A 140,003-nucleotide genomic window follows, 5' to 3' on the forward strand; every position below is an offset into this window, starting at 1 on the left:
CACTCAGGTGTTATTAGTAATAATGAGAGTATGGCTACTGTATACCTGAGTATTAGGTACCGTACACTGTCTTACTCAGGTGTTATTAGTAATAATGAGAGTATGGCTACTGTATACCAGAGTATTAGGTGCCGTATACTGTCTCACTCAGATGTTATTAGTAATAATGAGAGTATGGCTACTGTATACCAGAGTATTAGGTGCCGTACACTGTCTCACTCAGGTATTATTAGTAATAATGAGAGTATGGCTACTGTATACCTGAGTATTAAGTGCTGTACACTGTCTCACTCAGGTATTATTAGTAATAATGAGAGTATGGCTACTGTATACCAGAGTATTAGGTGCCATACACTGTCTCACTCAGGTGTTATTAGTAATAATGAGAGTATGGCTACTGTATACCAGAGTATTAGGTGCCGTACACTGTCTCACTCAGGTGTTATTAGTAATAATGAGAGTATGGCTACTGTATACCTGAGTATTAGGTGCCGTACACTGTCTTACTCAGGTATTATTAGTAATAATGAGAGTATGGCTACTGTATACCTGAGTATTAGGTGCCGTACACTGTCTTACTCAGGTATTATTAGTAATAATGAGAATATGGCTACTGTATACCAGAGTATTAGGTGCCATACACTGTCTCACTCAGGTGTTATTAGTAATAATGAGAGTATGGCTACTGTATACCTGAGTATTAGGTGCCGTACACTGTCTCACTCAGGTGGGTGTTATTAGTAATAATGAGAGTATGGCTACTGTATACCAGAGTATTAGGTGCCGTACACTGTCTCACTCAGGTGTTATTAGTAATAATGAGAGTATGGCTACTGTATACCAGAGTATTAGGTGCCGTACACTGTCTCACTCAGGTGTTATTAGTAATAATGAGAGTATGGCTACTGTATACCTGAGTATTAGGTGCCGTACACTGTCTCACTCAGGTATTATTAGTAATAATGAGAGTATGGCTACTGTATACCAGAGTATTAGGTGCCGTACACTGTCTCACTCAGGTGTTATTAGTAATAATGAGAGTATGGCTACTGCATACCAGAGTATTAGGTGCCGTACACTGTCTTACTCAGGTATTATTAGTAATAATGAGAGTATGGCTACTGTATACCAGAGTATTAGGTGCCGTACACTGTCTTACTCAGGTATTATTAGTAATAATGAGAGTATGGCTACTGTATACAAGAGTATTAGGTGCCGTACACTGTCTTACTCAGGTATTATTAGTAATAATGAGAGTATGGCTACTGTATACCAGAGTATTAGGTGCCGTACACTGTCTCACTCAGGTGTTATTAGTAATAATGAGAGTATGGCTACTGTATACCAGAGTATTAGGTGCCGTACACTGTCTTACTCAGGTATTATTAGTAATAATGAGAGTATGGCTACTGTATACCTGAGTATTAGGTGCCGTACACTGTCTCACTCAGGTGTTATTAGTAATAATGAGAGTATGGCTATTGTATACCAGAGTATTAGGTGCCGTACACTGTCTCACTCAGGTATTATTAGTAATAATGAGAGTATGGCTACTGTATACAAGAGTATTAGGTGCCGTACACTGTCTTACTCAGGTATTATTAGTAATAATGAGAGTATGGCTACTGTATACCAGAGTATTAGGTGCCGTACACTGTCTCACTCAGGTATTATTAGTAATAATGAGAGTATGGCTACTGTATACCAGAGTATTAGGTGCCGTACACTGTCTCACTCAGGTATTATTAGTAATAATGAGAGTATGGCTACTGTATACCAGAGTATTAGGTGCCATACACTGTCTCACTCAGGTGTTATTAGTAATAATGAGAGTATGGCTACTGTATACCAGAGTATTAGGTGCCATACACTGTCTCACTCAGGTGTTATTAGTAATAATGAGAGTATGGCTACTGTATACCTGAGTATTAGGTGCCGTACACTGTCTCACTAAGGTGTTATTAGTAATAATGAGAGTATGGCTACTGTATACCTGAGTATTAGGTGCCTTACACTGTCTCACTCAGGTGTTATTAGTAATAATGAGAGTATGGCTACTGTATACCTGAGTATTAGGTGCCTTACACTGTCTCACTCAGGTGTTATTAGTAATAATGAGAGTATGGCTACTGTATACCTGAGTATTAGGTGCCATACACTGTCTCACTCAGGTATTATTAGTAATAATGAGAGTATGGCTACTGTATACCTGAGTATTAGGTGCCATACACTGTCTCACTCAGGTATTATTAGTAATAATGAGAGTATGGCTACTGTATACCTGAGTATTAGGTGCCTTACACTGTCTCACTCAGGTGTTATTAGTAATAATGAGAGTATGGCTACTGTATACCTGAGTATTAGGTGCCATACACTGTCTCACTCAGGTGTTATTAGTAATAATGAGAGTATGGCTACTGTATACCAGAGTATTAGGTGCCATACACTGTCTCACTCAGGTATTATTAGTAATAATGAGAGTATGGCTACTGTATACAAGAGTATTAGGTGCCGTACACTGTCTTACTCAGGTATTATTAGTAATAATGAGAGTATGGCTACTGTATACCTGAGTATTTGGTGCCGTACACTGTCTCACTCAGGTGTTATTAGTAATAATGAGAGTATGGCTACTGTATACCAGAGTATTAGGTGCCATACACTGTCTTACTCAGGTATTATTAGTAATAATGAGAGTATGGCTACTGTATACAAGAGTATTAGGTGCCGTACACTGTCTTACTCAGGTATTATTAGTAATAATGAGAGTATGGCTACTGTATACCAGAGTATTAGGTGCCGTACACTGTCTCACTCAGGTGTTATTAGTAATAATGAGAGTATGGCTACTGTATACCAGAGTATTAGGTGCCGTACACTGTCTTACTCAGGTATTATTAGTAATAATGAGAGTATGGCTACTGTATACCTGAGTATTAGGTGCCGTACACTGTCTCACTCAGGTGTTATTAGTAATAATGAGAGTATGGCTACTGTATACCAGAGTATTAGGTGCCGTACACTGTCTCACTCAGGTATTATTAGTAATAATGAGAGTATGGCTACTGTATACAAGAGTATTAGGTGCCGTACACTGTCTTACTCAGGTATTATTAGTAATAATGAGAGTATGGCTACTGTATACCAGAGTATTAGGTGCCGTACACTGTCTCACTCAGGTATTATTAGTAATAATGAGAGTATGGCTACTGTATACCAGAGTATTAGGTGCCGTACACTGTCTCACTCAGGTATTATTAGTAATAATGAGAGTATGGCTACTGTATACCAGAGTATTAGGTGCCATACACTGTCTCACTCAGGTGTTATTAGTAATAATGAGAGTATGGCTACTGTATACCAGAGTATTAGGTGCCATACACTGTCTCACTCAGGTGTTATTAGTAATAATGAGAGTATGGCTACTGTATACCTGAGTATTAGGTGCCGTACACTGTCTCACTCAGGTGTTATTAGTAATAATGAGAGTATGGCTACTGTATACCTGAGTATTAGGTGCCTTACACTGTCTCACTCAGGTGTTATTAGTAATAATGAAAGTATGGCTACTGTATACCTGAGTATTAGGTGCCTTACACTGTCTCACTCAGGTGTTATTAGTAATAATGAGAGTATGGCTACTGTATACCTGAGTATTAGGTGCCATACACTGTCTCACTCAGGTATTATTAGTAATAATGAGAGTATGGCTACTGTATACCTGAGTATTAGGTGCCATACACTGTCTCACTCAGGTATTATTAGTAATAATGAGAGTATGGCTACTGTATACCTGAGTATTAGGTGCCCTACACTGTCTCACTCAGGTGTTATTAGTAATAATGAGAGTATGGCTACTGTATACCTGAGTATTAGGTGCCGTACACTGTCTCACTCAGGTGTTATTAGTAATAATGAGAGTATGGCTACTGTATACCAGAGTATTAGGTGCCATACACTGTCTCACTCAGGTATTATTAGTAATAATGAGAGTATGGCTACTGTATACCTGAGTATTAGGTGCCTTACACTGTCTCACTCAGGTATTATTAGTAATAATGAGAGTATGGCTACTGTATACCAGAGTATTAGGTGCCGTACACTGTCTTACTCAGGTGTTATTAGTAATAATGAGAGTATGGCTACTGTATACCAGAGTATTAGGTGCCGTACACTGTCTTACTCAGGTATTATTAGTAATAATGAGAGTATGGCTACTGTATACCAGAGTATTAGGTGCCGTACACTGTCTTACTCAGGTATTATTAGTAATAATGAGAGTATGGCTACTGTATATCTGAGTATTAGGTGCCGTACACTGTCTCACTCAGGTGTTATTAGTAATAATGAGAGTATGGCTACTGTATACAAGAGTATTAGGTGCCTTACACTGTCTCACTCAGGTGTTATTAGTAATAATGAGAGTATGGCTACTGTATACCAGAGTATTAGGTGCCGTACACTGTCTTACTCAGGTGTTATTAGTAATAATGAGAGTATGGCTACTGTATACAAGAGTATTAGGTGCCTTACACTGTCTCACTCAGGTGTTATTAGTAATAATGAGAGTATGGCTACTGTATATCTGAGTATTAAGTGCCGTACACTGTCTCACTCAGGTGTTATTAGTAATAATGAGAGTATGGCTACTGTATACCAGAGTATTACGTGCCATACACTGTCTCACTCAGGTATTATTAGTAATAATGAGAGTATGGCTACTGTATATCTGAGTATTAAGTGCCGTACACTGTCTCACTCATGTGTTATTAGTAATAATGAGAGTATGGCTACTGTATACCTGAGTATTAAGTGCTGTACACTGTCTTACTCAGGTATTATTAGTAATAATGAGAGTATGGCTACTGTATACCAGAGTATTAGGTGCCGTATACTGTCTCACTCAGGTGTTATTAGTAATAATGAGAGTATGGCTACTGTATACCTGAGTATTAGGTGCCGTATACTGTCTCACTCAGGTGTTATTAGTAATAATGAGAGTATGGCTACTGTATACCTGAGTATTAGGTGCCGTACACTGTCTTACTCAGGTATTATTAGTAATAATGAGAGTATGGCTACTGTATACCAGAGTATTAGGTGCCGTATACTGTCTCACTCAGGTGTTATTAGTAATAATGAGAGTATGGCTACTGTATACCTGAGTATTAGGTGCCGTACACTGTCTCACTCAGGTATTATTAGTAATAATGAGAGTATGGCTACTGTATACCTGAGTATTAGGTGCCTTACACTGTCTCACTCAGGTATTATTAGTAATAATGAGAGTATGGCTACTGTATACCTGAGTATTAGGTGCCTTACACTGTCTCACTCAGGTGTTATTAGTAATAATGAGAGTATGGCTACTGTATACCTGTATTACACAGATACACACACACTACATAGCATACACTTATACATGCAGATACACACACACACTACATAGCATACACTTACACATGCAGATACACACACACACTACATAGCATACACTTATACATGCAGATACACACACTACATAGCATACACTTATACATGCAGATACACACACACTACATAGCATACACTTACACATGCAGATACACACACACACTACATAGCATACACTTATACATACAGATACACACACACACACTACATAGCATACACTTATACATGCAGATACACACACACACACTACATAGCATACACTTATACATGCAGATACACACACACTACATATCATACACTTATAGATGCAGATACACACACACTACATAGCATATACTTACAGATGCAGATACACACACACTACATAGCATACACTTATACATGCAGATACACACACACTACATAGCATACACTTACACATGCAGATACACACACACACTACATAGCATACACTTATACATGCAGATACACACACACTACATAGCATACACTTACACATGCAGATACACACACACACACTACATAGCATACACTTACACATGCAGATACACACACACTACATAGCATACACTTATACATGCAGATACACACACACTACATAGCATACACTTATACATGCAGATACACAAACACTACATAGCATACACTTACAGATGCAGATACACACACACTACATAGCATACACTTATACATGCAGATACACACACACTACATAGCATACACTTACACATGCAGATACACACACACACACTACATAGCATACACTTATACATGCAGATACACACACACTACATAGCATACACTTATACATGCAGATACACAAACACTACATAGCATACACTTATACATGCAGACACACACACACTACACAGCATACACTATACACGTATACAAGCAGATACACACACACACACACTACATAGCATACATTTATACATGCAGATACACACACACTTATACATACACACACACTACATAGCTCACACTTATACATGCAGATGCACACACTACATAGCTTACACTTATACATGCAGATACACACACACTACACAGCATACACTTATACATGCAGATACACACACACTACACAGCATACACTTATACATGCAGATACACACACACTACATAGCATACACTTATACATGCAGATACACACACACTACATATCATACACTTATACATGCAGATACACACACACTACATAGTATACACTTACACATGCAGATACACACACACTACATAGCATACACTTATACATACAGATACACACACACACTACATAGCATACACTTATACATGCAGATACACACATACACTACATAGCATACACTTATACATGCAGATACACACACACACTACATATCATACACTTATACATGCAGATACACACACACTACATAGCATACACTTATACATGCAGATACACACACACACTACATAGCATACACTTATACATGCAGACACACACACACTGCATAGCATACACTTACACATGCAAATACACAAAAATTACATAGCATACACTTATACATGCAGATACACACACACTACATAGCATACACTTATACATGCAGATACACACACACTACACAGCATACACTTATACATGCAGATACACACACACTACACAGCATACACTTATACATGCAGATACACACACACTACATAGCATACACTTATACATGCAGATACACACACACTACATAGCATACACTTATACATGCAGATACACACACACTACATAGTATACACTTATACATGCAGATACACACACACTACATAGTATACACTTATACATACAGATACACACACTACATAGCATACACTTATACATGCAGATACACACACTACATAGCATGCACTTATACATGCAGATACACACACACACTACATAGCATACACTTATACATGCAGATACACACATACACTACATAGCATAAACTTACACATGCAGATACACACACACTACATAGTATACACTTATACATGCAGATACACACACACATAACATAGCATACACTTATACATGCAGATACACACACACTACATAGCATACACTTATACATGCAGATACACACACACTACATAGCATACACTTATACATGCAGATACACACACACTACATATCATACACTTATACAGGCAGACACACACACACACTACATAGCATACACTTATACATGCAGATACACACACACTACATAGCATACACTTATACATGCAGATACACACACACTACATATCATACACTTATACATGCAGATACACACACACTACATATCATACACTTATACAGGCAGACACACACACACACTACATAGCATACACTTATACAGGCAGATACACACTACATATCATACACTTATACAGGCAGACACACACACACACTACATAGCATACACTTATACATGCAGATACACACACACACTACATAGCATACACTTATACAGGCAGATACACAAACACTACATAGCATACACTTATACAGGCAGATACACACTACATATTATACACTTATACAGGCAGACACACACACACACTACATAGCATACACTTATACAGGCAGACACACACACACACTACATAGCATACACTTATACAGGCAGATACACACTACATATCATACACTTATACAGGCAGACACACACACACACACTACATAGCATACACTTATACATGCAGATACACACACACACTACATAGCATACACTTATACATGCAGATACACACACACTACATAGTATACACTTATACATGCAGATACACACACATTACATAGCTTACACTTATACATGCAGATACACACACACTACATAGCATACACTTATACATGCAGATACACACACACACACACACACACACACACACACTACATAGCATACACTTATACATACAGATACACACACACTACATAGTATACACTTATACATGCAGATACACACACATTACATAGCTTACACTTATACATGCAGATACACACACACTACATAGCATACACTTATACATGCAGATACACACACACACTACACAGCATACACTTATACATGCAGATACACACTACATAGCACAAACTTATACATGCAGATACACACACACACACACACTTATACATACAGATACATACACAAACACTACATAGCATACACTTATACGTGCAGATTTACACACACACTTATACATACAGCATACACACTACATAGCACAAACTTATACGTGCAGATACACACACACACTTATACATACAGATACACACACACACTTATACATACAGATACACACACACACTTATACATACAGATACACACACACACTTATACATACAGATACACACACACACACTACATAGCATACACTTATACGTGCAGATTTACACACACACTTATACATACAGCATACACACTACATAGCACAAACTTATACATACAGATACACACACACACTTATACATACAGATACACACACACACTTATACATACAGATACACACACACACTTATACATGCAGATACACACACACACTTATACATGCAGATACACACACACACTTATACATGCAGATACACACACACACTTATACATACAGATACACACACTACATCATATATGGATATCTGTAATTCATTTTATGGGGTCCTGGGGTTGGCAAGCACATTAGCTGGCAGTCTGCGGCTGCCACTGTTCATTACCCTGGTATTAGCACTGCTCATTGTATAAAACTGAAGGCATGCTAGTATTATCACCAGGGGTTAGACGTCATCACTACTAGAGGTTAGAGGTCATCATTACCTGAGGTCAGAGGGTACACAGCCTTCTTACTCCTGCTTAACCACACACACCATTCCTTTTCCACAGGGAATCTAATAGGTATCTAACCCTTGGAGAGAAAAGCCAGCTGTTTCTTAGTATGGGCCCAATAGAATTTAAAATGCATGGGGCAATGCGGGACAGATGGCAAGCAACCCGGGACAGCGGGACAGACCCCCTAAAATCGTGACTATCCCGCAAAAATTGGGACAGTTGGGAGGTATTCGTAACACACTCATGTTCTTATACTTTGAGTGTTTGACATCTTCTGTTTAGGAAATCATTTTGTAGTAATTAGGTTTATGGAAAACAACATTTCTAAGTGCTTTAAGTGTCTGTTTATTGATTGCAAGCTTGTGTGTCCAGCTTCCTACCAACCCCCTCTACCCTAGATTATGTGTAAATATTTTATCTCAGAGGTGACACTGTTGTTGTTGAGGAGACCCCAGGAGGCCACAGCATTGTAAGGAACACAGTTGTTACTGGGTTAATCTGATCTCCCGCCCCCTATATATCATCAGGTAAAGCCATAGACCCCTCTCTATCCCTCTTGTGTTTGCCACTGACCTCAGCCCTCATTGCCATGGCTAAATATCTGCTGCTGACTCTGATTCTTTGCCTGCCAAAGCTGGTTCTGATGAGGCATTTACCTCTGAAGGGATGGGGCAATGAGATAATGTCATGGAAGAAATGTCTGCCATGCCAGGAAGATAGGTGCCCTCCAGAACCCCAGCGTTGTCCTGCTGGAAAGGTTAGAGGTCACTGTGGATGTTGCTGGGAATGTGCCAATGTGGAGGGGCAAATGTGTGACCTGCCCTTACAGGAGGAAAGCTTTGGGGCATGTGGAGAAGGTTTGCAGTGCCAAGTGAAAGCTGGGCACAGTGATGAGCCACAGTGTGTCTGTATCAACCAGGAGAGTGTGTGTGGCACAGACAGACGGACTTACAAGAACCTATGTCGCCTTCAAGAAGCTGCCAGGACAAAGAAAAGACTTCAGCTAGCTGTGGCACACATTGGGCCATGCCAGGAAGGTTAGTACAACCAGCAGATCTGCAAATGGCATACTTAACATGCCCTGGTGTCTGTGTATTAGGAGAATGTGAGAAGTATGTGCCCTGGTGTCTTTTTATTAGGAGGAAATGAGAGTATGTGCCCTGGTGTCTGTGTATTAGGGAGAAGAGAGAGGTATGTGCCCTAGTGTCTGTGTATTAGGAGGAAGTGAGGAGGTGAGAGGTACATGCCCTGGTGTCTGTGTATTAGGAGGAGGTGAGAGGTACTTGCCCTGGTGTCTGTGTATTAGGAGGAGGTGAGAGGTACGTGCCCTGGTGTCTGTGTATTAGGAGGAGGTGAGAGGTACTTGCCCTGGTGTCTGTGTATTAGGAGGAGGTGAGAGGTACGTGCCCTGGTGTCTGTGTATTAGGAGGAGGTGAGTGGTACGTGTCCTGGTGTCTGTGTATTAGGAGCAGGTTAGAGGTACGTGCCCTGGTGTCTGTGTATTAGGGGAAGGTGAGAGGTACGTGCCCTAGTGTCTGTGTATTGGGAAGAGGTGAGAGGTACATGCCCTGGTGTCTGTGTATTAGGAAGAGGTGAGAGGTATGTGCCCTGGTGTCTGTGTATTAGGGGAAGGTGAGAGGTACGTGCCCTGGTGTCTGTGTATTAGGAGGAGGTGAGAGGTACGTACCCTGGTGTCTGTGTATTAGGAGGAGGTGAGAGGTACGTACCCTGGTGTCTGTGTATTAGGAGGAGGTGAGAGGTACGTACCCTGGTGTCTGTGTATTAGGAGGAAGTGAGAGGTACGTACCCTGGTGTCTGTGTATTAGGAGGAGGCGAGAGGTACGTGCCCTAGTGTCTGTGTATTAGGAGGAGGTGAGAGGTACGTGCCCTGGTGTCTATGTATTAGGAGGAGGTGAGAGGTACGTGCCCTGGTGTCTGTGTATTAGGAGGAGGTGAGAGGTACGTACCCTGGTGTCTGTGTATTAGGAGGAGGTGAGAGGTACGTGCCCTGGTGTCTGTGTATTAGGAGGAGGCGAGAGGTACGTGCCCTGGTGTCTGTGTATTAGGAGGAGGTGAGAGGTACGTACCCTGGTGTCTGTGTATTAGGAGGAGGTGAGAGGTACGTGCCCTGGTGTCTGTGTATTAGGAGGAGGCGAGAGGTACGTGCCCTAGTGTCTGTGTATTAGGAGGAGGTGAGAGGTACGTGCCCTGGTGTCTATGTATTAGGAGGAGGTGAGAGGTATGTGCCCTGGTGTCTGTGTATTAGGAGGAGGTGAGAGGTACATACCCTGGTGTCTCTGTATTAGGAGTAGGTGAGAGGTATGTGCCCTGGTGTCTCTGTATTAGGAGGAGGTAAGAGGTACTTACCCTGGTGTCTGTGTATAAGAAGAGGTATGTGCCCTGGTGTCTGTGTATTAGGAGAAGGTGAGAGGTACATGCCCTGGTGTCTGTGTATTAGGAGGAGGTGAGAGGTACATGCCCTGGTGTCTGTGTATTTGGAGGTGAGAGGTACGTGCCCTGGTGTCTGTGTATTAGGAAGAGGTGAGAGGTACGTGCCCTGGTGTCTATGTATTAGGAGGAGGTGAGAGGTACGTGCCCTGGTGTCTGTGTATTAGGAGGAGGTGAGAGGTATGTGCCCTGGTGTCTGTGTATTAGGAGGAGGTGAGAGGTACATACCCTGGTGTCTCTGTATTAGGAGTAGGTGAGAGGTATGTGCCCTGGTGTCTCTGTATTAGGAGGAGGTAAGAGGTACTTACCCTGGTGTCTGTGTATAAGAAGAGGTATGTGCCCTGGTGTCTGTGTATTAGGAGGAGGTGAGAGGTACGTGCCCTGGTGTCTGTGTATTGGGAGGAGGTGAGAGGTACGTGCCCTGGTGTCTGTGTATTAAGAGGAGGTGAGAGGTATGTGCCCTGGTGTCTGTGTATTAGGAGGTGAAAGGTACGTGCCCTGGTGTCTGTGTATTAGGAGGAGGTGAGAGGTACGTGCCCTGGTGTCTGTGTATTAGGAGGAGGTGAGAGGTACGTGCCCTGGTGTCTGTGTAAGCATACCCCCCAACTGTTCCAATTTTCGCGGGACAGTCCCGATTTTAAGGGTCTATCCCCCTGTCCCGGGTTGCTAGCCATCTGTCCCGACTTGCCCCAGGCATTAAAAAATTTTTTTTTTTAATTCTATTGGGCCCATACTCAGAAGCAGCTGGCTTTGCTCTCACAGGGTTAGAATATGATACCTGTTAGATTCCCTGTGGAAAAGGAATGGTGTCTGGGTTAAGCAGGAGTAAGAAGGCTGTATACACTCTGACCAGGGGTAATGGTGACCTCTCTAACCTACCTTTGGTAATGATGATATCTAACCCCTGGTGATAATACTAGCATGCCTTCAGTTTTATACAATGAGCAGTGCTAATACCAGGGTAACGAACAGTGGCAGCCGCAGACTGCCAGCTAATGTGCTTGCCAACCCCAGGATGAAGTGTATACTATGTAGTGTGTGTGTACCTGCATGTATAAGTGTATGCTATGTAGTGTGTGTGTGTATCTGCATGTATAAGTGTATGCTATGTAGTGTGTGTGTATCTGCATGTATAAGTGTATGCTATGTAGTGTGTGTGTACCTGCATGTATAAGTGTATGCTATGTAGTGTGTGTGTATCTGCATGTATAAGTGTATGCTATGTAGTGTGTGTGTATCTGCATGTATAAGTGTATGCTATGTAGTGTGTGTGTGTATCTGCATGTATAAGTGTATGCTATGTAGTGTGTGTGTGTATCTGCATGTATAAGTGTATGCTATGTAGTGTGTGTGTGTATCTGCATGTATAAGTGTATGCTATGTAGCGTGTGTATCTGCATTTTTAAGTGTATGCTATGTAGTGTGTGTGTATCTGCATGTATAAGTGTATGCTATGTAGTGTGTGTGTATCTGCATGTATAAGTGTATGCTATGTAGTGTGTGTGTATGTGTCTGCATGTATAAGTGTATGCTATGTAGTGTGTGTGTGTATCTGCATGTATAAGTGTATGCTATGTAGTGTGTGTGTATCTGCATGTATAAGTGTATGCTATGTAGTGTGTGTGTATCTGCATGTATAAGTGTATGCTATGTAGTGTGTGTGTATCTGCATGTATAAGTGTATGCTATGTAGTGTGTGTGTGTGTGTCTGCATGTATAAGTGTATGCTATGTAGTGTGTGTATCTGCATGTATAAGTGTATGCTATGTAGTGTGTGTGTATCTGCATGTATAAGTGTATGATATGTAGTGTGTGTGTATCTGCATGTATAAGTGTATGCTATGTAGTGTGTGTGTATCTGCATGTATAAGTGTATGCTGTGTAGTGTGTGTGTATCTGCATGTATAAGTGTATGATATGTAGTGTGTGTGTATCTGCATGTATAAGTGTATGCTGTGTAGTGTGTGTGTATCTGCATGTATAAGTGTATGCTATGTAGCGTTTGTGTATCTGCATGTATAAGTGTATGATATGTAGTGTGTATCTGCATGTATAAGTGTATGCTGTGTAGTGTGTGTGTATCTGCATGTATAAGTGTATGCTATGTAGCGTATGTGTATCTGCATGTATAATTAATTAATTATTAAATGTCCAATTAAGATAAAAATATTTAGCAATGCCTTTGCAAAGGCTAATTAAATGCATAGCTCACATAGCCATACCAGTGGTTTGAGCTTCTGTTTGATTTAGAATTTTATTTATATTACTTTGGTCTTATGATTTTTTAAAGCCCTGCCCACCACATTTCAATTTTTTTGCTGCGGGGGGGGGGGCTCTTTTGAATTTTGAAATGTTGGGAGGTATGTATTAGGAGGAGGTAAGAGGTACGTACCCTGGTGTCTGTGTATTAGGAGGCGAGAGGTACGTGTCCTGTTGTCTGTGTATTAGGAGTATGTTAGAGGTGCGTGCCCTGGTGTAGTCTGTGTATTAGGAGCAGGTTAGAGGTACGGTACGTGCCCTGGTGTCTGTGTATTAGGAGCAGGTTAGAGGTACGTGCCCTGGTGTCTGTGTATTAGGGGGAAGTGAGAGGTACGTACCTTGGTGTCTGTGTATAAGGAGTAGGTGAGAGGTACATGCCCTGGTGTCTGTGTATTAGGAGGAGGTGAGAGGTACGTGCCCTGGTGTCTGTGTATTAGGAGGAGGTGAGAGGTACATGCCCTGCTGTCTGTATATTAGGAGGAGGTGAGAGGTACGTGCCCTGCTGTCTGTGTATTAGGAGGAGGTGAGAGGTACATGCCCTGCTGTCTGTGTATTAGGAAGAGGTGAGAGGTACGTGCCCTGCTGTCTGTGTATTAGGAGGAGGTGAGAGGTACGTGCCCTGGTGTCTGTGTATTAGGAGCAGGTTAGAGGTAAGTGTCCTGGTGTCTGTGTATTAGGAGGAGGTGAGAGGTACATGCCCTGGTGTCTGTGTATTAGGAGGAGGTGAGAGGTACATGCCCTGGTGTCTGTGTATTAGGAGGTGAGAGGTGCGTGCCCTGGTGTCTGTGTATTAGGAGGTGAGAGGTACATGCCCTGGTGTCTGTGTATTAGGAGGTGAGAGGTGCGTGCCCTGGTGTCTGTGTATTAGGAGGAGGTGAGAGGTACATGCCCTGGTGTCTGTGTATTAGGAGGAGGTGAGAGGTACATGCCCTGCTGTCTGTGTATTAGGAGGAGGTGAGAGGTACGTGCCCTGCTGTCTGTGTATTAGGAGGAGTTGAGAGGTACACGCCCTGGTGTCTGTTTATTAGGAGCAGGTTAGAGGTAAGTGTCCTGGTGTCTGTGTATTAGGAGGAGGTGAGAGGTACGTGCCCTGGTGTCTGTGTATTAGGAGGAGGTGAGAGGTACATGCCCTGGTGTCTGTGTATTAGGAGGAGGTGAGAGGTAAGTGTCCTGGTGTCTGTGTATTAGGAGGTGAGAGGTAAGTGTCCTGTTGTCTGTGTATTAGGAGGTGAGAGGTACGTGCCCTGGTGTCTGTGTATTAGGAGGAGGTGAGAGGGACATACCCTGGTTTCTGTGTATTAGGAGTTGAGAGGTACGTGCCCTGGTGTCTGTGTATTAGGAGTTGAGAGGTACGTGCCCTGGTGTCTGTGTATTAGGAGGTGAGAGGTACGTGCCCTGGTGTCTGTGTATTAGGAGGTGAGAGGTACGTGCCCTGGTGTCTGTGTATTATGAGGCGAGAGGTACTTGCCCTGGTGTCTCTGTATTAGGAGGTTAGAGGTACGTGCCCTGGTGTCTGTGTATTTGGAGGCGAGAGGTACGTGCCCTGATGTCTGTTTATTTGGAGGCGAGAGGTACGTGCCCTGGTGTCTGTGTATTTGGAGGCGAGAGGTACGTGCCCGGTGTCTGTGTATTTGGAGGCGAGAGGTACGTGCCCTGGTGTCTGTGTATTAGGAGGTGAGAGGTACGTGCCCTGGTGTCTGTGTATTAGGAGGAGGTGAGAGGTACGTGCCCTGGTGTCTGTGTATTAGTAGGAGGTGAGAGGTACGTGCCCTAGTGTCTGTGTATTAGGAGGTGAGAGGTACATGTCCTGGTGTCTGTGTATTAGGAGGTGAGAGGTACGTGCCCTAGTGTCTGTGTATTAGGAGGAGGTGAGAGGTAAGTGCCCTGGTGTCTGTGTATTAGGAGGTGAGAGGTACATACCCTGGTGTCTGTGTATTAGGAGGTGAGAGGTACGTGCCCTAGTGTCTGTGTATTAGGAGGTGAGAGGTACGTCACGTGTCCTGGTGTCTGTGTATTAGGAGGTGAGAGGTACGTGTCCTGGTGTCTGTGTATTAGGAGGTGAGAGGTACGTGCCCTAGTGTCTGTGTATTAGGAGGAGGTGAGAGGTAAGTGCCCTGGTGTCTGTGTATTAGGAGGTGAGAGGTACGTGCCCTGGTGTCTGTGTATTAGGAGGTGAGAGGTACGTGCCCTGGTGTCTGTGTATTAGGCGGAGGTGAGAGGTACATGCCCTGGTGTCTGTGTATTAGGAGGAGGTGAGAGGTACGTGTCCTGGTGTCTGTGTATTAGGAGGAGGTGAGAGGTACTTGCCCTGGTGTCTGTGTATTAGGAGGAGGTGAGAGGTACATGCCCTGGTGTCTGTGTATTAGGAGGAGGTGAGAGGTACGTGCCCTGGTGTCTGTGTATTAGGAGGAGGTGAGAGGTACATGCCCTGGTGTCTGTGTATTAGGAGGAGGTGAGAGGTACATGCCCTGGTGTCTGTGTATTAGGAGGAGGTGAGAGGTACATGCCCTGGTGTCTGTGTATTAGGAGGTGAGAGGTACGTGTCCTGGTGTCTGTGTATTAGGAGGTGAGAGGTACGTGCCCTGGTGTCTGTGTATTAGGAGGAAGTGAGAGGTACGTGCCCTGGTGTCTGTGTATTAGGAGCAGTTTAGAGGTAAGTGTCCTGGTGTCTGTGTATTAGGAGGAGGTGAGAGCTACGTGCCCTGGTGTCTGTGTATTAGGAGGTGAGAGGTACGTGCCCTGGTGTCTGTGTATTAGGAGGAGAGAGGTATGTGCCCTGGTGTCTGTGTATTAGGAGGTGAGAGGTACGTGCCCTGGTGTCTGTGTATTAGGAGCAGGCGAGAGGTACGTGCCCTGGTGTCTGTGTATTTGGAGGCGAGAGGTACGTGCCCTGGTGTCTGTGTATTTGGAGGCGAGAGGTACGTGCCCGGTGCCTGTGTATTTGGAGGCGAGAGGTACGTGCCCTGGTGTCTGTGTATTAGGAGGTGAGAGGTACGTGCCCTGGTGTCTGTGTATTAGGAGGAGGTGAGAGGTACGTGCCCTAGTGTCTGTGTATTAGGAGGTGAGAGGTACGTGTCCTGGTGTCTGTGTATTAGGAGGTGAGAGGTACGTGCCCTAGTGTCTGTGTATTAGGAGGAGGTGAGAGGTAAGTGCCCTGGTGTCTGTGTATTAGGAGGTGAGAGGTACATACCCTGGTGTCTGTGTATTAGGAGGTGAGAGGTACGTGCCCTAGTGTCTGTGTATTAGGAGGTGAGAGGTACGTCACGTGTCCTGGTGTCTGTGTATTAGGAGGTGAGAGGTACGTGTCCTGGTGTCTGTGTATTAGGAGGTGAGAGGTACATGCCCTGGTGTCTGTGTATTAGGAGGAGGTGAGAGGTACGTGCCCTGGTGTCTGTGTATTAGGAGGAGGTGAGAGGTAAGTGCCCTGGTGTCTGTGTATTAGGAGGTGAGAGGTACATACCCTGGTGTCTGTGTATTAGGAGGTGAGAGGTACGTGCCCTGGTGTCTGTGTATTAGGCGGAGGTGAGAGGTACGTGCCCTGGTGTCTGTGTATTAGGCGGAGGTGAGAGGTACATGCCCTGGTGTCTGTGTATTAGGCGGAGGTGAGAGGTACATGCCCTGGTGTCTGTGTATTAGGAAGAGGTGAGAGGTACGTGCCCTGGTGTCTATGTATTAGGAGGAGGTGAGAGGTACGTGTCCTGGTGTCTATGTATTAGGAGGAGGTGAGAGGTACGTGTCCTGGTGTCTGTGTATTAGGAGGAGGTGAGAGGTACATGCCCTGGTGTCTGTGTATTAGGAGGAGGTGAGAGGTACGTGCCCTGGTGTCTATGTATTAGGAGGAGGTGAGAGGTACGTGTCCTGGTGTCTGTGTATTAGGAGGAGGTGAGAGGTACATGCCCTGGTGTCTGTGTATTAGGAGGAGGTGAGAGGTACGTGCCCTGGTGCCTGTGTATTAGGAGGAGGTGAGAGGTACATGCCCTGGTGTCTGTGTATTAGGAGGTGAGAGGTACGTGCCCTGGTGTCTGTGTATTAGGAGGAGGTGAGAGGTACATGCCCTGGTGTCTGTGTATTAGGAGGAGGTGAGAGGTACATGCCCTGGTGTCTGTGTATTAGGAGGAGGTGAGAGGTACGTGCCCTGGTGCCTGTGTATTAGGAGGAGGTGAGAAGTACGTGCCCTGGTGTCTGTGTATTAGGAGGTGAGAGGTACGTGCCCTGGTGTCTGTGTATTAGGAAGAGGTGAGAGGTACATGCCCTGGTGTCTGTGTATTAGGAGGAGGTGAGAGGTACATGCCCTGGTGTCTGTGTATTAGGAGGAGGTGAGAGGTACATGCCCTGGTGTCTGTGTATTAGGAGGAGGTGAGAGGTACATGCCCTGGTGTCTGTGTATTAGGAGGAGGTGAGAGGTACGTGCCCTGGTGTCTGTGTATTAGGAGGTGAGAGGTACGTGCCCTGGTGTCTGTGTATTAGGAGGTGAGAGGTACATGCCCTGGTGTCTGTGTATTAGGAGGTGAGAGGTACGTGCCCTGGTGTCTGTGTATTAGGAGGAGGTGAGAGGTACGTGCCCTGGTGTCTGTGTATTAGGAGGAGGTGAAAGGTACATGCCCTGGTGTCTGTGTATTAGGAGGAGGTGAGAGGTACGTGTCCTGGTGTCTGTGTATTAGGAGGTGAGAGGTACGTGCCCTGGTGTCTGTGTATTAGGAAGAGGTGAGAGGTACATGCCCTGGTGTCTGTGTATTAGGAGGAGGTGAGAGGTACATGCCCTGGTGTCTGTGTATTAGGAGGAGGTGAGAGGTACATGCCCTGGTGTCTGTGTATTAGGAGGAGGTGAGAGGTACATGCCCTGGTGTCTGTGTATTAGGAGGAGGTGAGAGGTACATGCCCTGGTGTCTGTGTATTAGGAGGAGGTGAGAGGTACGTGTCCTGGTGTCTGTGTATTAGGAGGTGAGAGGTACGTGCCCTGGTGTCTGTGTATTAGGAGGAAGTGAGAGGTACGTGCCCTGGTGTCTGTGTATTAGGAGCAGTTTAGAGGTAAGTGTCCTGGTGTCTGTGTATTAGGAGGAGGTGAGAGCTATGTGCCCTGGTGTCTGTGTATTAGGAGGTGAGAGGTATGTGCTCTGGTGTCTGTGTATTAGGAGGTGAGAGGTACATGCCCTGGTGTCTGTGTATTAGGAGGCGAGAGGTACGTGCCCTGGTGTCTGTGTATTAGGAGGAGAGAGGTATGTGCCCTGGTGTCTGTGTATTAGGAGGTGAGAGGTACGTGCCCTGGTGTCTGTGTATTAGGAGCAGGCGAGAGGTACGTGCCCTGGTGTCTGTGTATTAGGAGGTGAGAGGTACGTGCCCTGGTGTCTGTGTATTAGGAGGTGAGAGGTACGTGCCCTGGTGTCTGTGTATTAGGAGGAGGTGAGAGGTACATGCCCTGGTGTCTGTGTATTAGGAGGAGGTGAGAGGTACATGCCCTGGTGTCTGTGTATTAGGAGGAGGTGAGAGGTATGTGCCCTGGTGTCTGTGTATTAGGAGATGAGAGGTGCGTGCCCTGGTGTCTGTGTATTAGGAGGTGAGAGGTACGTGCCCTGGTGTCTGTGTATTAGGAGGAGGTGAGAGGTACATGCCCTGGTGTCTGTGTATTAGGAGGAGGTGAGAGGTATGTGCCCTGGTGTCTGTGTATTAGGAGATGAGAGGTACGTGCCCTGGTGTCTGTGTATTAGGAGGTGAGAGGTACGTGCCCTGGTGTCTGTGTATTAGGAGGTGAGCGGTACATGCCCTGGTGTCTGTGTATTAGGAGGCGAGAGGTACGTGCCCTGGTGTCTGTGTATTAGGAGGTGAGAGGTACATGCCCTGGTGTCTGTGTATTAGGAGGCGAGAGGTACGTGCTCTGGTGTCTGTGTATTAGGAGGTGAGAGGTGCGTGCCCTGGTGTCTGTGTATTAGGAGGTGAGAGGTACGTGCCCTGGTGTCTGTGTATTAGGAGATGAGAGGTACGTGCCCTGGTGTCTGTGTATTAGGAGGTGAGAGGTACGTGCCCTGGTGTCTGTGTATTAGGAGGTGAGAGGTACATTCCCTGGTGTCTGTGTATTAGGAGGCGAGAGGTACGTGCCCTGGTGTCTGTGTATTAGGAGGAGAGAGGTATGTGCCCTGGTGTCTGTGTATTAGGAGGTGAGAGGTACGTGCCCTGGTGTCTGTGTATTAGGAGCAGGCGAGAGGTACGTGCCCTGGTGTCTGTGTATTAGGAGGAGGTGAGAGGTACATGCCCTGGTGTCTGTGTATTAGGAGGAGGTGAGAGGTACATGCCCTAGTGTCTGTGTATTAGGAGGAGGTGAGAGGTACATGCCCTGGTGTCTGTGTATTAGGAGGTGAGAGGTGCGTGCCCTGGTGTCTGTGTATTAGGAGGTGAGAGGTACGTGTCCTGGTGTCTGTGTATTAGGAGATGAGAGGTACGTGCCCTGGTGTCTGTGTATTAGGAGGTGAGAGGTACGTGCCCTGGTGTCTGTGTATTAGGAGATGAGAGGTACGTGCCCTGGTGTCTGTGTATTAGGAGGTTAGAGGTACGTGCCCTGGTCTCTGTATTAGGAGGTGAGAGGTACGTGCCCTGGTGTCTGTGTATTAGGAGGTGAGAGGTACGTGCCCTGGTGTCTGTGTATTAGGAGGTGAGAGGTACGTGCCCTGGTGTCTGTGTATTAGGAGGTGAGAGGTACGTGCCCTGGTGTCTGTGTATTAGGAGGTGAGAGGTATGTGCCCTGGTGTCTGTGTATTAGGAGGTGAGAGGTATGTGCTCTGGTGTCTGTGTATTAGGAGGTGAGAGGTGCGTGCCCTGGTGTCTGTGTATTAGGAGGTGAGAGGTACGTGCCCTGGTGTCTGTGTATTAGGAGATGAGAGGTACGTGCCCTGGTGTCTGTGTATTAGGAGGTGAGAGGTACGTGCCCTGGTGTCTGTGTATTAGGAGGTGAGAGGTACGTGCCCTGGTGTCTGTGTATTAGGAGGTGAGAGGTACGTGCCCTGGTGTCTGTGTATTAGGAGGTGAGAGGTACGTGCCCTGGTGTCTGTGTATTAGGAGCTGGCGAGAGGTACGTGCCCTGGTGTCTGTGTATTAGGAGCAGGCGAGAGGTACGTGTCCTGGTGTCTGTGTATTAGGAGGTTAGAGGTACGTGCCCTGGTCTCTGTATTAGGAGGTGAGAGGTGCGTGCCCTGGTGTCTGTGTATTAGGAGGTGAGAGGTACGTGTCCTGGTGTCTGTGTATTAGGAGAAGAGAGGTACGTGCCCTGGTGTCTGTGTATTAGGAGGTTAGAGGTACGTGCCCTGGTCTCTGTATTAGGAGGTGAGAGGTACGTGCCCTAGTGTCTGTGTATTTGGAGGTGAGAGGTACGTGCCCTGATGTCTGTGTATTAGGAGGTGAGAGGTACGTGCCCTGGTGTCTGTGTATTAGGAGGTGAGAGGTACGTGCCCTGGTGTCTGTGTATTAGGAGGTGAGAGGTACGTGCCCTGGTGTCTGTGTATTAGGAGGTGAGAGGTACATGCCCTGGTGTCTGTGTATTAGGAGGAGAGAGGTATGTGCCCTGGTGTCTGTGTATTAGGAGGTGAGAGGTACGTGCCCTGGTGTCTGTGTATTAGGAGCTGGCGAGAGGTACGTGCCCTGGTGTCTGTGTATTAGGAGCAGGCGAGAGGTACGTGTCCTGGTGTCTGTGTATTAGGAGGTTAGAGGTACGTGCCCTGGTCTCTGTATTAGGAGGTGAGAGGTGCGTGCCCTGGTGTCTGTGTATTAGGAGGTGAGAGGTACGTGTCCTGGTGTCTGTGTATTAGGAGAAGAGAGGTACGTGCCCTGGTGTCTGTGTATTAGGAGGTTAGAGGTACGTGCCCTGGTCTCTGTATTAGGAGGTGAGAGGTACGTGCCCTGGTGTCTGTGTATTAGGAGGTGAGAGGTACGTGCCCTGGTGTCTGTGTATTAGGAGGTGAGAGGTACGTGCCCTGGTGTCTGTGTATTAGGAGGTGAGAGGTACGTGCCCTGGTGTCTGTGTATTAGGACGTGAGAGGTATGTGCCCTGGTGTCTGTGTATTAGGAGGTGAGAGGTATGTGCTCTGGTGTCTGTGTATTAGGAGGTGAGAGGTGCGTGCCCTGGTGTCTGTGTATTAGGAGGTGAGAGGTACGTGTCCTGGTGTCTGTGTATTAGGAGGAGAGAGGTATGTGCCCTGGTGTCTGTGTATTAGGAGGTGAGAGGTACGTGCCCTGGTGTCTGTGTATTAGGAGCAGGCGAGAGGTACGTGCCCTGGTGTCTGTGTATTAGGAGGAGGTGAGAGGTACGTGCCCTGGTGTCTGTGTATTAGGAGGTGAGAGGTACGTGCCCTGGTGTCTGTGTATTAGGAGCAGGCGAGAGGTACGTGCCCTGGTGTCTGTGTATTAGGAGGTGAGAGGTACGTGCCCTGGTGTCTGTGTATTAGGAGGTGAGAGGTACGTGCCCTGGTGTCTGTGTATTAGGAGGTGAGAGGTACGTGCCCTGGTGTCTGTGTATTAGGAGCAGGCGAGAGGTACGTGCCCTGGTGTCTGTGTATTAGGAGGAGGTGAGAGGTACATGCCCTGGTGTCTGTGTATTAGGAGGAGGTGAGAGGTACATGCCCTGGTGTCTGTGTATTAGGAGGTGAGAGGTATGTGCCCTGGTGTCTGTGTATTAGGAGGAGAGAGGTATGTGCCCTGGTGTCTGTGTATTAGGAGGTGAGAGGTACGTGCCCTGGTGTCTGTGTATTAGGAGCAGGCGAGAGGTACGTGCCCTGGTGTCTGTGTATTAGGAGGTGAGAGGTACGTGCCCTGGTGTCTGTGTATTAGGAGGTGAGAGGTACGTGCCCTGGTGTCTGTATATTAGGAGCAGGCGAGAGGTACGTGCCCTGGTGTCTGTGTATTAGGAGGAGGTGAGAGGTACATGCCCTGGTGTCTGTGTATTAGGAGGAGGTGAGAGGTACATGCCCTGGTGTCTGTGTATTAGGAGGTGAGAGGTGCGTGCCCTGGTGTCTGTGTATTAGGAGGTGAGAGGTACGTGTCCTGGTGTCTGTGTATTAGGAGATGAGAGGTACGTGCCCTGGTGTCTGTGTATTAGGAGGTTAGAGGTACGTGCCCTGGTCTCTGTATTAGGAGGTGAGAGGTACGTGCCCTAGTGTCTGTGTATTTGGAGGTGAGAGGTACGTGCCCTGGTGTCTGTGTATTAAGAGGTGAGAGGTACGTGCCCTGGTGTCTGTGTATTAGGAGGTGAGAGGTATGTGCCCTGGTGTCTGTGTATTAGGAGGTGAGAGGTATGTGCTCTGGTGTCTGTGTATTAGGAGGTGAGAGGTGCGTGCCCTGGTGTCTGTGTATTAGGAGGTGAGAGGTACGTGCCCTGGTGTCTGTGTATTAGGAGATGAGAGGTACGTGCCCTGGTGTCTGTGTATTAGGAGGTGAGAGGTACGTGCCCTGCTGTCTGTGTATTAGGAGATGAGAGGTACGTGCCCTGGTGTCTGTGTATTAGGAGGAGGTGAGAGGTACATGCCCTGGTGTCTGTGTATTAGGAGGAGGTGAGAGGTACATGCCCTGGTGTCTGTGTATTAGGAGGAGGTGAGAGGTACATGCCCTGGTGTCTGTGTATTAGGAGGAGGTGAGAGGTACGTGCCCTGCTGTCTGTGTATTAGGAGATGAGAGGTACGTGCCCTGGTGTCTGTGTATTAGGAGGTGAGAGGTACGTGTCCTGGTGTCTGTGTATTAGGAGGTGAGAGGTACGTGCCCTGGTGTCTGTGTATTAGGAGGTGAGAGGTACGTGCCCTGGTGTCTGTGTATTAGGAGGTGAGAGGTACGTGCCCTGGTGTCTGTGTATTAGGAGCAGGCGAGAGGTACGTGCCCTGGTGTCTGTGTATTAGGAGCAGGCGAGAGGTACGTGTCCTGGTGTCTGTGTATTAGGAGGTTAGAGGTACGTGCCCTGGTCTCTGTATTAGGAGGTGAGAGGTGCGTGCCCTGTGTATTAGGAGGTGAGAGGTACGTTTCCTGGTGTCTGTGTATTAGGAGATGAGAGGTACGTGCCCTGGTGTCTGTGTATTAGGAGGTTAGAGGTACGTGCCCTGGTCTCTGTATTAGGAGGTGAGAGGTACGTGCCCTGGTGTCTGTGTATTAGGAGGTGAGAGGTACGTGCCCTGGTGTCTGTGTATTAGGAGGTGAGAGGTACGTGCCCTGGTGTCTGTGTATTAGGAGGTGAGAGGTATGTACCCTGGTGTCTGTGTATTAGGAGGTGAGAGGTATGTGCTCTGATGTCTGTGTATTAGGAGGTGAGAGGTGCGTGCCCTGGTGTCTGTGTATTAGGAGGTGAGAGGTACGTGTCCTGGTGTCTGTGTATTAGGAGATAAGAGGTACGTGCCCTGGTGTCTGTGTATTAGGAGGTGAGAGGTACGTGCCCTGGTGTCTGTGTATTAGGAGGTGAGAGGTACGTGCCCTGCTGTCTGAGTATTAGGAGGTGAGAGGTACATGCCCTGGTGTCTGTGTATTAGGAGGAGGTGAGAGGTACATGCCCTGGTGTCTGTGTATTAGGAGGTGAGAGGTGCGTGCCCTGGTGTCTGTGTATTAGGAGGTGAGAGGTACGTGTCCTGGTGTCTGTGTATTAGGAGATGAGAGGTACGTGCCCTGGTGTCTGTGTATTAGGAGGTTAGAGGTACGTGCCCTGGTCTCTGTATTAGGAGGTGAGAGGTACGTGCCCTGGTGTCTGTGTATTAGGAGGTGAGAGGTGCGTGCCCTGGTGTCTGTGTATTAGGAGGTGAGAGGTACGTGTCCTGGTGTCTGTGTATTAGGAGATGAGAGGTACGTGCCCTGGTGTCTGTGTATTAGGAGGTTAGAGGTACGTGCCCTGGTCTCTGTATTAGGAGGTGAGAGATACGTGCCCTAGTGTCTGTGTATTTGGAGGTGAGAGGTACGTGCCCTGGTGTCTGTGTATTAAGAGGTGAGAGGTACGTGCCCTGGTGTCTGTGTATTAGGAGGTGAGAGGTATGTGCCCTGGTGTCTGTGTATTAGGAGGTGAGAGGTATGTGCTCTGGTGTCTGTGTATTAGGAGGTGAGAGGTGCGTGCCCTGGTGTCTGTGTATTAGGAGGTGAGAGGTACGTGCCCTGCTGTCTGTGTATTAGGAGATGAGAGGTACGTGCCCTGGTGTCTGTGTATTAGGAGGTGAGAGGTACGTGCCCTGGTGTCTGTGTATTAGGAGGTGAGAGGTACGTGCCCTGGTGTCTGTGTATTAGGAGGTGAGAGGTACGTGCCCTGGTGTCTGTGTATTAGGAGGTGAGAGGTACGTGCCCTGGTGTCTGTGTATTAGGAGCAGGCGAGAGGTACGTGCCCTGGTGTCTGTGTATTAGGAGCAGGCGAGAGGTACGTGTCCTGGTGTCTGTGTATTAGGAGGTTAGAGGTACGTGCCCTGGTCTCTGTATTAGGAGGTGAGAGGTGCGTGCCCTGTGTATTAGGAGGTGAGAGGTACGTTTCCTGGTGTCTGTGTATTAGGAGATGAGAGGTACGTGCCCTGGTGTCTGTGTATTAGGAGGTTAGAGGTACGTGCCCTGGTCTCTGTATTAGGAGGTGAGAGGTACGTGCCCTGGTGTCTGTGTATTAGGAGGTGAGAGGTACGTGCCCTGGTGTCTGTGTATTAGGAGGTGAGAGGTACGTGCCCTGGTGTCTGTGTATTAGGAGGTGAGAGGTACTTGCCCTGGTGTCTGTGTATTAGGAGGTGAGAGGTATGTGCCCTGGTGTCTGTGTATTAGGAGGTGAGAGGTATGTGCTCTGGTGTCTGTGTATTAGGAGGTGAGAGGTGCGTGCCCTGGTGTCTGTGTATTAGGAGGTGAGAGGTACGTGTCCTGGTGTCTGTGTATTAGGAGATGAGAGGTACGTGCCCTGGTGTCTGTGTATTAGGAGGTGAGAGGTACGTGCCCTGGTGTCTGTGTATTAGGAGGTGAGAGGTACGTGCCCTGCTGTCTGTGTATTAGGAGGTGAGAGGTACGTGCCCTGGTGTCTGTGTATTAGGAGGTGAGAGGTACGTGCCCTGGTGTCTGTGTATTAGGAGGTGAGAGGTACGTGCCCTGGTGTCTGTGTATTAGGAGGAGGTGAGAGGTACATGCCCTGGTGTCTGTGTATTAGGAGGCAAGAGGTACGTGCCCTGGTGTCTGTGTATTAGAAGGTGAGAGGTACGTGCCCTGGTGTCTGTGTATTTGGAGGAGGTGAGAGGTACGTGCCCTGGTGTCTGTGTATTAGGAGGTGAGAGGTACGTGACCTGGTGTCTGTGTATTAGGAGGCAAGAGGTACGTGCCCTGGTGTCTGTGTATTAGGAGGAGGTGAGAGGTACGTGCCCTGGTGTCTGTATTTGGAGGCGGTGAGAGGTACGTGCCCTGGTGTCTGTGTATTAGAAGTACCTGTGTATTGTGTGCTTTTTTACTATAGTAACATTTTCTTCTTTCCTCAGCTCCAGTTTTTCTCGGGGCCCCTCGGGCCATGTTGGCCCTCAATGGACAGAGCATTATTCTAGGTTGTGAAGTGTCTGCACAGCCACTGGCAGAGATAGCATGGAGGAAGGAAGGTACTGAGGGGGCATTACCCGGGGAGAGTCGTCACATAATAGTGCAGGTAAAGTCCTGAAACTGCTGGTCCCCTGCTACTGACTCTCTCTGACACTCTGACTGTGTGCATGCGCCTCACTCTGTCTCTCTCATCTATCAGTCAACGTGCGCCTCACTCTGTCTCTCTCCACTCTGTCTGTGTGCATGCACTTCACTATGTCTCTCTCCCCTCTGTCTGTGTGCATGCGTCTCATTCTCTCTCCCCTCTGTCTGTGTGCATGCGCCTTACTCTGTCTCTCTCCCCTCTGTCTGTGTGCATGCGCCTCACTCTGTCTCTCTCCCCTCTGTCTGTGTGCATGCGCCTCACTCTGTCTCTCTCCCCTCTGTCTGTGTGCATGCGCCTCACTCTGTCTCTCTCCCCTCTGTCTGTGTGCATGCGCCTCACTCTGTCTCTCTCCCCTCTGTCTGTGTGCAGGTGTCTCACTCTGTCTCTCTCCCCTCTGTCTGTGTGCATGCACCTCACTCTGTGTCTCTCCCCTCTGTCTCTGTGCATGCGCCTCACTCTGTCTCTCTCCCCTCTGACTGTCTGCATGCGTCTCACTCTGTGTCTCTCCCCTCTGTCTGTGTGCATGCACCTCGCTCTGTCTCTCTCCCCTCTGTCTGTGTGCACCTCACTCTTTGTCTCTCCCCTCTGTCTGTGTGCATGCACTTCACTTTATCTCTCTCCCCTCTGTCTGTGTGCATGCGTCTCACTCTGTCTCTCTCCCCTCTGTCTGTGTGCATGCGTCTCACTCTGTCTCTCTCCCCTCTGTCTGTGTGCATGCGTCTCACTCTGTCTCTCTCCCCTCTGTCTGTGTGCATGCGTCTCACTCTGTCTCTCTCCCCTCTGTCTGTGTGCATGCGTCTCACTCTCTCTCCCCTCTGTCTGTGTGCATGCGCCTCACTCTCTCTCCCCTCTGTCTGTGTGCATGCGCCTCACTCTCTCTCCCCTCTGTCTGTGTGCATGCACCTCACTCTCTCTCCCCTCTGTCTGTGTGCATGCGCCTCACTCTCTCTCCCCTCTGTCTGTGTGCATGCGCCTCACTCTCTCTCCCCTCTGTCTGTGTGCATGCGCCTCACTCTGTCTCTCTCCCCTCTGTCTGTGTGCATGCGCCTCACTCTGTCTCTCTCCCCTCTGACTGTGTGCATGTGCCTCACTCTATGTCTCTCCCCTCTGTCTGTGTGCATGCGCCTCACTCTGTCTCTCTCCCCTCTGACTGTGTGCATGCGTCTCACTCTGTATCTCTCCCCTCTGTCTGTGTGCATGTGTCTCACTCTGTCTCTCTCCCCTTTGTCTGTGTGCATGCACCTCACTCTGTCTCTCTCCCCTCTGTCTGTGTGCATGCGCCTTACTCTGTCTCTCTCCCCTCTGTCTGTGTGCATGCGCCTCACTCTGTCTCTCTCCCCTCTGTCTGTGTGCATGCGCCTCACTCTGTCTCTCTCCCCTCTGTCTGTGTGCATGCGCCTCACTCTGTCTCTCTCCCCTCTGTCTGTGTGCAGGTGTCTCACTCTGTCTCTCTCCCCTCTGTCTGTGTGCATGCACCTCACTCTGTGTCTCTCCCCTCTGTCTCTGTGCATGCGCCTCACTCTGTCTCTCTCCCCTCTGACTGTCTGCATGCGTCTCACTCTGTGTCTCTCCCCTCTGTCTGTGTGCATGCACCTCGCTCTGTCTCTCTCCCCTCTGTCTGTGTGCACCTCACTCTTTGTCTCTCCCCTCTGTCTGTGTGCATGCACTTCACTTTATCTCTCTCCCCTCTGTCTGTGTGCATGCGTCTCACTCTGTCTCTCTCCCCTCTGTCTGTGTGCATGCGTCTCACTCTGTCTCTCTCCCCTCTGTCTGTGTGCATGCGTCTCACTCTGTCTCTCTCCCCTCTGTCTGTGTGCATGCGTCTCACTCTGTCTCTCTCCCCTCTGTCTGTGTGCATGCGTCTCACTCTCTCTCCCCTCTGTCTGTGTGCATGCGCCTCACTCTCTCTCCCCTCTGTCTGTGTGCATGCGCCTCACTCTCTCTCCCCTCTGTCTGTGTGCATGCACCTCACTCTCTCTCCCCTCTGTCTGTGTGCATGCACCTCACTCTCTCTCCCCTCTGTCTGTGTGCATGCGCCTCACTCTCTCTCCCCTCTGTCTGTGTGCATGCGCCTCACTCTGTCTCTCTCCCCTCTGTCTGTGTGCATGCGCCTCACTCTGTCTCTCTCCCCTCTGACTGTGTGCATGTGCCTCACTCTATGTCTCTCCCCTCTGTCTGTGTGCATGCGCCTCACTCTGTCTCTCTCCCCTCTGACTGTGTGCATGCGTCTCACTCTGTATCTCTCCCGTCTGTGTGCATGTGTCTCACTCTGTCTCTCTCCCCTCTGTCTGTGTGCATGCACCTCACTCTGTCTCTCTCCCCTCTGACTGAGTGCATGTGCCTCACTCTATGTCTCTCCCCTCTGTCTGTGTGCATGCGCCTCACTCTGTCTCTCTCCCCTCTGACTGTCTGCATGCGTCTCACTCTGTGTCTCTCCCCTCTGTCTATGTGCATGCACCTCACTCTGTCTCTCTCCCCTCTGTCTGTGTGCATGCACCTCACTCTGTCTCTCCCTTCTCTCTGTGTGCATGTGCCTCACTCTGTCTCTCTCCCCTTTGTCTGTGTGCATGTGCCTCACTCTGTTTCTCTCCCTTTTGTCTGTGTGCATGTGCCTCACTCTGTGTCTCTCCCCATCTGTCTGTGTGCATGTGCCTCACTCTGTTTCTCTCCCTTTTGTCTGTGTGCATGTGCCTCACTCTGTGTCTCTCCACTCTGTCTGTGTGCATGTGCCTCTCTCTGTGTCTCCTCTCTGTCTGTGTGCATGCGCCTTACTCTTTCTCTCTCTTTCCCCTCTGTCTGTGTGCATGTGCCTCACTCTGTCTCTCTCCCCTCTGTCTGTGTGCATGCGCTTCACTCTGTGCCTCTCCCCTCTGTCTGTGTGCATGCGCCTCACTCTGTCTTTCTCCCCTCTGTCTGTGTGCATGCGCCTCACTCTGTCTCTCTCCCCTCTGTCTGTGTGCATGTGCCTCACTCTGTGTCTCTCCCCTCTGTCTGTGTGCATGCGCCTCACTCTGTCTCTCTCCCCTTTGTCTGTGTGCATGTGCCTCACTCTGTCTCTCTCCCCACTGTCTGTGTGCATGCACCTCACTCTGTCTCTCTCCCCTCTTTCCGTGTGCATGCGCCTCACTCTGTGTCTCTCCCCTCTGTCTGTGTGCATGCAACTCACTCTGTCTCTCCCCTCTGTCTGTGTGCATGCTCCTCACTCTGTGTCTCTCCCATCTGTCTGTGTGCATGCACCTCACTCTGTGTCTCTCCCATCTGTCTGTGTGCATGCTCCTCACTCTGTGTCTCTCCCATCTGTCTGTGTGCATGCGCCTCACTCTGTGTCTCTCCCCTCTGTCTGTGTGCATGCACCTCACTCTGTGTCTCTCCCATCTGTCTGTGTGCATGCGCCTCACTCTGTCTCTCTCCCCTCTGTCTGTGTGCAGGTGTCTCACTCTGTCTCTCTCCCCTCTGTCTGTGTGCATGCACCTCACTCTGTGTCTCTCCCCTCTGTCTCTGTGCATGCGCCTCACTCTGTCTCTCTCCCCTCTGACTGTCTGCATGCGTCTCACTCTGTGTCTCTCCCCTCTGTCTGTGTGCATGCACCTCGCTCTGTCTCTCTCCCCTCTGTCTGTGTGCATGCGCCTCACTCTGTCTCTCTCCCCTCTGTCTGTGTGCATGCGCCTCACTCTGTCTCTCTCCCCTCTGTCTGTGTGCAGGTGTCTCACTCTGTCTCTCTCCCCTCTGTCTGTGTGCATGCACCTCACTCTGTGTCTCTCCCCTCTGTCTCTGTGCATGCGCCTCACTCTGTCTCTCTCCCCTCTGACTGTCTGCATGCGTCTCACTCTGTGTCTCTCCCCTCTGTCTGTGTGCATGCACCTCGCTCTGTCTCTCTCCCCTCTGTCTGTGTGCACCTCACTCTTTGTCTCTCCCCTCTGTCTGTGTGCATGCACTTCACTTTATCTCTCTCCCCTCTGTCTGTGTGCATGCGTCTCACTCTGTCTCTCTCCCCTCTGTCTGTGTGCATGCGTCTCACTCTGTCTCTCTCCCCTCTGTCTGTGTGCATGCGTCTCACTCTGTCTCTCTCCCCTCTGTCTGTGTGCATGCGTCTCACTCTGTCTCTCTCCCCTCTGTCTGTGTGCATGCGTCTCACTCTCTCTCCCCTCTGTCTGTGTGCATGCGCCTCACTCTCTCTCCCCTCTGTCTGTGTGCATGCGCCTCACTCTCTCTCCCCTCTGTCTGTGTGCATGCACCTCACTCTCTCTCCCCTCTGTCTGTGTGCATGCACCTCACTCTCTCTCCCCTCTGTCTGTGTGCATGCGCCTCACTCTCTCTCCCCTCTGTCTGTGTGCATGCGCCTCACTCTGTCTCTCTCCCCTCTGTCTGTGTGCATGCGCCTCACTCTGTCTCTCTCCCCTCTGACTGTGTGCATGTGCCTCACTCTATGTCTCTCCCCTCTGTCTGTGTGCATGCGCCTCACTCTGTCTCTCTCCCCTCTGACTGTGTGCATGCGTCTCACTCTGTATCTCTCCCGTCTGTGTGCATGTGTCTCACTCTGTCTCTCTCCCCTCTGTCTGTGTGCATGCACCTCACTCTGTCTCTCTCCCCTCTGACTGAGTGCATGTGCCTCACTCTATGTCTCTCCCCTCTGTCTGTGTGCATGCGCCTCACTCTGTCTCTCTCCCCTCTGACTGTGTGCATGCGTCTCACTCTGTATCTCTCCCGTCTGTGTGCATGTGTCTCACTCTGTCTCTCTCCCCTCTGTCTGTGTGCATGCACCTCACTCTGTCTCTCTCCCCTCTGACTGAGTGCATGCGCCTCACTCTGTCTCTCTCCCCTCTGTCTGTGTGCATGCGCCGCACTCTGTCTCTCTCCCCTCTGACTGTCTGCATGCGTCTCACTCTGTGTCTCTCCCCTCTGTCTATGTGCATGCACCTCACTCTGTCTCTCTCCCCTCTGTCTGTGTGCATGCACCTCACTCTGTCTCTCCCTTCTCTCTGTGTGCATGTGCCTCACTCTGTCTCTCTCCCCTTTGTCTGTGTGCATGTGCCTCACTCTATGTCTCTCCCCTCTGTCTGTGTGCATGCGCCTCACTCTGTCTCTCTCCCCTCTGACTGTGTGCATGCGTCTCACTCTGTATCTCTCCCCTCTGTCTGTGTGCATGTGTCTCACTCTGTCTCTCTCCCCTTTGTCTGTGTGCATGCACCTCACTCTGTCTCTCTCCCCTCTGTCTGTGTGCATGCGCCTTACTCTGTCTCTCTCCCCTCTGTCTGTGTGCATGCGCCTCACTCTGTCTCTCTCCCCTCTGTCTGTGTGCATGCGCCTCACTCTGTCTCTCTCCCCTCTGTCTGTGTGCATGCGCCTCACTCTGTCTCTCTCCCCTCTGTCTGTGTGCAGGTGTCTCACTCTGTCTCTCTCCCCTCTGTCTGTGTGCATGCACCTCACTCTGTGTCTCTCCCCTCTGTCTCTGTGCATGCGCCTCACTCTGTCTCTCTCCCCTCTGACTGTCTGCATGCGTCTCACTCTGTGTCTCTCCCCTCTGTCTGTGTGCATGCACCTCGCTCTGTCTCTCTCCCCTCTGTCTGTGTGCACCTCACTCTTTGTCTCTCCCCTCTGTCTGTGTGCATGCACTTCACTTTATCTCTCTCCCCTCTGTCTGTGTGCATGCGTCTCACTCTGTCTCTCTCCCCTCTGTCTGTGTGCATGCACCTCACTCTGTCTCTCTCCCCTCTGTCTGTGTGCATGCGTCTCACTCTGTCTCTCTCCCCTCTGTCTGTGTGCATGCGTCTCACTCTGTCTCTCTCCCCTCTGTCTGTGTGCATGCGTCTCACTCTCTCTCCCCTCTGTCTGTGTGCATGCGCCTCACTCTCTCTCCCCTCTGTCTGTGTGCATGCGCCTCACTCTCTCTCCCCTCTGTCTGTGTGCATGCACCTCACTCTCTCTCCCCTCTGTCTGTGTGCATGCACCTCACTCTCTCTCCCCTCTGTCTGTGTGCATGCGCCTCACTCTCTCTCCCCTCTGTCTGTGTGCATGCGCCTCACTCTGTCTCTCTCCCCTCTGTCTGTGTGCATGCGCCTCACTCTGTCTCTCTCCCCTCTGACTGTGTGCATGTGCCTCACTCTATGTCTCTCCCCTCTGTCTGTGTGCATGCGCCTCACTCTGTCTCTCTCCCCTCTGACTGTGTGCATGCGTCTCACTCTGTATCTCTCCCGTCTGTGTGCATGTGTCTCACTCTGTCTCTCTCCCCTCTGTCTGTGTGCATGCACCTCACTCTGTCTCTCTCCCCTCTGACTGAGTGCATGTGCCTCACTCTATGTCTCTCCCCTCTGTCTGTGTGCATGCGCCTCACTCTGTCTCTCTCCCCTCTGACTGTCTGCATGCGTCTCACTCTGTGTCTCTCCCCTCTGTCTATGTGCATGCACCTCACTCTGTCTCTCTCCCCTCTGTCTGTGTGCATGCACCTCACTCTGTCTCTCCCTTCTCTCTGTGTGCATGTGCCTCACTCTGTCTCTCTCCCCTTTGTCTGTGTGCATGTGCCTCACTCTGTTTCTCTCCCTTTTGTCTGTGTGCATGTGCCTCACTCTGTGTCTCTCCCCATCTGTCTGTGTGCATGCACCTCACTCTGTGTCTCTCCACTCTGTCTGTGTGCATGTGCCTCTCTCTGTGTCTCCTCTCTGTCTGTGTGCATGCGCCTTACTCTTTCTCTCTCTTTCCCCTCTGTCTGTGTGCATGTGCCTCACTCTGTCTCTCTCCCCTCTGTCTGTGTGCATGCGCTTCACTCTGTGCCTCTCCCCTCTGTCTGTGTGCATGCGCCTCACTCTGTCTTTCTCCCCTCTGTCTGTGTGCATGCGCCTCACTCTGTCTCTCTCCCCTCTGTCTGTGTGCATGTGCCTCACTCTGTGTCTCTCCCCTCTGTCTGTGTGCATGCGCCTCACTCTGTCTCTCTCCCCTTTGTCTGTGTGCATGTGCCTCACTCTGTCTCTCTCCCCACTGTCTGTGTGCATGCACCTCACTCTGTCTCTCTCCCCTCTTTCCGTGTGCATGCGCCTCACTCTGTGTCTCTCCCCTCTGTCTGTGTGCATGCAACTCACTCTGTCTCTCCCCTCTGTCTGTGTGCATGCTCCTCACTCTGTGTCTCTCCCATCTGTCTGTGTGCATGCACCTCACTCTGTGTCTCTCCCATCTGTCTGTGTGCATGCACCTCACTCTGTGTCTCTCCCCTCTGTCTGTGTGCATGCTCCTCACTCTGTGTCTCTCCCATCTGTCTGTGTGCATGCGCCTCACTCTGTGTCTCTCCCCTCTGTCTGTGTGCATGCACCTCACTCTGTGTCTCTCCCATCTGTCTGTGTGCATGCGCCTCACTCTGTCTCTCTCCCCTCTGTCTGTGTGCAGGTGTCTCACTCTGTCTCTCTCCCCTCTGTCTGTGTGCATGCACCTCACTCTGTGTCTCTCCCCTCTGTCTCTGTGCATGCGCCTCACTCTGTCTCTCTCCCCTCTGACTGTCTGCATGCGTCTCACTCTGTGTCTCTCCCCTCTGTCTGTGTGCATGCACCTCGCTCTGTCTCTCTCCCCTCTGTCTGTGTGCATGCGCCTCACTCTGTCTCTCTCCCCTCTGTCTGTGTGCATGCGCCTCACTCTGTCTCTCTCCCCTCTGTCTGTGTGCAGGTGTCTCACTCTGTCTCTCTCCCCTCTGTCTGTGTGCATGCACCTCACTCTGTGTCTCTCCCCTCTGTCTGTGTGCATGCGCCTCACTCTGTCTCTCTCCCCTCTGACTGTCTGCATGCGTCTCACTCTGTGTCTCTCCCCTCTGTCTGTGTGCATGCACCTCACTCTGTCTCTCTCCCCTCTGTCTGTGTGCACCTCACTCTTTGTCTCTCCCCTCTGTCTGTGTGCATGCACTTCACTTTATCTCTCTCCCCTCTGTCTGTGTGCATGCGTCTCACTCTGTCTCTCTCCCCTCTGTCTGTGTGCATGCGTCTCACTCTGTCTCTCTCCCCTCTGTCTGTGTGCATGCGTCTCACTCTGTCTCTCTCCCCTCTGTCTGTGTGCATGCGTCTCACTCTGTCTCTCTCCCCTCTGTCTGTGTGCATGCGTCTCACTCTCTCTCCCCTCTGTCTGTGTGCATGCGCCTCACTCTCTCTCCCCTCTGTCTGTGTGCATACGCCTCACTCTCTCTCCCCTCTGTCTGTGTGCATGCACCTCACTCTCTCTCCCCTCTGTCTGTGTGCATGCACCTCACTCTCTCTCCCCTCTGTCTGTGTGCATGCGCCTCACTCTCTCTCCCCTCTGTCTGTGTGCATGCGCCTCACTCTGTCTCTCTCCCCTCTGTCTGTGTGCATGCGCCTCACTCTGTCTCTCTCCCCTCTGACTGTGTGCATGTGCCTCACTCTATGTCTCTCCCCTCTGTCTGTGTGCATGCGCCTCACTCTGTCTCTCTCCCCTCTGACTGTGTGCATGCGTCTCACTCTGTATCTCTCCCGTCTGTGTGCATGTGTCTCACTCTGTCTCTCTCCCCTCTGTCTGTGTGCATGCACCTCACTCTGTCTCTCTCCCCTCTGACTGAGTGCATGTGCCTCACTCTATGTCTCTCCCCTCTGTCTGTGTGCATGTGCCTCACTCTGTCTCTCTCCCCTCTGACTGTCTGCATGCGCCTCACTCTGTGTCTCTCCCCTCTGTCTATGTGCATGCACCTCACTCTGTCTCTCTCCCCTCTGTCTGTGTGCATGCACCTCACTCTGTCTCTCCCTTCTCTCTGTGTGCATGTGCCTCACTCTGTCTCTCTCCCCTTTGTCTGTGTGCATGTGCCTCACTCTGTTTCTCTCCCTTTTGTCTGTGTGCATGTGCCTCACTCTGTGTCTCTCCCCATCTGTCTGTGTGCATGCACCTCACTCTGTGTCTCTCCACTCTGTCTGTGTGCATGTGCCTCTCTCTGTGTCTCCTCTCTGTCTGTGTGCTTGCGCCTTACTCTTTCTCTCTCTTTCCCCTCTGTCTGTGTGCATGTGCCTCACTCTGTCTCTCTCCCCTCTGTCTGTGTGCATGCGCTTCACTCTGTGCCTCTCCCCTCTGTCTGTGTGCATGCGCCTCACTCTGTCTTTCTCCCCTCTGTCTGTGTGCATGCGCCTCACTCTGTCTCTCTCCCCTCTGTCTGTGTGCATGTGCCTCACTCTGTGTCTCTCCCCTCTGTCTGTGTGCATGCGCCTCACTCTGTCTCTCTCCCCTTTGTCTGTGTGCATGTGCCTCACTCTGTCTCTCTCCCCACTGTCTGTGTGCATGCACCTCACTCTGTCTCTCTCCCCTCTTTCCGTGTGCATGCGCCTCACTCTGTGTCTCTCCCCTCTGTCTGTGTGCATGCAACTCACTCTGTCTCTCCCCTCTGTCTGTGTGCATGCTCCTCACTCTGTGTCTCTCCCATCTGTCTGTGTGCATGCACCTCACTCTGTGTCTCTCCCCTCTGTCTGTGTGCATGCTCCTCACTCTGTGTCTCTCCCATCTGTCTGTGTGCATGCGCCTCACTCTGTGTCTCTCCCCTCTGTCTGTGTGCATGCGCCTCACTCTGTGTCTCTCCCCTCTGTCTGTGTGCATGCGCCTCACTCTGTGTCTCTTCCCTCTGTCTGTGTGCATGCACCTCACTCTGTGTCTCCCCTCTGTCTGTGTGCATGCACCTCACTCTGTCTCTCCCCTCTGTCTGTGTGCATGCACCTCACTCTGTCTCTCCCCTCTGTCTGTGTGCATGCACCTCACTCTGTCTCTCCCCTCTGTCTGTGTGCATGCACCTCACTCTGTCTCTCCCCTCTGTCTGTGTGCATGCGCCTCACTCTGTGTCTCTCCCCTCTGTCTGTGTGCATGCACCTCACTCTGTGTCTCTCCCATCTGTCTGTGTGCATGCGCCTCACTCTGTGTCTCTCCCTCTGTCTGTGTGCATGCACCTCACTCTGTCTCTCCCCTCTGTCTGTGTGCATGTGCCTCACTCTGTGTCTCTCCCCTCTGTCTGTGTGCATGCACCTCACTCTGTGTCTCTCCCATCTGTCTGTGTGCATGCACCTCACTCTGTGTCTCTCCCCTGTGTCTGTGTGCATGCACCTCACTCTGTCTCTCCCCTCTGTCTGTGTGCATGCACCTTACTCTGTGTCTCTCCCCTCTGTCTGTGTGCATGCACCTCACTCTGTGTCTCTCCCCTCTGTCTGTGTGCATGCACCTCACTCTGTGTCTCTCCCCTCTGTCTGTGTGCATGCACCTCACTCTGTCTCTCCCCTCTGTCTGTGTGCATGCTCCTCACTCTGTGTCTCTCCCATCTGTCTGTGTGCATGCACCTCACTCTGTGTCTCTCCCCTCTGTCTGTGTGCATGCGCCTCACTCTGTGTCTCTCCCCTCTGTCTGTGTGCATGCGCCTCACTCTGTGTCTCTCCCCTCTGTCTGTGTGCATGCGCCTCACTCTGTGTCTCTCCCCTCTGTCTGTGTGCATGCGCCTCACTCTGTGTCTCTCCCCTCTGTCTGTGTGCATGCGCCTCACTCTGTGTCTCTCCCCTCTGTCTGTGTGCATGCGCCTCACTCTGTGTCTCTCCCCTCTGTGTGCATGCACCTCACTCTGTCTCTCTCCCCTCTGTCTGTGTGCATGCGCCTCACTCTGTGTCTCTCCCCTCTGTCTGTGTGCATGCGCCTCACTCTGTGTCTCTCCTCTCTGTCTGTGTGCATGCGCCTCACTCTGTGTCTCTCCCCTCTGTCTGTGTACATGAGTCTCATTCTGTGGGGCATATTTATCAAGCTCCGTATGGAGCTTGATGCCCCGTGTATCTGGCGAGCCTGCATCTCACTCTGTCTCTCCCCTCTGTCTGTGTGCATGCACCTCACTCTGTGTCTCTCCCCTCTGTGTGCATGCACCTCACTCTGTCTCTCTCCCCTCTGTCTGTGTGCATGCACCTCACTTTGTGTCTCTCCCCTCTGTCTGTGTGCATGCACCTCACTCTGTCTCTCCCCTCTGTCTGTGTGCATGCTCCTCACTCTGTGTCTCTCCCCTCTGTCTGTGTGCATGCGCCTCACTCTGTGTCTCTCCCCTCTGTCTGTGTGCATGCGCCTCACTCTGTGTCTCTCCCCTCTGTCTGTGTGCATGCACCTCACTCTGTCTCTCCCCTCTGTCTGTGTGCATGCGCCTCACTCTGTGTCTCTCCCCTCTGTCTTTGTGCATGCGCCTCACTCTGTGTCTCTCCCCTCTGTCTGTGTGCATGCGCCTCACTCTGTGTCTCTCCCCTCTGTCTGTGTGCATGCGCCTCACTCTGTGTCTCTCCCCTCTGTCTGTGTGCATGCACCTAACTCTGTGTCTCTCCCCTCTGTCTGTGTGCATGCACCTCACTCTGTGTCTCTCCCCTCTGTCTGTGTGCATGCACCTCACTGTGTCTCTCCCCTCTGTCTGTGTGCATGCACCTCACTCTGTGTCTCTCCCCTCTGTCTGTGTGCATGCGCCTCACTCTGTGTCTCTCCCCTCTGTCTGTGTGCATGCGCCTCACTCTGTGTCTCTCCCCTCTGTCTGTGTGCATGCGCCTCACTCTGTGTCTCTCCCCTCTGTCTGTGTGCATGCGCCTCACTCTGTGTCTCTCCCTCTGTCTGTGTGCATGCGCCTCACTCTGTGTCTCTCCCTCTGTCTGTGTGCATGCGCCTCACTCTGTGTCTCTCCCCTCTGTCTGTGTACATGAGTCTCATTCTGTGGGGCATATTTATCAAGCTCCGTATGGAGCTTGATGCCCCGTGTATCTGGCGAGCCTGCAGGCTCGCCAGAAACAGCAGTTATGAAGCAGCGGTCACAAAGACCGCTGCTCCATAACCTGTCCGCCTGCACTGAGCAGGCGGACAGACATCGCCGGAAATCAACACGATTGAGTTGATTGACACCCCCCTGCTGGCGGCCCATTGGCAATGCTGAATACGGCGAGCGTATTGCTCGCCGTATTCAGCGACGTCTGGCGGACCTGATCCGCACTGTTGGATCAGGTCCGCCAGACCTTGATAAATAGGGGCCTGTGTCTCTCCCCTCTGTCTGTGTGCATGTGCCTCACTCTGTCTCTCTCCCCTCTGTCTGTGTGCATGCGCCTCACTGTCTCTCTCCCCTCTGTCTGTGTGCAGGTGTCTCACTCTGTCTCTCTCCCCTCTGTCTGTGTGCATGTGCCTCACTCTGTCTCTCTCCCCTCTGTCTGTGTGCATGCGCCTCACTGTCTCTCTCCCCTCTGTCTGTGTGCAGGTGTCTCACTCTGTCTCTCTCCCCTCTGTCTGTGTGCATGCGCCTCACTCTGTGTCTCTCCCCTCTGTCTGTGTGCATGCACCTCACTCTGTGTCTCTCCCCTCTGTCTGTGTGCATGTGCCTCACTCTGTCTCTCTCCCCTCTGTCTGTGTGCATGCGCCTCACTGTCTCTCTCCCCTCTGGCTGTGTGCATGTGCCTCAATCTGTGTCTCTCCCCTCTGGCTGTGTGCATGCGCCTCACTCTGTGTCTCTCCCCTCTGTCTGTGTGCATGCGCCTCACTCTGTCTCTCTCCCCTCTGACTGTGTGCATGCACCTCACTCTGTGTCTCTCTCCTCTGTCTGTGTGCATGCGCCTCACTCTGTCTCTCTCCCCTCTGACTGTGTGCATGCACCTCACTCTGTCTCTCTCCCCTCTGACTGTGTGCATGCACCTCACTCTGTGTCTCTCTCCTCTGTCTGTGTGCATGTGCCTCACTCTGTCTCTCTCCCCTCTGACTGTGTGCATGCACCTCACTCTGTCTCTCTCCCCTCTGACTGTGTGCATGCACCTCACTCTGTGTCTCTCTCCTCTGTCTGTATGCATGTGCCTCACTCTTAACCCCTAATCTGCCGTCCCCTATACCGCCACCACCTACATAAAGTTATTACCCCTATCCTGCCGATCCCGGACCCAGCCGCAAATAAATAAAATGTTTAACCCCTAAACCGCCGCCACCTACATTATATATATTAACCCCTATCCTGCCCCCCCACACCACCGCCACCTACATTATATCTATTAACCCCTAAACCTAAGTCTAACCCTAACACCCCCTAACTTAAATATTATTTAAATTACTCTAAATAAATATTCCTATAATTAAATAAATTTTTCCTATTTAAAACTAAATACTTACCTATAAAATAAACACTAACGGCTAGATTTAGAGTTTTGTCGCTAACGACCCGCGTAGCTAACGCTGTTTTTTTTCTCTTGTTAGGTGTATCCAGTCCACAGATCATCCATTACTTGTGGGATATTCTCCTTCCCAACAGGAAGTTGCAAGAGGATCACCCACAGCAGAGCTGCTATATAGCTCCTCCCCTAACTGCCATATCCAGTCATTCTCTTGCAAGCTCTCAACATAGCTGGAGGTAGTAAGAGGAAAGTGGTAAAATATAGTTAGTTTTTTCTTCAATCAAAAGTTTATTGTTTTTAAATGGTACCGGAGTGTACTATTTTTTCTCAGGCAGCATTTAGAAGAAGAATCTGCCTGAGATCTATGATCTTAGCAGAAGTAACTAAGATCCACTGCTATTCTCACATATGTCTGAGGAGTGAGGTAACTTCAGAGGGAGAATGGCGTGCAGGGTATCCTGCAATAAGGTATGTGCAGTTAAGTTTTTCTAGGGATGGAATTTGCTAGAAAATGCTGCTGATACCGGATTAATGTAAGTTAAAGCCTAAATACAGTGATTTAATAGCGACTAGTATCAGGCTTGCTATCTGAGGTATATACTCTGATTAATGTGCAATATAAAACGTTTGTTGGCATGTTTAATCGTTTTTATATATGCTTTGGTGATAAAACTTATTGGGGCCTAGTTTTTTCCACATGGCTGGCTTTATTTTTGCCTAGAAACAGTTTTCTGAGGCTTTCCACTGTTATAGTATAAAAGTTACAGTTGGTGCAGTTAAAATTACAAACTGTGACATTCAGCTTCCCTCAGCAGTCCCCTGCATGCTGAAGGGCATCTCTGAAGGGCTCAAAAGGCTTCAAAAGTAGGAGCTGTGGCAGTTGTTATGACTGTTTAAAAAACATATTTTTCGTTTTGTTAATCTGTTTTTTGTATTAAGGGGTTAATCATCCATTTGCAAGTGGGTGCAATGCTCTGCTAACTTGTTACATTCACTGTAAAAATTTCGTTAGTTTAACTGCCTTTATCACTGTTATTTCAAATTTTGGCAAAATTTGTTTCTCTTAAAGGCACAGTAACGTTTTTTTATATTGCTTGTTAACTTGATTTAAAGTGTTTTCCAAGCTTGCTAGTCTCATTGCTAGTCTGTATAAACATGTCTGACATAGGGGAAACTCCTTGTTCATTATGTTTAAAAGCCATGGTGGAACCCCATAGGAGAATGTGTACTAAATGTATTGATTTCACTTTAAACAATAAAGATCAGCTGTTATCTTTAAAAGAATTATCACCAGAGGATTCTGACGAGGGGGAAGTTATGCCGACTAACTCTCCCCACGTGTCGGACCCTTTGACTCCCGCTCAAGGGACTCACGCTAAAATGGCGCCAAGTACATCAAAGACGCCCATAGCAATTACTTTGCAGGACATGGCGGCAATCATGGATAATACCCTGTCAGCGGTATTAGCCCGACTGCCTGAATTCAGAGGAAAGCGCGATAGCTCTGGGGTTAGACGTCATACAGAGCGCGCAGATGTTTTAAGGCCCATGTCTGATACTGCGTCACAATATGCAGAAGTTGAGGAAGAGCTTCAGTCTGTGGGTGACGTCTCTGACTCGGGGAAACCTGATTCAGATATATCTACTTTTAAATTTAAGCTTGAGAACCTCCGGGTGTTGCTTGGAGAGGTTTTAGCTGCTGTGAATAACTGTGACACAATTGCAGTGCCAGAGAAATTGTGTAGACTGGATAAATACTACGCGGTGCCGGTGTGTACTGACGTTTTTCCAATACCTAAAAGGTTTACAGAAATTATTACTAAGGAGTGGGACAGACCCGGTGTGCCGTTTTCCCCCCCTCCTATTTTTAGAAAAATGTTTCCAATAGACGCCACCACACGGGACTTATGGCAGACGGTCCCTAAGGTGGAGGGAGCAGTTTCTACTTTAGCAAAGCGTACCACTATCCCTGTCGAGGACAGTTGTGCTTTTTCAGATCCAATGGATAAAAAATTAGAAGGTTACCTTAAGAAAATGTTTATTCAACAAGGTTTTATCCTGCAGCCCCTTGCATGCATTGCTCCTGTCACTGCTGCTGCGGCGTTCTGGTTTGAGTCGCTGGAAGAGGCCTTTCAGACAGCTACTCCATTGACTGAAATACTTGACAAGCTTAGAACACTTAAGCTAGCTAATTCTTTTGTTTCTGATGCCATTGTTCATTTGGCTAAACTAACGGCTAAGAATTCTGGATTCGCCATCCAGGCGCGTAGGGCGCTATGGCTTAAATCTTGGTCAGCTGACGTGACTTCAAAGTCTAAATTACTTAACATTCCCTTCAAGGGGCAGACCCTATTCGGGCCTGGTTTGAAGGAAATTATTGCTGACAATACTGGAGGTAAGGGTCATACCCTTCCTCAGGACAGGGCCAAATCAAGGGCCAAACAGTCTAATTTTCGTGCCTTTCGAAACTTCAAGGCAGGTGCAGCATCAACTTCCTCTGCTACAAAACAAGAGGGAACTTTTGCGCAATCCAAGCCAGCCTGGAAATCTAACCAGGCCTGGAGCAAAGGCAAGCAGGCCAGAAAGCCTGCTGCTGCCTCTAAGACAGCATGAAGGAACGGCCCCCTATCCGGCAATGGATCTAGTAGGGGGCAGACTTTCTCTCTTCGCCCAGGCGTCGGCAAGAGATGTTCAGGATCCCTGGGCGTTGGAGATCATATCTCAGGGATATCTTCTGGACTTCAAAGCTTACCCCCACAAGGGAGATTTCACCTTTCGAGATTATCTGTAAATCAGATAAAGAAAGAGGCATTCTTACGCTGTGTGCAAGACCTCCTAATAATGGGAGTGATCCATCCAGTTCCACAGATGGAACAAGGACAGGGATTTTATTCAAATCTGTTTGTGGTTCCCAAAAAAGAGGGAACCTTCAGACCAATTTTGGATCTAAAGATCTTAAACAAATTCCTCAGAGTTCCATTGTTCAAAATGGAAACTATTCGGACAATCCTACCTATGATCCAGGAGGGTCAGTACATGACCACAGTGGATTTGAAGGATGCTTACCTTCACATACCAATTCACAAAGATCATCATCGGTTTCTCAGGTTTGCCTTTCTAGACAGGCATTACCAGTTTGTGGCTCTTCCCTTCGGGTTAGCTACAGCCCCAAGAATTTTTACAAAGGTTCTGGGGTCTCTTCTGGCGGTCCTAAGACCACGGGGCATAGCAGTGGCCCCTTATCTAGACGACATCCTGATACAGACGTCAAACTTCCAAATTGCCAAATCTCATACGGACACAGTGTTGGCATTTCTGAGGTCGCATGGGTGGAAAGTGAACGAGGGAAAGAGTTCTCTATCACCCCTCACAAGGGTTTTCTTCCTAGGAACTCTGATAGATTCTGTAGAAATTAAAATTTACCTGACGGAGTCCAGGTTATCAAAGCTTCTAAATTCCTGCCGTGTTCTTCACTACATTCCGCGCCCTTCGGTGGCTCAGTGCATGGAAGTGATCGGCTTAATGGTAGTGGCGATGGACATAGTGCCATTTGCACGCCTACATCTCAGACCGCTGCAATTATGCATGCTCAGTCAGTGGAATGGGGATTACACAGATTTGTCCCCTCTGCTAAATCTGGATCAAGAGACCAGAGATTCTCTTCTCTGGTGGCTATCTCAGGTCCATCTGTCCAAAGGTATGACCTTTCGCAGGCCAGATTGGACAATTGTAACAACAGATGCCAGCCTTCTAGGTTGGGGTGCAGTCTGGAATTCCCTGAAGGCTCAGGGATCGTGGACTCAAGAGGAGAAACTCCTCCCAATAAATATTATGGAGTTAAGAGCAATATTCAATGCTCTTCTAGCTTGGCCTCAGTTAGCAACCCTGAGGTTCATCAGATTTCAGTCGGAAAACATCACGACTGTGGCTTACATCAACCATCAAGGGGGGACCAGGAGCTCCCTAGCGATGTTAGAAGTCTCCAAGATAATTCGCTGGGCAGAGACTCACTCTTGCCATCTATCAGCGATCCATATCCCAGGTGTAGAGAACTGGGAGGTGGATTTTCTAAGTCGTCAGACTTTTCATCCGGGGGAGTGGGAACTCCATCCGGAGGTGTTTGCTCAATTGGTTCATCGTTGGGGCACACCAGAATTGGATCTCATGGCGTCTCGCCAGAACGCCAAGCTTCCTTGTTACGGATCCAGGTCCAGGGACCCAGAAGCAACGCTGATAGATGCTCTAGCAGCACCGTGGTTCTTCAACCTGGCTTATGTGTTTCCACCGTTTCCTCTGCTCCCTCGACTGATTGCCAAAATCAAACAGGAGAGAGCATCGGTGATCTTGATCGCGCCTGCGTGGCCACGCAGGACCTGGTATGCAGACCTGGTGGACATGTCATCCTTTCCACCTTGGCCTCTGCCTCTGAGACAAGACCTTCTACTACAAGGTCCTTTCAATCATCCAAATCTAATTTCTCTGAGACTGACTGCCTGGAGATTGAACGCTTGATTTTATCAAGGCGTGGCTTCTCCGAGTCAGTCATTGATACCTTAATACAGGCACGAAAGCCTGTAACCAGGAAAATCTACCATAAGATATGGCGCAAATATCTTCATTGGTGTGAATCCAAGAATTACTCATGGAGTAAGGTTAGGATTCCTAGGATATTGTCCTTTCTCCAAGAGGGTTTGGATAAAGGATTATCAGCTAGTTCTTTAAAGGGACAGATTTCTGCTCTGTCTATCCTTTTGCACAAGCGTCTGGCAGAGGTTCCAGACGTCCAGGCATTTTGTCAGGCTTTGGTTAGAATTAAGCCTGTGTTTAAACCTGTTGCTCCTCCATGGAGCTTAAACTTGGTTCTTAAGGTTCTTCAAGGAGTTCTGTTTGAACCCCTTCATTCCATTGATATCAAACTTTTATCTTGGAAAGTTCTGTTTTTGATGGCTATTTCCTCGGCTCGTAGAGTCTCTGAGTTATCAGCTTTACAATGTGATTCTCCTTATCTGATTTTCCATACAGATAAAGTAGTTCTGCGTACAAAACCTGTGTTTTTACCTAAGGTAGTTTCCAACAAGAATATCAATCAAGAGATTGTTGTTCCATCATTGTGTCCTAATCCTTCTTCAAAGAAGGAACGTCTTTTACATAATTTGGACGTAGTCCGTGCTTTACAGTTTTACTTACAAGCGACTAAAGATTTTCGTCAAACATCTTCCCTGTTTGTTGTTTACTCTGGACAGAGGAGAGGTCAAAAGGCTTCGGCAACCTCTCTTTCTTTTTGGCTTCGGAGCGTAATACGCTTAGCCTATGAGACTGCTGGACAGCAGCCCCCTGAAAGGATTACAGCTCATTCTACTAGAGCTGTGGCTTCCACCTGGGCCTTTAAAAATGAGGCTTCTGTTGAACAGATTTGCAAAGCGTCGACTTGGTCTTCGCTTCATACCTTTTCAAAATTTTACAAATTTGATACTTTTGCTTCTTCGGAGGCTATTTTTGGGAGAAAGGTTCTACAGGCAGTGGTCCCTTCCATTTAAGTACCTGCCTTGTCCCTCCCTTCATCCGTGGACTTTAGCTTTGGTATTGGTATCCCACAAGTAATGGATGATCCGTGGACTGGATACACTTAACAAGAAAAAACATAATTTATGCTTACCTGATAAATTTATTTCTCTTGTGGTGTATCCAGTCCACGGCCCACCCTGTCCTTTTAAGGCAGGTCTAAATTTTACACTACAGTCACCACTGCACCCTATGGTTTCGCCTTTCTCGGCTAGTTTCGGTCGAATGACTGGATATGGCAGTTAGGGGAGGAGCTATATAGCAGCTCTGCTGTGGGTGATCCTCTTGCAACTTCTTGTTGGGAAGGAGAATATCCCACAAGTAATGGATGATCCGTGGACTGGATACACCACAAGAGAAATAAATTTATCAGGTAAGCATAAATTATGTTTTTCCCCCGCACCTTTTAAATACCGCTGGTATTTAGAGTTCACAGAAGGGCTGCGTTAGGCTCCAAAAAGGGAGCGTATAGCATAATTTACCGCCACTGCAACTCTCAATACCAGCGGTGCTTACGGACGCGGCCAGCTTCAAAAACGTGCTCGTGCACGATTCCCCCATAGGAAACAATGGGGCCATTTTTCGCTGAAAAAAAACCTAACACCTGCAAAAAAGCCGCGTTCAGCTCCTAACGCAGCCCCATTGTTTCCTAAGGGGAAACACTTCCTAAGTCTGCACCTAACACCCTAACATATACCCCGAGTCTAAACACCCCTAGCCTTACACTTATTAACCCCTAATCTGCTGCCCCTGCTATCACTGACCCCTGCATATTTTTTTTAACCCCTAATCTGCCGCTCCGTACACCACCGCCACCTACGTTATCCCTATGTACCCCTAATCTGCTACCCCTAACACCGCCGACCCCTATATTATATTTATTAACCCCTAATCTGCCGCCACCAACGTCGCCGCTACCTACCTACAATTATTATTATTATTATTATTAAAGCTAAGTCTAACCATAACCCTAACAACCCCCCTAAGTTAAATATAATTTAAATCTAACGAAATAAATTAACTCTTATTAAATAAATTATTCCTATTTAAAGCTAAATACTTACCTGTAAAATAAACCCTAATATAGCTACAATATAAATAATAATTATATTGTAGCTATTTTAGGAATAATATTTATTTTACAGACAACTTTGTATTAATTTTAACCAGGTACAATAGCTATTAAATAGTTAATAACTATTTAATAGCTACCTAGTTAAAATAATTACAAAATTACATGTAAAATAAATCCTAACCTAAGTTACAATTAAACCTAACACTACACTATCAATAAATTAATTAAATAAAATACCTACAATTATCTACAATTAAACCTAACACTATACTATCAATAAATTAATTACATACAAATACCTACAAATAAATACAATTAAATAAACTAACTAAAGTACAAAAAATAAAAAAAGAACTAAGTTACAAAAAATAAAAAAATAATTTACAAACATTAGAAAAAGATTACAACAATTTTAAGCTAATTACACCTACTCTAAGCCCCCTAATAAAATAACAAAGCCCCCCAAAATAAAAAAATTCCCTACCCTATTCTAAAATAAAAATGCTCTTTTACCTTACCAGCCCTTAAAAGGGCCTTTTGCGGGGCATGCCCCAAAGAATTCTGCTTTTTTGCCTGGAAAAAAAAAACATACAATACCTCCCCCCAACATTACAACCCACCACCCACATACCCCTAATCTAACCCATACCCCCCTTAAATAAACCTAACACTAAGCCCCTGAAGATCTCCCTACCTTATCTTCACCACGCCGCGTATCACCGATCGGTCCAGAAGAGCCTCCGAAGTCTTCATCCAAGCCCAAGCGGGGGCTGAAGTCTTGATCGTCGGGCTGAAGAGGTCCATCATCGGGCTGAAGTCTTCATCCAAGCGCCGGCTGAAGAGGTCCATCATCGGGCAGAAGTCTTCATCCTATCCGGGCAGAAGAGGACATCCGGACCGGTAGACATCTTCATCCAAGCCGCATCTTCTATCTTCATACATCCGGAGCGGAGCCATCTTCTTCCAGCCGACGCCTACTCGCCGAATGACGGTTGCTTTAAATGACGGCATCCAAGATGGCGTCCCTCGAATTCCGATTGGCTGATAGGATTCTATCAGCCAATCGGAATTAAGGTAGGAAAATTCTGATTGGCTGATGGAATCAGCCAATCAGATTGAGCTTGCATTCTATTGGCTGTTCCGATCAGCCAATAGAATGCAAGCTCAATCTGATTGGCTGATTGGATCAGCCAATCGGATTGAACTTGAATCTGATTGGCTGATTCCATCAGCCAATCAGAATTTTCCTACCTTAATTCCGATTGGCTGATAGAATCCTATCAGCCAATCGGAATTCGAGGGACGCCATCTTGGATGACGTCATTTAAAGGAACCGTCATTCGGCGAGTAGGCGTCGGTAGAAGAGGATGGATCCGCGTCAGCTGGAAGAAGATGGCTCCGCTCCGGATGGATGAAGATAGAAGATGCGGCTTGGATGAAGATGTCTACTGGTCCGGATGTCCTCTTCTGCCCGGATAGGATGAAGACTTCTGCCCGATGATGGACCTCTTCAGCCGCCGCTTGGATCAATACTTCAGCCCGATGATGGACCTCTTCAGCCCGATGATGGACCTCTTCAGCCCGATGATGGATCTCTTCAGCCCCCGCTTGGGCTTGGATGAAGACTTCAGAGGCTCTTCTGGACCGATCGGTGATACCCGGCGTGGTGAAGATAAGGTAGGAAGATCTTCAGGGGCTTAGTGTTAGGTTTAAGGGGGGTTTGGGTTAGATTAGGGGTATGTGGGTGGTGGGTTGTAATGTTGGGGGGGGTATTGTATGGTTTTTTTTCAGGCAAAAGAGCAGAATTCTTTGGGGCATGCCCCGCAAAAGGCCCTTTTAAGGGCTGGTAAGGTAAAAGAGCTTTTCTATTTTTATTTTAGAAAAGGGTAGGGAATTTTTTTATTTTGGGGGCTTTGTTATTTTATTAGGGGGCTTAGAGTAGGTGTAATTAGCTTAAAATTGTTGTAATATTTTTCTAATGTTTGTAAATTATTTTTTTATTTTTTGTAACTTAGTTCTTTTTTATTTTTTGTACTTTAGTTAGTTTATTTAATTGTATTTATTTATAGGTATTTTATGTAATTAATTTATTGATAGTGTAGTGTTAGGTTTAATTGTAGATAATTGTAGGTATTTTATTTAATTAATTTAATGATAGTGTAGTGTTAGGTTTAATTGTAACTTAGGTTATGATTTATTTTACAGGTAATTTTGTAATTATTTTAACTAGGTAGCTATTAAATAGTTATTAACTATTTAATAGCTATTGTACCTGGTTAAAATAAATACAAAGTTAGCTGTAAAATAAATATTAATCCTAAAATAGCTACAATATAATTATTCGTTATATTGTAGCTATATTAGGGTTTATTTTACAGGTAAGTATTTAGCTTTAAATAGGAATAATTTATTTAATAAGATTTATTTTATTTAGTTAGATTTAAATTATATTTAACTTAGGGGGGTGTTAGGGTTAGACTTAGCTTTAGGGGTTAATAAATTTATTAGAGTAGCGGTGAGGTCCGGTCGGCAGATTAGGGGTTAATACTTGAAGTTAGGTGTCGGTGATGTTAGGGAGGGCAGATTAGGGGTTAATACTATTTATTATAGGGTTATTGAGGCGGGAGTGAGGCAGATTAGGGGTTAATAACTTTATTATAGTAGCGGTGAGGTCCGGTCGGCAGATTAGGGGTTAATAATTGTAGGTAGGTTAGGCAGATTTGGGGTTAATAAATATAATATAGGGGTCGGCGGTGTTAGGGGCAGCAGATTAGGGGTACATAGGGATAATGTAGGTTGCGGCGGTGTGCGGTCGGCAGATTAGGGGTTAAAAATTTTTATTAGAGTGGCGGCGATGTGGGGGGGGGGGCTCGGTTTAGGGGTGCATAGGTAGTTTATGGGTGTTAGTGTACTTTAGAGCACAGTAGTTAAGAGCTTTATGAACCAGCGTTAGCCCAGAAAGCTCTTAACTCCTGGCTTTTTGCTGCGGCTGGAGTTTTGTCGTTAGAGTTCTAACGCTCACTTCAGCCAAGACTCTAAATACCGGTGTTAGAAAGATCCCATTGAAAAGATAGGATACGCAAATGGTGTAGGGGGATCTGCGGTATGGAAAAGTCACGGCTGCAAAGTGAGCGTTAGACCCTTACCTACAAGACTCTAAATACCAGCGGTAGCCCAAAACCAGCGTTAGGAGCCCCTAACGCTGGTTTTGACGGCTAACGCCAAACTCTAAATCTAGGCGTAAGATAGCTACAATATTACTAATGGTTACATTGTAGCCATCTTAGGGTTTATTTTTATTTTACAGGCAACTTTGTATTTATTTTAATTAGGTACAATAGCTATTAAATAGTTATTAACTATTTAATAACTAGCTAGCTAAAATAACTAAAAATTTACCTGTAAGATAAATCATAACCTAAGTTACAATTACACCTAACACTATACTACAATTAATTAAATTAATTAAATACAATTACCTACAATAAAATAAAAATAACTAAAATGAACTAAAGTACAAAAAAACCCCTCTAAATTACAGAAAATAAAAAAAATTACAAGAATTTTAAACTAATTACAACTAATCTAATCCCCCTAACAAAATAAAAAATCCCCCCAAAATAATAAAATTCCCTACCCTATACTAAATTACAAATAACCCTTAAAAGGGCTTTTTACGGGGCATTGCCCTAAAGTAATCAGCTTTTTTACCTGTAAAAAAAGAAAAAAAACCCTCCCCAACATTAAAACCCACCACCCACACCCAAGCTTACTCTAAAACCCACCCAAACCCCCCTTAAAAAAACCTAACACTAACCCCCTGAAGATCACCCTACCTTAAGCCGTCTTCACCCATTCGGGCCTAAGTCCTCAACGAATCCGGGCAAAGTGGTTTATTTAATTATAGGAATATTTATTTAGATTAATTTAAATAATATTTAAGTTAGGGTGGTGTTAGGGTTAGACTTAGGTTTAGGGGTTAATAGATATAATGTAGGTAGCGGCGGTGAAGGGGGGGCAGATTAGGGGTTAATAAATGTAATGTAGGTGGCGGTGGGCTCCGAGAGTGGCGGTTTAGGGGTTAAACAATTAATTTATTTGCGGTGGGGTCCGGGATCAGCAGGATAGGGGCTAATAACTTTATGTAGGTGGCGGCGGTATAGGGGGCGGCAGATTAGGGGTTAATAGGTATAATGTAGCTGGCGGCGGGGTCCTGGAGTGGCGGTTTAGGGGTTAATATGTTTATTATAGTTACGGCGTGGTCCGGGAGCGGCTGTTTAGGGGTTACACATTTTATTTAGTTGCGGCGGGGTCTAGGAGCGGCAGTTTAGGGGTTAATAATATTAATGTAGGTTGCGGCGGTGTAGGGGGGACAGATTAGGGGTGTTTAGACTCGGGATACATGTTAGGGTGTTAGGTGCAGACACTTCCCATAGGAATCAATGGGATATCAGGCAGCAGCGAACATAAGCTTTCGCTGCTGTCAGACTCCCATTGATTCCTATGGGATCCGCCGCCTCCAGGTATGCTGGGCCGGAATAGTGACGAGCGTACCTGGTTGTTCTTTGATAAGTTCCAAAAGTAGTCAGATTGGGCCGAACCTGCGTTCAGAACATCTGGAGTGACGTAACCATCGATCTGTGTCGAACTGAGTCCGGCCGATTGTATGTTACGTCACTATATTCTACTTTTGACGGTCTGTAGGGCTTGATAACTATGGCGAATCAGCCTCCCCACAAATACGCTGCGGAATTCCAGCATATTTGCGGTTGATGGCTTGATAAATAGAGGCCTGTCTCTCTCCCTTCTGTCTGTGTGCATGTGACTCACTTTGTGTCTCCCCCTCTGTCTCTATGCATGCACCTCACTCTGTCTGTGCATGCGCCTCACTCTTTCTCTCTCCACTCTGTCTGTGTGCATGTGACTCACTTTGTGCCTCCCCCTCTGTCTCTGTGCATGCGCCTCACTCTGTCTCCCCCTCTGTCTGTGCATGAACCTCACTCTGTTTCTCCCTGTCTGTCTGTGTGCATGCGTCTCACTCTGTCTCTCTCCCCTCTGTCTGTGTGCATGCATCTCACTCTGTGTCTCTCCCCTCTGTCTGTTTGCATGCGCCTCACTCTGTCTCTCTCCCCTCTGTCTGTGTGCATGCGCCTCACTCTGTCTCTCTCCCCTCTGTCTGTGTGCATGCACCTCACTCTGTCTCTCTCCCCTCTGTCTGTGTGCATGCGTCTCACTCTGTGTCTCTCCCCTCTGTCTGTGTGCATGCGTCTCACTCTGTGTCTCTCCCCTCTGTCTGTGTACATGCGCCTCACTCTGTCTCTCTCCCATCTGTCTGTGTGCATGCGCCTCACTCTGTCTCTCTCCCCTCTGTCTGTGTGCATGTGCCTCACTCTGTCTCTCTCCCCTCTGTCTGTGTGCATGCGTCTCACTCTGTGTCTCTCCCCTCTGTCTGTGTGCATGCGTCTCACTCTGTGTCTCTCCCCTCTGTCTGTGTGCATGCGTCTCACTCTGTGTCTCTCCCCTCTGTCTGTGTGCATGCGTCTCACTCTGTGTCTCTCCCCTCTGTCTGTGTGCATGCGTCTCACTCTGTGTCTCTCCCCTCTGTCTGTGTGCATGCGCCTCACTCTGTCTCTCTCCCCTCTGTCTGTGTGCATGTGCCTCACTCTGTCTCTCTCCCCTCTGTCTGTGTGCATGCGTCTCACTCTGTGTCTCTCCCCTCTGTCTGTGTGCATGCGTCTCACTCTGTGTCTCTCCCCTCTGTCTGTGTACATGCGCCTCACTCTGTCTCTCTCCCATCTGTCTGTGTGCATGCGCCTCTGTCTGTGTGCATGTGCCTCACTCTGTCTCTCTCCCCTCTGTCTGTGTGCATGCGTCTCACTCTGTTTCTCTCCCCTCTGTCTGTGTGCATGCGTCTCACTCTGTGTCTCTCCCCTCTGTCTGTGTGCATGCGTCTCACTCTGTGTCTCTCCCCTCTGTCTGTGTGCATGCGTCTCACTCTGTGTCTCTCCCCTCTGTCTGTGTGCATGCGCCTCACTCTGTGTCTCTCCCCTCTGTCTATGTGCATGCGCCTCACTCTGTGTCTCTCCCCTCTGTCTATGTGCATGCGCCTCACTCTGTGTCTCTCCCCTCTGTCTATGTGCATGCGCCTCACTCTGTGTCTCTCCCCTCTGTCTATGTGCATGCGCCTCACTCTGTGTCTCTTCCCTCTGTCTGTGTGCATGCGCCTCACTCTGTGTCTCTTCCCTCTGTCTATGTGCATGCGCCTCAGTCTGTGTCTCTCCCCTCTGTCTGTGTACATTTGCCTCAGTCTGTGTCTCCCCCTCTGTCTGTGTGCATGCGTCTCACTCTGTGTCTCCCCCTCTGTCTGTGTGCATGCGTCTCACTCTGTGTCTCTCCCTCTGTCTGTGTGCATGCGTCTCACTCTGTGTCTCCCCCTCTGTCTGTGTGCATGCGTCTCACTCTGTGTCTCTCCCCTCTGTCTGTGTGCATGTGCCTCACTCTGTGTTTCTCCCCTCTGTCTGTGTGCATGCGCCTCACTCTGTGTCTCTCCCCTCTGTCTGTGTGCATGCGCCTCACTCTGTGTTTCTCCCCTCTGTCTGTGTGTATGTGCCTCAGTCTGTTTCTCCCCATCTGCCTGTGTGCATGCACCTTACTCTGTGTCTCTCCCCTCTGTCTGTGCGCATACGTCTCACTCTGTGTCTCTCCCCTCTGTCTGTGTGCATGCGCCTCACTCTGTCTCTCTCCCATCTGTCTGTGTGCATGTGTCTCTCTCTGTGTCTCTGCTCTCTGTGTGTCCCCCTCTGTCTGTGTGCATGCACCTCACTCTGTGTCTCTCCCCTCTGTCTGTGTGCATGCGCCTCACTCTGTGTCTCTCCCCTCTGTCTGTGTGCATGCGTCTCACTCTGTCTCTCTCCCCTCTGTCTGTGTGCATGCGCCTCACTCTGTCTCTCTCCCATCTGTCTGTGTGCATGCTCCTCACTCTTTCTCTCTTCACTCTGTCTGTGCCTGCTCCTCACTCTGTCTCTCTCCCTTCTGTCTGTGTGCATGCGTCTCACTCTGTCTCTCTCCCTTCTGTCTGTGTGCATGTGACTCACTTTGTGTCTCCCCCTCTGCCTGTGCATGCGCCTCACTCTGTCTCTCTCCCTTCTGTCTGTGTGCATGTGACTCACTTTATGTCTCCCCCTCTGTCTCTGTGCATGCGCCTCACTCTGTCTCCCCCTCTGTCTGTGCATGCACCTTACTCTTTCTCTCTCCACTCTGTCTGTGTGCATGTGACTCACTTTGTGTCACCCCCTCTGTCTCTGTGCATGCGCCTCACTCTGTCTCCCCCTCTGTCTGTGCATGCACCTCAGTCTTTATCTCTTTTCCCTGTGTCTGTGTGCATGTACCTCACTCTGAATCTCTTTTCCCTGTGTCTGTGTGCATGCGCCTCACTCTGTGTCTCTCCCCTCTGTCTGTGTGCATGCGTCTCACTCTGTCTCTCTCCCCTCTGTCTGTGTGAATGCACCTCACTCTTTGTCTCCCCCCTCTGTCTGTGTGCATGCGCCTCACTCTGTCTCCCCCTCTGTCTGTGCATGCACCTCAGTCTTTATCTCTTTTCCCTGTGTCTGTGTGCATGTACCTCACTCTGAATCTCTTTTCCCTGTGTCTGTGTGCATGCGCCTCACTCTGTGTCTCTCCCCTCTGTCTGTGTGCATGCGTCTCACTCTGTCTCTCTCCCCTCTGTCTGTGTGAATGCACCTCACTCTTTGTCTCCCCCCTCTGTCTCTGTGCATGCGCCTCACTCTGTCTCCCCCTCTGTCTGTGCATGCACCTCAGTCTTTATCTCTTTTCCCTGTGTCTGTGTGCATGTACCTCACTCTGAATCTCTTTTCCCTGTGTCTGTGTGCATGCGTCTCACTCTTTCTCTCTCCCGTCTGTCTGTGTGCATGCGTCTCACTCTGTCTCTCTCCCTTCTGTCTGTGTGCATGCGTCTCACTCTGTCTCTCTCCCTTCTGTCTGTGTGCATGTGACTCACTTTATGTCTCCTCTCTGTCTCTGTGCATGCGCCTCACTCTGTCTCCCCCTCTGTCTGTGCATGCACCTCACTCTTTCTCTCTCTACTCTGTCTGTGTGCATGTGACTCACTTTGTGTCACCCCCTCTGTCTCTGTACATGCGCCTCACTCTGTCTCCCCCTCTGTCTGTGCATGCACCTCAGTCTTTATCTCTTTTCCCTGTGTCTGTGTGCATGCGCCTCACTGTGTCTCTCCCCTCTGTCTGTGTGCATGCGTCTCACTCTGTCTCTCTCCCCTCTGTCTGTGTGAATGCACCTCACTCTTTGTCTCCCCCCTCTGTCTGTGTGCATGCGCCTCACTCTGTCTCTCCCCTCTGTCTGTGTGCATGCGTCTCACTCTGTCTCTCTCCCCTCTGTCTGTGTGCATGCTCCTCACTCTGTGTCTCTCCCCACTGTCTGTGTGCATGCGCCTCACTCTGTCTCTCCCACCTCTGTCTGTGTGCATACGTCTCACTCTGTCTCTCTCCCCTCTGTCTGTGTGCATGTGCCTCACTCTGTCTCTCTCCCCTCTGTCTGTGTGCATGCGCCCCTTTCTGTGTGTCTCCCCCTGTGTCTGTGTGCATATGCCTCACTCTGTGTCTCTCCTTTCTGTCTGTGAATGCTCCTCACTCTTTCTTTCTCCACTCTGTGTGCATACGTCTCACTCTGTCTCTCTCCCCTCTGTCTGTGTGCATGCGTCTCACTCTGTTTCTCTCCCCTCTGTCTGTGTGCATGTGACTCACTTTGTGTCTCCCCCTCTGTCTCTGTGCATGCGCCTCACTGTCTCCCCCTCTGTCTGTGCATGCGCCTCACTCTGTGTCTCTTCCCTCTGTCTATGTGCATGCGCCTCAGTCTGTGTCTCTCCCCTCTGTCTGTGTACATTTGCCTCAGTCTGTGTCTCCCCCTCTGTCTGTGTGCATGCGTCTCACTCTGTGTCTCTCCCTCTGTCTGTGTGTATGCGTCTCACTCTGTGTCTCTCCCCTCTGTCTGTGTGCATGTGCCTCACTCTGTGTTTCTCCCCTCTGTCTGTGTGCATGCTCCTCACTCTGTGTCTCTCCCCTCTGTCTGTGTGTATGTGCCTCAGTCTGTTTCTCCCCATCTGTCTGTGTGCATGCACCTTACTCTGTGTGTCTCCCCTCTGTCTGTGCGCATACGTCTCACTCTGTGTCTCTCCCCTATGTCTGTGTGCATACGTCTCACTCTGTGTCTCTCCCCTCTGTCTGTGTGCATGCACCTTGTGACGGATACCCCGGATACCCCGACTGGGTAGCTCCGCCAAACAGGTCCTGCTTCCTCCCTTCCGATGACATCTATGTAGCTGGCAAGTGACCACAGCCTGTAGCCACCCCTGATGCCCAACATCACCGGTATTTAGGGTCCCACCCTGTGGCAGACTCTGGCTACCCAGACTAGGTAGCTCTTCCAGAGGGTCCCTCCTCTGCTTGGAACAGGCTGCTATGTAGCCCAGGAAAGTGATTTTAGCTGGAGCCCACCCAAATAACTAGACAGACTAGCATTCAGGTGAAACAGGAACTGATTTTATTGTAAAACATACACTCCTTTTATACACAAAGCTCATCTTGATAAGACACTGGACAATCCCACAATTTCTCTTGTAAGGTGTATCCAGTCCACGGATTCATCCATTACTTGTGGGATATTCTCCTTCCCAACAGGAAGCTGCAAGAGGATCACCCACAGCAGAGCTGTCTATATAGCTCCTCCCCTAACTGCCACCTCCAGTCATTCTCTTGCAGCTCTCGACAAGGGAAGTAGCTAGAGAGATGTGGTGAATTAGTGTAGTTTATCTTCAATCAAAAGTTTGTTGTTTTTAAACGGTGCCGGCGTTGTACTGTTTTTTACCTCAGGCAGAAATTAGAAGAAGAATTTGCCTGAGGTTTTTGATGATCTTAACAGGTTGTAACTAAGGTCCACTGCTGTTCTCACACATAACTGAAGAGCATGGCGAAACTTCAGCTGGGAGAACGGCCTGCAGAATTAACTGCCCTGAGGTATGTTCAGTATATTATTTCTAGAGGATAAGAACTAGAAAATGCTGACAGTGCCTGATATAGTTCAGGTAAGCCTGATTGCAGTGATTTAATAACGACTGGCATCATGCTTGCAGTAAAAGTAATTTTCATATTACTTTCTATTATGGCTTAGTATGTAAAATTAGTTATAAAGACCATATTCTGGCTTTAAAAGATTTATCACCAGAGAAAATTGACAAGGGGGAAGTTACGTTTGCATTTATATAAAGAACGTTTTTTACGGAGGTGATAAATCTTTGTTTGGGGCCTAGTTTTCCACATGGCTGTTATTTTACTCCTAGGAATTGTTTTTTAAGGCCCTCTGACTTTGAGTGCATGGTGGGAGGGGCCTATTTTCACGCTCTAATTGCGCAGTTGTTTTTTTACATTCTGAGACATCCAGCTTCCCTGAAGGAGTCCCCTGTCATATTGGGCCTCTGTAAAGGGTTTTTGTGCCTACAAAAGTCGTTTCATGGGAAGGTAGGAGCCACAGTAGAGCTGTGGCAGTTTGCTTGTGACTGTTATAACGGTTTTTATCGTTTTTTTGCTTCGTTTTTGAACCTGAGGGGTTAAAGGGACAGTCAACCATAGAATTGTTATTGTTTTAAAAGATAGATAATCCCTTTATTACCCATTCCCCAGTTTTGCACAACTAACACAGTTATATTAATGTACTTTTTACCTCTGTAATTACCTTGTATCTAGGAACCTTCTTCCAGCCCCCTGATCACATGACTGTGACTGTTTATTATCTATTGTCTTGCATTTAGCATTGTATTGTGCTAGATCTTAAATAACCCTCTGTGCCTGAACACAGTGTTATCTATATGGCCCACGTGTACTTTGTCTCTTTGTGTTGAAAAGAGATTTAAAAAGCCTGTGATAAGAGGCAGCCCTCAAAGGCTTAGAAATTAGCATATGAGCCTACCTATGTTTAGTTTAAACTAAGAATACCAAGAGAAAAAAGCAAATTTGATGATAAAAGTAAATTGGAAAGTTGATTAAAATTAAAAGTCCTATCTGAATAATGAAAGTTTAATTTATACTAGACTGTCCCTTTAATCATCCATTTGCAAGTGGGTGCAATGCTATTTTAGTCTATTATATACACTGTAAAAATGTCATAGAGTTAACTGCTTTTTTCACTGTTTAGCAGTTTTTGTGTTTGGTTTTTTTCTTAAAGGCACAGTACCGTTTTTTTATAATCTGCTTTTTCACATTAATTAAAGTGTTTTCCAAGCTTGCTGGTCTCATTACTAGTCTGTTAAACATGTCTGACATAGAGGAAACTCCTTGTTCATTATGTTTAGAAGCCATTGTGGAACCCCCTCTTAGAATGTCTACCAAATGCACTGATCTTACTAACTCTCCCCACGTGTCAGAACCTATAACTCCCGCTCAAGGGGCGCCAAGTACATCTAGCGCGCCCATTGCGTATACTTTACAAGACATGGCGGCAGTTATGAATCATACCCTTACAGAGGTATTGTCCAAACTGCCAGGGTTACAAGGAAAGCGAGACAGCTCTGGGGCTAGATCAAATACAGAGCTCTCTGATGCTTTAGTAGCTATGTCTGATATACCCTCACAATGTGCAGAAGCCGAAGCAGGAGAGCTTCTATCTGTGGGTGATTTTTCTGACTCAGGGAAGACACTTCAACCTGATTCTGATATGTCTACATTTAAATGTAAGCTTGAACACCTCCGCATGTTGCTCAGGGAGGTTTTAGCAACTCTGGATGACTGTGACGCCATTGTAGTCCCAGAGAAATTGTGTAAATTGGATAAATACTACGCAGTGCTTGTTTACACTGATGTTTTTCCAATACCTAAGAGGTTTTCAGAAATTATTACTAAGGAATGGGATAGACCAGGTGTACCGTTCTCTCCCCCTCCTGTTTTTAAAAAGATGTTTCCTATAGATGCCGCTACACGTGACTTGTGGCAGACGGTCCCTAAGGTGGAGGGAGCAGTCTCTACCCTAGCGAAGCGTACAACTATCCCTGTCGAGGACAGTTGTACTTTTCTAGATCCAATGGACAAAAAATTAGAGGGTTACCTTAAGAAAATTTTTATTCAACAAGGTTTTATTCTCCAGCCCCTTGCATGCATTGCCCCTGTCACTGCTGCTGCGGCCTTCTGGTTTGAGTCTCTAGAAGAGGCTCTACAGGTAGAAACCCCATTGGATGATATCCTTGACAAGCTTAAAGCTCTTAAGCTAGCCAATTCATTTGTTTCTGACGCCGTTGTTCATTTAACCAAACTAACGGCTAAGAACTCAGGTTTTGCTATTCAGACGCGTAGAGCGCTATAACTTAAATCCTGGTCAGCTGACGTTACTTCAAAGTCTAAGCTTCTCAACATTCCCTTCAATGGGCAGACCCTATTCGGCCTGGACTGAAGGAGATAATTTCTGATATTACTGGAGGAAAAGGTCACGCCCTTCCTCAGGATAGGTCCAACAAATTAAGGACCAAACAGCCTAATTTTTGTGCCTTTCGAAACTTCAAGAGTGGCGCAGCTTCAACTTCCTCTAATACAAAACAAGAGGGAAATTTTGCCCAGTCCAAGCCGGTCTGGAGACCTAACCAGGCTTGGAACAAAGGAAAGCAGGCCAAAAAACCTGCTGCTGCCTCTAAGACAGCATGAAAGATCAGCCCCTGATCCGGTAACGGATCTAGTAGGGGGCAGACTTTCTCTCTTCGCCCAGGCTTGGGCAAGAGATGTCCAGGATCCCTGGGCGTTGGAAATCGTGTCCCAGGGATATCTTCTGGACTTCAAAGCTTCTTCCCCAAAAGGAAGATTTCACCTCTCACAATTATCTGCAAACCAGATAAAGAGAGAGGCATTCTTACATTGTGTTCAAGTCCTCCTAGTTATGGGAGTGATCCACCCAGTTCCAAAGGAGGAACAGGGGCAAGGCTTCTATTCAAATCTGTTTGTGGTTCCCAAGAAAGAGGGAACCTTCAGACCAATCTTAGATCTCAAGATCCTAAACAAATTTCTCAGGGTCCCATCCTTCAAGATGGAGACTATTCGAACCATCCTACCTATGATCCAGGAGGGTCAATATATGACTACCGTGGACTTAAAGGATGCTTATCTGCACATACCGATACACAGAGATCATCATCGGTTTCTCAGGTTCGCCTTCCTAGACAGGCATTACCAGTTTGTGGCTCTTCCCTTTGGGTTAGCTACGGCACCAAGAATCTTTACGAAGGTTCTGGGGTCACTCCTAGCGGTCCTAAGGCCGCAGGGTATAGCAGTAGCCCCTTACCTAGACGACATTCTAATTCAGGCGTCGAATTTTCAAATCGCCAGGTCCCATACAGACATTGTTCTGGCATTCCTGAGGTCGCATGGGTAGAAAGTGAACGAAGAAAAGAGTTCTCTATCCCCTCTCACAAGAGTTTCCTTCCTAGGAACTCTCATAGATTCTGTAGAAATGAAGATATACCTGACAGAGGCCAGGTTGTCAAAACTTCTAAATTCCTGCCATGTTCTTTATTCTACTTCTCGCCCTTCAGTGGCTCAGTGTATGGAAGTAATCGGCTTAATGGTAGCGGCAATGGACATATTGCCGTTTGCCCGCCTACATCTCAGCCCGCTGCAACTCTGCATGCTCAGTCAGTGGAATGGAGATTACACAGATTTGTCCCCTCTACTAAATCTGGATCAAAAGACCAGGGATTCTCTTCTCTGGTGGCTATCTCGGGTCCATCTGTCCAAGGGTATGACCTTCCGCAGGCCAGATTGGACAATAGTAACGACAGATGCCAGCCTTCTGGGCTGGGGTACAGTCTGGAACTCCCTGAAAGCTCAGGGCTTGTGGACTCAGGAGGAGACACTCCTTCCGATAAACATTCTGGAACTAAGAGCGATATTCAATGCTCTTCAGGCTTGGCCTCAGCTAGATGCGGTCAGGTTCATCAGATTTCAGTCGGACAATATCACGACTGTAGCCTACATCATCCATCAATGGGGAACAAGGAGTTCCCTAGCAATGTTGGAGGTTTCAAAAATAATTCTATGAGCAGAGGTTCACTCTTGCCATCTATCAGCTATCCATATCCTAGGAGTAGAGAACTGGGACGCAGATTTTCTAAGTCGACAGACTTTTCATCCGGGGGAGTGGGAACTCCATCCAGAGGTGTTTGCACAGTTGATTCAACTTTGGAGCAAACCAGAACTGGATCTCATGGCGTCTCGTCAGAATGCCAAGCTTCCTTGTTATGGATCCAGGTCCAGGGATCCCAAGGCAGTACTGATAGATGCTCTAGCAGCGCCTTGGTCTTTCAAACTGGCTTATGTGTTTCCACCGTTTCCTCTGCTCCCTCGTCTGATTGCCAAGATCAAGCAGGAGAGAGCTTCGGTGATTTTGATAGCACCTGCGTGGCCACGCAGGACTTGGTATGCAGATCTGGTGGACATGTCATCCCTTCCACCATGGACTCTACCGCTGAGGCAGGACCTTCTACTTCAGGGTCCTTTCAACCATCCTAATCTAATTTCTCTGCGTCTGACTGCTTGGAGATTGAACGCTTGATTTTATCAAAACGTGGTTTCTCCGAGCCGGTCATTGATACCTTAATTCATGCTCGAAAGCCTGTGACCAGGAAAATTTATCATTGGATATGGTGTAAATATCTTCATTGGTGTGAATCCAAGGGTTACTCATGGAGTAAAGTCAGGATTCCCAGAATATTATCTTTTCTCCAAGAAGGATTGGAGAAGGGATTGTCAGCTAGTTCCTTAAAGGGACAGATTTCTGCTCTGTCTATTCTTTTGCACAAGCATCTGGCGGATGTTCCAGACATTCAGGCGTTTTGTCCGGCTTTAGTTAGAATCAAGCCTGTGTTTAAACCTGTTGCTCCGCCATGGAGTTTAAATTTAGTTCTTAAAGTTCTTCAAGGGGTTCCGTTTGAACCTCTGCATTCCATAGATATCAAGCTTTTATCTTGGAAAGTTCTGTTTCTGGTAGCTATCTCTTTGGCTCGAAGAGTTTCAGAGTTATCTGCCTTGCAGTGTGATTCCCCTTATCTGATCTTCCATGCAGCTAAGGTAGTTTTGCGTACCAAACCTGGGTTTCTTCCTAAGGTGGTATCTAATAAGAATATCAATCAGGAGATTGTTGTTCCATCACTGTGTCCTAATCCTTCTTCAAAGAAAAAACGTCTTTTACACAATCTTGACGTGGTTCATGCTTTAAAGCTTTATTTACAAGCTACTAAAGATTTTCGTCAAACATCTGCATTGTTTGTTGTCTACTCTGGACAGAGGAAAGGTCAAAAGGCTTCAGCAACTTCTCTTTCCTTTTGGTTAAGAAGTATAATCCGCTTAGCTTATGAGACTACTGGCCAGCAGCCTCCTGAAAGAATTACAGCTCGTTCCACTAGAGCGGTGGCTTCCACATGGGTTTTTAAAAATGAGGCTTCTGTTGAAAAGATATGTAAGGCGGCGACTTGGTCTTCGCTTCATACTTTTTCTAAATTCTACAAATTTGATACTTTTGCTTCTTCGGAGGCTATTTTTGGGAGAAAGGTCTTACAGGCAGTGGTGCCTTCCATTTAAGCGCCTGCCTTGTCCCTCCCTTCATCCGTGTCCTATAGCTTTGGTATTGGTATCCCACAAGTAATGGATGAATCCGTGGACTGGATACACCTTACAAGAGAAAACAAAATTTATGCTTACCTGATAAATTTATTTCTCTTGTGGTGTATCCAGTCCACAGCCCGCCCTGTCATTTTAAGGCAGGTGTTTTTTATTTTTAAACTACAGTCACCACTGCACCCTATAGTTTCTCCTTTCTCTTGCTTATCTTCGGTCGAATGCCTGGAGGTGGCAGTTAGGGGAGGAGCTATATAGACAGCTCTGCTGTTGAGAAGGAGAATATCCCACAAGTAATGGATGAATCCATGGACTGGATACACCACAAGAGAAATAAATTTATCAGGTAAGCATAAATTTTGTTTTTCCCGCCATTCCCGCCCCTCCAGACAGACCGGCACCTACATAGCAGCCATAATCCCACAAAATCCCAGGACCCAGGTGTGATGGTTTTGGGGTAATCCCGGGGGAGCGGCGCACCTCCAGGGTGTCATTTGAAAGCTCTCGGCCCCGGATCAGGAGTTCCAGGAGCCCGGCCAGCCTAGGAGGTTTTTTCCCGTGCATAGATCAGCTCTTCCATGACCAAGTGTAGACAGCAAAACAACATATAGCACGCATTTGGGAGCATTTGTGTCTGTGTGCATGCGCCTCACTCTGTGTCTCTCCCCTCTGTCTGTGTGCATGCGTCTCATTCTGTCTCTCTCCCATCTGTCTGTGTGCATGCGCCTCACTCTGTCTCTCTCCCATCTGTCTGTGTGCATGCGCCTCACTCTGTCTCTCTCCCATCTGTCTGTGTGCATGCGTCTCACTCTGTCTCTCTCCCATCTGTCTGTGTGCATGCGTCTCTCTCTGTGTCTCTCCTCTCTGTGTGTCCCCCTCTGTCTGTGTGCATGTGCCTCACTCTGTGTCTCTCCCCTCTGTCTGTGTGCATGTGCCTCACTCTGTCTCTCTCCCATCTGTCTGTGTGCATGCGTCTCACTCTGTGTCTCTCCCCTCTGTCTGTGTACATGCGCCTCACTCTGTCTCTCTCCCATCTGTCTGTGTGCATGCGCCTCACTCTGTCTCTCTCCCCTCTGTCTGTGTGCATGCGCCTCACTCTGTCTCTCTCCCATCTGTCTGTGTGCATGCGCCTCACTCTGTCTCTCTCCCATCTGTCTGTGTGCATGTGTCTCTCTCTGTGTCTCTGCTCTCTGTGTGTCCCCCTCTGTCTGTGTGCATGTGCCTCACTCTGTCTCTCTCCCATCTGTCTGTGTGCATGCGCCTCACTCTGTCTCTCTCCCCTCTGTCTGTGTGCATGCGCCTCACTCTGTCTCTCTCCCATCTGTCTATGTGCATGCGCCTCACTCTGTCTCTCTCCCATCTGTCTGTGTGCATGCGCCTCACTCTGTCTCTCTCCCATCTGTCTGTGTGCATGTGTCTCTCTCTGTGTCTCTGCTCTCTGTGTGTCCCCCTCTGTCTGTGTGCATGCGCCTCACTCTGTCTCTCTCCCATCTGTCTGTGTGCATGCGCCTCACTCTGTCTCTCTCCCATCTGTCTGTGTGCATGCGCCTCACTCTGTCTCTCTCCCTTCTGTCTGTGTGCATGTGCCTCACTCTTTCTCTCTCCACTCTGTCTGTGCCTGCTCCTCACTCTTTCTCTCTCCACTCTGTGTGCATTTGACTCACTTTTTGTCTCCCCTCTGTCTCTGTGCATGCACTTCACTCTGTCTCTCTCCCTCTGTCTGTGTGCATGTGTCTCACTCTGTCTCTCCCCTCTGTCTGTGTGCATGTGTCTCACTCTGTGTCTCTCCCCTCTGTCTGTGTGCATGTGCCTCACTCTGTGTCTCTCCCCTCTGTCTGTGTGCATGTGCCTCACTCTGTGTCTCTCCCCTCTGTCTGTGTGCATGTGCCTCACTCTGTGTCTCTCCCCTCTGTCTGTGTGCATGCGCCTCACTCTGTGTCTCTCCCCTCTGTCTGTGTGCAGGTGTCTCACTCTGTGTCTCTCCCCTCTGTCTGTGTGCAGGTGTCTCACTCTGTGTCTCTCCCCTCTGTCTGTGTGCAGGTGTCTCACTCTGTGTCTCTCCCCTCTGTCTGTGTGCAGATGTCTCACTCTGTGTCTCTCCCCTCTGTCTGTGTGCAGGTGTCTCACTCTGTGTCTCTCCCCTCTGTCTGTGTGCATGTGCCTCACTCTGTCTCTCTCCCCTCTGTCTGTGTGCATGTGCCTCACTCTGTCTCTCTCCCCTCTGTCTGTGTGCATGCGCCTCACTCTGTGTCTCTCCCCTCTGTCTGTGTGCATGCGCCTCACTCTGTCTCTCTCCCCTTTGTCTGTGTGCATGTGCCTCACTCTGTCTCTCTCCCCTTTGTCTGTGTGCATGTGCCTCACTCTGTCTCTCTCCCCACTGTCTGTGTGCATGCGCCTCACTCTGTCTCTCTCCCATCTGTCTGTGTGCATGCGCCTCACTCTGTCTCTCTCCCATCTGTCTGTGTGCATGTGTCTCTCTCTGTGTCTCTGCTCTCTGTGTGTCCCCCTCTGTCTGTGTGCATGTGCCTCACTCTGTCTCTCTCCCATCTGTCTGTGTGCATGCGCCTCACTCTGTCTCTCTCCCCTCTGTCTGTGTGCATGCGCCTCACTCTGTCTCTCTCCCATCTGTCTGTGTGCATGCGCCTCACTCTGTCTCTCTCCCATCTGTCTGTGTGCATGCGCCTCACTCTGTCTCTCTCCCATCTGTCTGTGTGCATGTGTCTCTCTCTGTGTCTCTGCTCTCTGTGTGTCCCCCTCTGTCTGTGTGCATGCGCCTCACTCTGTCTCTCTCCCATCTGTCTGTGTGCATGCGCCTCACTCTGTCTCTCTCCCATCTGTCTGTGTGCATGCGCCTCACTCTGTCTCTCTCCCATCTGTCTGTGTGCATGCGCCTCACTCTGTCTCTCTCCCATCTGTCTGTGTGCATGTGTCTCTCTCTGTGTCTCTGCTCTCTGTGTGTCCCCCTCTGTCTGTGTGCATGCGCCTCACTCTGTCTCTCTCCCATCTGTCTGTGTGCATGCGCCTCACTCTGTCTCTCTCCCTCTGTCTGTGTGCATGTGTCTCACTCTGTCTCTCCCCTCTGTCTGTGTGCATGTGCCTCACTCTGTGTCTCTCCCCTCTGTCTGTGTGCATGCGTCTCACTCTGTGTCTCTCCACTCTGTCTGTGTGCATGTGTCTCACTCTGTCTCTCCCCTCTGTCTGTGTGCATGTGCCTCACTCTGTGTCTCTCCCCTCTGTCTGTGTGCATGTGCCTCACTCTGTGTCTCTCCCCTCTGTCTGTGTGCATGTGCCTCACTCTGTGTCTCTCCCCTCTGTCTGTGTGCATGTGCCTCACTCTGTGTCTCTCCCCTCTGTCTGTGTGCAGGTGTCTCACTCTGTGTCTCTCCCCTTTGTCTGTGTGCAGGTGTCTCACTCTGTGTCTCTCCCCTCTGTCTGTGTGCAGGTGTCTCACTCTGTGTCTCTCCCCTCTGTCTGTGTGCAGATGTCTCACTCTGTGTCTCTCCCCTCTGTCTGTGTGCAGGTGTCTCACTCTGTGTCTCTCCCCTCTGTCTGTGTGCATGTGCCTCACTCTGTCTCTCTCCCCTCTGTCTGTGTGCATGTGCCTCACTCTGTCTCTCTCCCCTCTGTCTGTGTGCATGTGCCTCACTCTGTGTCTCTCCCCTCTGTCTGTGTGCATGCGCCTCACTCTGTCTCTCTCCCCTTTGTCTGTGTGCATGTGCCTCACTCTGTCTCTCTCCCCACTGTCTGTGTGCATGTGTCTCACTCTGTCTCTCTCCCCTCTGTCTGTGTGCATGTGCCTCACTCTGTCTCTCTCCCCTCTGTCTGTGTGCATGTGCCTCACTCTGTCTCTCTCCCCTCTGTCTGTGTGCATGTGTCTCACTCTGTGTCTCTCCCCTCTGTCTGTGTGCATGCGTCTCACTCTGTGTCTCTCCCCTCTGTCTGTGTGCATGCGCCTCACTCTGTGTCTCTCCCCTCTGTCTGTGTGCATGCGCCTCACTCTGTGTCTCTCCCCTCTGTCTGTGTGCATGCACCTCACTCTGTGTCTCTCCACTCTGTCTGTGTGCATGCACCTCACTCTGTGTCTCTCTCCTCTGTCTGTGTGCATGCGTCTCACTCTGTGTCTCTCCCCTCTGTCTGTGTGCATGCGCCTCACTCTGTGTCTCTCCCCTCTGTCTGTGTGCATGCGCCTCACTCTGTGTCTCTCCCCTCTGTCTGTGTGCATGCACCTCACTCTGTGTCTCTCCACTCTGTCTGTGTGCATGCACCTCACTCTGTGTCTCTCTCCTCTGTCTGTGTGCATGTGCCTCACTCTTTCTCTCTCCACTCTGTCTGTGTGCATGCACCTCACTCTGTCTCTCTCCCCTCTGTCTGTGTGCATGCACCTCACTCTGTCTCTCTCCCCTCTGTCTGTGTGCATGCGTCTCACTCTGTGTCTCTCCCCTCTATCTGTGTGCATGCGCCTCACTCTGTCTGTGCCTGCTCCTCACTCTTTCTCTCTCCACTCTGTCTGTGCCTGCTCCTCACTCTTTCTCTCTCCACTCTGTGTGCATTTGACTCACTTTTTGTCTCCCCTCTGTCTGTGTGCATGCGCCTCACTCTGTGTCTCTCCCCTCTGTCTGTGTGCATGCGCCTCACTCTGTGTCTCTCCCCTCTGTCTGTGTGCATGCGTCTCACTCTGTCTCTCTCCCCTCTGTCTCTGTGCATGCACTTCACTCTGTCTCTCTCCCTCTGTCTGTGTGCATGCGCCTCACTCTGTCTCTCTCCCCTCTGTCTGTGTGCATACGTCTCACTCTGTGTCTCTCCCCTCTGTCTGTGTGCATGCGCCTCACTCTGTCTCTCTCCCCTCTGTCTGTGTGCATGCGCCTCACTCTGTCTCTCCCACCTCTGTCTGTGTGCATACGTCTCACTCTGTGTCTCTCACCTCTGTCTGTGTGCATGCACCTTGTGACGGATACCCCGACTGGGTAGCTCCGCCAAACAGGTCCTGCTTCCTCCCTTCCGACGGCATCTATGTAGCTGGCAAGTGACCACAGCCTGTAGCCACCCCTGATGCCCAACAGTACCAGTATTTAGGGTCCCACCCTGTGGCAGACTCTGGCTACCCAGACTAGGTAGCTCTTCCAGAGGGTCCTTCCTCTGCTTGGAACAGGCTGCTATGTAGCCCAGGAAAGTGATTTTAGCTGGAGCCCACCCAAATAACTAGATATAGTAGCATTCAGGTAAAACAAGAACTGATTTTATTGTAAAACATACACTCCTTTTATACACAAAGCTCATCTTGATAAGACACTGGACAATCCCACAATTTTCCCACCATTCCCGCCCTTCCAGACAGACCGGCACCACCATAGCAGCCATAATCCCACAGAATCCCAGGACCCAGATGTGACGGTTTTGGGGTAATCCCGGGGGAGCGGCGCACCTCCAGGGAGTTCCAGGAGCCCGGCCAGCCTAGGAGGGTTTTTCCCGGGCATAGATCAGCTCTTCCATGACCAAGTGTAGACAGCAAAACAACACATAGCACGCATTTGGGAGATCCCATAAGCCATGAAATGGCCAAATCTAATGTAACAGGGAGTGAGCCATGTAGTAGGGGGTAGGGGTTAGCCTTGGGGGTCTGGTATCCGTGACATCTCCCCCCTCAAGTTCAGCAGACCCGGCTAGACCCTTAGCGGTTTTGCCTGGGGCTGTCCAATGGTGGCCCTCCAATTCTCAGTTGCTGGGGAAGGTTATCCCATCTCTCGTGGGCTTGGGGCATCCTGGGGGGTTCCTGCCAGTGTTTATTCCCTGCACCCTAGGCACAAGGATAGGCACACAATGCAAAGTCCCAAACAAGTTTGCCAAGGCCGGCTCCCAAACAGTTGCTCTCCCACAAGTTCTAGTGTCTTTAGGTTCCATGGCAACACTGCCTCCCTCTGTGACACTTGGTTGAGTACCAGCTGACCCACTCACAAACAAATCCAGTGCCGGTTTCCCGGCTGTATTCCCACCGCAGACTGGAGGGTGAGGTTGCTCCTTGGTGGGGCAGGCAAGACTCGGGTGTCCAAACTTGTGGCACCAACTGCTAGGGCAGGTATCCAACAAAGCCATTGCTGGTTTCCTGACTGAAGGTGGAAGTTGCTCCTTGGTGGGGCAGGCAAAACTCGGGTGCCTAAACTTGTGGCACCAACTGCATGAGCGGGTACCCCCCTGGCATGCCCCCTGTGAGAAATACTCCAGGATGAGAAAGAGTAGAGACCCTGCCAAGCTACTGAGGGGAGAGACCGTCTGTCTCTTCTCCCGAGAAGGAGATCTACTGCTGCGGAGGGAGGTTGCTCTTTGGGAAACTGCTCTGCCGCTGGGGAGGGAGACCGACTGTCTCTTCCCCTGGTAAGGGGTTCTGCTGCTGGGGAGAGAGACTGACTGTCTCCTCTCCCAGGAAGGGGTTCTGTGTAAGGGGAGGGAGGACGACTACCTCGCTCCCAGGGGATGGCGCTGGGGAGAGAGACCGACTGTCTTTTCTCCCGGCTCCTGGCTCTGCGGCTGGGGAGAGAGACCGACTGTCTCCTCTCCCAGGAAGGGGTTCTGCATAAGGGGAGGGAGGACGACTACCTCCGATCCCAGGGGATGGCTCTGCCGCTGGGGAGAGAGACCGACTGTCTCCTCTCCCTGCTCCTTGCTCTGCCGCTGGGGAGAGAGACCGACTGTCTCCTCTCCCAGGAAGGGGTTCTGCTTACGGGTAGGGAGGATGACTACCTCTGCTCCCAGGGGATGGCTCTGCCTCTTGGGAGAGAGACCGACTGTCTCCTCTCCCTGCTCCTGGCTCTGCCACTGGGGAGAGAGACCGACTGTCTCCTCTCCCAGGAAGGGGTTATGCTTACAGGGAGGGGGGAGGACTACCTCTGCTCCCAGGGGATGGCTATGCGGAGGGAGGTTGGCTACCTCCGCTCCTTGGGAAACTGCTCTGCCACTGGGGATGGAGACCCACTGTCTCTTCCCCTGGTAAGGGGTTCTGCTGCTGGGGAGAGAGGCTTACTGTCTCCTCTCCCAGGAAGGGGTTCTGTGTAAGGGGAGGGAGGACGACTACCTCGCTCCCAGGGGATGGCGCTGGGGAGAGAGACCGACTGTCTTTTCTCCCGGCTCCTGGCTCTGCGGCTGGGGAGAGAGACCGACTGTCTCCTCTCCCAGGAAGGGGTTCTGCGTAAGGGGAGGGAGGACAACTACCTCTGCTCCCAGGGGATGGCTCTGCCGCTTGGGAGAGAGACCGACTGTCTCCTCTCCCTGCTCCTGGCTCTGCCACTGGGGAGAGAGACCGACTGTCTCCTCTCCCAGGAAGGGGTTATGCTTATGGGGAGGGGGGAGGACTACCTCTGCTCCCAAGGGATGGCTATGCGGAGGGAGGTTGGCTACCTCCGCTCCTTGGGAAACTGCTCTGCCAATGGGGAGGGAGACCGACTGTCTCCTCCCCTGGTAAGGGGTTCTGCTGCTGGGGAGAGAGACAGACTGTCTCCTCTCCCAGGAAGGGGTTCTGTGTATGGGGAGGGAGGACGACTACCTCTGCTCCCAGGGGATGGCGCTGGGGAGAGAGACCGACTGTCTTTTCTCCCGGCTCCTGGCTCTGCGGCTGGGGAGAGAGACCTACTGTCTCCTCTCCCAGGAAGGGGTTCTGCATAAGGGGAGGGAGGACGACTACCTCCGCTCCCAGGGGATGGCTCTGCCGCTGGGGAGAGAGACTGACTGTCTCCTCTTCCTGCTCCTGGCTCTGCCGCTGGGGAGAGAGACTGACTGTCTCCTCTCCCAGGAAGGGGTTCTGCTTATGGGTAGGGAGGACGACTATCTCCACTCCCAGGGGATGACTCTGCCGCTGGAGAGAGAGACTGACTGTCTCCTCTCCCTGCTCCTGGCTCTGCCACTAGGGAGAGAGACCGACTGTCTCCTCTCCCAGGAAAGGGTTCTGCTTACAGGGAAGGAGGAAGACTACCTCTGCTCCCAGGGGATGGCTCTGCCACTGGGGAGAGAGACCGATTGTCTCCTCTCCCTGCTCCTGGCTCTGCCCCTGGGGAGAGAGACCGACTGTCTCCTCTCCCGGGAAGGGGTTCTGTGTAAGAGGCAGGAGGTCGCCTACCTCCTCTCCCTGGTTTCCTGGAGCTGTTTCAGGTGCTGGGCAGAGGCCGGCAGCTCTCTGCCCTGTTGCCAGCACTTCTGCTAGGGTGGCCCCCTGGTCCAAGACCATAAGCTCGGAGCCAGACTGCTGATCATGATCCAGCAGCCCTGGTTCCCTTTTTCTTTGTTGCCACTCCTCCATGGTCGACGTCCATGAATCCCAGAGGGCTGCACCCCAGATTTGTATAGCCTTGGCACACTGCTTAATGAGATCTAGCAGCCTCTTGTATTCCTCGACCCACCATTCCCGTCCCTCCAGACAGACCGGCGCCTCCATAGCAGCCATAGTCCCACAAAATCCCCGGACCCCAGATGCCACAGTCCAAAACGCAGCGTGATTCGTTACTTGGGGCCTGGAGATACAGCCCATTGAAGTTATAGCGGTAGGAGTGTCCAAAAACCATGGTTCCCAAAGGAGCTCTCCTCCGGTAATCCCCCCACCTCTTGTCCTCCCTAGGGGTTAGCAATCCCCAAAAGAGCGGAGTTCTGGGGCGAAAGGCGGCTGGTTGTAAGGTGGCCGACCGGGAGTTCTAGGAGCTCGGCCAGCTTGGAGGGTTTTTCCCAGTCATAGATCAATTCTTCTATGACCAAGTGTACACAGCAAAACAACACATAGCACTCATGTAGGAGATCCCATAAGCCATGAAATGGCCAAATCTAATGTAACAGGGAGTGAGCCATGTAGTAGGGGGTGGGGGTTAACCTTGGGGGTCTGGTATCCGTGACACGCCTTACTCTGTGTCTCCCCCTCTGTCTGTATGCATGCGCTCACTCTGTGTCTCTCCTTTCTGTCTGTGTCCATGCGCCTTTCTCTGTGTCTTTCCCTTCTGTCTGTGTGCATGTACGTCACTCTGTGTCTCCCTTCTGTCTTTGTGCATGCGCCCCACTCTGTGTCTCCCCCCTGTCTGTAAGCATGCGCCTCACTCAGTGTCTCTCCCCTCTGTCTGTGTGTATGCGCCTCACTCTGTCTCTCTCCTCTCTCTGTGTGCATGTGACTCACTCTGTGTCTCTCTCCTCTCTCTGTGCACTTGCGCCTCACTCTGTGTCTCCCCCCTCTATCAGTGAACGTGCGCCTCACTGTGTCTCTCTCCTCTATCTGTGCATGTTCCTCACTCTGTGTTTCTCCCCTCTATCTGTGCATGGATCTCTCTCTGTGTCTCTCTTCTCTATCAGTGCATGTGCGCCGCACTCTCTGTATATCCTGTTTAGTTTTCCTTTATTTGACACTCTCTCCTGTTCTCCGCCTTTTAGTCTCGTGGGGGACCTCAGAGACATCGTGTCACTGGTTGGCTGCAGATTCATCGGGTGAGACAGAGAGATGCAGGAGTGTACGTGTGTCATGCCTGGAATGTATTAGGAGAGATTTCTGCACCAGCAAGGTTAACAGTAGTCCCCCATGGTAAGGGCCAAACCCCTTAACTTTCCTAATGACCTTAACTCAAACGTCCAATTTGGTGGTAACCTAATGCTTACTCACTCTCTTCCTGCTGGTAACCTACTGATTACTCACTCCTTTCCTGCTGGTAACCTACTGCTTACTCACTCTCTTCATGCTGGTAACCTACTGCTTACTCACTCTCTTCCTGCTGGTAACCTACTGCTTACTTACCCCTTTCCTGCTGGTAACCTACTGCTTACTCACTCTCTTCCTGCTGGTAACCTACTGATTACTCACTCCTTTCCTGCTGGTAACCTACTGCTTACTCACTCTCTTCCTGCTGGTAACCTACTGATTACTCACTCCTTTCCTGCTGGTAACCTACTGCTTACTCACTCTCTTCATGCTGGTAACCTACTGCTTACTCACTCTCTTCCTGCTGGTAACCTACTGCTTACTTACTCCTTTCCTGCTGGTAACCTACTGCTTACTCACTCTCTTCCTGCTGGTAACCCACTGCTTACTCACTTTCTTCCTGCTGGTAACCTAATGCTTACTCGCCCCCTTCCTGCTGGTAACTTACTCCTTACTCACTCTCGTCCTGTTGGTAACCTACTGCTTATTCTCCCCCCTTCCTGCTGGTAACCTACTCCTTACTCACTCTCTTCCTGCTGGTAACCTACTGCTTACTCACTCTCTTCCTGCTGGTAACCTACTGCTTACTCACTCTCTTCCTGTTGGTAACCTACTGCTTACTCACTCTCTTCCTGCTGGTAATCTACTGCTTACTCACTCTCTTCCTGTTGGTAACCTACTGCTTATTCTCCCCCCTTCCTGCTGGTAACCTACTGCTTACTCACTCTCTTCCTGTTGGTAACCTACTGCTTATTCTCCCCCCTTCCTGCTGGTAACCTACTGCTTACTCACTCTCTTCCTGTTGGTAACCTACTGCTTACTCACTCTCTTCCTGCTGGTAATCTACTGCTTACTCACTCTCTTCCTGTTGGTAACCTACTGCTTATTCTCCCCCCTTCCTGCTGGTAACCTACTGCTTACTCACTCTCTTCCTGTTGGTAACCTACTGCTTATTCTCCCCCCTTCCTGCTGGTAACCTACTCCTTACTCACTCTCTTCCTGCTGGTAACCTACTGCTTATTCTCCCCCTTCCTGCTGGTAACCTACTGCTTACTCGCCCCTTCCTACTGGTAACCTACAGCTTATTCACTCTCTTCCTGCTGGTGACTTAATGCTTACTCACTTTCTTCCTGCTGGTAACCTACTGATTACTCACTCCTTTCCTGCTGGTAACCTACTGCTTACTCACTCTCTTCATGCTGGTAACCTACTGCTTACTCACTCTCTTCCTGCTGGTAACCTACTGCTTACTTACTCCTTTCCTGCTGGTAACCTACTGCTTACTCACTCTCTTCCTGCTGGTAACCCACTGCTTACTCACTTTCTTCCTGCTGGTAACCTAATGCTTACTCGCCCCCTTCCTGCTGGTAACTTACTCCTTACTCACTCTCGTCCTGTTGGTAACCTACTGCTTATTCTCCCCCCTTCCTGCTGGTAACCTACTCCTTACTCACTCTCTTCCTGCTGGTAACCTACTGCTTACTCACTCTCTTCCTGCTGGTAACCTACTGCTTACTCACTCTCTTCCTGTTGGTAACCTACTGCTTACTCACTCTCTTCCTGCTGGTAATCTACTGCTTACTCACTCTCTTCCTGTTGGTAACCTACTGCTTATTCTCCCCCCTTCCTGCTGGTAACCTACTGCTTACTCACTCTCTTCCTGTTGGTAACCTACTGCTTATTCTCCCCCCTTCCTGCTGGTAACCTACTCCTTACTCACTCTCTTCCTGCTGGTAACCTACTGCTTATTCTCCCCCTTCCTGCTGGTAACCTACTGCTTACTCGCCCCTTCCTACTGGTAACCTACAGCTTATTCACTCTCTTCCTGCTGGTGACTTAATGCTTACTCACTTTCTTCCTGCTGGTAACCTACTGCTTACTCACTCTCTTCCTGCTGGTAACCTACTGCTTACTCACTCTCTTCCTGCTGGTAACCTACTGCTTACTCACTCTCTTCCTGCTAATAACCTACTGCTTACTTACTCTCTTCCTGCTGGTAACCTACTGCTTACTCACTCTCTTCCTGCTGGCAACCTACTACTTACTCACTCTCTTCCTGCTGGTTACCTACTGCTTACTCACTCTCTTCTTGCTGGTAACCTACTGATCACTCACTCCTTTCCTGCTGGTAACCTAATGCTTACTCACTCTCTTCCTGCTGGTTACCTACTGCTTACTCACGCTCTTCCTGCTGGTAACCTACTGATTACTCACTCCTTTCCTGCTGGTAACCTACTGCTTACTCACTCTCTTCATGCTGGTAACCTACTGCTTACTCACTCTCTTCCTGCTGGTAACCTACTGCTTACTCACTCCTTTCCTGCTGGTAACCTACTGCTTACTCACTCTCTTCCTGCTGGTAACCTACTGCTTACTCACTCCTTTCCTGCTGGTAACCTACTGCTTACTCACTCTCTTCCTGCTGGTTACCTACTGCTTACTCACTCTCTTCCTGCTGGTAACCTACTGCTTACTCACTTTCTTACTGCTGGTAACCTACTGCTTACTCACTCTCTTCCTGCTGGTTACCTACTGCTTACTCACACTCTTCCTGCTGGTAACCTACTGCTTACTCACTCTCTTCCTGCTGGTAACCTACTGCTTACTCACTCTCTTCCTGCTGCTAACCTACTGCTTACTCACTCTCTTCCTGCTGGTAACCTACTGCTTACTCACTCCTTTCCTGCTGGTAACCTACTGCTTACTCACTCTCTTCATGCTGGTAACCTACTGCTTACTCACTCTCTTCCTGCTGGTAACCTACTGCTTTCTCACTCTCTTCCTGCTGGTAACCTACTGATTACTCACTCCTTTCCTGCTGGTAACCTACTGCTTACTCACTCTCTTCATGCTGGTAACCTACTGCTTACTCACTCTCTTCCTGCTGGTAACCTACTGCTTACTCACTCTCTTCCTGCTGCTAACCTACTGCTTACTCACTCTCTTCCTGCTGGTAACCTACTGCTTACTCACTCCTTTCCTGCTGGTAACCTACTGCTTACTCACTCTCTTCATGCTGGTAACCTACTGCTTACTCACTCTCTTCCTGCTGGTAACCTACTGCTTACTCACTCTCTTCCTGCTGGTAACCTACTGATTACTCACTCCTTTCCTGCTGGTAACCTACTGCTTACTCACTCTCTTCATGCTGGTAACCTACTGCTTACTCACTCTCTTCCTGCTGGTAACCTACTGCTTACTCACTCCTTTCCTGCTGGTAACCTACTGCTTACTCACTCTCTTCCTGCTGGTAACCTACTGCTTACTCACTCCTTTCCTGCTGGTAACCTACTGCTTACTCACTCTCTTCCTGCTGGTTACCTACTGCTTACTCACTCTCTTCCTGCTGGTAACCTACTGCTTACTCACTTTCTTCCTGCTGGTAACCTACTGCTTACTCACTCTCTTCCTGCTGGTAACCTACTGCTTACTCACTCTCTTCCTACTGCTAACCTACTGCTTACTCACTCTCTTCCTGCTGGTAACCTACTGCTTACTCACTCCTTTCCTGCTGGTAACCTACTGCTTACTCACTCTCTTCCTGCTGGTAACCTACTGCTTACTCACTCCTTTCCTGCTGGTAACCTACTGCTTACTCACTCTCTTCATGCTGGTAACCTACTGCTTACTCACTCTCTTCCTGCTGGTAACCTACTGCTTACTCACTCTCTTCCTGCTGGTAACCTACTGCTTACTCACTCTCTTCCTGCTGGTAACCGACTGCTTACTCACTCTCTTCATGCTGGTAACCTACTGCTTACTCACTCTCTTCCTGCTGGTAACCTACTGCTTACTTACTCCTTTCCTGCTGGTAACCCACTGCTTACTCACTCTCTTCCTGCTGGTAACCCACTGCTTACTCACTTTCTTCCTGCTGGTAACCTAATGCTTACTCGCCCCCTTCCTGCTGGTAACTTACTCCTTACTCATTCTTGTCCTGTTGGTAACCTACTGCTTATTCTCCCCCCTTCCTGCTGGTAACCTAATCCTTACTCACTCTCTTCCTGCTGGTAACCTACTGCTTATTCTCCCCCCTTCCTGCTGGTAACCTACTGCTTACTCGCCCCTTCCTACTGGTAACCTACAGCTTATTCACTCTCTTCCTGCTGGTAACCTACTGCTTACTCACTCTCTTCCTGTTGGTAACCTACTGCTTATTCTCCCCCCTTCCTGCTGGTAACCTATTGCTTACTCACTCTCTTCCTGTTGGTAACCTACTGCTTATTCTCCCCCCTTCCTGCTGGTAACCTACTCCTTACTCACTCTCTTCCTGCTGGTAACCTACTGCTTATTCTCCCCCCTTCCTGCTGGTAACCTACTGCTTACTCGCCCCTTCCTACTGGTAAACTACAGCTTATTCACTCTCTTCCTGCTGGTGACTTAATGCTTACTCACTTTCTTCCTGCTGGTAACCTACTGCTTATTCACTCTCTTCCTGCTGGTAACCTACTGCTTACTCACTCTCTTCCTGCTGGTAACCTACTGCTTACTCACTCTCTTCCTGCTGGTAACCTACTGCTTACTCACTCTCTTCCTGCTGGTAACCTACTGCTTACTCACTCTCTTCCTGCTGGTAACCTACTGCTTACTCACTCTCTTCCTGCTGGTAACCTACTACTTACTCACTCTCTTCCTGCTGGTTACCTACTGCTTACTCACTCTCTTCCTGCTGGTAACCTACTGCTTACTCACTCCTTTCCTGCTGGTAACCTACTGCTTACTCACTCTCTTCCTGCTGGTTACCTACTGCTTACTCACTCTCTTCCTGCTGGTAACCTACTGATTACTCACTCCTTTCCTGCTGGTAACCTACTGCTTACTCACTCTCTTCATGCTGGTAACCTACTGCTTACTCACTCTCTTCCTGCTGGTAACCTACTGCTTACTCACTCCTTTCCTGCTGGTAACCTACTGCTTACTCACTCCTTTCCTGCTGGTAACCTACTGCTTACTCACTCTCTTCCTGCTGGTAACCTACTGATTACTCACTCCTTTCCTGCTGGTAACCTACTGCTTACTCACTCTCTTCCTGCTGGTAACCTACTGCTTACTTACTCCTTTCCTGCTGGTAACCTACTGCTTACTCACTCTCTTCCTGCTGGTTACCTACTGCTTACTCACTCTCTTCCTGCTGGTAACCTACTGCTTACTCACTCTCTTCCTGCTGGTAACCTACTGATTACTCACTCTCTTCCTGCTGGTAACCTACTGCTTACTCACTCTCTTCCTGCTGGTAACCTGCTGCTTACTCACTCTCTTCCTGCTGGTAACCTACTGCTTACTCACTCCTTTCCTGCTGGTAACCTACTGCTTACTCACTCTCTTCCTGCTGGTAACCTACTGCTTACTCACTCCTTTCCTGCTGGTAACCTACTGCTTACTCACTCTCTTCATGCTGGTAACCTACTGCATACTCAATCTCTTCCTGCTGGTAACCTACTGCTTACTCACTCTCTTCATGCTGGTAACCTACTGCTTACTCACTCTCTTCCTGCTGGTAACCTAATGCTTACTCACTCTCTTCATGCTGGTAACCTACTGCTTACTCACTCTCTTCCTGCTGGTAACCTACTGCTTACTTACTCCTTTCCTGCTGGTAACCTACTGCTTACTCACTCTCTTCCTGCTGGTAACCCACTGCTTACTCACTTTCTTCCTGCTGGTAACCTAATGCTTACTCGCCCCCTTCCTGCTGGTAACTTACTCCTTACTCACTCTCGTCCTGTTGGTAACCTACTGCTTATTCTCCCCCCTTCCTACTGGTAACCTACTCCTTACTCACTCTCTTCCTGCTGGTAACCTACTACTTATTCTCCCCCCTTCCTGCTGGTAACCTACTGCTTACTCGCCCCTTCCTACTGGTAACCTACAGCTTATTCACTCTCTTCCTGCTGGTGACTTAATGCTTACTCACTTTCTTCCTGTTGGTAACCTACTGCTTACTCACTCTCTTCCTGCTGGTAACCTACTGCTTACTCACTCTCTTCCTGCTGGTAACCTAATGCTTACTCGCCCCCTTCCTGCTGGTAACTTACTCCTTACTCACTCTCGTCCTGTTGGTAACCTACCGCTTATTCTCCCCCCTTCCTGCTGGTAACCTACTCCTTACTCACTCTCTTCCTGCTGGTAACCTACTGCTTATTCTCCCCCCTTCCTGCTGGTAACCTACTGCTTACTCGCCCCTTCCTACTGGTAATCTACAGCTTATTCACTCTCTTCCTGCTGGTGACTTAATGCTTACTCACTTTCTTCCTGCTGGTAACCTACTGCTTACTCACTCTCTTCCTGCTTGTAACCTACTGCTTACTCACTCTCTTCCTGCTGGTAACCTACTGCTTACTCACTCTCTTCCTGCTGGTAACCTACTGCTTACTCACTCTCTTCCTGCTGGTAACCTACTGCTTACTCACTCTCTTCCTGCTGTAACCTACTGCTTACTCACTCTCTTCCTGCTGGTAACCTACTGCTTACTCATTCTCTTCCTGCTGGTAACCTACTGCTTACTCACTCTCTTCCTGCTGGTAACCTACTGCTTACTCACTCTCTTCCTGCTGGTAACCTACTGCTTACTCACTCTCTTCCTGCTGGTAACCTACTGCTTACTCACTCTCTTCCTGCTGGTAACCTACTGCTTACTCACTCTCTTCCTGCTGGTAACCTACTGCTTACTCACTCTCTTCCTGCTGGTAACCTACTGCTTACTCACTCTCTTCCTGCTGGTAACCTACTGCTTACTCACTCTCTTCCTGCTGGTAACCTACTGCTTACTCACTCTCTTCCTGCTGGTAACCTACTGCTTACTCACTCTCTTCCTGCTGGTAACCTACTGCTTACTTATTCTTTTCCTGCTGGTAACCTACTGCTTACTCACTCTCTTCCTGCTGGTAACCTACTGCTTACTCACTCTCTTCCTGCTGGTAACCTACTGCTTACTCACTCTCTTCTTGCTAGTAACCTACTACTTACTCACTCTCTTCCTGCTGGTAACCTACTGCTTACTCACTCTCTTCCTACTGGTAACCTACTGCTTACTCACTCTCTTGTTGCTGGTAACCTACTGCTTACTCACTCTCTTCCTGCTGGTAACCTAATGCTTACTCACTCTCTTCCTGCTGGTAACCTAATGCTTACTCACTCACTTCCTGCTGGTAACCTACTGCTTACGCACTCGCTTCCTGTTGGTAACCTACTGCTTACTCACTCACTTCCTGCTGGTAACCTACTACTTACTCACTCACTTCCTGCTGGTAACCTACTGCTTACTCGCTTTTCCTGCTGGTAAACTACTGCTTACTCACTCTCTTACTGCTGGTAACCTACTGCTTACTCACTCTCTTCCTGCTGGTAACCTACTGAATACTCACCCCTTTTATACCCTGTAACATATTCGCCGCCTCCTTCCTCTATATCTCACCACCTACCTGCTGCCTCCTTCCCTTTATCTCACCACCTACCTGCGGCCTCCTTCCCTTTATCTAACCACCTACCTGCCACTTTCTTCCCTTTATCTCACCACCTACCTGCTGCCTCCTTCCCTTTATCTAACCACCTACCTGCCGCCTCCTTCCCTTTATCTCACCACCTACCTGCCACCTCCTTCCCTTTATCTTACCACCTACCTGCCGCATCCTTCTATATATTTCACCACCTACCTGCTGCCTCCTTCCCTTTATCTCACCACCTACCTGCCACCTCGGTCCCTATATCTCACTACCTACCTGCTGCCTCCTTCCCTTTATCTAACCATCTACCTGCCACCTCTGTCCCTTTATCTCACACCTACCTGCCACCTCCTTCTCTATATCTCACCACTTACCTGCTGCCTCCTTCCCTTTATCTCACCACATACCTGCTGCCTTATTCCCTTTATCCAACCACATACCTTCCACCTCCGTCCCTATATCTCACTACCTACCTGCTGCCTCCTTCCCTTTACCTAACCATCTACCTGCCACCTCTGTCCCTTTATCTCACACCTACCTGCCACCTCCTTCTCTATATCTCACCACCTACATGCTGCCTCCTTCCCTTTATCTTACTACCTACCTGCTGCCTACTTCCCTTTATCTCACCACCTACCTGCCACCTCCTTCCCTATAGCTCACCACCTACCTTCCACCTCCGTCCCTATATCTCACTACCTACCTGCTGCCTCCTTCCCTTTACCTAACCATCTACCTGCCACCTCTGTCCCTTTATCTAACCACCTACCTGCCGCCTCCTTCCCTATATCTCACCACCTACCTGCTGCCTTCTTCCCTATATCTCACCACCTACCTGCCGTCTCCTCTATATCTCACCACCTACCTGCTGCCTCATTCCCTTTATCTAAAGACCTACCTGCTGCCTCCTTCCCTATATCTCACCACCTACCTGCTGCCTCTTTCCCTATATCTCACCACCTACCTGCCGTCTCCTCTATATCTCACCACCTACCTGCTGCCTCCTTCCCTTTATCTAACCACCTACCTGCTGCCTCCTTCCCTATATCTCACCACCTACCTGCCGTCTCCTCTATATCTCACCACCTACCTGCTGCCTCATTCCCTTTATCTAAAGACCTACCTGCTGCCTCCTTCCCTATATCTCATCACCTACCTGCTGCCTCTTTCCCTATATCTCGCCACCTACCTGCCGTCTCCTCTATATCTCACCACCTACCTGCTGCCTCCTTCCCTTTATCTAACCACCTACCTGCTGCCTCCTTCCCTATATCTCACCACCTACCTGCCATCTCCTCTATATCTCACCAACTACTTGCTGCCTCCTCTTTATCTAACCACCTAACTGCTGCCTCCTTCCCTTTATCTAACCACCTACCTGCTGCCTCCTTTCCTTTATCTAACCACCTACCTGCTGCCTCCTTCCCTATATCTCACCACCTACCTGCCGTCTCCTCTATATCTCACCACCTACCTGCTGCCTCCTTCCCTTTATCTCACCATGTACCTGCTGCCTCCTTCCCTTTATCTCACCACCTACCTGCTGCCTCCTTCCCTGTATCTCACCACCTACCTGCTGCCTCCTTCCCTTTATCTAACCACCTACCTGCTGCCTCCTTCCCTTTATCTAACCACCTACCTGCTGCCTCCTTCCCTTTATCTAACCACCTACCTGCTGCTTCCTTCCCTATATCTCACCACCTACCTGCCGTCTCCTCTATATCTCACCACCTACCTGCTGCCTCCTTCCCTTTATCTCACCACCTACCTGCTGCCTCCTTCCCTTTATCTCACCACCTACCTGCTGCCTCCTTCCCTTTATCTCACCACCTACCTGCTGCCTCCTTCCCTTTATCTAACCACCTACCTGCTGCCTCCTTCCCTTTATGTCACCAGCTACCTGCTGCCTCCTTCCCTTTATCTCACCACCTACCTGCTGCCTCCTTCCCTTTTTCTCACCACCTACCTGCTGCCTCCTTCCCTTTATCTCACCACCTACCTGCTGCCTCCTTCCATTTATCTCACCACCTACCTGCTGCCTCCTTCCCTTTATCTCACCACCTACCTGCTGCCTCCTTTTTTTATCTCACCTCTTATCTGCTGCCTCCTTCCCTATAACTCCCCATGTACCGGTCTGCTACTTACCTCTTTACTTATACTCACTATGTATATATTTATACCTATAGATTCCCCTTTAGCTTTTGAAGCTGCTGATCTTCACTTTGGGGTATTTGATGTGGCAGATGATGAGGAGATTTATGATGATGAAGATAAATCCCGTGAAGGTCCTTCGGGTGACTTGCCATGAGGACAGGCATGATTTGTTTTATGATGGACATTAATTCATGTGCACACTTATGTGACTGCTGTGATAAAGGGGCACAGAGACTTAACCTCAGCAACAGCTGTTTGTCTGAAGGAATATTTTATTTTACATCTGTTTTCTTGGACTAGTGAAGCTTAGCTGGATATTACTAGAAGGCTTGATATAGCCATTTATGTCCCTTTGTATGGACAGTACCATGTGAACATTAATACCACCAACCTGCTGATGTACAGCCTCACCAAAGTCTCAGGTCTGCTCATTGGGGCACAGCAACATCATGCCCACTAATAATCTGCCAAATATATGCAGCAGTTGTCATCATACAAGTGCCGATAGGATATTGTCACAAAGTGGCATCAGTAGTAAGGCCAGCACCAACTAGCTAGCCTTTCATTTACTGGTAAATGTAGCTTGTGCAGAGCATTTGTGGATACAATTAGCCAAATTACCCAGATAGTGCAGTTTTCAATGATATCCATTAATATCTGGCACAAAAGATATGAGCTGGCATCTGCCAACCAAGATATTAAAGTGAAAGTTCATAAATTGAAGCATACTGTCTATTACCTGCCTGAGTTAGGGACAGGACTCAAGATTTCTGGTCATCATCACTGACTAGGTCGGGGTTTTAGTGGTGTAGCACTGGGGATTACTGTCTGAACTAAAGTAGGTTAGTGATCAGGCAGTTCCAAGCTAGTATAGGAAGTTACTGGCTAGGGTGGTACTTAAGTGCAAGAACACAAAGTTGCTAGGCAACAATAACTAATCAGAATGAGAACAGGAAGTTACCAGGCCACACTGGCGCTTCTAGACCAGAGCAGGAAGTTACCAGGCATCAATGGGGCTCCTAGACCAGAGCAGGAAGTTACCGGGCATCACTTGTACTTCTAGACCAGAGCAGAAAGTTACCAGGCCCCACTGGCACTTCTAGACCGGAGCAGGAAGTTACCAGGCATAACTGGGGCTCCTAGACCACAGCGGGAAGTTAATAGTAATCACTGGTGCTTCTAGACCAGACCAGGGAGTTACCAGACATCACTGGTGCTTCTAGACCAGACCAGGAAGTTACTGGGCATCACTGGCACTCCTAGGCCAGAGCAAGAATTTACCGTACATCACTGGCACTCCTATTCCATAGCAGGAAGTTACTGGGCATCACTGGCAATTTTAGACCATGGCATGAAGTTACCAGACATCACTTGTGCTTTTTGACCAAAGCTAGAATTTCATGAGAATTACTGGTGATTCTAGACCATAGCAGGAAGTTACCAAGCATCACTGGCACTTCTAGACCAGAGCAGGAAGATACCTGGTATTACTGGCTGTTCTAGACCAGAGCAAGAAGTTACCAGGCATCACTTGTGCTTCTAGACCAGAGCAGGAATTTACCAAAAATCACTAGTGCTTCTAGACCAGAGCAGGAAGATACCAGGCATTATTGGCGCTTCTAAAGCAGAGCAAGAAAATACCAGGCATTACTGGTGGTCCTAGACCAGAGCAGGAATATGCAGCGCATTACTGATAGTTCTAGACCAGGACAGGAAGATACAGGTTTTACTGGTGGTTCTAGACCAGAGCAGAAAGATGCAGGGCATTACTGGCTGTTCTAGGCCAGAGCCGGTTACATTACTGGTGGTTCTAGACCAGAGCAGGAAGATATAGGCATTACTGGTGGTTCTAGACCAGAGCAGGAAGACACAGGCAAAACTGGAGGTTATAGACCAGAGCAAGAAGATACAAGCATTACTGGTGGTTCTAGACCAGAGCAGGACGATACAGGACATTACTAGTGGTTCTAGACCAGAACAGGAAGATACAGGGCATTACTGGTGGTTCTAGACCAGAGCAGGAAGATACAGGAATTACTGGTGGTTCTAGACCAGAGCAGAATGATACAGGACATTACTGGTGGTTCTAGACCAGAAGAGGAAGATACAGGGCATTACTGGTGGTTCTAGAGTAGAGCAGGAAGATGAAGGCATTCATGGATGTTCTTGACCAGATCAGGAAGATGCACGGCATTACTGGCCATTCTAGACCAGAGCAGGAAGATACAGGGCATTGCTGGATGTTCAAAACCAGAGCAGGAAGATACAGGGCATTACCGTTGGTTCTAGAACAGTGCAGGAAGATGCAGGCATTACTGGTGGTTCTAGACCAGAGCAGGGAGATGCGGTCATTACTGGTGGTTATAGACCAGAGCAAGAAGATACAGGCATTACTGGTGGTTCTAGACCAGAGCAGGAGGATACAGGGCATTACTGGAGGTTCTAGATCAGAGAATAAAGATACAGGCATTACTGGTGGTTCTAGACCAGAGCTGAAAGATACATGACATTACTGGTGGTTCTAGACCAGAACAGGAAGATACAGGGCATTACTGGTGGTCCTAGACCAGAGCAGGAAGATACAGGCATTACTGGTGGTTCTAGACTAGAGCAGGAAGATACAGGCATGCATGGATGTTCTTTACCAGAGCAGGAAGATACAGGGCCTTACTGACCATTCTAGACCAGAGTAGGAAGATACAGGGCATTACTGGATTTTCTAAACCAGAGCAGGAAGATACAGGGCATTACTGGTGGTTCTAGACCAGAGCAGGAAGATGCAGTCATTACTGGTGGTTCTAGACCAGAGCAGGAAGATACAGGGCATTACTGGTGGTTCTAGAGCAGAGCAGGAAGATGAAGGCATTCATGGATGTTCTTGACCAGAGCAGGAAGATGCAGGGCATTACTGGAGGTTATAGACCAGAGCAGGAAGATACAGGGCATTACTGGATGTTCTAAACCAGAGCAGGAACATACAGGGCATTACCATTGGTTCTAGACGAGAGCAGGAAGATGCAGGCATTACTAGTGGTTCTAGACCAGAGCAGGAAGATGCAGGCATTACTGGTGGTTCTAGACCAGAGCAGGAAGATGCAGGCATTACTGGTGGTTCTAGACCAGAGCAGGAAGATGCAGGCATTCATGGATGTTCTTGACCAGAGCAGGAAGATGCAGGGCATTACTGGAGGTTATAGACCAGAGCAGGAAGATACAGGGCATTACTGGATGTTCTAAACCAGAGCAGGAAGATACAGGACATTACCATTGGTTGTAGACGAGAGCAGGAAGATGCAGGCATTACTGGTGGTTCTAGACCAGAGCAGGAAGATGCAGGCATTACTGGTGGTTCTAGACCAGAGAAGAAAGATACAGGCATTACTGGTGGTTCTAGACCAGAGCGGGAAGATACAGGCATTACTGGTGGTTCTAGACCAGAGCAGGAAAATACAGGCATTACTGGTGGTTCTAGACTAGAGCAGAAAGATACAGACATTACTGGTGGTTCTAGACCAGAGCAGGAAGATTCAGGGCATTACTGTATGTTCTAGACTGGAGCAGGAAGATACAGGACATTACTGGATGTTCTAGACCAGAGCAGGAAGATAAGGACATTACTGGATGTTCTAGACCAGAGCAGGAAGATATAGGGCATTACTGTTAGTTATAGACCAGAGCTGGAAGATACAGGGCATTACTGGATGTTCTAAACCAGAGCAGGAAGATACAGGACATTACCATTGGTTGTAGACGAGAGCAGGAAGATGCAGGCATTACTGGTGGTTCTAGACCAGAGCAGGAAAATACAGGCATTACTGGTGGTTCTAGACTAGAGCAGAAAGATACAGACATTACTGGTGGTTCTAGACCAGAGCAGGAAGATTCAGGGCATTACTGTATGTTCTAGACTGGAGCAGGAAGATACAGGACATTACTGGATGTTCTAGACCAGAGCAGGAAGATAAGGACATTACTGGATGTTCTAGACCAGAGCAGGAAGATACAGGGCATTACTGTTAGTTTTAGACCAGAGCAGGAAGATACAGGCATTACTGGCTGTTCTAGACCAGAGCAGGAAGATGCAGGGCATTACTGGTGGTTCTAGACCAGAGCAGGAAGATGCAGGGCATTACTGGTGGTTCTAGACCAGAGCAGGAAGATGCAGGCATTACTGGTGGTTCTAGACCAGAGCAGGAAGATGCAGGCATTACTTGTGGTTCTAGACCAGAGCAGGAAGATACAGGACATTACTGGTGGTTCTAGTCCAGAGCAGGAAGATGCAGGCATTACTGGTGGTTGTAGACCAGAGCAGGAAGATACAGGTCATTACTGGTAGCTCTAGTTTAGTAATTCAGGATGAGACTAGGTAGTTAGTTGGAATTAGTGGTGCTTCTGTGCAAGAGAAAGAAGATGCTGGCCATGAGTGTTGTTTAGGAGCTAGTATACTAAGGTTACCACTTGTTCTGCATTTCTTCAATTGGGAATTCCATGTTGTAAAGTATATTTGATATTTAAAAATTAAAGTCTAAAATTATTGTATTTCTTTAATTTACTATCATTTCATGTAAATTACTGTCTTTTTGTCAGCCCAGTGTTACGTTACGCCAGCTGATTCTATTTCGGGTTAATGTAGACAATAAAGAATAAAAGCATCGGGGGGGGCGGAGCCTGGCCACGCAGGATGATAGCTGCTTGAAACCTGGCTCTTAAGCCCCACACCCGATTTTAAATAAATAATAGAGCATTACCTAATATGATCTTTATATAAAACTTGGGCCCAAACTCAGTAACCTACGGGGGTCACAATTTTAAAGCTAAACAAGCAGTAAATGAAACTTCGGAGCAGCGTGGCCATCTGCGACCTAGGAGGTCCTAAGGCCTCGCTTGCATCAGAGCACCTATCTGCCATTGCTGACATGGGAGCTGTTTGTATACTGCCCGGGGGCCGATACACTCGCTTACATGCTGCCATAAGTGTCTCTACAGCTACTTGCCCACAATCTGAAGCGGACGGTGCAGCACAGAGCTCCTGAATAGCTGAGCCGGTGTCGAACGGAGACACAGAAGGAGCAAGCAAATTACCAGAGGAGACCCGACTTACATAACTGGCACCAGAGGACCACATCAGATGTAAACAAGGGACTAAGCCTAAGAGAACATACCACAACCGCCGGTCAGACCCCAGTCGCCATCCCACGTGGGGCTGGATCCCATTGAGTCACGGTAAGACCACACCAGATTGTTGGCACATGCCGACCCACTCACGCAGCTTTATACAGGCTGTCTCGATAGCTGCGGATCCTAAGCACATCAAGCACCACCTACCGCAGGGACAGTACACACAGTGTGACCGCTGAGAAATAACAGCATATATCGGCATTTGGCTTTGCTGGCTTGCTCCTGTGGGGCCTGACCTTGTATATACACAGAGGGACTGACCAACTCAAACAAAGGCCCACAGAGCACACTTTCAAGCAGTTTATTACACCTCAGGCAGTTTGAATTAGGTAAAAAACACGACTAGGCCTGAACCATGTCCAATAGGAAAAACAACAAAACAGATAAAGGCCCTAAAAACTCAAGCCTAGCTAATTACCTCAGACCAGCAACACTAAGTGTAGACGTGATGAGCATAGACCCATCTCCCCCCACATCCCTAGCACCTGTTGCAGGTCCCTCACAAGACTCACAGCAACAAGAACTCCTCACTAGAGAAGACCTTAATGTTATTTCCTCAAAGGCTGACATCCACGCAGTGCTGGCCAAGATGAGAACACTGTTTGGTGACCTGAAAAAAGATTTCCATTGTTAGCCAGCAAGTTCAGACTCTTGAAACTAAACATGAGGCTATACAGATGCAGGTTACCTCCAATTCCCAAAGAATTCAGGACCAGGAGGGGAACATACAGTTTTTATTGTCCAGAATAGAGGACTTGGATAACAGGGGGAGATGGAATAACATGCGGATTAGGGGTGTCCCCGAATCAGTCACAAGTAATGTATTGGAGGGGTATCTTCAAGATGTATTAAGAACCATAAAAGGAACACCAAACTCATCTGATATTCCACTAGAAAGGTCCCACAGAGCTCTGTGGCCAAGACCATCCCCCAAAGCACCCCCCAGGGACATTATAATCAAATTCTTGAGCTACAAGGATAAGGACATAATATCTCTAAAAGCAAGAAACCTCAAGGAAGTGACACATGCAGGAATACCCTTACAGTTCTTCTCAGATCTGAGCCAAATCACCTTACAAAAGAGAAGGGACCTTAAATTCATCACTAGTGAACTCTAGTCGCACAAAATTCAGTATAAATGGGGATTCCCAGTGTGTATCATAGCAACTCGAAATGGAGCACAAGCTATCTACAGAACCTCATCTGATCTACCTGATTTCTGCAAGGCATTGGAAATTTGTTGTTACACCTGACAAGAGGACAACTCCCCAGCAGGATCATGACTCACAGGAGGACAGCTCCGTTATGTAACTGATAAATGTTGGACAAACTATAAGCACTTGAAAAATTCTTGTCCAGGCAACCCTCCACGAGGAGCCCGATAAGTATAGTTTACACATATTCCAAAGTTATGAACAATACTGTTTTTTGTATTTTGTGTATAGGTGTGTTTGTTACTTGCAGTTATGCCACAAAGCCTCTAATTAACCCTAGCAGCAATAAATACAGCCCAGATAAGCTAAACAGATAACAACTTATAACCTGCTTGAAATAATAATGTGCACCATTGAACCCAACCACCAACCCCCCCCCCAGCTGTAGACTTAGCAATCCTTAAATAAGTTACTCGCCACAGGAAGCTGTCTGGCGCTGGGGATGTAACTTATAGAAGTAGACACAGCTAATAACATAGGCCTAGGGGGAATGAATACACCTCCACTATGGATAGTTTAATAGTGGACTGACTACAGGCCTATAGGTTTACCCAACATCATATATGAGAGGCTGCTCAGTTATATATTATCATTAAAACTCTGTTTTTCCTCTTTTAATGTATGTTTATTGCTACCCCAATGACAGACCAAGCTATCCCATTTAATACATTTTTCTTTTACATCTAAGATTCGCCTAAGTTTTTTCTTTTTCCTTACAGTTTTGGGTAACAATGACTCTACCATCTAACAATGTTCAGCATCAACCACTTCGGGTGTGGGGATACTGATCCCACACTTTCTCAATCTAACTTATTTCTTACTTACCTGTCACAACCAGGACAGGTTGTTCCTTTTTTGGACTTCACTATCTCTTCCTTATTTCCGCTGTTGCATTGGAACTAATTTCTGTTGACATAGTTCATTAGTCTCACCAACCCCCAAACTTCTGCCGGGGTCCTACCCTTCTCTAGACTTCTCCTCCCTCCCTCCCCTTTCTTACCTTTCTCTATACTCATCTCCCCCTTCTCCCCCCCCCTTTTTTTTTCTCTCCCTCCCCCCTCCCTACAAGATGCCTTCACATAGTGTAATTTGACAGTGATGACCTTGAATACGAAAGGTCTTAACATCCCAGAAAAGAGATCACATTTGATTAGAGATGCCATCAGATTACACTGTGACATAATATTTATTCAGGAAATCTATTTTAAAAAGGGCAAGGAACCCAAGTGGCCCAACCCTAAATTTCCTATCACCTTCTTCGTGTCAGGCAACACAAAAAAAAAATGGGGTGGGAATACTGATAAATCACTCCTCTCCCTTTTCCTTGACACACATAGAACAGGACACAGAGGGAAGGCTTCTAATAATTGTAGGTACCCTACACAACAGAATGGTCACAAGTCAACGCCTACTCCCCAAATCAGCACCAAAACAAATTTATGATCTCACAAAATTCTTGAATTACGAAAGGGTGCACTGATTATCGGTGGCAAACTTAACCTCCCGTTAGATTCCCAATTAGACACATCCATCTTCAAGAAATCCGGCGTGGAGCATCCTTTTCTTCCGATGGCCAACGTAGAATGAAGTGTCCCTTTAAGGTACGTCATCCACAATGGCGTCCCTTACATTCCGATTGGCTGATAGAATTCTATCAGCCAATAGGAATTAAAGGGGAAAATCATCATATTGGCTGATCCAATCAGCCAATAGGATTGAGCTTGAATTCTATTGGCTGATTGGAATAGCCAATAGAATGCGAGCTCAATCCTATTGGCTGATTGCAACAGCCAATAGGATTTTTCCCCTTTAATTCCTATTGGCTGATAGAATTCTATCAGCCAATCGGAATGTAAGGGGCGCCATCTTGGATGACATACCTTAAAGGGAAACTTCATTCTACGTTGACCATCGGAAGAAGAGGATGCTCCGTGCTGGATGTCTTGAAGATAGATCTGCTCCACGCCGGATGGATGAAGATAGAAGATGCCGCCTGGAGGAAGACTTCTGCCGGCTTCGATGAGGACTTCAGCCCGCTTGGATGAAGACTTCTGCCAGCTTCGATGATGACTTCTGCCACTTGGATGAGGATGGATGTCCGGTCTTCGAAAACTGTAAGTGGATCTTCGGGGGTTAGTGTTAGGTTTTTTTAAGGGTTTATTGGGTGGGTTTTATTTTTAGGTTAGGGACTTTGTGCAGTAAAATATCTAAATGCCCTTTTAAAGGCAATGCCCATACAAATGCCCTTTTCAGGGCAATGGGGAGCTTAGGCTGTTTAGATAGGGTTTTTATTTGGGGGGGTTGGTTGTGTGGGTGGTGGGTTTTACTGTTGGGGGGTGTTTGTATTTTTTTTACAGGTAAAGAGCTGATTTTTTGGGGGCAATGCCCCACAAAAGACCCTTTTAAGGGCCATTGGTAGTTTATTGTAGGCTAGGTTTTTTTTATTTTGGGAAGGCTTTTTTATTTTTATAGGGCTATTAGATTAGGTGTAATTCTTTTTTATTTTTGATACTGTGTTTTTTTGTAACTTAGTGTTTTTTATTTTTTGTAATTTAGCGTTTATTTTTTTGTTATTTAGTAATTTTTAATAGTATATTTAAATAATTTGAGTAGGGTTAGGGTTTTTTAATATGTAATATAGTTAATTTAATTGCTAGTTTAATGTAATTTTAGTATAATGGTTAGGGTAGGTTAATTAATAGTTTAATATTTTTTTTTTATTCTAAAGGTAAGTTTTAATTTATTATAAGATAGGGATGATGTAATTTTAATGTAAAGTTAGCGGGTTGTTAGGTTTAGGGGTTAATAGCTTAATTTAGTTTATGGCGATGTGGGAGGCCAGGGTTTTAGGGGTTAATAATTTTATTACAGTTGCGGCGGGGTCTGGGAGTGGCGGGATAGGGTTTAATATACTTTATTTAGCTTGCGGCGATGTCGGGGAGGCAGATTAGGGGTGTTTAGACTCGGGGCTTATGTTAGGGTGTTAGGTGTAAACGTAGGGCCAGAATGGCCACGTACCTGTTAGAAATTTGTTAACTTGCAAAAGTAGTCAGATAGTTCCGAATTTGTATTTGGAACATCTGTAATGACGTAAGCATCGATCTGTGTCGGATTCAGACCGGTGGATCGTATGTTACGTCACAAATTTTAACTTTTTCCGGTCTGTAGGCTTTGATAACTAGGTCGGATCAAGCTTGCCACAATTACGCTGCAGAATTCCAGCGTATTTGTGGTTGACGGCTTGATAAATTGGCATCAAAGGTCGCTCCTTATTGGCCAGATGTCTTTCCAGCTGATAAAACAGCATTTTATTCCAAAAAGCCACAGATCCTTCAAAGATAAACTTTCCTTTTGTAAACAGTTCTTTACACTTGATACTGTTGCGGATAAACACCGCAGAAGAAAAACAAAGTCCTTGCTGATATGCATCCTGTAAGTCTATTGTGGACCTCCTCCTTATATAGCACCTAATATTGTTCAGGTGATTGCTTCCATGCCTTGCTCCATTTTCTTAAAGGGGACATTACCACCTACAGGCTATTATACTGAAGCATTGCCCAATACTAGAGATATATATGATTACAACATAAACTTCATCATTCCTAGCAAGGTCCGGAGTGGACTAATTATGCCCTGATGGAGCCCCTGAGACACACACTTTACGTGGGGGTGAAATGTGCGTTGGCACTTATGTGTTTTAATCTATCACTGGTGTAATCTCCAGTGTGCTGTTTCTTTATATATGGGAGCTGTTATCAACATCATGCAATTCAAGATTGGAAAGCTGTTTTGAGAAACCCTTTGTCTGTTTGCCAGCACTGTGCAAAAGTATATGTGTGCATCAACACCTTCATACAAACAGCAAGGACTTTGTTTTTCTTCTGCGGTGTTTATCCGCAGCAGTATCAAGTGTCACATGTCTATAGATACCCCCTCCCTTAACTTTTTTTGCAGGCCAATCTGACACTAATATATCTCTCTTCCCCAGCTGAATTTTAAAGTATATTTGCCACAGTCTTTAAAGAAAATTCACAGACCAACTTACTTCAGCTGACACACAGCCCTCTGCAACAGGTAGCCTCTGGAAGATAGTTTCCCTCCCACCCCATCATTCTCTCATTTATAGATAGTCTCCCACACAACTTTCATTCTCCTAAACTGACAGCTGCAAAAACTGATCAGCACATCCTTCCATTCACATAACCCTTTAGAATACTTACCCTCTCTCCCTACAAATAGCTATATATCCCACATCAATAGAATGTGTATATATATATATTTCTTTATTTTTTATATTGTACTATTTTTGTTTTATTTTCATCTACACACCTCATAGCACTAACATGAATCCAAATATGACCATACTGATATTCGTGACAACCCTTTTCTCACTCCAATTTTGTTCCTATCATTAGCTCCATAAGCATACACCTCAAACTGGAAAACAAATTATCATACACCATGGCCTACTCTGTTGCTGTAACTTATCTGCTGAGTTCTGGTGGAGAGTTATTAAAAATAGCCCTCCTATCCCCACCTCACAAAATTATAAAGTATCACATTCACTATATGGCCAAACAAAAATGATTTCCTAATTCCTATTCCTTATGTTACTTGCCCTTGCAAATGATGTAGAGTCTAACCCTGGTCCCCTAACAAATTCCATTCCTAGCCTTCCAGCTAAAAAAGGCCTCTCCTTTGTGCACTGTAATATCCGCAGCTTACTACCAAAAATCGAGGCACTGCAAGCATGGTGTTTACAATACAAGCCCAAAATCATTGTGATCTCTGAATCGTGGCTAACTGCAAAAATACCTGACTCTGCCATTGCAATACATGGGTATTCATGCCATAGAAATGATAGAGCAAAGAGAGGAGGCGGCATTGTAATTTATGCTGACAATTCCATAAAGTTCACCCCCTTACAAAAATCTAGCTCTCCTGCCACCTTTGATTTCCTTTCTGGCACAATTGAGATCCGGTGAAGTAAATCAATCATCGTTTCAGGAATATACCGCCCACCTAGCTCCCCTGTACATCCCATTTCTGATATAGCACAGCTCCTTAGTGAATCCATAGCTCAAAACCTAAAAAGTTAAATTTTGGTTTTTGGAGATTTTAACATTAATTGGCTGAATCAAAAAATAACAGTTTTCGCTCGCTGTTTAAATCTTTGCAGCTAACACAATTAATCTCCACCCCAACTCGCATAAACATCAAAAGCCATAACCATACCCTGCTTGACTGGATTCTCTCCACTTCTCCCATCCGAATCCAGGAGGCAGGTGTTCTCCCTAACAATTTCAGTGACCACTGCTTAGTGTACTGCGTGCGCACAATAAAGGCAACTAAATCCTCTCCCAAGGTTAAAATCACCAGGTCCTTCAGAAAATGTAATATTCAATCATTTCTAAATGACATCAAGAACCTCCCCTGGCACAGATTATACCTAATCCCAGATCTAGACTCTGCAGTTGAATTCTTTCAGTCTGAACTCCTACAAGTTTGGAATTTACATGTCCCGCTGCGTAAGGTGAGAGTAAAAGGAGCACACTTGAATTGGATCACAGCTGACCTCATTCAAATGTACCAGTTTCGGGATTCATTGTGGTAAAAGTTCAAGCATACTGGCTCCATGAATGATCACTGTGTATATAGACAATGGCGAAATACTGTATATGCACTAAACAAACAAAATTGGCTAAGGCCCAATATTTCTGTGAAAATCTGAACAATAACATATCTAACCCTAGAAAGTTTTGGAAACTCATAAATAAGTTACAGAATCCACCAATCCACTCCCAACCCTCCACTGTCAATGTAGATAACAAACCCTGCAACTCCCCTTAGAATTAACCTTTTGTCACAAAAACCTCAGGATTTAGCTAAGAAGGGGTTAATTCTGTGTAGCTTGAACTCAAAACAGTTATTTGTTTTCAAGAAGAATTGTGACTTGTGTTTTCTTTGAACTGCCTAAATAGCATCACCAAATGTTATTGTGTATGCATTGAGTCATAAAGCCACTCAAGCTCTTAGTCCCAGAGATACACAGGATAAAGTTTATGGCTTAGGTTGTCAATAGAATGCATGATGCAAGACAGGCCCTTCATCACAAAAACTGACCAGGTCACTGAAAGGACATTGGTATATTATGTACATATGTGTGTTAAAACTGTTATAACCTTAAAGGAAGGTAAATATGACAACCTATGGCATATTTGATATCAAACCGATTCTCCCAATGAAACTAGGAGATTCCCGATATGTAAATATAGAAATTGAGTTACCTAGCAGAACTTATAATGGATTGTATAATTTCAGGCAAGAAATTAGTCTATTGAAGGTCATAAAGACAGGGGGGTTTTCTTAGCCCGCCCAGGAGGGTGTTGTCAGGCAACTTGATCTGTGGAAAATGGTATAAGAATTTTATGTTTTAACAATAAGATTGTCATTCTTACAAGGGAGGCTGTGACAACACAGAGTAAGGACCCAATTGCTTCATGCCATCTCTCTGGTAACAGATTCCAAAGACTAGTACAGTGTAAGGTTTCTAATTTTCTTCTTTTTATTTTGAAAAAAACTGTTTGCGTGTGTAATTTTATTTGTAACAACTTGTTTATTAATAATGCATTGTGCATAATATTTTTGGCATAATAAATAATTCCTTTATTAAGTTTGGTCTTTGTCTAATAATTGAACCACGTTACTAAAAGAGACTGGAATATTAGAACTGTATAATTTAGGTTATTTTCTGCTAAATTGTATTTCTAGAGTTAATGTGTAAAGTCTGGGTTTTTTCTTAGGATTTTCCCTTTAATAAATTTTATGTAGTGGCAGTATTGGAGCTATAGGTGACAGTAAAAGGGGGCTGAAAACCCTTTCTGTGCCAAATAAGTGTATATACACATACTAACACATAAATATATATGTATATACACATACTAACACATAAATATATATGTATATACACATACTAACACATAAATATATATGTATATACACATACTAACACATAAATATATATGTATATACACATACTAACACATAAATATATATGTATATACACATAATAACACATACATATATATGTATATACACATACTAACACATAAATATATATGTATATACACATAGTAACACATAAATATATATGTATATACACATAATAACACATAAATATATATGTATACACACATACTAACAAATAAATATGTATGTATATACACATACTAACACATAAATATATATGTATATACACATACTAACACATAAATATATATGTATATACACATAATAGCACATAAATATATCTGTATGTACACATAGTAACACATAAATATATATGTATATACACATAATAACACACAAATATATATGTATATACACATAGTAACACATAAATATATATGTATATACACATACTAACACATAAATATATCTGTATATACACATAGTAACACATAAATATATATGTATACACACATACTAACAAATAAATATATATGTATATACACATAGTAACACATAAATATATATGTATATACACATAGTAACACATAAATATATATGTATATACACATTCTTACACATACATATATATATGTATTTACACATACTAACACATAAATATATATGTATATACACATAGTAACACATAAATATATATATGTATGTACACATACTAACACATAAACATATCTGTATATAAACATATTAACACATAAATATATATGTATATACACATAGTAACACATAAATATATATGTATATACACATAGTAACACATACATATATATGTATATACACATACTAACACATAAATATATATGTATATACACATACTAACACATAAATATATATGTATATACACATAATAACACATAAATATATATGTATATACACATAATAGCACATAAATATATCTGTATGTACACATAGTAACACATAAATATATATGTATATACACATAATAACACATAAATCTATCTGTATATACACATAGTAACACATAAATATATATGTATACACACATACTAACAAATAAATATATATGTATATACACATAGTAACACATAAATATTTATGTATATACACATTCTTACACATACATATATATATGTATTTACACATAGTAACACATAAATATATATGTATATACACATAGTAACACATAAATATATATATGTATATACACATACTAACACATAAACATATCTGTATATAAACATATTAACACATAAATATATATGTATATACACATAGTAACACATAAATATATATGTATATACACATACTAACACATAAATATATATGTATATACACATAATAACACATAAATATATATGTATATACACATAGTAACACATAAATATATATGTATATACACATTCTTACACATACATATATATATGTATTTACACATAGTAACACATAAATATATATGTATATACACATAGTAACACATAAATATATATATGTATATACACATACTAACACATAAACATATCTGTATATAAACATATTAACACATAAATATATATGTATATACACATAGTAACACATAAATATATATGTATGATTTTAATTTCAGTTTTTTATCTCCCCCCCCATGATTTTAATGAATTTTGGTTTAACCATGAAAATAGCTTTTCCAATGCAGCAATCAGAAATCTATCTCCTACTGATGAGTTCTAAAAAGAACGAAACAGGCTTGTATAGTGAGTGTGGCAAACCTAGCCACTTCTGGACTATAATGTAAGAAAGGTTGTCTATAGGCTGTATTGTGTGCTATGTAGATGTGACAGACCCTTCTGGCAGTACTGAAGGAGTTAAATGTGTTTAGCTTTAAGAAGACTATTCTTGAACGACAAGGTTACTAGTCGCAGCTATTGTGTACTTTCATTAAAGCTAGTGATTACCATTCCATTGTTCAATCACATCTAGAGAGACGACGCCTTAGTGATAAGAAGAGCCAAGTGTGTGTCCTGTGGTTAAGTTGTTATCAGCTTGAGCAAGGTATTCTATTGTATCATGTCAAAAGGCGTGTTCCATCCATCTAATCTACAACATTCTTTTCAACCCCCCATCTGGGAGGTCAGACCTGCATAAATACTAGGCATAGCCTTTTTAATAAAGTTCATTCTGTTTTAAACCTGAAAACTGGCTGGGTCGTGAGTTATTGACTCCCAAACTGTGTTTCGTCCGGTTATTGGGAGTATTTTAATATTGCTCTCCGCTACAATTGGTGGCAAGCGTTGGGATCAGACCTTACAGCCGAAAAGCGCAATTCGTGCAATTGTAACTGCCGAATAAGAAAAGGGAATGGCAAGCAGAATACAGTGAAAGAACCGACTACCGAAGTGAATGGAGACGGATTATTCTAAGCTAAAGAGACAAACGTTAAAGGAACTGCTAGAAGCCAGGGGAAAGATAGCCAGCAGCAAACCCAAGGCTATATTAATTGCAGAGCTGATGGAGGGAGACAGAGCTCGCAGCGCTACGCCTCCAGCAGCCATGGAGGAGACCCTATACCAGAGGGAAATGAGGACCAGGCTGGAATTTTTACCCCAACCTGTACCACGGGACATGCTATCCGTGGTAATGGCAGATGTGCAGGAGTACGTGATGGCACACAGTCCGCGGAATGCATCCTCCCGAGCAGAATCCATTTCGGAAGCACTCAGTAACCCAGTAAGACCCAAAATCCCATACCATGCCTTTAAAATGTTTTGTGAGGAGAAGGATGAGATCGATGGGTATTTACAGGATTTTGAGAGACTGTGCGAGTTACATGAGTTGGAGCAGTCCGTATGGGTGCCGGTGCTAGCAGGCAAGCTAGCCGGTAGGGCAGCGGAAGCGTATCGCGCTGTACCCAGGGAGGACAGCAAGGATTACGCTAAAGTGAAGAGCGCAATCTTGGAAAGATATGCCATTACCCCAGAGGCATACCGGCGCAAGTTTAGAGGCCTGCGCAAGCCAGAAAGAGATTCCCATGCAGAGTGGGCCCACAAGCTGGATCAAGCATCTCAGGGGTGGATACAGGCCAGCCAAGCTACCACCATGGAAGAATTGCGACAACTGATGCTGTTGGAGCAATTCTTTAACGGCTTGTCCCCAGAAGCCCAAGAATGGGTGAGAGATCGAAAACCCCTCACGTTAACCGAAGCAGCCAGATTAGCAGACCAGCATTTTGACGCCAGGAGGCACCATGGACTACTACCTAAGACGTACACTCGACCCACAGGACAGCCCAGTCCTCTACAGTCTAACAACCCCACAGCGGCACCGTTTCGTCCAGCCCCAGGGAATCCACCACCCCCCTCACGATACAATGGACGGGCGAATATACAATGCCACACCTGCAAGCAGTGGGGACATATGGCACGTGAGTGCACCCAAAATCGGAGCAGACAAGCTTGGAACCAGGTCAGACAGAACCTGGCCCCAAGGGCGGCTGCTCACCATTACCAAACGGAGCCAGCCACTCATGAGGGGTTGAGCACCCCAGCCGGGGAACCCCTGGGAATTCTGCATGAGGTGATGTCGGTCCGAGCCACCGATAACCGGCAACATCACCGTCAGCTGGTGACCGTGGAGGGGAAGGAGGTCCAGGGACTTCGGGATTCGGGAGCTACTTTAACCCTGATAGCTCCCCATTTGGTGCCAGATACAGCACACACGGGCGGATCCGTGGCAGTACGAGTGGCAGGGGGAGCAGTATACCGATTGCCCACTGCTAAGATTCATTTGGATTGGGGTGCAGGGGAGGGCATGGTAGAAGTGGGCTTAATGCAAAACCTACCAGCGGATGTTGTACTGGGGAATGACCTGGGTCAGATGACCTCTGCTTTTGTACCTCAGGCTCCACATCAGGAGGTCCACCCAGTAACCACCCGGCAGCAGGCACGCACTACGGCCCCACCAGCTCACCACGAGGCTCAGGTAAGAGACCATGACACCCCCTTGACACATATGACTTGGGATACCCCCACCCAATTTGAGGCGGAGGTGAAAGCTGACCCCACGCTGCAGGCATACCGGGATAAAGGGAACACCGATCAGGCTGGGTTAGAAGGGGAACGGTACGTCTGGGAGAAAGGGTTATTGTACCGCATAGCCGAACGGGGGGTAGGCAGCGCAGTCACCGTGACCACTAAGCAACTGGTAGTACCCCAGAAGTATAGGCAGGAACTGCTCAGGATAGCTCATGACATTCCCCTGTCAGGCCACCTGGGAATGACTCGCACCCGCTACAGATTGACCCACGCCTTTTTCTGGCCTGGGATCTCTAAAGATGTACGGCAATATTGCACCTCCTGTGACGTGTGCCAACGAGTAGGCAAACGAGGTGACCGCCCTAAGGCTAAATTATGCCCGTTACCCATTATTGAGGAACCCTTTAGCAGGGTAGCAGTAGATATCGTAGGGCCTCTACCCAAGCCCAGTCCCTCCGGGAAGAGGTACATTTTAACCGTAGTGGACTATGCCACTAGGTACCCCGAGGCCATTGCGCTCTCCAACATCCATGCAGAGACGGTAGCTGAAGCCTTAATAAAAATATTTTCCCGGGTAGGGTTCCCCCAGGAGATAATATCAGATAGGGGAACCCAGTTTACCGCAGAGGTGACCCAACAACTTTGGAGGGTATGTGGTGTTAGACCCATAATTAACTCAGCCTACCATCCCCAGTCCAATGGGTTATGTGAGAGATTTAATGGGACTTTAAAACAGATGCTCCGTACATTTGGCGAGACTCATAAGGACTGGGAGCGCTACCTACCCCATCTGCTTTTCGCATATAGGGAGGTACCCCAAGAGTCGACAGGTTTTTCCCCCTTCGAATTGCTATTTGGGAGAAGGGTGCGGGGGCCATTAAACCTCATTAGGGAGCATTGGGAGCGAGAGAGTAGCCCCGATGGTAAACCCATTGTATCTTACGTGCTGGAGTTCAGGGACCGACTGGAGGCATTAACCCAGGCTGTATGTACCAACCTCCAGGCGGCTCAACAACGCCAGCGCCACTGGTACGATAGGGGAGCCAGGGATCGCAGCTTTCAAGTGGGGCAGAAAGTTTTAATTTTAAAACCTGTACGCACCGACAAGCTGCAGGCCGTCTGGCAAGGCCCATACCAGGTCGTAGAGCAGCGATGCGACACTACCTATGTGATTGGCCCCTGCTCAGGGGTAGGGAAGCGACGCATGCTTCATGTGAACATGCTCAAACCCTACCATGAGAGGATGGAGGACGTGGCGGCAATATGCGCCTCGGCCTCTGAGGATCAGGAGAATCTGCCTCTCCCTGACCTATTAGAATCAGAGGACCAGATAGAGCCCTCCAGGGGCGTTCAGCTGGGGGAGCGGCTAAGCCCTTCGGAGCGTGCCCAGGTACAGGAGTTGATAGTAGCTAAAGGGGCTATCTTCTCCCACTTACCTGGGTACACCCCGCTGGCCACTCACCGAGTTGAAACCCCGGGGCAGCTACCTATGCGGCAGACCCCGTATCGTGTCCCTGAAGCAGTCAAGGCACACATGAAGGCAGAAATTGACGAGATGTTGCAACTAGGGGTTATCGAACCTTCCGACAGCCCCTGGGCATCCCCGGTAGTGTTGGTACCCAAGAAAGACGGCACCACACGCTTCTGTGTTGACTACCGGAGGCTAAATGACAAAACGGTGTCTGATGCCTATCCGATGCCCCGGATAGACGAGTTGCTGGATAAAATGGCTAGGGGACAGTATCTTACGACCATAGACTTATGCAAGGGATACTGGCAAATCCCGCTAGCCGATGACGCCGTCCCCAAGTCAGCGTTTGTCACCCCGTTTGGCCTATACCAATTTCGGGTCATGCCTTTCGGGATGAAGAACGCTCCGGCGACCTTTCAAAGGATGGTAGATCGGCTACTGGACGGGTTCCAGGAGTATGCCTGCGCATACCTGGACGATATTGCCATATATAGCCAGAACTGGGCAGAACACCTACAGCATATAGGAGCAGTTATTGACCGTATAGGGGAGGCAGGGCTGACCCTGAAACCTAGTAAATGCCATATCGGGATGGCAGAAGTGCAGTATTTAGGCCACCGGGTGGGGAGCGGGCACCAGAAACCCGAACCGGCCAAAATTGAAGCTGTTGCTAAGTGGCCCACCCCTAGGACCAAGACCCAAGTACTGGCATTTTTAGGCACGGCGGGGTACTACAGAAAGTTCGTGCCCAATTATAGTGCCCTAGCCAAACCCCTGACTGACTTGACACGTAAGAACCTTCCCCGACAAGTTACTTGGGCCCCAGAGTGTGAGCAGGCATTCCAACAACTAAAGACGGCTCTAACTAATGCACCTGTACTTGCTGCACCCGATCCAACTAAAAGATTTCTTGTTCACACAGACGCTTCGATGTTTGGAGTGGGGGCAGTGCTGAGCCAAGTTGGAGCAGATGGCGGAGAACACCCCGTAGCTTACTTGAGCCGAAAGTTGTTGCCCCGTGAAGTAAGCTACGCCGCCATCGAAAAAGAATGCCTGGCCGTGGTGTGGGCCCTCAAAAAGTTGCAGCCGTACCTGTATGGACAACCTTTTTCCTTATTCACAGATCACAACCCGTTGGTGTGGCTGAACCGTGTGGCCGGGGACAATGCCAGGCTGCTGCGCTGGAGTTTGGCGCTGCAGCCCTTCGACTTTACCATCCATTACCGCCCAGGGAAACAAAACGGTAACGCCGACGGGTTGTCCAGACAAACTGAACTTGAAAAGTGATCTGTGAGTGCTTCCCCGGACATCCCCAAGCCGATCCGTTGGGATCAGACTGTGTATGCCGGCTTGGTTCTGGGGGAGCATTGTGGCAAACCTAGCCACTTCTGGACTATAATGTAAGAAAGGTTGTCTATAGGCTGTATTGTGTGCTATGTAGATGTGACAGACCCTTCTGGCAGTACTGAAGGAGTTAAATGTGTTTAGCTTTAAGAAGACTATTCTTGAACGACAAGGTTACTAGTCGCAGCTATTGTGTACTTTCATTAAAGCTAGTGATTACCATTCCATTGTTCAATCACATCTAGAGAGACGACGCCTTAGTGATAAGAAGAGCCAAGTGTGTGTCCTGTGGTTAAGTTGTTATCAGCTTGAGCAAGGTATTCTATTGTATCATGTCAAAAGGCGTGTTCCATCCATCTAATCTACAACATTCTTTTCAACCCCCCATCTGGGAGGTCAGACCTGCATAAATACTAGGCATAGCCTTTTTAATAAAGTTCATTCTGTTTTAAACCTGAAAACTGGCTGGGTCGTGAGTTATTGACTCCCAAACTGTGTTTCGTCCGGTTATTGGGAGTATTTTAATATTGCTCTCCGCTACAGTGAGTGATTTCTGGTTTGCTGTCATATTCCTGTTTAAAAGGATTGCTGTGTTAAAACAGTATTTTGAAGCAAAAAAACTGAGAATTTGCATACCTAATTTGCATATCTTACCCACAATTCTCTTGTGCATTGGAAACATTGCATATTAAGAATTTCTGGGGGCAAGCGGGGATACTTGCTTAGATGTACTAATTTCCTATGCAAATATTTACATTGATTTAATTTTGAGACATGGAGGATTTTAATTTCAGTTTTTTATCTCCCCCCCCATGATTTTAATGAATTTTGGTTTAACCATGAAAATAGCTTTTCCAATGCAGCAATCAGAAATCTATCTCCTACTGATGAGTTCTAAAAAGAACGAAACAGGCTTGTATAGTGAGTGATTTCTGGTTTGCTGTCATATTCCTGTTTAAAAGGATTGCTGTGTTAAAACAGTATTTTGAAGCAAAAAAACTGAGAATTTGCATACCTAATTTGCATATCTTACCCACAATTCTCTTGTGCATTGGAAACATTGCATATTAAGAATTTCTGGGGGCAAGCGGGGATACTTGCTTAGATGTACTAATTTCCTATGCAAATATTTACATTGATTTAATTTTGAGACATGGAGGATTTTAATTTCAGTTTTTTATCTCCCCCCCCATGATTTTAATGAATTTTGGTTTAACCATGAAAATAGCTTTTCCAATGCAGCAATCAGAAATCTATCTCCTACTGATGAGTTCTAAAAAGAACGAAACAGGCTTGTATAGTGAGTGATTTCTGGTTTGCTGTCATATTCCTGTTTAAAAGGATTGCTGTGTTAAAACAGTATTTTGAAGCAAAAAAACTGATAATTTGCATACCTAATTTGCATATCTTACCCACAATTCTCTTGTGCATTGGAAACATTGCATATTAAGAATTTCTGGGGGCAAGCGGGGATACTTGCTTAGATGTACTAATTTCCTATGCAAATATTTACATTGATTTAATTTTGAGACATGGAGGATTTTAATTTCAGTTTTTTATCTCCCCCCCCATGATTTTAATGAATTTTGGTTTAACCATGAAAATAGCTTTTCCAATGCAGCAATCAGAAATCTATCTCCTACTGATGAGTTCTAAAAAGAACGAAACAGGCTTGTATAGTGAGTGATTTCTGGTTTGCTGTCATATTCCTGTTTAAAAGGATTGCTGTGTTAAAACAGTATTTTGAAGCAAAAAAACTGAGAATTTGCATACCTAATTTGCATATCTTACCCACAATTCTCTTGTGCATTGGAAACATTGCATATTAAGAATTTCTGGGGGCAAGCGGGGATACTTGCTTAGATGTACTAATTTCCTATGCAAATATTTACATTGATTTATATACACATACTAACACATAAATATATAAGTATATACACATAGTAACACATAAATATATATGTATATACACATAGTAACACATAAATATATATGTATATACACATACTAACACATAAATATATATGTATATACACATACTAACACATAAATATATATGTATATACACATAATAACACATAAATATATATGTATATACACATAGTAACACATAAATATATATGTATATACACATAGTAACACATAAATATATATGTATATACACATAATAACACATAAATATATATGTATATACACATAGTAACACATAAATATATATGTATATACACATAGTAACACATAAATATATATGTATATACACATAATAACACATAAATATATATGTATATACACATAGTAACACATAAATATATATGTATATACACATAGTAACACATAAATATATATGTATATACACATAGTAACACATAAATATATATGTATATACACATACTAACACATACATATGTTTATACACATAGTAATACATATATATGTTTATACACATAGTAACACATAAATATATATGTATATACACATAATAACACATAAATATATATGTATATACACATAATAACACATAAATATATATGTATATATACACATAATAACACATAAATATATCTGTATATATACACATAGTAACACATAAATATATAGGTATATACACATACTAACACATAAATATATAGGTATATACACATACTAACACATAAATATATAGGTATATACACATAATAACACATAAATATATATGTATATAAACACAATAACACATAAATATATATGTATATACACATAGTAACACATAAATATATATGTATATAGACATAGTAGCACATAAATATATATGTATATACACATAATAACACATAAATATATATGTATATACACATACTAACACATAAATATATATGTATATACACACACTAACACATAAATATATATGTATATACACATAATAACACAAATATATATGTATATACACACAGTAACACATAAATATATATGTATATACACATACTAACACGTAAATATATATGTATGTATATACACATACTAACACATAAATATATAAGTATATACACATAATAACACATAAATATATATGTATATACACATACTAACACATAAATATATATGTATATACACATACTAACACATAAATATATCTGTATATACACATAGTAACACATAAATATATATGTATATACACATAATAACACATAAATATATATGTATATACACATAGTAACACATAAATATATATGTATATGCACATACTAACACATACATATATATATATATATATATATATATATACACACATAGTAACACATAAATATATATGTATATACACATAATAACACATAAATATATCTGTATATACACATAGTAACACATAAATATATATGTATATACACATACTAACACGTAAATATATATGTATATACACATAATAACACATAAATATATATGTATATACACATAGTAACACATAAATATATATGTATATATACATAACACATAAATATATATGTATATACACATACTAACACATAAATATTTATGTATATACACATAATAACACATAAATATATATGTATATACACATAGTAACACATAAATATATATGTATATACACATACTAACACATAAATATTTATGTATATACACATAATAACACATAAATATATATGTATATACACATAATAACACATAAATATATATGTATATACACATAGTAACACATAAATATATATGTATATACACATAATAACACATAAATATATATGTATATACACATACTAACACATAAATATATATGTATATACACATAATAACACATAAATATATATGTATATACACACACTAACACATAAATATATATGTATATACACATACTAACACATAAATATATATGTATATACACATACTAACACATAAATATATATGTATATACACATACTAACACATAAATATATATGTATATACACATAACACATAAATATATATGTATATACACATACTAACACATAAATATATATGTATATACACATAATAACAAATAAATATATATGTATATACAAATAGTAACACATAAATATATATGTATATACACATAGTAACACATAAATATATATGTATATACACATAGTAACACATAAATATATATGTATATACACATAGTAACACATAAATATATATGTATATACACATAATAACACATAAATATATATGTATATACACATAGTAACACGTACATATATGTATATACACATAATAACACATAAATATATATGTATATACACATAATAACACATAAATATATATGTATATACACATAGTAACACATACATATATATGTATATACACATAAAATATAAATATATATGTATATACACATACTAACACATTTTACAAGTAAAATGGCTGATTTCTTTGGGACAAAGCCCCGCAAAAGGCCCATTTAAGGGCTATTGGTAGTTAAGTTTAGGCTAGGGTTTTTCTCTTGTAAGATGTATCGAGTCCACGGATTCATCCTTACTTGTGGGATATTCTCCTTCCCTACAGGAAGTGGCAGAGAGAGCACCCACAGCAGAGCTGTCTATATAGCTCCCCCCTTAGCTCCACCCCCCAGTCATTCTCTCTGTCTGCTTAACTGCTAGGAAGGGCAAAGAGCTATGTGGTGACTAAGATGTTAGATTTTTACTTCTCAAGCAAAAGTTTATTATTTTAAATGGTATTGGTGTGTACTATTTACTCTCTGGCAGAAAAGGGATGAAGATTTCTGCAAGGAGGATGATGATCTTAGCACTTTGTAACTAAGATCCACTGCTGTTCTCACAAGGCCTGAAGAGTATTGGAAAACTTCAGTTGGGAGAACAGTTTGCAGGCTAAGCTGCATATGAGGTATGTTCAGGCTATATTTTTCTAGACAGACTGTGTTAAATCTAGAAAAGGCTGACAATATCCCCATGAGGGAAGGGTAAGCTGTATTCAGATACTTTAATAGGAATTTCAGCTTGCTTGAAGGGCTCATTAGTTACTGATGACACTGTTAGGAAAAAAGTATATACACATAGTAACACATAAATATATATGTATATACACATAATAACACATAAATATATATGTATATACACATAGTAACACATAAATATATATGTATATACACATAGTAACACATAAATATATATGTATATACACATAATAACACATAAATATATATGTATATACACATAGTAACACATAAATATATATGTATATACACATAGTAACACATAAATATATATGTATATACACATAGTAACACATAAATATATATGTATATACACATACTAACACATACATATGTTTATACACATAGTAATACATATATATGTTTATACACATAGTAACACATAAATATATATGTATATACACATAATAACACATAAATATATATGTATATACACATAATAACACATAAATATATATGTATATATACACATAATAACACATAAATATATCTGTATATATACACATAGTAACACATAAATATATAGGTATATACACATACTAACACATAAATATATAGGTATATACACATACTAACACATAAATATATAGGTATATACACATAATAACACATAAATATATATGTATATAAACACAATAACACATAAATATATATGTATATACACATAGTAACACATAAATATATATGTATATAGACATAGTAGCACATAAATATATATGTATATACACATAATAACACATAAATATATATGTATATACACATACTAACACATAAATATATATGTATATACACACACTAACACATAAATATATATGTATATACACATAATAACACAAATATATATGTATATACACACAGTAACACATAAATATATATGTATATACACATACTAACACGTAAATATATATGTATGTATATACACATACTAACACATAAATATATAAGTATATACACATAATAACACATAAATATATATGTATATACACATACTAACACATAAATATATATGTATATACACATACTAACACATAAATATATCTGTATATACACATAGTAACACATAAATATATATGTATATACACATAATAACACATAAATATATATGTATATACACATAGTAACACATAAATATATATGTATATGCACATACTAACACATACATATATATATATATATATATATATATATATACACACATAGTAACACATAAATATATATGTATATACACATAATAACACATAAATATATCTGTATATACACATAGTAACACATAAATATATATGTATATACACATACTAACACGTAAATATATATGTATATACACATAATAACACATAAATATATATGTATATACACATAGTAACACATAAATATATATGTATATATACATAACACATAAATATATATGTATATACACATACTAACACATAAATATTTATGTATATACACATAATAACACATAAATATATATGTATATACACATAGTAACACATAAATATATATGTATATACACATACTAACACATAAATATTTATGTATATACACATAATAACACATAAATATATATGTATATACACATAATAACACATAAATATATATGTATATACACACACTAACACATAAATATATATGTATATACACATACTAACACATAAATATATATGTATATACACATACTAACACATAAATATATATGTATATACACATACTAACACATAAATATATATGTATATACACATAACACATAAATATATATGTATATACACATACTAACACATAAATATATATGTATATACACATAATAACAAATAAATATATATGTATATACAAATAGTAACACATAAATATATATGTATATACACATAGTAACACATAAATATATATGTATATACACATAGTAACACATAAATATATATGTATATACACATAGTAACACATAAATATATATGTATATACACATAATAACACATAAATATATATGTATATACACATAGTAACACGTACATATATGTATATACACATAATAACACATAAATATATATGTATATACACATAATAACACATAAATATATATGTATATACACATAGTAACACATACATATATATGTATATACACATAAAATATAAATATATATGTATATACACATACTAACACATTTTACAAGTAAAATGGCTGATTTCTTTGGGACAAAGCCCCGCAAAAGGCCCATTTAAGGGCTATTGGTAGTTAAGTTTAGGCTAGGGTTTTTCTCTTGTAAGATGTATCGAGTCCACGGATTCATCCTTACTTGTGGGATATTCTCCTTCCCTACAGGAAGTGGCAGAGAGAGCACCCACAGCAGAGCTGTCTATATAGCTCCCCCCTTAGCTCCACCCCCCAGTCATTCTCTCTGTCTGCTTAACTGCTAGGAAGGGCAAAGAGCTATGTGGTGACTAAGATGTTAGATTTTTACTTCTCAAGCAAAAGTTTATTATTTTAAATGGTATTGGTGTGTACTATTTACTCTCTGGCAGAAAAGGGATGAAGATTTCTGCAAGGAGGATGATGATCTTAGCACTTTGTAACTAAGATCCACTGCTGTTCTCACAAGGCCTGAAGAGTATTGGAAAACTTCAGTTGGGAGAACAGTTTGCAGGCTAAGCTGCATATGAGGTATGTTCAGGCTATATTTTTCTAGACAGACTGTGTTAAATCTAGAAAAGGCTGACAATATCCCCATGAGGGAAGGGTAAGCTGTATTCAGATACTTTAATAGGAATTTCAGCTTGCTTGAAGGGCTCATTAGTTACTGATGACACTGTTAGGAAAAAAGGTTTTTTTTTATTTGCATTTATAACGTTTTTTGAAGGGACTAAAGGGGTCATTGTGGCTTGGTTTTGAGTTTTGTAACTCACATGGTTAATTAAGAGACACTCTGGTGTTTCTCTGATAGGCCTCAAAACATTGAGTGAGGTGGGAGGGGCCTATTTTCGCGCCTTAGTTGCGCAGTTTCCTTTCCTCTGAGACATATCACTGCTTTTTCCCCCCCCCCACAAATCGTTCGGAAGGGCAGGTAGGAGCCACAGCAGAGCTGTGGCAAGGTGCTGAAAGTCTTTTTTACTGGGTTTGACGTTTTTTCAATCCGTTTTTGCCATTTAAGGGTTAATTGTTTATTTGCATAGCTGTGCAAAGTTACTAAGCCTTTATAATGCTACTGTAAAAATTTCGTTAAGTTTACTGCTTTTTTACACTGTTTTGCAGAACTGGTGCAGCTTTTTTTCTCTTAAAGGCACAGTACCGTTTTATTTCTAAGTGTTATTTACTTTGATTACAGTGTTTTCCAAGCTTGCTTGTTACATTACTAGCCTGTTTAACATGTCTGACACCAAGGAAAATCCTTGTTTAATATGTTTGGAAGCCATTGTGGAACCCCCTCTTAGAGTGTGTCCCAATTGTACTGATATGTCTATAAACTATAAAGAACATATATTAGCACTTAAAAATAGAGCAATAGATGATTTTCAGTCAGATGTAAATGAGGGTTCGCCATCTAGCTCTCCCCAAGTGTCACAACCAGTAACGCCCGCACAAGTGACGCCAAGTACCTCTAGTGCGTCAAATTCTTTTACTTTACAAGACATGGCCACAGTTATGAATACAACCCTCACAGAGGTTTTATCTAAACTGCCTGGTTTACAAGGAAAGCGGGACAGCTCTGGGTTTAGAAAAAATGCTGAGCCGTCTGGCGCTTTAGTAGCCGTATCTGATATGCCCTCACAATGCTCTGAAGTAGGGGGTGAGGGATTTGTTATCTGAGGGAGAAATTTCTGATTCAGGAGCTTGAACACCTCCGCTCAGGGAAGTATTAGCGACTCTAGATGATTGTGACCCTATAGTGGTTCCAGAGAAATTGTGTAAAAACATAATTTATGTAAATGTAATTGATTTCTTTCATATTAGCAAAAGTCCATGAGCTAGTGACGTATGGGATATACATTCCTACCAGGAGGGGCAAAGTTTCCCAAACCTTAAAATGCATATAAATACACCCCTCACCACACCCACAATTCAGTTTAACGAATAGCCAAGAAGTGGGGTGATAAGAAAGGAGCGAAAGCATCAAAAATAAGGAATTGGAATAATTGTGCTTTATACAAAAAAATCAAAACCACCACAAAAAGGGTGGGCCTCATGGACTCTTGCTAATATGAAAGAAATTAATTTATCAGGTAAGTTCTTACATAAATTATGTTTTCTTTCATGTAATTAGCAAGAGTCCATGAGCTAGTGACGTATGGGATAGCAGATACCCAAGATGTGGAACTTCCACGCAAGAGTCACTAGAGAGGGAGGGATAAAATAAAGACAGCCACAACCCAAATCAAAAAGTTTTAATCTTATAATGAAAAAAACTGAAATTATAAGCAGAAGAATCAAACTGAAACAGCTGCCTGAAATACTATTCTACCAAAAACTGCTTCTGAAGAAGAAAAAACGTCAAAATGGTAGAATTTAGTAAAAGTATGCAAAGAAGACCAAGTCGTTGCTTTGCAAATCTGATCAACAGAAGCTTCATTCTTAAAAGCCCACAAAGTAGAAACTGACCTAGTAGAATGAGCCGTAATCCTCTGAGGTGGGGATTAACCCGACTCCAAATAAGCATGATGAATCAAAAGCTTAACCAAGATGTCAAAGAAATGGCAGAAGCATTCTGACCTTTCCTAAAACCAGAAAAGATAACAAATAGACTAGAAGTCTTTCTGAAATCTGAGTAGCTTCAACATAATATTTCAAAACTCTTACCACATCCAAAGAATGTAAGAATCTTACCAAAGAATTCTTAGAATTAGGACACAAGGAAGGGACAATAATTCCTCTACTAATGTTGTTAGAATTCACAACTTAGGTAAAAATTGAAATGAGGACAGCAAAACCACCTTATCCTGATGAAAAATCAGAAAAAGGAGACTCACAAGAAAGAGCAGATAATTAAAAAACTGTTCTAGCTGAAGAGATGTCTAAAAAGAACAATACTTTCCATGAAAGTAATTTAAATGTCCAAAGAAAGCATATGCTCAAATGGAAGAGCCTGTAAAGCCCTCAGAACCAAATTAAGACTCCAAGGAGGAGAAACTGTCCTAATGACAGGCTTGATACGAACCAAAGCCTGAACAAAACAATGAATAACAGAAAGATTAGCACATTTTTCTGTGAAAACAGCACAGAAAAAGCAGAGATGTGTCCTTTCAAGAAACTTGCAGACAAAAACCCTTATCTAAACCATCCTGAAGAAACTATAAAATCCTAGGAATTCTAAAAGAATGCCAAGAGAATTTATCAGAAGAGCATCATGAGATGTAAATCTTCCAAACTCGATAATAAATCTTACTAGACACAGATTTACAAGCCTGCAACATAGTATTAATCACTGAGTCAGAGAAACTTCTATGACTAAGTACTAAGTGTCAAATTTCCATACCATCAAATTAATAATTTGAATTCCTGATGGAAAAAACGAATGTTAAGATCTGACCTTAATGGAAGTGACCAAGATTGGCAACTGGACATCCGAACAAGAACCATAGAACAAAACCTGTGCGGCCACACTGGAGCCACCAGCAACAAAAAAGATTGCTCTCTGATGATTTTGAAAACCACTCTAAAAAGAAGAACCAGAAGCGAAAAAATATAGGCAGATTGATAGCTCCAAGGAAGTGTCAATGCATACACTGCTTCCGCCTGAGGATCCCCGGACCTGAATAGGCCCCTGGGAAGTTCCTTGTTTAGATGAGATGGCATCAGATCTATTTCTGGAAGCCCTCACATCTGAACAATTTGAAAAAAACATATCTGGGTAAAGAGACCATTCTCCTGGATGTAAAGCTTGATTGACAGAGATAATCCGCTTCCCAATTGTCTATACCTGGAAAAAAAACAAAAACAAAAAAAAACACAGAAATTAGATAGGAGCTGGATTTAGCCCAAGCAAATATCCGAGATACTTCTGTCATAGCCTAAGGACTGATAGTCTCACCCTGATGATTGACATACGCCACAGTTGTAACATTGTCTGTCTGAAAAACAATAAACGTCTCTTTCTTCAAAAAGAAGCCAAAAACTGAAGAACTCTGAGAAATGCACGGAGTTCCAAAATATCAAATGGTAATCTCGCCTCCTGAGATTTCCAAACCCCTTGTGCTGACAGAGATCCTCAGACAGCCTCCCAACCTAAAAGACTCGCATCTGTAGAGATCATGGTCCAGGTTGAAAGAACCGAAGAGACCCGTAGAACTAAATGATGGTGATCTTAACCACCAAATCAAAGATAGTTAAACATTAGGATTCAAAGATATAAAAAGTGATATCCTAGAATCCCTGCACCATTATTCAGCATAAAAAACTGGAAAGGTTTCCTATGAAAATGAGCAAAAGGAATCAAATCCAATGCTGCAGCCATGAGACCTAAAACTTCCATGCATATATAGCAACTGAAGGAAATAATAGAGACTGAAGGTTCCGACAACGGAACCCAATAAAATTGTCACTTGTCTGTTAGAGACAAAGACATTGACACAATCTATCTGGAAACCTAAAAATGGTGACCCTTGTGTGAGGAATCAAGGAGCTTTATGATAAAAAGATCCTCTAACCTTGTCTTGAAGAAACAACAAAGTTGAATCGTATGAGATTCCGCAGAACGAAAAGACTGAGCCAGTACCATGAAATCATCCAAATAAGGAAACACTGAGAACCTTGAAAAGATTCTTAGAGCTGTCGCTAGACCAGAAGGAAAAGCAACAAATTGGTAATGCTTGTCAAAAAAAGAGAATCTCAGAAAAAGAAAATAATCTGAATGTAATCAGAAAATGAAGATATGCATCTATTGTATCTATTGTAAACAAATAATGCCATCACTGACCAAAAAGGCAGAATAGACCATATAAACACCATTCTAAAAGATGGTACATTTATATGACAATTCAAAAAGATTTTCTATCTTTGGGACAATGAATAGTTTTGAATAAAACCCCCAAACCCTGTTCCTAAAAATGGAACTGGTATAAATACCCCAGAAAAACTCCAGGTCTGAGCAACGCCTTGAACCCCAACGGGTGACCAGCCGCGCTTCACAAATACCCAAAACATACAGGTCTGAAACACACTTCAGGAAAGTGTGAGCCTTACTGGAATAGCTGGAATATGATAGAGAAAAAAAGACTTCTCACAGACGGTTTTACTCTGAATCCTATTCTGTACCCAAAATCTAAGAAGTTTGGACCGAATTGAACCAAACAATTTCAAAAAAGTCGTAACCTGCCCCTTACCAGCTAAGCTGGAATAAAAACCGCACCTACATGCAAATTTGCGGAGCTGACTTTGAACTGTGAAATGGCTGAATTGAATGAAGAAAAACTTTCAATTATAAACATGTTACTTGGGGAAGAAAATAGGATTCCGTTCCTTAGTAAGAACAAAAATCACTGACCAAAAAGGCACTAATATAAGCTTAAAATTTAGTCTTAGAACTCAATCTTGAAGCCCAGAGTAACAATTAAAGAATTGAATCCAATTATGAACCAAATAATTGATTACCTTGGAAAAGAAATATGGAATTTAGAAATCAAATTAGCATTCCAAGATTGAAATCACAAAGTTCTTCTAGCTAAAATAGCTAAAGACATAGATTAAACCTCATTTGCGAAAATATAAAAAAATGACGACACAAATGAAATTATTAGCATGTTGACTTAACAATGCTAAACAAATCATAATCCGATACTTGATCTTAAAGTATCCAACCAGAAGGATGAAGCAATTGCAACATCAGCCAAATAAATTACAGGTCTACGAAAAGTACCTGAAAATAAATAACTTTCCTTAAATAAGCTACAACCATCTGAAGGAAAAAAAAAATACTATTTCATATAGGAATAATAGTATGTTAAGCAGGAGTAGAGATAGCCCCATTAACTTGGGGAATCTTTCCTCAAAACTAACTGCCGGCAAAGAATACAATTTAAAAACCTTAAAGAAGGAATAAAAGAAATTCTCAGCCTATTCCATTCCCTAGAATCAGGAACTGGAAAAAAACTTCTGAAGAAACCACAAAAGGTTAATAAGCAGAATTTAAATGTTAGCTAGTCTTTAAATCAAAAGAACTAGTTACTTTAATATCCAAAATAATCAACACCTTTTCAACAAAGAACAAATGTACTCTATTAAAAAATAAAAAAGTAGTTTTGTTAGTGTCAATATCTGATGAAGAAAATTCTGAATGAGAAAAAAACACCATCAGAGAAGGATAATTCATTATGTTGTTGGTCATTTGAAACTTCATCAACTAAATAAGAAGTTTGAAAAAGACCTAAAATGTTTTATTAGAAGGCGGGACGTCAGACAAAGCCTTTAAAATAGAATCAGAAAAATATTCTTATAAATTTCTAAGTATATCTTGTACATAAGATATAAAAAGAATAGCAATATATAAAGCATAAATACTAATGGATTCTGCATGTAAAAGTTTATCATGATAACTTATTACAAACCATAGCTAAAGATAAACATTCATAACATTAAAATAAATGAACTTAGCTTTGGTAGGATTGATATCAGTCATCAGGAATCCAATAGTATTTTCTGATACAGGAACAGTTTTTGGAATATCTTGCAATATGTAAAAGAAAAAAACAACATATAAAGCAAAATTATCAAATTCCTTAAATGACAGTTTCAGGAATGGGAAAAAAATGCAAAACAAACAAGCCTCTAGCAACCAGAAGCAACAAAAAAGTGAGACTTAAATAATGTGAAAAAAAGTGGCGCTAAGTATGACGCCCACATTTTTTGGCGCCAAGTATGACGCCCACATTTTTTGGCGCCAAGAGTGACGGCCACATTTTTTGGCGCAAAAAACGTCTGTAACACACATGCGTCAAAAAATGACGCAACCACGAACAAACTTCCGGCGTCAACTATGGCGCCGGAAATGACAAAATTTTGCGCCAAAAAAGTTCGCGCCAAAAACGACGCAATAAATTGAAGCATTTTCTGCCCCCGCGAGTCTAACAGCCCGCAGGGAAAAAGTAAATTGAAAAATTTTTAAGGTAAGAAAAAATATTTATTCATATGCATTATCCCAAAATAATGAAACTGACAGTCTGAAAGAAGGAATACTAATTATCCTGAATCATGGCAAATATAAGTTTAAAACATATATTTATAACTTTACATACAAAGTGCCCAACCATAGCTTAGAGTGTCATAAATAAAATAAGGCTTACTTACCCTAAGACACTCATCTACTTATAGTAGATAGCCAAACCAGTACTGAAACGAGAATCAGCAGAGGTAATGGTATATATAAGAGTATATCGTCGATCTGAAAAGGGAGGTAGGAGAAGAAATCTCTACGACCGATAACAGAGAACCTATGAAATAGACCCCGTAGAAGGAGATCACTGCATTCAAATAGGCAATACTCTCTTCACATCTCTCTGACATTCACTGCACTCTGAGAGGAAAACCGGGCTTCAGCCTGCTGCGAAGCGCATATCAACGTAGAATCTAGCACAAACTTACTTCACCACCTCCACGGGAGGCAAAGTTTGTAAAACTGAATTGTGTGTGTGGTGAGAGGTGTATTTATAGGCATTTTAAGGTTTGGGAAACTTTGCCCCTCCTGGTAGGAATGTATATCCCATACGTCACTAGCTCATGGACTCTTGCTAATTACATGAGAGAAATGGATAAATACTTAGAGGTTCCTGTTTACACTGATGTTTTTCCAGTTCCTAAGAGGATTGTGAATATTATTACTAAGGAGTGGGATAGACCAGGTATTCCGTTCTCTCCCCCTCCTGTTTTTAAGAAAATGTTTCCCATATCTGACACCATGCGGGACTCGTGGCAGACAGTCCCTAAGGTGGAGGGAGCTATTTCTACTCTGTCTAAGCATACAACTATATCTATCGAAGACAGTTGTGCTTTCAAAGATCCTATGTATAAAAAATTAGAGGGTCTCCTGAAGAAAATTTTTGTTCATCAGGGTTTTTCTCTTCAACCTATTGCGTGCATTGTTCCTGTAACTACTGCAGCTGCTTTCTGGTTTGAGGCTCTAGAAGAGGCTCTTCAGATGGAGACTCCATTAGAGGCGCCAAGTATGACGCCCACATTTTTTGGCGCCAAGAGTGACGCCCACATTTTTTGGCGCAAAAAAACGTCTGTAACACACATGCGTCAAAAAATGACGCAACCACGAACAAACTTCCGGCGTCAACTATGGCGCCGGAAATGACAAAATTTTGTGCCAAAAAAGTTCGCGCCAAAAACGACGCAATAAATTGAAGCATTTTCTGCCCCCGCGAGTCTAACAGCCCGCAGGGAAAAAGTAAATTGAAAAATTTTTAAGGTAAGAAAAAATATTTATTCATATGCATTATCCCAAAATAATGAAACTGACAGTCTGAAAGAAGGAATACTAATTATCCTGAATCATGGCAAATATAAGTTTAAAACATATATTTATAACTTTACATACAAAGTGCCCAACCATAGCTTAGAGTGTCATAAATAAAATAAGGCTTAATTACCCTAAGACACTCATCTACTTATAGTAGATAGCCAAACCAGTACTGAAACGAGAATCAGTAGAGGTAATGGTATATAAGAGTATATCGTCGATCTGAAAAGGGAGGTAGGAGAAGAAATCTCTACGACCGATAACAGAGAACCTATGAAATAGATCCCCTAGAGGAAGACCATTGTATTCAAATAGGCAATACTCTCTTCACATCTCTCTGACATTCACTGCACTCTGAGAGGAAAACCGGGCTTCAGCCTGCTGCGAAGCGCATATCAACGTAGAATCTAGCACAAACTTACTTCACCACCTCCACGGGAGGCAAAGTTTGTAAAACTGAATTGTGTGTGTAGTGAGAGGTGTATTTATAGGCATTTTAAGGTTTGGGAAACTTTGCCCCTCCTGGTAGGAATGTATATCCCATACGTCACTAGCTCATGGACTCTTGCTAATTACATGAGAGAAATGGATAAATACTTAGAGGTTCCTGTTTACACTGATGTTTTTCCAGTTCCTAAGAGGATTGTGAATATTATTACTAAGGAGTGGGATAGACCAGGTATTCCGTTCTCTCCCCCTCCTGTTTTTAAGAAAATGTTTCCCATATCTGACACCATGCGGGACTCGTGGCAGACAGTCCCTAAGGTGTAGGGAGCTATTTCTACTCTGTCTAAGCATACAACTATATCTATCGAAGACAGTTGTGCTTTCAAAGATCCTATGTATAAAAAATTAGAGGGTCTCCTGAAGAAAATTTTTGTTCATCAGGGTTTTTCTCTTCAACCTATTGCGTGCATTGTTCCTGTAACTACTGCAGCTGCTTTCTGGTTTGAGGCTCTAGAAGAGGCTCTTCAGATGGAGACTCCATTAGAGGAGATTATGGACAGAATCAAGGCCCTTAAGTTGGCTAATTCTTTTATTACAGATGCCGCTTTTCAACTGGCTAAATTAGCGGCAAAGAATTCAGGTTTTGCCATTTTAGCACGCAGGGCGTTATGGCTTAAGTCCTGGTCTGCTGATGTGTCATCCAAATCTAAACTTTTGAACATCCCTTTCAAAGGAAAGACCCTATTCGGGCCTGAACTGAAAGAGATTATTTCAGACATCACTGGAGGGAAAGGTCATGCCCTTCCTCAGGATAGATCAAATAAGATGAAGATCAAACAAGATAATTTTCGTTCCTTTCGGAACTTCCACTGCTGCAAAGCAAGAGGGGAATTTTGCCCAATCCAAGTCAGTCTGGAGACCTAACCAGGCTTGGAACAAGGGTAAACAGGCCAAGAAGCCTGCAGCTGCCTCTAAGACAGCATGAAGGGGTAGCCCCCTATCCGGGACCGGATCTAGTAGGGGGCAGACTCTCTCTCTCTTCACTCAGGCTTGGGCAAGAGATGTTCACAATCCCTGGGCTTTAGAAATTGTGTCCCAGGTATATCTTCTGGAATTCAAAGACTCCCTTCCACGGGGGAGATTTCATATTTCTCGATTGTCTGTAAGCCAGACAAAGAGAGAGGCGTTCTTACGCTGTGTAGAAGATCTGCTTACCTTGGGGGTGATCCGCCCAGTCCCAAAAGAGGAACAGGGACTAGGGTTCTACTCAAACCTGTTTGTGGTTCCCAAAAAAGAGGGAACTTTCAGACCAATCTTGGATCTCAAAATTCTAAACAAGTTCCTCAGGGTTCCATCATTCAAGATGGAGACCATTCGGACTATTCTGCCTCTGATCCAGGAAGGTCAATATATGACTACCGTGGACTTAAAGGGACATTATACACTCATTTTTTCTTTGCATAAATGTTTTGTAGATAATCTATTTTTATAGCCCATAAAGTTTTTTTTTTTTAATTAATGTATAGTTTTGCTTATTTTTAAATAACATTGCTCTGATTTTCAGACTCCTAACCAAGCCCCAAAGTTTTATGTGAATACGCTCGACTACCTACTCCAGCTTGCTCCTGTTTGTGTAAAGGGTCTTTTCATATGCAAAAGAAGGGGGAGGGGGGGAGTGTCTTATTTGCCACTTGCAGTGGGCTTTCCAGCTACCTTTTCAACAGAGCCAAAGTGACAGCTTCTAAGTAAGTTTTTAAACAGTTTTATACTGGATTTTTATATCAGTATCTGTGCATATTATTCTTTATAGTAGTGTCTATTACTGTCAGGCTTTTGGGTGTACTGTTTCCTTAATTAGAGTTCAACCAATCATATCTTACTTACTCCCATAAAACACCTGTTCACTAAACACACCTTGCTTAGTATTTTGTTATTTTCCTCAGAGTAACACTGAGCCTCTCAGATCTCTGGAAGGTTATAATTGAATCTTAACTTATCAACAACTGAAGTTATTTCATTCAAGATCTTCCTACTACGGATCTCATATTTATTTCCAGCCTGTTGCAACATCTTTATTATTGGAAATCTTACTTTGGCAAGTACTTTCATTTATTCAAGACTGTCTTTTATTTGTGGAGTTACGTTACCTGTTTCATCTTATCACCTCATATTATTTTCCAAACAAGTCTGTGGCAACCATAAAGAATAACCGGTTATTGAAGCTCTAAACTGTTAAACTTATTTGTTCTGTTACATTAACTTTATGTTGTTTTCTGCTGCACCGGAGAATCGTGACGTCACACGCTGACAGTTAGCCGGCTTCAGCGTGTCTCAACTCCTGCTGCACCCGCAGCCTATAGAACCTGGAAGTGTTTGTCCTTACTTACCGCACTCACAGTTTTCAAGGTACATTACCACGTTTGCATTTATAACTTTATCTGCAGAAGTTCTCCATTATATGAATCTATCAATACTACATTGGATAAGACTTACTTGCTGTGTATTTAATATCTCATGTTACGCATTCTATTATAACTACTCCTTACTTATTCATTAGAAAGTTTCACCTATTCCTAAATCCTCTTGTATTACAAGCCTGCTTATTTCCAAGATTGCTTTCGATATTGATTCCTATCTTGCAGATAATACTTTAGTGTGTATTTTTTGTAGGGAAACATTAATCTTATATTAACTGCACATATATCCATATGGGTTTACCAAGTAATAGTACTCTCAATTGATATTGTGCTACATACCTAAATCACTTGTAATCATACTAAGCAGGTTTGATTGTTACATAATACTAAGCCTTAAAAGAAAATGGAACCTGCTGAAATTCCCCAAGTAGTCTATAACCTGAGTCAAAAGGTAGACAAAATGGGACAGGCTATCCTGGACTTACAGCTAGAAAATCAGGTTCTCAGAGAGCTTATAAAGGAGGTAAAAGAACAACAAACCCCCAGTTCTGAACCACAGATAAGCTTGCCAGAATTATATAATGGTAATAGGAAAACCTATAGGCAGTTTAAAAATGCTTGCTACCTGCTCTTCAATTTAAAACCAAAAACTTACCCCACTGACAGGGTAAGGGTTTTGTCCACAATATCTTTTCTAAGATCTGAACCCAGAATTTGGGCAGATCATTTGTGTGAAACAAATGACCCCCTACTAGATTCACTAACAAATTTTTTCCAAGCTATGGATGAGCTATATAGAGATACTGACATTCAACTAACGGCTGAACAAAAGATGAGGAGCTTAAAACAAGGAAAAAAGACAGTGGAGGAATATACCACTGAATTTAAGCTGTACGCATCAGACTCTGCATGGAGTTTGGTTTCGCTCAGAAACCAATTTAGATTGGGACTGTCTGATCCTGTCAAGGATGAGCTAGCACGTATAGAGCTTCCAAGTACCCTGGATGCATTAATAAAAGTCTCAACCCAAATCGACCGGAGGCTCAGGGAACGCAAAGCTGAACGTGGTTATTCAGATCCAACATTTAAAGCCACTATGTCCACCTCTGCACATATAAAATCACCTCCAACGGAGCATGTCACCCCCATGGAAATAGGAGTTATACGTGGACCATTAACCCCTGAAGAAAGGATAAGAAGAAGAACCAATCACCTCTGTATGTATTGTGCAAATCCCAGTCATACAGTTATGAACTGTCCAACATTACAAAAAAATAAAAAGAGTAAGTTTGTTCATATTAACAATACTCAAAGTCTAGATAAACAAATTTCTTATTGCAAACTATCTCTCCTTTTGCAGTGGGACCTTAACAGATTGTCTACTTCTGCCATCGTTGACTCTGGAGCCTTTGGAAACTTTATAGACAAATCTACTGTATTGAAAAATAAAATACCTATTGTATTAAAGAAAACACCAGTCTCAATCAAAGTTATTGATGGCTCTGTGATTGCAAATAGTCCTATAACACACAACACAATACCTATATTAGTTATTACTGAAGATGGTCACACCGAATATATAACATTCGATGTAATTCCATCACCTCATTTTCCTATAGTATTGGGTTTATACTGGCTTCAGACACACAATCCCTATATAGATTGGTCTACTTTAACTCTTGCCTTCCAATCAAAATTCTGTGAAAACACATGCTTCCCACATCATAAAATACTACACACAGAATTAGAACAGATTCAAATACCGGAACCATACCAGGACTTCATAGAGGTCTTTAGCAAAGTTGAGGCAGAAACTCTTCCACCCCATCGGGTTTATGATTGCCCAATTGAATTAATTCCAGGTGCAACATTACCGGTTGGTCATTTGTATCCATTGAGTCACCCTGAGCTGTTACATCTAAAACAATACCTACAAGATAACCTTCGGAAGGGTTTTATCAGACCCTCATCTTCACCCACAGCAGCTGGAATGTTCTTTGTAACCAACAAAGACACTTCCCTCAGGCCGATAATAGATTATCGAGAGCTTAATAAACGGACGGTAAAAAACCGATATCCGTTACCTCTCATACCGGAATTAATTGAAAGATTAAGTAATGCTACCATCTTTACTAAGTTGGACTTGCGTGGGGCATACAATCTCATACGTATAAGGGAAGGAGACGAATGGCTCACAGCATTCAGAACTCGGTATGGACTCTATGAGTACCTAGTGATGCCATTCGGTCTCTGTAATGCCCCCGCAACGTTCCAACACTTTATTAATGATATTTTCCGGGATTTATTAGACATATGTCTAGTAGTATACTTAGACGACATCTTAATTTACTCCAACAATTTGTCAGAACATATAAAACATGTCCGTTGGGTATTAGCTCGGTTACAAACACATAAACTATATGCCAAATTAGAAAAGTGTTCATTCCACAATACCACTATCTCATTCTTAGGCTATACTATATCTCCTGATGGTATCCAAATGCAAACCGAGAAGGTTGATTCAGTGAAAAATTGGCCAACTCCTAAAGATAAGAAGTCTCTCCAAAGGTTTTTGGGGTTTGCCAATTATTACAGAAAATTTATAAAGAATTTCTCATCAATAGTGAGACCACTCACACAACTTACTGGTTCAACCCAACAATTCCATTGGAATCAAAGTCATTCCAAAGTATTTGACTTCTTGAAACAAACTTTCACAGAAGCACCCATACTCAAATTTCCGAATGTTGATTTACAATATGTATTGGAAGTTGATTCCTCAGACTTTGCGATTGGCGCAGTACTTTCACAACAGAAAACACCCAAAGATCCTCTACATCCAATCTCCTACTTTTCAAAAAGTATGACATCAGCAGAGAGGAATTACGCAATAGGAGACAAAGAATTACTCGCCATCCGCAAATCCTTAGAATTTTGGAGACACCTACTAGAAGGTGCAAAAATGCCCTTCATAATTTACACGGACCACAAAAACCTCCAATACCTGCAAAATAACAAGACTCTATCAGCTAGACAGGTACGGTGGAGTCTTTACTTTGCAAGATTCGACTTTCAAATCCTATACCGCCCAGCAAACAAAAATGGAAAAGCGGATGCACTCTCTCGACAACTATCCGAACCTATTCCTAACGAAAATCCTACTGCTATAATTCCTTCTGAACGCTTCATCGGATTAACTTCAGACTTTCTAACTGATATAAAGAACTCTTCAAAAAATTCACCTACTGACACTAAGGTTCCTTTGGAATTGAAAGACGGATTATACTACTACAAGAATATGATCTATATTCCTAAAGATTTGAGACAACAAATCCTACAACATCACCATGATTCACCCTTAGCTGGACATCCAGGGGAATCACGCACCCTCGAACTTATAACAAGGACATATTGGTGGCCTCATTTGAAGGAAACTGTTTCAAGTTATATAAAGAGTTGTGTTACTTGTCAAGTATGCAAAACTGAGCGGAAATTACCTTATGGGCTTTTAATATCAATTCCAACATCTGACAGACCCTGGAAACAAGTAGGAGTTGACTTCATTGTGGATCTACCTCCATCAAAGAATTATACCACTATCATGGTAGTTGTTGACAGTTTCACCAAAATGTCGCATTTTATTCCATTTCATAAGCTTCCCACTTCAGCAGAAACAGCTAACTTATTTATACAACATGTGATTCGGCTTCATGGAGTACAAACAGTTTTGATATCTGACAGGGGATCTCAGTTCACATCTAAATTCTGGAAAAGTCTCTGTCAATCTCTTAACATAACCCATCAATACACAACTGCATTTCATCCACAAGCAAACGGACAGGTTGAAAGAATCAATCAATGGTTAGATGAGTACTTACGTTGTTTTTGTTCCTACCAGCAAGACAATTGGATAACATACTTACTCTTCGCTGAATTTTCCTACAATAATCTAACCAATTCATCCACAAAATTATCTCCGTTCTTCGCAAATTATGGGTACCATCCAACCATCACTTCAGTTAGTACTACCCCTTCCAATTCTCCTCTGGTTGATGAATGGAATAATGCACTTCTAGACAATTTTCGGGTTATCAAGGAAAACATTTCAAAAGCTCAGAACTCCCAAAAGCACTATTATGATTTGAGACACAGACAACCACCTTCATATCAAATTGGAGACCAGGTATGGTTGTCAACGAAAAACCTAAAGCTACATCTTCCTAGTAGGAAAATGACACAAAAATTCTGTGGACCTTTCCCCATTACTAGGGTAATAAATCAGAATGCAGTCACTCTGGATTTACCATCATCTATGAGAATACATCCGACTTTCCATGTTTCCCTCCTCAAACCATACGTTCCTACTAGAAATAACACACCCCAATTACTGCCGACCAGTTCCATCCAAGACTCAGAAGTCTATGAGGTGAAAGAAGTACTTGATTCAAGGTTTTCCAAGGGTATTCTGGAATATTTAATTAGGTGGAAGGGATACTCAGAGGAAGATGACTCCTGGGAACCCGCATCTAATCTTAATGCACCTCGACTGGTTTCCCAATTCCACAGGAGATATCCAGATCGCCCCAGACTTCAAGCTGAGGATCAGCTTGTTTGAGGGGGGAGTCATGTCAGGCTTTTGGGTGTACTGTTTCCTTAATTAGAGTTCAACCAATCATATCTTACTTACTCCCATAAAACACCTGTTCACTAAACACACCTTGCTTAGTATTTTGTTATTTTCCTCAGAGTAACACTGAGCCTCTCAGATCTCTGGAAGGTTATAATTGAATCTTAACTTATCAACAACTGAAGTTATTTCATTCAAGATCTTCCTACTACGGATCTCATATTTATTTCCAGCCTGTTGCAACATCTTTATTATTGGAAATCTTACTTTGGCAAGTACTTTCATTTATTCAAGACTGTCTTTTATTTGTGGAGTTACGTTACCTGTTTCATCTTATCACCTCATATTATTTTCCAAACAAGTCTGTGGCAACCATAAAGAATAACAGGTTATTGAAGCTCTAAACTGTTAAACTTATTTGTTCTGTTACATTAACTTTATGTTGTTTTCTGCTGCACCGGAGAATCGTGACGTCACACGCTGACAGTTAGCCGGCTTCAGCGTGTCTCAACTCCTGCTGCACCCGCAGCCTATAGAACCCGGAAGTGTTTGTCCTTACTTACCGCACTCACAGTTTTCAAGGTACATTACCACGTTTGCATTTATAACTTTATCTGCAGAAGTTCTCCATTATATGAATCTATCAATACTACATTGGATAAGACTTACTTGCTGTGTATTTAATATCTCATGTTACGCATTCTATTATAACTACTCCTTACTTATTCATTAGAAAGTTTCACCTATTCCTAAATCCTCTTGTATTACAAGCCTGCTTATTTCCAAGATTGCTTTCGATATTGATTCCTATCTTGCAGATAATACTTTAGTGTGTATTTTTTGTAGGGAAACATTAATCTTATATTAACTGCACATATATCCATATGGGTTTACCAAGTAATAGTACTCTCAATTGATATTGTGCTACATACCTAAATCACTTGTAATCATACTAAGCAGGTTTGATTGTTACAATTACATGCAGTTATATGAAAATGAGTGTATACTGTCCCTTTAAAGGATGCGTATCTACACATCCCTATTCACAAAAATCATCATCAATTTCTCAGATTTGCCTTTCTAAATAGGCATTATCAGTTTGTGGCTCTTCCCTTCGGGTTAGCCACGGCTCCAAGAATTTTCACAAAGGTGCTAGGGTCCCTTCTGGCGGTTCTACGCCCTTGGGGCATAGCAGTGGCGCCTTATCTAGATCTTAATCTTAATTCAGGCGTCGACTTTTCAGCTAGCCAAGTCTCACACGGACATTGTGTTGGCTTTCTGAGATCATACGGGTGGAAGGGGAACATAAAAAAGAGTTCTCTCTTCCCTCTCACAAGAGTTTCCTTTCTGGGGACTCTGATAGATTCGGTAGAAATTAAAATATTTCTGACGGAAATCAGAAAATAAAAACTCTTAACCACTTGCCGAACTCTTCATTCCATTCCTCGGCCATCTGTGGCTCAGTGTATGGAGGTAATCGGACTCATGGTAGCGGCAATGGACATAGTTCCTTTTGCCCGCCTACACCTCAGACCACTGCAACTATGCATGCTCAAACAGTGGAATGGGAATTATGCAGATTTATCTCCTCAACTGCATCTGGACCAGGAGACCAGAGATTCTCTTCTCTGGTGGTTGTCTCAGGACCACCTGTCTCAGGGAATGTACTTTCACAGGCCAGAGTGGCTCATTGTAACGACAGATGCCAGCCTGCTAGGCTGGGGTGCAGTCTGGAACTCCCTGAAAGCACAGGGCTTATGGTCTCGGGAGGAATCTCTTCTTCCGATAAACATCCTAGAACAGAGAGCGATATTCAAGGCGCTTCAGGCGTGGCCTCAGCTTGCTGCAGCCAAATTCATCAGGTTTCAGTCGGACAACATCACGACTGTAGCTTATATCAATCATCAAGGAGGAACAAGGAGTTCTCTAGTGATGATGGAGGTAACCAAAATAATCCGATGGGCAGAGGATCACTCTTGCCATCTCTCAGCAATCCACATTCCAGGGGTAGAGAACTGGGAGGCAGGTTTTCTAAGTCATCAGACTTTTCATCCGGGGGAGTGGGAACTCCATCCGGAGGTATTTGCTCAGCTGATTCTGCTATGGGGCACACCAGAATTGAATCTGATGGTGTCGCGTCAGAATGCCAAACTTCCTCATTATGGGTCCAGGTCCCGGGATCCCAAGGCGGTACTGATAGATGCTCTAGCAGTACCTTGGTCCTTCAATCTGGCCTACGTATTTCCACCGCTTCCTCTCCTTCCACGTCTGGTTGCCAGAATCAAGCAGGAGAGAGCTTCGGTGATTCTGATAGCACCTGCGTGGCCACGCAGGACTTGGTATGCAGACCTAGTGGGCATGTCCTCGGTTCCACCGTGGACCCTGCCAATGAGGCAGGACCTTCTAATCCAAGGTCCGCTCTCACATCCAAATCTAGTTTCTCTGCGTCTGACTGCTTGGAGATTGAACGCCTAGTTCTATCAAAGTGTGGGTTCTCTGAGTCGGTCATTGATACCCTGATTCAGGCTAGAAAGCCTGTCACCAGGAAGATCTATCATAAGATTTGGCGCAAATATCTTTATTGGTGTGAATCCAAAGGTTACTCGTGGAGTAAGATTAGGATTCCTAGAATATTGTCTTTTCTCCAAGAGGGTTTGGAGAAGGGATTATCAGCTAGTTCCTTAAAAGGACAAATATCTGCTTTGTCTATTCTACTACACAAACGTCTGGAAGATGTCCCAGACGTTCAAACTTTTAGTCAGGCTTTGGTCAGAATTAAACCTGTATTTAAGCCTGCTGCTCCACCTTGGAGCCTAAACTTAGTCCTTAGAATTCTTCAAGGGGTTCCGTTTGAACCTATGCATTCCATAGATATTACATTTCTATCTTGGAAAGTTTTGTTCTTAGTAGCTATCTCTTCGGCTCTAAGAGTTTCTGAGCTATCTGCTTTACAGTGTGATTCCCCTTATCTTATTTTCCATTCAGATAAGGTGTTTTGCGTACCAAACCTGGTTTTCTTCCTAAGGTTGTTTCTAATAAGAATATCAATCAAGAGATTGTTGTTCCTTCTCTGTGTCCTAATCCTTCATCAAATAAGGAACGCCTGTTGCACAATCTTGATGTGGTTCGTGCTTTAAAGTTCTACTTACAAGCAACCAAAGATTTCCGTCAAACATCTTCATTGTTTGTTGTTTATTCTGGTAAGCGGAGAGGCCAAAAGGCTACGGCTAACTCTCTTTCCTTTTGGCTGAAAAGCATCATCCGTTTGGCCTATGAGACTGCTGGACAGCAGCCTCCTGAAAGAATTTCTGCTCATTCTAGCTGTGGCTTCCACATTGGCTTTTAAAAATGAGGCTTCTGTTGAACAGATTTGTAAGGCGGCGACTTGGTCTTCGCTTCATACTTTTTTCAAATTTTACAAATTTGATACCTTTGCTTCTTCGGAGGCTATTTTTGGGAGAAAGGTTCTACAAGCAGTGGTGCCTTCCGTTTAAGGTCCCTGTCTTGTCCCTCCCTTCATCCGTGTCCTAAAGCTTTGGTATTGGTATCCCACAAGTAAGGATGAATCTGTGGACTCGATACATCTTACAAGAGAAAACATAATTTATGCTTACCTGATAAATTTATTTCTCTTGTGATGTATCAAGTCCACGGCCCGCCCTGTTTATTACGACAGGCATATATATTTTTATTTTTTAAACTTTCAGTCACCACTGCACCCTATGGTTTCTCCTTTTTCTTCCTAGCCTTCGGTCGAATGACTGGGGGGTGGAGCTAAGGGGGGAGCTATATAGACAGCTCTGCTGTGGGTGCTCTCTCTGCCACTTCCTGTAGGGAAGGAGAATATCCCACAAGTAAGGATGAATCCGTGGACTCGATACATCACAAGAGAAATAAATTTATCAGGTAAGCATAAATTATGTTTTTTTTATTTTCATAGGGCTATTAGATTAGGTGTAATTAGTTTAAATATCTGAAAATTTCTATTTTTATTTTCTGTAATTTAGTGGGGGTTTTTTGTTTGTAATTTAGGTAATTGTATTTAATTTAGGTAAATTGATTTAATTGTAGTGTAAGATTAGGTGATAGTGTAGCTCAGGTTAGGTTTTATTTTACGGGTAAATTTGTATTTATTTTAGCTAGGTAGTTAGTAAATAGTTAATAACTATTTAGTAACTATTCTACCTAGTTAAAATAAATACAAACTTAGCTGTAAAATAAAAATAAACTATTAGTTATATTGTAGCAAGCTTAGGGTTTATTTAATGGTTAAGTATTTAGTTTTAAATAGAAATAATTTAGGTAATGATAGTAGGTTTTATTTAGATTTATTTTAATTATATTTAAGTTAGGGGTTGTTAGGGTTAGACTTAGGTTTAGGGATTAATAAATTTAGTATAGTGGTGGCGACGTTGGGGCGGCAGATTAGGGGTTAATAATTTTATTTTAGTGCTTTCAATGCGGGAGGGCCTCCGTTTATGGGTTAATAGGTAGTTTAAGGGTGATAGTGTACGTTTTAGCACTTTAGTTATGAGTTTTACGTTACAGCTTTGTAGCGTTAAACTCATAACTACTGACTTTCAGTTTACGTTATGGATCTTGACGATATAGGGTGTACCACTCACTTTTTGGCTTCCCAAACAGACTCGTAATACCGGCGCTATGGAAGTCCCATTGAAAAAGGACTTTTTGAAAGCTGCAGTAATTACGTTGCGTTACGGCGAAAAAAGTGTGCTGTGCGGCTAAACCTGCAAGACTCGTAATACCAGAGGTAGTGAAAAAGCAGCGATATGAGCCTTAACGCTGCTTTTTCACCCATACCGCAAAACTCGTAATCTAGCCGTATGTATATACATAATAACGCATAAATATATATGTATATACACACACTAACACATAAATATATATGTATATATACATACTAACACATAAATACACTGTATATACACACACTAACACATAAATATACTGTATATACACACACTAACACATAAATATATACAGTATATACACATACTAACATAAATATATATGTATATACACACACTAACACATAAATATATATGTATATACACATACTAACACATAAATATATCTGTATATACACATAGTAACACATAAATATATATGTATATACACATACTAACACATAAATATATCTGTATATACACATAGTAACACATAAATATATATGTATATACACATAGTAACACATAAATATATATGTATATACACATACTAACACATAACTATATATGTATATACACATAGTAACACATAAATATATATGTATATACACATAGTAACACATAAATATATATGTATATACACATACTAATACATAAATATATATGTATATACACATAATAACACATAAATATATATGTATACACACATAGTAACACATAAATATATATGTATATACACATAGTAACACATAAATATATATGTATATACACATAATAACACATAAATATATATGTATATACACATAGTAACACATAAATATATATGTATATACACACAGTAACACATAAATATATATGTATATACACATACTAACACATAAATATATATGTATATACAAATACTAACACATAAATATATATGTATATACACATAATAACACATAGTATGTGTATATACATATACAGTATATTTATGTGTTATTATGTGTATATACATATATATTTATGTGTTATTATGTGTATATACATATATATTTATGTGTTAGTATGTGTATATACATATATATTTATGTGTTAGTATGTGTATATACATATACAGTATATTTAACACATAAATATATATGTATATACACATACTAACACATAAATATATATGTATATACACATAATAACACATAAATATACTGTATATGTATATACACATACTAACACATAAATATATATGTATATACACATACTAACACATAAATATATATGTATATACACATAATAACAGATAAATATACTGTATATGTATATACACATACTAACACATAAATATATATATGTATATACACATAGTAACACATAAATATATATGTATATACACATAATAACACATAAATATATATGTATATACACATAGTAACACATAAATATACTGTATATGTATATACACATAGTAACACATAAATATATATGTATATACACATAGTAACACATAAATATATATGTATATACACATAATAACACATAAATATATATGTATATACACATAATAACACATAAAAATATATATGTATATACACATACTAACAGATAAATATATATGTATACACATACTAACACATAAATATATATGTATATACACATAGTAACACATAAATATATATGTATATACACATACTAACACATAAATATATATGTATATACACATAATAACACATAAATATATATGTATATACACATAGTAACACATAAATATATACAGTATATACACATAGTAACACATAAATATATATGTATATACACATAGTAACACATACTATGTGTATATACATATATATGTAACACATAAATATATATATGTATATACACATACTAACACATAAATATATATGTATATACACATAGTAACACATAAATATATATGTATATACACATAGTAACACATAAATATATATGTATATACACATAGTAACACATAAATATATATGTATATACACATAAATATATACAGTATATACACATAGTAACACATAAATATATACAGTATATACACATAGTAACACATAAATATATACAGTATATACACATAGTAACACATAAATATATATGTATATACACATAGTAACACATAAATATATATGTATATACACATAGTAACACATAAATATATACAGTATATAAACATACTAACACATAAATATATATGTATATACACATAATAACACATAAATATATACAGTATATACACATAGTAACACATAAATATATATGTATATACACACACTAACACATAAATATATATGTATATACACATAGTAACACATAAATATATCTGTATATACACATACTAACACATAAATATATATTTATATACACATAATAAAACATAAATATATACAGTATATACACATAGTAACACATAAATATATATGTATATACACATAGTAACACATAAATATATATGTATATACACATAGTAACACATAAATATATATGTATATACACATACTAACACATAAATATATATATGTATATACACATAGTAACACATAAATATATACAGTATATACACATACTAACACATAAATATATATGTATATATACACAGTAACACATAAATATATATGTATATACACATAATAACACATAAATATATATGTATATACACATAGTAACACATAAATATATCTGTATATACACATAGTAACACATAAATATATCTGTATATACACATAGTAACATAAATATATATGTATATACACATAGTAACACATAAATATATACAGTATATACACATAGTAACACATAAATATATACAGTATATACACATAGTAACATAAATATATCTGTATATATACACATACTAACACATAAATATATATGTATATACACATACTAACACATAAATATATATGTATATACACATAATAGCACATAAATATATATGTATATACACACAGTAACACATAAATATATATGTATATACACATACTAACACATAAATATATATGTATATACACATACTAACACATAAATATATATGTATATACACATACTAACACATAAATATGTCTGTATATACACATACTAACACATAAATATATATGTATATACACATAATAACACATAAATATATACAGTATATACACATAGTAACACATAAATATATATGTATATACACATAGTAACACATAAATATATATGTATACACATACTAACACATAAATATATATGTATATACACATAGTAACACATAAATATATATGTATATACACATAATAACACATAAATATATATGTATATACACATAGTAACACATAAATATATATGTATATACACATAATAACACATAAATATATATGTATATACACATAGTAACACATAAATATATATGTATATACACATAATAACACATAAATATATATGTATATACACATAGTAACACATATAAATATATATGTATATACACATAGTAACACATAAATATATCTGTATATACACATAGTAACACATAAATATATATGTATATACACATAGTAACACATAAATATATACAGTATATACACATAGTAACACATAAATATATATGTATATACACATACTAACACATAAATATATATGTATATACACATAATAACACATAAATATATATGTATATACACATAGTAACACATAAATATATATGTATATACACATACTAACACATAAATATATATGTATATACACATACTAACACATAAATATATATGTATATACACATAATAACACATAAATATATATGTATATACACATAGTAACACATAAATATATATGTATATACACATACTAACACATAAATATATATGTATATACACATAGTAACACATACATATATATGTATATACACATAATAACACATAAATATATATGTATATACACATAGTAACACATAAATATATATGTATATACACATAGTAACACATAAATATATCTGTATATACACATACTAACACATAAATATATATGTATATACACATAATAACACATAAATATATATGTATATACACATAGTAACACATAAATATATATGTATATACACATAGTAACACATAAATATATATGTATATACACATAATAACACATAAATATATATGTATATACACACAGTAACACATAAATATATATATGTATATACACATACTAACACATAAATATATATATGTATATACACATAGTAACACATAAATATATATGTATATACACATAGTAACACATAAATATATATATATATATACACATACTAACACATAAATATATATATATATACACATACTAACACATAAATATATATATGTATATACACATACTAACACATAAATATATATATATGTAAATACACATAGTAACACATAAATATATATATATATACACATACTAACACATAAATATATATATGTATATACACATAGTAACACATAAATATATATGTATATACACATAGTAACACATAAATATATATATATATATACACATACTAACACATAAATATATATATGTATATACACATACTAACACATAAATATATATATGTATATACACACAGTAACACATAAATATATATGTATATACACATAATAACACATAAATATATATGTATATACACATAGTAACACATAAATATATATGTATATACACATAGTAACACATAAATATATATGTATATACACATAGTAACACATAAATATATATGTATATACACATAGTAACACATAAATATATATGTATATACACATAATAACACATAAATATATACGTATATACACATAATAACACATAAATATATATGTATATACACACAGTAACACATAAATATATATGTATATACACATAGTAACACATAAATATATATGTATATACACATAGTAACACATAAATATATATGTATATACACATAGTAACACATAAATATATATGTATATACACATAGTAACACATAAATATATATGTATATACACATAGTAACACATAAATATATATGTATATACACATAATAACACATAAATATATATGTATATACACATAATAACACATAAATATATACAGTATATACACATACTAACACATAAATATATATGTATATACACATAATAACACATAAATATATATGTATATACACATACTAACACATAAATAAGTATATGTACAGTATATACACATAATAACACATAAATATATATGTATATACACATAATAACACATAAATATATATGTATATACACACAGTAACACATAAATATATATGTATATACACACAGTAACACATAAATATATATGTATATACACATAATAACACATAAATATATACAGTATATACACATACTAACACATAAATATATATGTATATACACATAATAACACATAAATATATATGTATATACACATAATAACACATAAATATATATGTATATACACATAATAACACATAAATATATATGTATATACACATAATAACACATAAATATATATGTATATACACATAGTAACACATAAATATATATGTATATACACATAGTAACACATAAATATATATGTATATACACATAGTAACACATAAATATATATGTATATACACATAGTAACACATAAATATATATGTATATACACATAATAACACATAAATATATACGTATATACACATAATAACACATAAATATATATGTATATACACACAGTAACACATAAATATATATGTATATACACATAGTAACACATAAATATATATGTATATACACATAGTAACACATAAATATATATGTATATACACATAGTAACACATAAATATATATGTATATACACATAATAACACATAAATATATATGTATATACACATAATAACACATAAATATATATGTATATACACATACTAACACATAAATATATACAGTATATACACATACTAACACATAAATATATACAGTATATACACATACTAACACATAAATATATATGTATATACACATAATAACACATAAATATATATGTATATACACATAATAACACATAAATATATATGTATATACACATACTAACACATAAATATATACAGTATATACACATAATAACACATAAATATATATGTATATACACATAGTAACACATAAATATATACAGTATATACACATACTAACACATAAATATATACAGTATATACACATACTAACACATAAATATATATGTATATACACATAATAACACATAAATATATATGTATATACACATACTAACACATAAATATATATGTATATACACACAGTAACACATGAATATATATGTATATACACACAGTAACACATAAATATATATGTATATACACATAATAACACATAAATATATACAGTATATACACATACTAACACATAAATATATATGTATATACACATACTAACACATAAATATATATGTATATACACATAATAACACATAAATATATATGTATATACACACAGTAACACATAAATATATATGTATATACACATAATAACACATAAATATATACAGTATATACACATACTAACACATAAATATATATGTATATACACATAATAACACATAAATATATATGTATATACACACAGTAACACATAAATATATATGTATATACACATAATAACACATAAATATATACAGTATATACACATACTAACACATAAATATATATGTATATACACATAATAACACATAAATATATATGTATATACACACAGTAACACATAAATATATATGTATATACACACAGTAACACATAAATATATATGTATATACACATAATAACACATAAATATATACAGTATATACACATACTAACACATAAATATATATGTATATACACATAATAACACATAAATATATATGTATATACACACAGTAACACATAAATATATATGTATATACACATAATAACACATAAATATATATGTATATACACATACTAACACATAAATATATATATGTATATACACATACTAACACATAAATATATATGTATATACACATAATAACACATAAATATATATGTATATACACAGTAACACAAATATATATGTATATACACATACTAACACATAAATATATATGTATATACACATAGTAACATATAAATATATATGTATATACACATACTAACACATAAATATATATGTATATACACATAGTAACACATAAATATATATGTATATACACATAGTAACACATAAATATATATGTATATACACATACTAACATAAATATATATGTATATACACATACTAACACATAAATATATATGTATATACACATACTAACACATAAATATATATGTATATAAACATACTAACACATAAATATATATGTATATACACATAGTAACACATAAATATATATGTATATACACATAGTAACACATAAATATATATGTATATACACATAGTAACACATAAATATATATGTATATACACATAATAACACATAAATATATACGTATATACACATACTAACACATAAATATATATGTATATACACATAGTAACACATAAATATATATGTATATACACATAGTAACACATAAATATATATGTATATACACATAATAACACATAAATATATATGTATATACACATAGTAACACATAAATATATATGTATATACACATAATAACACATAAATATATATGTATATACACATACTAACACATAAATATATATGTATATACACATACTAACACATAAATATATATGTATATACACATAGTAACACATAAATATATATGTATATACACACAGTAACACATAAATATATATGTATATACACATAGTAACACATAAATATATATGTATATACACATACTAACACATAAATATATATGTATATACACATACTAACACATAAATATATATGTATATACACATACTAACACATAAATATATATATGTATATACACATACTAACACATAAATATATATGTATATACACATACTAACACATAAATATATATGTATATACACATACTAACACATAAATATATATATGTATATACACATACTAACACATAAATATATATGTATATACACATACTAACACATAAATATATATGTATATACACATACTAACACATAAATATATATATGTATATACACATACTAACACATAAATATATATGTATATACACATACTAACACATAAATATATATATGTATATACACATAATAACACATAAATATATATGTATATACACATACTAACACATAAATATATATGTATATACACATACTAACACATAAATATATATGTATATACACATAGTAACACATAAATATATATGTATATACACACAGTAACACATAAATATATATGTATATACACATAGTAACACATAAATATATATGTATATACACATACTAACACATAAATATATATGTATATACACATACTAACACATAAATATATATGTATATACACATAGTAACACATAAATATATATATATATACACATACTAACACATAAATATATACAGTATATACACATACTAACATAAATATATATGTATATACACATAGTAACACATAAATATATACAGTATATACACATACTAACATAAATATATATGTATATACACATAGTAACACATAAATATATATATATATACACATACTAACACATAAATATATACAGTATATACACATACTAACATAAATATATATGTATATACACATACTAACACATAAATATATACAGTATATACACATACTAACATAAATATATATGTATATACACATAATAACACATAAATATATACGTATATACACATAATAACACATAAATATATATGTATATACACATAGTAACACATAAATATATATGTATATACACATAATAACACATAAATATATATGTATATACACATAGTAACACATAAATATATCTGTATATACACATACTAACACATAAATATATATATATATACACATAATAACACATAAATATATATGTATATACACATAATAACACATAACTATATATGTATATACACATACTAACACATAAATATATATGTATATACACATAATAACACATAAATATATATGTATATACACATACTAACACATAAATATATATGTATATACACATACTAACACATAAATATATATGTATATACACATAATAACACATAAATATATATGTATATACACATACTAACACATAAATATATATGTATATACACATAGTAACACATAAATATATATGTATATACACATAATAACACATAAATATATATGTATATACACATACTAACACATAAATATATATGTATATACACATACTAACACATAAATATATATGTATATACACATAATAACACATAAATATATATGTATATACACATAGTAACACATAAATATATATGTATATACACATACTAACACATAAATATATCTGTATATACACATAGTAACACATAAATATATCTGTATATACACATAGTAACACATAAATATATATGTATATACACATAGTAACACATAAATATATATGTATATACACATACTAACACATAAATATATCTGTATATACACATAGTAACACATAAATATATCTGTATATACACATAGTAACACATAAATATATCTGTATATACACATAATAACACATAAATATATATGTATATACACATGGTAACACATAAATATATATGTATATACACATAGTAACACATAAATATATATGTATATACACATAATAACACATAAATATATATGTATATACACATAGTAACACATAAATATATATGTATATACACATAGTAACACATAAATATATATGTATATACACATACTAACACATAAATATATATGTATATACACATACTAACATAAATATATATGTATATACACATACTAACACATAAATATATATGTATATACACATACTAACACATAAATATATATGTATATACACATACTAACATAAATATATATGTATATACAGATAGTAACATAAATATATATGTATATACACATAATAACACATAAATATATATATGTATATACACATACTAACACATAAATATATATGTATATACACATACTAACACATAAATATATATGTATATACACATACTAACACATAAATATATATGTATATACACATACTAACACATAAATATATATGTATATACACATACTAACATAAATATATATGTATATACACATACTAACACATAAATATATATGTATATACACATACTAACATAAATATATATGTATATACACATAGTAACACATAAATATATATGTATATACACATAGTAACACATAAATATATATGTATATACACATACTAACACATAAATATATATGTATATACACATAATAACACATAAATATATATGTATATACACATAGTAACACATAAATATATCTGTATATACACATACTAACACATAAATATATCTGTATATACACATAGTAACACATAAATATATCTGTATATACACATAGTAACACATAAATATATCTGTATATACACATACTAACACATAAATATATCTGTATATACACATAGTAACACATAAATATATCTGTATATACACATAGTAACACATAAATATATCTGTATATACACATAGTAACACATAATATATATCTGTATATACACATACTAAAACATAAATATATCTGTATATACACATAGTAACACATAAATATTATCTGTATATACACATAGTAACAATAAATATATATGTATATACACATAGTAACAATAAACATATATGTATATACACATAAACACATAAATATATCTGTATATACACATAGTAACACATAATAATATATCTGTATATACACATACTAACACATAAAATATCTGTATATACACTAGTAACACATAAATATCTGTATATACACTAGTAACACATAAATATATATGTATATACACATAGTAACACATAAATATATATATGTATATACACATA

General features: G+C 43.0%; 1 protein-coding gene across 1 annotated transcript; it reads left to right on the forward strand.

Moving 5' to 3' along the window:
• The first annotated feature begins 9,819 nt into the window (after positions 1 to 9,819).
• LOC128647619 (kazal-type serine protease inhibitor domain-containing protein 1-like) lies at positions 9,820 to 81,402 on the forward strand. Its single transcript, XM_053700375.1, has 4 exons — positions 9,820 to 10,267; positions 26,375 to 26,535; positions 71,391 to 71,538; positions 81,281 to 81,402. The coding sequence occupies exons 1-4, from the start codon at positions 9,820 to 9,822 to the stop codon at positions 81,400 to 81,402; spliced, it is 879 nt and encodes a 292-aa protein (XP_053556350.1).
• Positions 81,403 to 140,003: the final 58,601 nt, after the last annotated feature.

This window comes from Bombina bombina, chromosome 2 (genome assembly GCF_027579735.1).
Source record: "Bombina bombina isolate aBomBom1 chromosome 2, aBomBom1.pri, whole genome shotgun sequence".
Taxonomy (NCBI): Eukaryota; Metazoa; Chordata; class Amphibia; order Anura; family Bombinatoridae; genus Bombina; species Bombina bombina.

Excerpts from the sequence above, each read along its gene's own strand:
- LOC128647619 (XM_053700375.1), top strand. The coding sequence starts at position 9,820 with ATGGCTAAATATCTGCTGCTGACTCTGATTCTTTGCCTGCCAAAGCTG. Across the intron at positions 26,536-71,390 it reads GTCGTCACATAATAGTGCAG|TCTCGTGGGGGACCTCAGAG; the intron begins GTAAAGTCCTGA and ends TCCGCCTTTTAG. Across the intron at positions 71,539-81,280 it reads GTTAACAGTAGTCCCCCATG|ATTCCCCTTTAGCTTTTGAA; the intron begins GTAAGGGCCAAA and ends TTATACCTATAG.